The sequence below is a fragment of the Globicephala melas genome, chromosome 1, assembly GCF_963455315.2.
Source record: "Globicephala melas chromosome 1, mGloMel1.2, whole genome shotgun sequence".
NCBI lineage: Eukaryota > Metazoa > Chordata > Mammalia > Artiodactyla > Delphinidae > Globicephala > Globicephala melas.
In genome coordinates, this window is record NC_083314.1 from 32,562,558 (window position 1) to 32,704,291 (window position 141,734).

At 46.3% G+C, this 141,734-nt stretch overlaps 2 protein-coding genes across 5 annotated transcripts; both read left to right on the forward strand.

Moving 5' to 3' along the window:
* The first annotated feature begins 3,822 nt into the window (after positions 1–3,822).
* ATP2B4 (ATPase plasma membrane Ca2+ transporting 4) lies at positions 3,823–97,066 on the forward strand. 4 transcript variants are annotated; one of them, XM_060288598.1, is made up of 22 exons: positions 3,823–4,232; positions 36,946–37,019; positions 46,989–47,650; positions 59,680–59,877; positions 60,500–60,757; positions 61,243–61,368; positions 61,803–61,928; positions 63,032–63,067; positions 64,666–64,827; positions 67,594–67,808; positions 68,125–68,367; positions 69,107–69,348; positions 70,338–70,569; positions 71,512–71,691; positions 72,641–72,728; positions 73,387–73,493; positions 78,022–78,213; positions 78,669–78,882; positions 80,458–80,669; positions 81,669–81,776; positions 83,759–83,935; positions 92,535–97,066. In XM_060288598.1, exons 3-22 carry the CDS (start codon positions 47,458–47,460, stop codon positions 92,847–92,849), a joined length of 3,624 nt encoding a protein of 1,207 aa, XP_060144581.1. In that variant the 5' UTR covers positions 3,823–4,232; positions 36,946–37,019; positions 46,989–47,457; the 3' UTR covers positions 92,850–97,066. The 4 variants fall into 4 exon arrangements, with proteins under 4 accessions (XP_060144581.1, XP_030728567.1, XP_060144617.1 ...); XM_030872707.2 differs by lacking the exon at positions 36,946–37,019 and adding an exon at positions 87,613–87,720; XM_060288634.1 differs by lacking the exon at positions 36,946–37,019 and adding an exon at positions 87,613–87,793 and having other exon boundaries at positions 92,535–92,702.
* A 14,399-nt stretch (positions 97,067–111,465) lies between these two features.
* Positions 111,466–114,869, forward strand: LAX1 (lymphocyte transmembrane adaptor 1). Its single transcript, XM_030872709.2, has 3 exons — positions 111,466–111,547; positions 112,222–112,307; positions 114,112–114,869. Exons 1-3 carry the CDS (start codon positions 111,466–111,468, stop codon positions 114,853–114,855), a joined length of 912 nt encoding a protein of 303 aa, XP_030728569.2. The 3' UTR covers positions 114,856–114,869.
* The last annotated feature ends 26,865 nt before the right edge of the window (positions 114,870–141,734 follow it).

Consider the following 141,734-nt stretch of genomic DNA (forward strand, 5'->3'; position numbering starts at 1 on the left):
TCCAGAGCTTCACTCCTCTGAGTGTCCACTGCTGGAGAGAATCAAGCCTCATTTTCTTTTTGGCCTAAAACTCAAAAATCTCAGGAAAGAATATAATTGGCTCAGTTTGGGTCAGGTAGAGATGGGGCCTCTAATACAATGACAGTTCCCATATTAACAATGAGGAGAAACACCACCTTAAAGAAGACCTGGGTCTGGGAGTGGGGAGGATATCTGCTGTTCTAGACAGATAAAACAGTAGATATTCACAGGAAGGAGAGGTATAGTCTGCATTCAAGAAATCTGGGGAGAAATGACACAGGTAATTTGGGGAACTCAAAGTAGGACTCTCAAGAGGCCAGAGGAACATACTCTGTTAACAGCTAAGGGAGAGACAAGGCTGACTGCATTTTCTTCAAGTAAGAGTCAGCTTGAGGACAGGGTCCACAGTGATGGAAGCCCACTAGACTGACCTGCTCTGGGGAGGCCATGACACCTGGATGAGGAGAGCGGGGCTAGAGCTCAAGAAGTAGAGAACATGCAAAGTCAAGGGCATGGCAGGGATAAGAAGGAAAAGGGTCTAGTCAGAGGCTAGTCAGCCAGCCATACACAACAGCCCAACTAGGAACTTTCGATGCTAGAGACAGTAACCGCCCTCTTGCCATGGTGGGGGAAGGGGCACAATTCTACTCTCCCACACTTGGCGGTTACTTTTTTTTTTTTTTTTTGCTGTACGTGGGCCTCTCACTGCTGTGGCCTCTCCCGCTGTGGAGCACAGGCTCTGGACGCGCAGGCTCAGCGGCCATGGCTCACGGGCCCAGCCGCTCCGCGGCATGTGGGATCTTCCCGGATCGGGGCACGAACCCGTGTCCCCTGCATCGGCAGGCGGACTCTCAACCACTGCGCCACCAGGGAAGCCTGGCAGTTACTTTTATGTGTAGATTTATCTTTATCTTTATCCATTCTAGATTTCAAGCCCGCTGCTAAAAGAAACAAGGCACCAAGGCTCTGGGTTTCCAGAAAACACTGGAAGGCTTCAGGGGCTGGCTCAGTTATAGAGATCAGGTAGGTGACAGCCACCCCACTCCCACATTCTCCCTCCTGTCTACAAGGGGGCTGGAGTTGGGATGGGGTCGGGGAGTTCTTCCCTCATCCCACAAACCCCCACCGGTGAAGGGGACACTGGGCAGATCTACCTGACACTGGCCCAGGGACCCCAGCCAGCCAGAGGCAGGACAGACTTCAGAGCCCCTTTGGGCAGCACCTGCCCTGCACAGCCTGCCTCCCTGGAACCCAAGGAGTTTGAGGAGAGGATCTAGCCTTTCAAATACTAACCAGGCATCATTTCCCGGCCCCCACATGCCAGGCAGCCAAAGCAGACTCTTCCTTTAATGGGCCCACACATCTGGCCTAAATTGTTACTCCTCCAAGACAAGTTTACGGAACAGTTAGGCAAGGCCTCCGCGCACAGCCACTGCAGACAAGCTTAAAATACACTTTAATACATTTAAAGCACCATTTCAGACACTGCCTTTCTCATGATAAAGATGCAACTGACACTCACTGGGGACTAAAATGTCAAGCGGTTGCAGTCCGGCAGGAAGCCTGACAAGCCATTAAATCTGAAGCTCTGTTCTGCTGATTCCTTTCCTTCCATTGCCCTGTCTTCCCCAACAATTGATCTGGGCTCCTGAAACTGACATTTTGGTAGGACCTTCCAAACTCTAACAAGGTACCATCTCTATCCCTGCCATCAGTTCTTCCACTGAAATGCCCTGGGGAGTGGAGTGGGATGGACCAGAGGAGTTGGAAGAGAGGCGGGGAGTGAATGAGAGCACACCTCACCTTTGGTGTCCTCTAAATGCCAAAGAGGAGGAGACTTTCAATCTCTAGGAAAAAAGGACTGCTTGAAAAACAATCCATGATGACTTCCAAAGAGGGTGACCCTAAACTCCCCTCCACACCCCTGGAACCTTCCATCTGCTGGGCTGGGCTGGAAAGGAGAGGCACAAGGATAGGCAGGGGCTTATTCTGGATTCAGCTCCCAAAATAGATGGCAGTAGGCAACCTCTAGCACCACATTAGGAAACTCTGAGTTCCGAGCCCAGCCCAACCACTCTAAAAAGTTTCTTTACTTTTGTCTCTTTAACTTTCCCTGGCTCAGAAATAGGACATAGGTGAGTTATTGAGAAATATTAGGATAGAAAAATAAAGAGAGGAAAGAAAGGACCCCAATGTTAGGACCCTGGGAAGGGTGTTAATAGGCAGAGGGAAACCAGTTGTGTCTAATCCACAACTCTGTTTCTCCACGTGCACATGGTTCTTCATCCCAGGGTAGGGAGGTCGGATGGCAAAGGAGGACAGGTGTGGTGTGAGGTGTTGAGTTAGGATGGGAGGATCAAAGAGGTCTCTTCCCAAACCCTGAAGCTGTGGCCAGTCACCCGTCTCTCAGCATAGTTTACAACTCTAACCTCTGAGGTCTGTGTTAACCTGCCTGTCATTAGCTTATGAATGTGTGTGTGTGTGTGTGTGTGTGTGTGTATGCGCCTGCTGAGGTAGGTGTGGGAATATATCAGTCAATGAAGACATGCAGCGAGAACCAGTTGATGGTGCACGTTTGCACCTGAAAGCCAGAATTTTTCAGGCAAAATCTAGGAGTGGCACTGTTGCACAATGCTGGTGGGTGTGTGGCTGCTGGGTGTGATTAACAGTTTATAGTCTATGTATAAGTGTGCATGGATGTCTGAGTGTGTGCAAACTAAAATGGAAATGTGTGCCGGAACATGATACAAGTGCAGGAGAGTACACAGGCTTTGGAGTCAGTCTGACTTGGCCTTGCATCCTTGCTCTGTTACTTACCAGGTGTGTAATCTTGGGCGAGTCACTGATCCTCAGTCTCAACTCTGAAATGAAAATAATAAGACCCTTCAAGATTGCCATGAGCATTATAAACCGTATATACAAAGCTTGTGGTGCCATAGCCCACACAGAGTTGAGCTAAAAAGTAGGCAGCTGTTGGGACTTCCCTGGTGGTCCAGTGGTTAAGAATCCGCCTTCCAATGCAGGGTATGTGGGTTTGATCCCTGGTCGGGGGAACTGTGGGGAACTAAGATTCCACATGGCGCGGAGCAACTAAGCCCGTGCACCACAACTCCTGAGCCCACGCGCTCTGGGCCCCAGCGAAGATCCCACGCGCCGCAACTAAGACTTGAAGCAGCCAAATAAATAAATATTAAATAATTTTTAAAATGTAGGCAGCTATTTTCATGCACTGTGGATGTGGGTACAGAGGCAAGAGGGAGCAAAATGTGACCTGGGAGTGTGTGTATGAAATTTGGGTGAGGAGTGCGTACTAATGTGTGTGTATAAGCAAACGGTGTACAGGTGTGTGCATCTAAAGCAATGCCTTCGCCTTGTCCAGTGTGCCCCCTACTCAGACAGGGGCAGGAGGGTGGCAGGGGGCGGTCCAAGTTTTCGCAGACACCTTGGGTTTCTGGGTCCTGGGTCTAAGTGAGTAAGAGGTTGAGAGGAGCTGCAGGAAGCCAACCGCCGGCAGAAGCTTCCTTTTTTCCCTCCACCCAGCAACAGTTGAATACCGCCACCCACATCCACTCCCGCTCCACCCACACCCTACTTTGCTTTCAACAAGGGAGAGAAAGGGCGGGGAGGAAACTCCACAGGAAAGAGGATTCCTCCCCTTCTTTCCCCATTCCGCCTTAAAACAAACCAGGAAGCAGCCACAGCTCGCAATCGAGCCACCTTAACAGTGGAGTAATGGTCTGGCTTCTCGCCAAGTCCCACCCCCGTTCCGTTTCTCGCTCCTCCTCTTTCTCCTCCCGCTCCGGCCGGGCTGGTGAGCCAGAGTCTGCCCGAGTTGGCTGGAGCTGTTGCCATGACAAGCATTTTCTCAAGAAAGCTCTGCTGTTGAAACCGTCTAAAGCTGGGGGTTGAAAGGGGGCACGAACTTCCTGGGGAACTATCCCTCCGAGGAGAGTAAGACCAGAGACACCCGCCCAGCTCCCCTGCACCCTTTCCTTCCAGAAACCTGAGAGGTCCTTCCCTTTGGGAGGGCCGGGCGAGGAGACCCAGCCCACTCCCTGGTCGTGGCTGGAAAGGCAGAAGAGACCAGCCAGCATCTCCGGCGTGGTTGCCACATTGGACCGCTGGGTGGTCACCCCCACCCTACCCCTGTGCATGGACAGCCAGAGGGAGAGTCCCGCGTGGAGAAGCCTGGATCTTTGCTAGAAAGAGAGGTAGGCTTGCAGAAAATGAATTGAATCTTGATTTGTAAACTTAGTTTCTTTCTTTCCTCTCAATGGCTTCTAAAACTCCCTGAATTTCCTCTGACTAGCCTATTTCTTGCGACTGGGTTTAGGGTGTGTGTACGTGTGTGTGTGTGTGTGCACAGATTTGTCAAATACTGTATTTCCTTCCTAGATTCAGCTCTTAGAAACCATATAATCAAACAAGTGATTTCTCCTTTCTTCCCCCCTAGTTTTTGTCATTCCTGGCCTGTGGGTGTAGGGAAGTGGAGGGACTGTATTCTTCATACCCAAATTGAGCTTTTGGAAAAAGCATTTGTTTTCCCCCATTCGTTCCTGCCCTCCCCCTCCCCCTTGGCTTGGGAATGAGACGCAGAATGGAAAACTGTTGCAAAAATATTTTCCGGGTCCGTTCCCTTTCTTGAAAGCACCAAAGAAAAACGGAAAAAAAAATGAGTATGAAATCTTCAACAGGAAGGAGGGACACCAGTGGGGACTGAGGGAGGGGCTCACTGGGGGGATGGCTGGAGGTAGGAGCTAGGAGAAGCTGGGGGTAGGGAAGGGGAATGTACAAATTAAATTTCCTTGGCTTTGTAGAGAAACCTCAGCAATTTCTCTCTACCGCTTGCAAAACATCCTCAGACTTTCACGTCTATAATTAGTCGTGGAAAAAGCCGGGAGTTCCCTCGTACCGTTGTTGTTTGGTTGTTGTTTGAGTGTGTGCAGAGAGTCAAGAACCAACTGTATGAGTGTCTCTGAGGGCACTGCCCCATATATAGCTGTTCCCAAAGGGGAGAAGAGGTGAAGTTGGAAAGTTTGCAATTTCAAGGCTGGTGACTGTGGGGCTGGTGAGTGTTTGGTGGTTGGGGGTTGGCCACAGGCATCCTTGGGAGGGTCCCTGAGCATCCTGGGCCACTGCGCTGTCTTGCTGAAGAGCTATAAATTAAGGCCGGGATTGTCCCTCCTGCTTTCATCCACAAACATACTCACTCAAACACTTGGCTTGCTCTTGGTGTGGAAGAGGCAGGCTGGCATCCTTTCCAGATGAGTCCAGCCTCACACACTCTTCCATCTCACTGAAGGATCCACCACTCTTCTCTTGCTGGGTGTGGGGGATGCGAGAGTGGCTAACCACATCCTGGGAGAGAGTGGGCACTCTGCTGGCCAGAGACAGTACCCTCGTGGGCATTCCTGCCGGACTTACAGTAACTTGCAGTCGGTACCAGCCAGCCTGGTAGGGGGGAATCTCAGCTGAAGGAATAGGCGGGCACTCAACTGGCATCACTTGCGGAGGGGAAGTAAAATCCCACTCTACCAGGCTACCTCCTCCTCTGGGTGGGGTGTCTGGCAGGCAGTCTTAAGATTCTCTTCTCCCTCCTTGAGACTCCCCCCAGAGCTGCTCCTTCTGGTCCTTCCTATTTGGAGCCCCCCCCCCCTTTCTGCTCCCTCAGGTCCAGGCCCTCTTTACGAGGAAGGAAGGGAAGGGAAGAGACCTGGGTCACCCTAGGCTGCGACAGGCCACAGAGAGGGACCTAAGGGGTTAGGAGGAGCTGGGTGAGGGAAGGTTTAAGAGAAGGAGGAGGCCAGGAAGAGTTGTGGAGCTGGGTTCCCTCGCTGGTTGGCTAGGGGTGGTGGCCTGGGAAGCTGACTCTGGGAGGGGGTAAAAGGGTGCTCTATGAGGTGGGTCCTGTACCGAAGCTGGGGAGGGGGGTGGTGTGCGTGGGAAAGAAGCACCTGCCCCCTGTCCCAGCTAGTTTGGCTGGAAGAGTGGTAAAGGCAAGAGGTTAGAAACTGGAAAGAAGGAAGCAAAAGAATTGGAGGATAGCAGAAATGGGGGCCGGGAAGCAACAGGAACCAGTTTTCATCCTGAGGTTTTGGATGACTGATCCGCCTGCACCCAAGGACAGACAGCTCGTCTCTCCCTAGATTCTGCTGGAGATGGGAATGAGGCCTTACCCAGTGGGCAGGGGACCCATGACAGGATCCATGCCTTGGTTCTGTAGAAAGCCAGGGAGGAGAACCTATTTCTTTGCTTCTGCCCGGGAGCCCCATCCTCCCTGCCACCATCTTGCAGAGGTACAAACCCCGAAATCACACCGCCCGCCACCCCACTGCCTGCGCCCTCCCATTCTGGGAGCCCACAATCCCACCGTTCCTGCAGCCGACCTTCCCGTTTTCAGTGCTCTGACTAGGGGTAGATTCTGGTAGGCTCGGAAGAACTTCTTGAGAAGCAGAGCGCGCGCCGAGGCGCCTGTCCCGTGGCCTTGAGTCGTGGGTGGGTGGGGCGGCGGGGGGGAACTCCCCGCAGCCCCCTCCCTTCCCGCCGGGGCCGCGGGGCGGGGTCGGTGCCGCCTCACACCCTCGGCCCCCTCCCCTCGGCCCGCTCTGCGGCCACGCCCGGTCGCAGCCACTCCTGCAGCGCCGCTCCACCCTCGGGCTCTGCGGGAATCTGAGTACTCCTTGCACCGGGCGCTCAGAGCTGGAGCGGAGGTTACCTGCCTCTGGGGCCGTGCTGAGCCTCGGTTCCTTCCACTCCCAGTTACCATCTCCGTGTCCCTGGCTGGATTCAAGGTCAACTCGAAGGAACACAGCTCGTTTTTACCTCTAGGATTCCTAGCACCTAGGCGCTTGGTCAATGTTGGAAGAAGGAGGTGGCATTTTGGGGGAGTCTGGGAATCAGCAGATCTGGGGATCCACCTCATTCGGGCTGACTCCTAGCTTGCCCTGTGGTCTTCGGTTTCCCCCCTGCAAGGTGGAAAGCTTGCTCCCGCAGTAATGGTGGGAGGGAGTGCTGAGTCAGATTTGTGGGATTTCTACGGCTTTTGGTGTCAGAAGAAAGTCAAAATGGGAGGGCGCAGTTAGGGGCAGAACTGGCGCAGTTTGCCTGAGGTGTGAGCGCCAGAAGTCGTCAGGTGGTGTGGGGGAGGGGCAGAGGTCCCTGAGCAATGGGAAGGGGGAGCCTTACTCTTTCCCACTCTGACCGCAGCCTCTTGAAAAGAAGAGGGGTCCTGGGCCACTCAGCCCAACACCGACCCAGCAATTCAAATATTACACAGGAAACTGCCTCTTATTCAAGAATTTAATTTCTCTCAGCAACCCCCATGAGCCCTTTTCTCTTTTTTTCTATTATCCTGGCCTTGGACCCAGCACCCAGAGAGAGGGATAAGGCCTGCCCATTCCAGATCCACCAAAGCCTTGGAGGGAGGAAAGGAGGTTGTTCATTCTTGGTCCCAGGACCTTAAGAATCACGTTTGGCTTAGGTTGACACAGGTATTTGGTTTGACTTTGAAGAGGAATGCCCTACCCTAGGCCTCGCTGCCTTCCCAGAGTAATTCTTCCTGCCCTCTGACCTCTTCCCCCCAGCCTACCCTGAGATAGGGCTCTCTTCCCAGCCAGTTCCTTGCTCCTCAGACATGCATGCATTGACTTCTGTCATCTCTGATTGCTATTTGGTGGATAGAGGTGAGAAGGAGGGAGGGATGAGAAAGGCCAGGTCTCTGGGTCACAAGGAAGGAGAACATCTGGGCAGAGTCAACTGGGATGACATCCTTTCCCCACTCATTTCCCCCTTCTGTAGAATGGGTCAGAGGAATAAAGCTGCCCCCCCCCCCGGGGCTGGAGTCCAAAAGGGTTGCGTGGAATGTTTTGTACTCTGCTTCCTCTCCCAGCATCTCTCTTTGTCTCCTCTTTCCTCTTTCCCTTGTATGAGCCATTCTTGTTCCACTGACTTATTTCCTCTGCACGTGTTAAAACAGAAATGACAGGGACTTCTGCCTCCACCTTAAGCCAGTCCTCTGTGTTCAGCCCACATAAACGCGGGCTGAGGAGGGAAACCAGGCAGGACCTAGTTAGAACCAAAGCCAAGGACTCCCAGTCAGGGGAGGAGCTTTTGGAGGCAATTTGCGTTGGGAGAGGGGGTAGCAGAGACGCCAAAGGAGAGAAAAGGGAGGTGAGAACGTAAGTGTCAAGGGCCTGAGAACGTAAGTGTCAAGGGCCGAGGGTCCCTCCCTCTATTTGGACTCTCCTCACTCTAGTTCTTCTCTGGCTACAGCCTTCTGCCTCATCATTTCTCTCTGCTCTGTTTTCCCAAGTTAAGTAGAAAAATCTTTGGGATAACTCAGGGAGATGGACAGCAATGAAATCAGTGAGATTCCTTTGCTTTTGCCTTCTTGCCGGATCGCTAGGGCAGAGGGAGCTTGGGGTATTGTGTTTTTGGTGGGGAGCTTAAGGACTCTCAGGTAAGCTCAGGGTAACTCTCAGCTCAGAACACTTCCTAGCATCTTGCTATGATCTTCCACCTAGGTTGCAAAATCAATGTCAGGGGTACAAATTAGTACGGCCCCTATGGAGAGCAAGTTAGCAACATCTAACAAAACAACATATGCATTTACCCAGCAATCCTATTTCTAGAAATTCATCCAGAAAATGCACATTCACAAATACAAAAAGATGTGTGCACAAGGTGATTCTTTAAGACATATTTGTAATAGCCTTACAATATTTTTCTTTAAATACCCTTCTAACAAATTTATTCACTTTTTAACCATTCCTGTGTGGTAAAAGTCACACTTTTTGGTGTCCAGTTCTATGAGTTTGGACAAAAGTGATCATCATATAATCAGCACCGCCATGAGATACTGAACCACGGTGTTTGCCTTTCCCGAATGTCCTATCGATGGAATTGCACAGGATGTGGTCCTTTGTGTCTGACTTGCACTCAGCATGACACAGTTCAGAGGTTCCCATGTTCTTGTGTGTCTCAGGAGTGTGTTCCTTTTTATTACTGAGTAGTGGTCCATTGTTTCAGGTTGTTTATCCATTCCCTAGTTGAAGGACATTTGGGTTGTGTCCAGATTTTTGGAGATTGTGAATAAATTCGCTATAAACATTGGATTCAGGTTTTTGTGAGAACATCGTTCACTTCTTTAGGGTTATAATTTATAAGAACCTGCCAGACTGTTTTCCAAAGTGGCTGCACCATTTTGAACCAACACTGCATGAGAATTCCATTTGCTCTACATCCTTACAAGCACTTAGTATGGTCAGTTTTTTTTGGGGGGGGGTAGTGTTTTAGCTAATCTCATAGGTGTTCAGAGGTACAAAATTAGTTGGTAATTAGACTTATTTGATGTCATCAGCCTGAAACGCCATCACCTAGTAAGAAATAAAGCAGGCATCTCTGGATGTTATCAACCAAAAAACAAAAAAAAAGCAAAAAAAGCGTCTGCTGGGGTAGAATGAGAGCCATCCTACATGATAACTGAGACTTCAAAAAAGTGAATTCATTAAAAAATAACATTAAAATTATGTGTTTGGGGAAAAGGGTGGGGAGGTGGAAACCAGTCTAGACTTAAAGAAACTAAAGAGATATTATAGCCAAATGCAATGCAGAAACCTTAATTGGATCTTGGGTCAAAAAAAAAAAAAAAGACCATAAAAGACATTCTGGGACAATTGGGAAATTTTTAATATAGATATTAGATGACATGTAATTTTTGTTAATCTTTAAAGGTGTGCTAGTGGTCATGACAATGGTTTTATAGGAGAATATCTTTATGAAAAAGTATTCAAGGGCACAGTGTCTGCAAGTGGTTTTCAAATGGTTCAGCAAAAAATGTATATATATACCTCAAGAGAGGGCATACAAGATGCTAACAATTGGTGAATCTAAGTGAAGGGTATGGAGTTGTTTATTGTACTATTTTTTTCAACGTTTCAAATTTGAAATGTTTCCTAATACCAAGGTATGGAGAGAAGTACATGCTAGGAAGGACTCCAGATTCCTAGACTGCCCTCACTCATTGCCCTGACTCCGGACCGACTGACCAAACGGGGCATATTTTCTGAGCTCTCTAGCACCCCCCCCACCCCAGCTCGCTCGCCACCCTCCCTGGGGAGTCTTTGTTTTCACTCTCACTGCTGTCAACATCAGGCTTTTCTTTCTGGGTGGGAGTGGCTGGGGCACAATGGGCTGGGCAGCTGGGCGGGCCAGGAGCAATGGGTGGAAGCAGGCACTTCCCCACAATGCCATGGGCCAGCTGAGGAAGCCTGCGGTTTGAGGGCTTCCAGAATCACCCACCTGCCTTCTGAGGAGGGTCCCCAATTGTAAGAGGAGGAATCCACCAACAGTCCAAAAGTTGTTTCTGACCAACCTTTCACATCCCTTCTGAATTCTATAATGAGGTGCTTCTGAGAGAAGCCAGCTGTGCCTGCCCTGAGCCTTCATGTGTGGGCTAAGCAAGGGCTCCTAGGTCCTCCCTTGCTGGAGCCTGCATAGCAGCTGCACTGTCACTGACCCAAATTACTGTGCTGTCCACCACTGCCTTTTCAGCCTGGTGCTAGCTCTGGAGAGATATCAGGTTTCCAGGAGGTGTATCTCTCTCTCCCCCTCTCTTTTCTCCCTGAAAAGCTTGGGACTAAGGCTCTGTGTGACTCAGTGTTTTTTTCATGTAGCAGAGGGCTCTTGATCCTTTAGTCAATTCACCTTCTGTCTTGCTGAGGGAGGCTGAAAGAGCAGAAGCCAGGAAGTTGAAAGGGGGCAGACAGGGAGGAGTTTGTTCTCACGCGCTGCCAGGCCTGCCAGAAGAACATGGGACTGGGAGTCAGAAAACTGGTGATCATGGGACTTCCCTGGTGGCGCAGTGGTTGAGAGTCCACCTGCCGATGCAGGGGACACGGGTTCATGCCCCGGTCCGGGAAGATCCCACATGCCGCGGAGTGGCTGGGCCCGTGAGCCATGGCCGCTGAGCCTGCGTGTCCGGAGCCTGTGCTCCGCAACGGGAGAGGCCACAACAGTGAGAGACCCATGTACCGCAAAAAAAAAAAAAAAAAAAAAAAAAGAATCCGCCTGCCAATGCAGGGAGCACCGGTTCGAGCCCTGGTCCGGGAAGATCCCACATGCCATGGAGCAACTAAGCCCTTGAGCCAGCCACAACTACTGAGCCTGTGCTCTAGAGCCTGTGAGCTACAACTACTGAGCCCGTGTGCCATAACTACTGAAGCCCACGCGCCTAGAGCCTGTGCTCCACAGTAAGAGAAGCCACCGCAATGAGAAGCCCGCATGCCACAACGAAGTGTGGCCCCCACTACTAGAGAAAGCCCACGCACAACAATGAAGACCCAATGCAGCCAATAAATAAATAAAATGAATAAAATAAATTTATTTTAAAAAAAAGAAAACTGGTGATCTGGGCTTTTGACTACTGTGTGACCTTGACAGAGTCAGGTGATGTCTCTGGGCCTTCGTCTCCCCCACTATAAATTGAAACCAAGCTTGGACAAATAGGCATTTCTTTTTTTTTTTTTTAAATTTATTTATTTATTATTTTTTATGTTTTTGGCTGCGTTAGGTCTTTGTTGCTGCGTGCGTGCTTTATCTCGTTGTGGTGAGCAGGGGCTACTCTTCGTTGTGGTTCGTGGGCTTCTCATCACCGTGGCTTCTCTTGTTGCGGAGCACGGGCTCTAGGCACGTGGGCTTCAGTAGTTGTGGCTCGAGGGCTCTAGAGCGCAGGCTCAGTAGTTGTGGCACACAGGTTTAGTTGCTCCGAGGCATGTGGGATCTTCCCGGACCAGGGCTCAAACCCGTGTCTCCTGCATTGGCAGGCGGATTCTTAACCACCGCACCACCAGGGAAGTCCCAAAAAGGCATTTCTGATTCAAGATTCTCTTTTTCTACAAAGAGGCAAAACTCTCAACACCCAAACCAAGCTCTTTATCGTAGTCTAGCACAATGTAACAGCCTGTAGCTAAGTTCCATCCTTCTTCCCAGGATGACCAGACATAAGGAGACCTAAAAAGATCTGCCTTGTGGACAGCCACACCCTCAAGTTTTGGGACTAGAACAGGTTCTCAGAGTCCCCATCTCCACCTGTCTGTAAGTTCAATTGAGTACCTACTCAACAGCTTCTAAGGCCACGATTCTGCTATGTCCTAAGCTAGAGAAAGAAAGATTAGCTAGAGATACAGAAATCCAAGCCTTCAGGTAGTATACTATCTCCTAAGGAAAATGATCCCCCCCACAAAGAGTTATTAGGTCCAACCATATGAAATTGCCAGTTTGCAACCGCTTTTAACCTATAAAAGGCAATTTAATATGATTCAACATAATATTAATATTATTAGATATTGGAAATCAGGAACTATAGTCAGTGCCATGGGATGGAGAGATGAGATTTTCATCTGAACAATGGATTGGGTTTGGAGAAATTTGGGTAAAGCCACCAGTTGCTAGGCCGGTCTGTCCTACCTCTCTCTCAATCCAGACTTTTGGTCCTGGAGGTAGACACATTGGCCGAGCCCTTGTCCAGACTTTGGTTGAGATTTCAGCATTAGCATTTCTGGTAACTGGCCAGGGCAGCTGCCCATGGGTAGAGAGGAGAGTGCTGCCCATCTATAGTCCACTATTCCTGTGCCCTGAATGCCCTGCTTCATATCTTGGGAATTGAGAATGGAGGAAACTAAGAAAGGAAGAAATAGGAAATATCCATCTAATTTCTCCCCCCTCTAGTGGCAGACAACAGCGGGGACACACACTTGAAGCCTCATCTGGCACAGTGATACGGGAGCTGAAGGGGTATTAGAGGGAATGTGGGGACCAGAATTTGGCAGGGCTCACCTGAAAATTATTCTTGGGGGAGGTGATTGCCAAACAGGATTTGAATGAGGAGAGAAAATAGCTTTGATGAAGGAGAAGATGGGGGTGGGGGTAGATGGGAGGAAGGGTTGTGCTGCTGTATCTGGCTGAGGACACTCAGCCGTCGTGGAGAGCCGGATGCTCTGGCAGGTGAGGGAGGCTGTCTGCTCCCTCCTGCTGAAATGCCTCCAGCCCTCTGTCTGAGCCAGCACCTGGGTCTCAAGCAGGATGGCATCTGGCCTCAGCAGCAGCCTGCTGCCTGCCTACTCTCCTGGTGCTCATGGACCATTAGGGTGAATTTTGATGTTTTCTCCCCTGCCTGTACTACAACCTTCTTTGTGGGGAGCACTCATAGGACATCTGTTAGGATGCTAGGATAGGCAGAGCCGGCATCCAAACTTCCAGGGGCTTTCTGACCTTGGTACAGGGGAGGTCAGTCACCAGGCTTTGGGCTGGGGGGTAGCTCATTTTATTGAGCCAGGCATTTGAGATGGATAGAGTTGGAGAAATGGTCCAATTTCCCTTTATCGCAAGTGAGAAAACTGAAAACTAGAGACTTGCCCAAGGACACCAGACTAGTTGGAGGCCAAGCCCAGTTCTCCCCACTCCAAGTCGGTGACTGGGCCCCTGAGCCCCTCAGTGCATCACTGCATGAGCCAGATCAACACCAAACCACGTTGGTACCCGATTTCTCTACCCACGTAACTGGGAGAATTATTCCAGCCCCTCTTAGGATGACGTGTGACACGATGAGGTCATGTGCTAGAAGCTTTTTGGAAGAAAGATGCTAGAAACCATAAAAGTGCTGTGCTGTGATTGCTATTATTAACAATTAAGGTCATTAGGACTAGAGAATATGCAAAGGAGAAGCACTTTTGGCACCACCCTTATCACTGTGTATCTCCTGATGGACCTGGTTTTCTTCCACAGCCCCTCCCAGGCAGCTGGGCCTTGAGCTGGGAGAGGCAGGATAATGGAGAGGGGAAGCAGAAGTCCTGGAAAAGGACCTCCTTCTGCCTGGGTGTCCCCAGCCCAGCCCTTTTCTCAGGATGTGGCCTCTCGGAAGGAGTGTGGAGGGGAAGCACTCTGACCTTCACTTCTTCCCTGGCAGCTGACTAACCCAGGTGGGCTGGGAGCTCTGATTTTGGGGCTAAGAATCAGCAAGGTTGAGCCACTGTAATGGGACAGCACAGATCGATTTTATTGCCAGAGCCAATCTGTCACTCATTTGCTCGTTTATTTATTTATTTGTTCATTCAACAAACATAAAGTAAGCACAAATTGTGTGCCAGGCGCTGTGTTAGTATTTGGAGAGAAGTGGCGTCCGGAAGGCAGGGAAGGACTAAAAATCACCTACTTTCAGCTCAAGGACAAGTGTCCTGAGCCTGGGCGCCCACAGCAAACTCTGATTGTAGCAGTGTTCCAGAGAACTTGCATTTGTGTTCTTGGAGAATACCTTTAACTCCCAAACTCAGGAAGATAAGGCCTAGATTCCGTGAAGGATTGAGCTGGGAGAGGCACCTCTGTGTTACCAGTGAGCCTGTGGCCTGATGATGAAGGACTTGCCCTTGTCCTTTGCGTTCTGGGCCAGGGCCTGGTGCTGGAGCTGGGTGTTTCTGCAGCCTGGTATACCCAGTCCTTGGGCTGGCATCCCAGTGTCATCTGACTTTGTAACCCCCTGCTTATGTTCTCAGAATCTGATGGGGCAGAGACGTTCTGTTGCCGGGATGTGCAGAGTTCCATCTGAATGGAACCTCGGAATGAAAATAAACTTCAAGAGAAACCCTCCAGTTTCTCCTCCAATCCTTACGTCTCATTTCAGCCCTTCCACCCTACTTGTGATATTGAAGGATAAAAGAGTGGATTTAGATTCAGTTGATACATGTTATACACATCTTTATTGAACCTCAGTTTTCCCATCTATAACGTGTATATAATATCACCTTTCCTTATCTACCCTATAGAGTGTTGTGATGGACAAATGAGATACAGTGGATGACAGCATTGGGTAAACGCTGAAGTGCTGGATGTATGTAAGGCTTATTATTTCCAGTGGCCCCCTTCTCATTTTCCGGTTCGCATTTCAGTCCCCTCTACTGCCCAGTCGTTTGACGCCACTTGCCAGCACATCCTTCTCTGATCTCTCACTGTCCACTCCAGATTCTACTCTTACTGTGTCTTCTCTCCTTGCCTAGATCAAGATCTAAAACAACACTTGTTGCATCTTAAATAATACCAACAGTAGAAGTAATAGTCTGAGCTAACATCCATTATGTGCTAGGTATTAAATTTGGATTATCTCATTTAATATTCTTTTTTAAAAATTTATTTATTTATTTTGGCTGCGTTGGGTCTTCGTTGCTGTGCACGGGCTTTTTCTAGTTGCTGTGCGCAGGCTTCTCATTGTGGTGGCTACTCTTTGTTGCGGAGCACGGGCTCTAAGCACGTGGGCTTCAGTAGTTGTGGCTCACGGGCTCTAGAGCGCAGGCTCTGTAGTTGTGGCTCAGGCACTTAGTTGCTCCACGGCATGTGGGAGCTTCCTGAACCAGGGCTCGAACCTGTGTCCCCTGCATTGGCAGGCGGATTCTTAACCACTGCGCCACCAGGGAAGTCCCATCATTTAATATCCTTAGCAGACAATAAAGTAATACTAGTATTATCTTCATTTTACAGATTAGTAAAGATGTTCATAAAACAGGCTGAGGTCCAACCCAACTGTAGGCCATTTCTGAATTTCCTCTTTCCATTGCTGAATGACTGAGTGGTTGACAAGAACAGGGAGAGATTCGACAGCATTTATTGAATGTCGACTAAATACGCTGATTTCAAATTATGTCACAATAACCACCTTCTGAGACAGGTACTGGATTTGTCTTAGACATCATCTGTTTGCAGAACAGAACCAACCCAAAGAAGCACAAGTAAAAGGGGGCTTTAGGAGGTTACAGAGAAATATCACAGGATTAGCAGCAGGCAGTGCAGCACCCGGTGGACCGCGTCTTTTCTCTGGAGCTGCTAGCACTCTCTTCTCTGCCTCCTGGTCCACATGCGCAGCACCCATTGTGGTTCACCAAGCAACAGGTTCGATCTCCAAATTGATATGACCTTCCTGCTTAGCTCTCCAAAGTAAATTAACTCAGTTTCTCCATCCAAATGTCAAGAGATGCTGATTTCCAGCTCACGTCCAATGTCCACCCCTGCTAATTATCCGTGGCCTGCTTGAGGAGAGGGTGGAGTAATCAAATCATGACCACCCAGGTCTATCCCTTCAACAGGGCCTATGGGTGGGAGCAGATGTTTCTAGAGGGGAAATCCTGGACCTCAGGTAGATGCAAACCCAAGTATGCTCTACCACACCGGACTGTCACTAAGGACATCATGGAGATGATGCCCTGCAATGCAGCCCCTGAAGAAAAGAGCATGTGAGTTGTCCCAGAGTCTGCATGTTCAGGTGGGCCTGGAGAAATAAGAATACCATTTTTGAACTCTGCTATATGCCAGGCATTTTATGTGCGTTATCTTTTATCCTTACAACATCCCTACAATGTGTCATTGTTTCATTTTATAGATAAGAAAGCTAACACTCAGTAAGCTAAGTTAGGGCTAGGCTGATATTTGACCCAGGCCTGTCTGACACTAAGACCCTTTCTAGTAACCAAGACTCACCAAAAAAAAAGATATTTTACATTGATCCTGCTGTAATGTATGCTCCATGAGGGCAAAGATCTTAGTCTTTTTGTTCACTTATGTATCCCACCTAAAATAGTATGTGGCATATAGTAAGTGCTCAATTAAAAAAATCATTGAGTGGATTTTGTTTTAGTATCTTCTGCACTCCTGGGCTTCCCATGGTCAGAGGGAAAAGGGTAATATTCTAACTGTTGGAGGATGGGCCACTGAAATAACTGGGGTAACCCTCTGGGTGTGCCTCTGATCCCTACTCAACTCTACTTTGATGAGAGACATTAGGAACAGTCCCTCAACATGAAGGAGTCTAAAGGCAAGTATGGCCCTATATCCATCTGTGTCTCCTGTCCTGTACATCTGACCTAAGACACTTAGCCCTGTGAAGGGAGCAGGTGAAAGGAGATTTCCCAAACACTGGAAAATACACTTAATGGAACAGGAAATAGGATGCCAAGCTCCTCTGTCCCTAGAGAAAATAATGCTAATTTCCATTGGGTTTCCAGCCCCAGGATCCAGAGTTTACCAAATCCTGAATCTCTTCGCATGCCCTTCTCTATAGCAATGCCCTCTGTCTTCAATCACCCAGACAGCCTTCCCAATCCCAGATTTGGGAGAGTCAAACGGAACTGGGTTCAAGTCTGCCTTGCCATCCTTGTGACCATGGACAAGTTTTTCCGTGACTGGACTCAACTTTCTCTGAAAAAAGAGGATAACATATTAACAAAGAGTGCTACGTGTTCTGAGGACCTGGCCCATAGTAGGTCCTCGTTGAATTTCAGTTTTTCCTCTTCCATCCCTCCAGTTCTCCCTTCCTTCTCCGTGGATCCCACAGCCTGCCCACCTGCTCCCTGCTAACTTTTGGGCTGAGTACCTTTATAAAAGGGTCATAGTCCATTGTCTCCAGGTAACTGAAAGGCCCAGAAGGCCCCAGCTTCCTGCAACTTTCCACCAAAGGGCTTTAGGGACTGACTGCGGACTCCATCGCTTCCGCATGGCAGGTTACCCTCTCAGTGCCAGTTCCAAGATTGTGCTCGATCCTTGCACAGCAAGAGTCCTGGCAAAATAAGGCAGAGTGGCAGGTGGAAAGCTACAGTCACCTCACCTTATTTGCTCCTGGCTTGCATTCCTCCCCCGGGAGGTATACTGTAAAAGCCATGCCGGGAAATCTCTTGTTGATGCAGGGAGCCAGACTGGGTGACGGTGCTCTACTTGGTTGTAGAAGCTGTGGCCCAAGGATGCCATTGCTATCATGCAGATCATCTGCCAGCTGCCACTGGACTCAAGCAGGCTACTTAATAAACAGGCCGGGGGACTTCCCTGGTGGCGCAGTGGTTAAGAATCCACCGGCCAAGGCAGGGGACACGGGTTCGAGCCCTGGTCCAGGAAGATCCCACATGCCACAGAGCAACTAAGCCCGTGCGCCACAACTACTGAGCCTGTGCTCTAGAGCCCGCGAGCCACAACTACTGAAGCCCATGAGCCTACATCCCGTGCTCCACAAGAGAAGCCACCGCCATGAGAAGCCCACGCACCACAACAAAGAGTAGCCCCCGCTCACTGCAACTAGAAAAAGCCTGCGCACAGCAACAAAGACCCAACGCAGCAAAAAATAAATGAATAAATATATAAATATTAAAAAATAAACAGGCCGGAGAGTCCCAGTCTGGGGTCTCCTCCTCTCTGCCCACTACACACCCACACAAACTTTAGCTGGTATGAAGTGGCAGCTTGGCCAAGGTAATGCATGAACCAGAACTTGCCCTTCCTGCGCTGGAAGGGGCTTGGCAGTGAGAGGGTGGGTTCTTGCTCCTGCTTCCTATGGATTACTTAAGTGCTCCGGGCTCTCTTGGAGCGGAGGAGATTCTCCAGCCCCCTCCCAGTCTCTCAGGGAAGGCATCCAGTGACAGGAGATGCTTTCAGAAGAAGTGAGCATGTGAGTATTAACCAAGTTCGTGTAAGCAGGCCTATGGCAGTGTGGTTGCCGGGACGTGTCAACTTTTGTGGCTCTGGCTACAGCATCAGCCGGGCCCACACACAGCCTATGAGCTGCTTGAAGGGAGGAGTGGTGCCTTCGTTAGCTCTGTTTAGCCAGTGTTTAGCACAGCTCTTGGTTCAAGGAATGATCATCAGTAAACGTTGGATGGATGAATGACTGAATAAACAAATAGAAATGTTTCTGTAAACTAGAGTCAAGATCACAGCAGAGTTTACGTTTCTTCTTCCCAGGGTCACCATCCCTGTTCAACACTTCATCATCTCATGCTGAATAATTGCGAAGGACTCCTAGTGACGAGCAGGGTGGTCTAGAGGAATGAGTTCTAGATTAGAAGTTGTGAGATGTGGAATTTGAACCCTTAAAGTTGCTCTGTCACTTTGGGGATAGATCGGGGCTGCTGTTTGTTCAGGTGCAAAATGAATAGTCTGGCCTAAGTATACTGCAGGGATGTTCTAACTCCCAATTCTCCTCATACCCAAACAACCCTGCAGATTACTTAGAGTTGGTTAGCAAATTTTAAAAATAAGATTTTCCATAGAAATCCAGATTTCTTGCCTCTTCTCCAAAAGTGGAAGTCTGACAAAAATCCTGCCTTTTTTCCATGGCAACAGTTAGCAGGAACTAAGTAACTGCCACCCCATTCAGACATGCATATGCTTGCTAGTTTGCCACAGACTCCTCCTCTCCCTGCTGCCTACTGCCTAATGCTCAGCCTGCTTCACTCATTTCTGTGCCTGCCTGGTCTGTGTAGGCATTTGAATTTGCAGACCTAGAATGGGGAAAGCAAAACTTCTAAGGGTGGAGGCAAGGGCACCTAGGAGGGGGTAACAGCTCAGCTGGGCTTGGTGGCAGAGACCGGGGGATCTTCCTGGGAGGTTGGTGACTGGGTTGTGAAAAGAAACAGTAGCCAGTGCCCCAGGAGACTTTGCTTAGGGACTTGGCCTCCAGGATTTGTTAAGCCTGTCTGAGGAAGCTGTCCCCACTTCACCTGTTTCCTTTTCCTCAGACCCCTGCTGGGAGATTTTGAGGCTCCCTGGGGCTGCCTCTGTATAACTTTACCTGGCCACTACAAGGCGGGGAGGAGGGCTGGGGCTCCATCTTAGAACCCTGGCAATGGCGGTAATTCCCTTTTCACTTCTCTCACTAGTGTTTTGGGCACAAACAGGTCAGACCATTGGAATAAATACAACATGAGGCAACCCAGGATCCCAGCTGTATTCAGATTGGTGAAGTGCACGTTCTCCTGTTAACTTACTCAGCTTATCTCATGCACCTGTTGCTGTAAACAGCTGTACTTCAGAGCTCCGCAAGGCTGGCCAATCCCAAAGTCCCTTGTCTAACTGGAAGCTAACTCGTGCCCCAGTGTAAGTCAGGGCTGTTTCTTACTCAGCTCCTTAGTTATCCTGTCTAAGTCCTAGGCAACTCTGCCTCTCTCTTACCCTAAGCAGGCAGAACATCCCCTGCATACCCACTCACAGAATCTGTTTTTCGTACTTTCTGGTTTGCATGCTTTTCTTAAGGGATAAGTAAGACTTGCATAAGTCCAGAGATAATTGTTAACATTTTGGTGTATTCTCTTTTATTCTTTTATATATGTAGGTGAGGTGACTAAACATTTTTAAAACAAAATTGGGACTACATTGAATATCAAGTTTCTGATTCAAATTTTTTCTTACCCAATACTAAGTCATGAGCATTTTCCTACATCCTAAGAAACTGGCCACAAGTCAGTTAAAAATATGGTCCATGGGCTTCCCTGGTGGCGCAGTGGTTGAGAGTCCGCCTGCCGACGCGGGGGACACGGGTTCGTGCCCCGGTCCGGGAGGATCCCACATGCCGTGGAGCGGCTGGGCCCATGAGCCATGGCCATTGGGCCTGCGCATCCAGAGCCTGTGCTCTGCAGCGGGAGAGGCCACAACAGTGAGAGGTCCACATACCGGAAAAAAAAAAAAAATGGTCCATGGAATCAAATAATATATCAGGCAACTTGAGGCGAAAGGTTGATGTGATTTTGGAAGGGAAATAAAGATACTGTTGCCTGCACCCTTTGCCTTGAAAGTTGACAGTCTGGAGCCAACCTGGGTGGGGCACAGGGGTCTGAACCTGGGATGAAGAGATCAGAGAGGGGAGAAAGCTTGGAATTCTTGAATTGCCTTTGAAAATTCTTTCCCTCTGTGTGTCTGGATCCCACATGAGGGTCCAGGCCAACTTGTGTTTGAAGTGAGAGTTAAAAATGTAAAGTGGCTTTTACACAGGCTCCGTTAAGGGCCGGGCTCTCTGGAAGATGTGGAACGCCCTAAATCAAGCCCCTGTAATGTAAAGTGGCTTTTACACCTGTGAGTGGAATTACTCATTAATGGCAGAGAGGCTGGCTCCTCCTGCTCTCACACCAGCCCCTGGTTGGAAAGAACCACATGGCTTTCCTGCCTTCTTTCTCTTAAATGGGTATGTGTGAAAGAGGCCTAGTATATTTTATCTTGGGCTGCATATATTTTTTAATTATTATTTTTTCAATTATTTTTTAAAATTTTATTTATTTTTGGCTGTGTTGGGTCTTCATTGCTGTGCACGGGCTTTCTCTAGTTGTGGTGCACGGGCTTCTCATTGTGGTAGCTTCTCTTGTTGCAGAGCATGGGCTCTAGGCACGCAGGCTCAGTAGTTGCGGCACGTGGGCTCTAGGGTGTGCAGGCTTCAGTAGTTATGGCACAAGGGCTCAGTAGTTGTGGCTCATGGGCTCTAGAGCACAGACCCAGTAGTTGTGGCACAAGGCTTAGTTGCTCCACGGCATGTGGGAGCTTCCTGGACCAGGGATCCAACCTGTGTCCCCTGCATTGGCAGGCAGATTCTTAACCACTGTGCCACCAGGGAGGTCCCATCTTGGGCTATATTTTTAAAGAAAAGAAATGTTTTTGTTTTTGTCTTTTAAATAATCATCGAGGACTAGATCAAGGAGGGGCAGAGAGAAAGGAGTTAGGAAGAGCAAGAGGCTGCCACCACCACCAAAATTAGCAAACGTAGGGCTGGGGACAAAGACGAGGTCAAGTGCATATGATGGAGACAGAAAGTCCCTGTGCTTTTGGTAGGCAGCTCAACACCCCTCAACAGTTAGGATGCTTTGGAATGAAAGCCTAAGGTGTCAGCCTCTTAGAGGTTGCACTAACCAGCAATTATACATTTGAGAGTGACAAAGAGTCTTGGTGACCAACATGATGGATATAGGCTTATCTGAAGAATGTTGGCACTTGTTCAGTGTAGGCTCAAGGAGTGGGACATGAAGTCTTGGGTTCATCCACGAGCTGGTGCCACCTCCCTATGTGACTCTGGGGAAGCCTTCCACCACTTTGTGCCCTGGCCCACAGGGAGGTTTCACCTTCGCACTTTCCTCCTTCCTAGGGAGGTTTCATCCCTGTACCTTCCTCCTTCCTAGGCCATCTTAGAGAGATAGATGAGGAAGATGGAGGGAGATGCTTTGGTTTCCATTATGAAATAGAGGAATCTTTGTTATTATACTAGTTACTCCAGAAACTCCTGCCATAACACAGGAAGATAACAGACTGGGTGTTATCATTGCAGGTGTCACCCAATTGCTAAACTTCAGCCTTTTCATTCTCCTTAAAATATCAGATAATATAATTCTGAATACCTTACAGGATCATTACAAGAATCATATGAGACAGTGGGTGTAAAAGTACTTTGTACAACGAAGATTCTTGAGTGGGGAAGCCCCTCCTCACTCATGTGACTCCTCTGAGGTTTGGAAGGCCTTTTCTCCAGCTCATCTAAAATTTGAGCCCTCTTTCTTAGGTAGGGTGGGTTCTCTCCATGCTGTAGATGGAGGGTGAGACCCAGCAAGTGTGAATGGTTTGCTCAAAGTAGGTAAAAAAGCTGGAACTCTAGAGGCACTAAAAAGAGCCCCTTAATGGAGTTCCACTCTTGACCATGCCACTAGCTAACAGCGCGACCTTGAGCAAACCCCTTAACCTCTGAACTGAGGTTTCCTCATTTGTCATTTGTTTCTAACCATGAGAACTGTTAATAGATAATCTAGGGGGAGAGTGTAGAATCTAAATAGAAGTATTCTGCGAAGTTAAAAGCACTATACATGTGTGAAAGTACACTGTTAGAGCTCAGAGGTGTTCCTGAGGATGTCAAGATGAACCAGTGTTTAAGGCTACAAATCCTAGAATCCTATTATATCAGAATTGGAAGGGGCTATCACTCAACTTCCTCAGTTTTACAGATGAGAAAAATTGAGTGCAGGGAATCCACACAGTCCCCACTTGTACCCTGACCAGGTCACACTCTACTCTAGGGCTCAGGTTCCCCACATGTGTGGGGTGCCCTCCAGTTTTACCTCTCCCTCATCCCAGTGTGGAGGAGTGAGGACTGAAGAGATCATGTACTCTGCATACACACCATAGTGTCCTGTGTCAAAGGCTCTCAGATTTGCCACAGCCTTCCCTTCCACTGGGATGCTAACATCTAGAAGCACCCCAGTATTTGTCCCTGTCCTCTGACATCATGCAGCCGCCGATAATCAACATTCGTGAAGCGGGCGTGCTGGGCAGAGTGGGGAACTCGGCCCTGCGCCCAGCGGTCACAGCAGCGGCGGGACAGGGCTCTCTGGAGGATCAACTGTGCTGAGCAGCCGGCTGAGTCATTGAAAGCGCAGGGTTGAGCTCTTGAGTGTTTAGGGAGGCTAGGTGAAGGGCGGGGTGAGACCTGGAAGGGTTCCTGAGGCTGAAAGGTGGAGATTCCTCCCCGGGGTGTGGCACGGGGAGGACAAGAGTCCTGGGGGAGGATCGGGGGCTGCAGGGCCTGACGGCGCGGTGAGTCACTGCCTCCTCTGAGCAATCGCGGGGCGGAGGGGTGGAGGCGCCCGAGTTCTCCCGGGCTTTGGTGCAGAGCCAGACTTGGAAAGGGCCGAGGCATTTGCTGCCCCAGCTGCTGCCGTGGCCAGGCCCGGGCGCGTTGGGAGCCGAGCTGCGACACGTCGGAACCCGGCCGCCCCGGGCCAGGGCGAGGGCGAGGACTAGACCGGCCCAGCGAGCGGAAAGGGAGGCCCGGGGAGCTACGGCGGCACAGCTGCTACCCTGGGTCTCCGCCCGCCTACCGTACAGAGGCCGGCGAGGCAGCGTGTGGAGGCTGGGCCGGGGATTTCGTGCTGGCGGGAGGCTCGGGAGCTCATCGCTGGCCTCCCGCGCCTAGAGCCTGCATAGAGCTCCTTGTCTGGGTGGGGTTGGTGGCAGCAAGAGGACCCAGGAAGTCTCGGCGGGAAGGGGTGGGGGTTCTCCCCGAGCTATTTCACTTTGGATCCAAGAGGAGACTGGCGCTTAGGCCTCTGCCCCCAGTTGCTGTCTCCCTCCATTGTGAAATGAAATGCCTCTCTTTCACCTCTCCCCACCCAAAGCGGGGGACCAGGTCACTGCCGACTTCTCCCTCCCACCTTCCTTCTGTGCCCCTCCCGCCTTCTGGCTCTCTGGTCTCTAGAGGAATAATGCAAACCAGCCCTCTGCCCTGCTTCCCTTTACCCCCACGTCTACCCAACACCGCGCCCAGCCCACCCCCTCACCACGCCCAAAATCAGAATTTCTAAATTGGTTGATATGTTACTAGCTAACATGGTCAAATGCAGTACATTGACTGTTGTTAAATGGCAACTTTAGACCGTGAAGTCGACAACAGGAAAGTCTTATCTAAAAGAGTCTTGCTAACTTAACTTTTGGTTAAGATCCATGACTTTGATCATGCGGATTAAAAAATGTTGCTGGCGGAAATACTGGAAACATTTTTCTTTCTTCTCTCTCTGATCTCTAGCTCTATCTTTTTCTTCCTTTTATTTCTCTGGTGCACAAAAATGGATGTTTCATGATACATATTCTTCACTGGTTTATGTATGTCTCTCTTTTGCTACTTATTTATATAGGTTATTAATGTATTTTAATAACCTGTTAAAGACACCTAAACTCACCACCCAATCCAAAAATGAGATCACTACCATATTTTGCATCCACCTGTAATCCCTTTCTATGCTATCCCCCTACCTCATCACCCATCCCAACCACTATCCAGAATTTTGTGTTTACCATTCTTTGGATAAACATATGTACGCCTAAACAAATATATTATTTAATCTTACTTCATATTCTTTATTAAAAATATATACTGTGTACAGTCTTCTGGGGCTTGCTTATTTTCATTCAATATTATAATACTAAGATTCATCCCTGTTGAGTGTAGCTGCAGTTCATTCATTTTCACTGTTATGTAATATTCCATTAGCGAAGCTATCTCCCTTTTTCACCATAATGAACAGTACTACCACAAACTTTCCTGTTCATGCTTTCCTCTGCAAGTCACTCCTAGGTATCAGTCTCAGAAGGGAATTGCTAGGTCTTAGTATGTGAACATTCAGCTTTATAAGATAATGACAGATTGTTCCCAATATGTTTGTAGTGCTTCTGCCTCTACCAGTAAAGTGTAAGAGATGCTGTTGGTCCATGTCCTCTCAAGGGCCTGGTATCATCAGACTTTCAAATTTTTGCCAACTGAATGGTGTAAATAGTGTCTCTTAGTGGTCTTAATGGGCATTTCTCTGATTACCAATGAAGTTGAACAGCAGAAATAACACTTCACAGATCAGACCCACAAAAATTGCAGACATTGGAGTTATTGGATATAGAAAAAATTTTAATATATTTAATATGTTAAAAGAAATAGGAGGGTATTGAAAGAATGATGTAGGGACAGGAAACTCAATTGACCAGGCAGATATCCAGAGAGAACTTCTAAAAATGAAAAAAATACAATAAAAGAAATTAAAATTTCAATGAATAGCTTAAAGTAGTATTTTGCAGCTAAAGATAAAATTAACGAGTTGTAAGATATTTCTGAGTAATTATAGACAATGGAAGATGGAAGAGATGAAGATGGAAAATGTGGAAGAGGTATAGGGGCATAGAAAATAGATCAGAGATTGGCCACATAGTAAATATTTTAGGCTTTGTGGCCCATATGGTCTCTGTCATAACTACTCAACTCTGCTGTTGAAACATGAAATCAGTCACAGACAATATATAAATGAATGGATGTGGCTGTATGCCAATAAAGCTTTATTTACAAAAACAGGCAGCAAGCTAGATTTGGCCCAGGTTATATAGTTTCCCCACCCCAGGAATAGAGTAAAAAGATCCCGATATACACTTAATTAATGCTCCATACTGAGATAATAGAGAAAATAGGAGTATGACAATGTTTAAAGCAGCAGTGGTCAAGAATTGATGAAGTAAAAAAAAAAAAAAAAGAATTGATGAAGTATAATCATTATATTTGTGAGGCCTAATGAATCCCAAGAGGGACAAATAAAATTCACCTTTAGACACACAATAATGAAACTACGAAACACCAGAGATAATTTTAAAGTAACCCAAAAGATAAATTATCTTCAAGGGAATGACAATTAGACGGACAACAGATTTTTCAACCTCAACAGTAAAAGCGAGAAGATAGTGGAATAATATCTTCAAAGTTCTGAAGCAAAAAACTGCTAACACAATATTCTGTCATCAGTGAAAATCTTCCAAGAATGAGGGCAAAATAAGGCCCTTTGTAGACAAACAAAACCAGGTTTCTACCAATAGGCCTTCCACAAAAGCAACTTCTAAGGGAAATAGTTCAGTTCAAGAAGAAGAAAAATTACCCACAAGGAAGGTACAAGAAAGAATGATAAGCAAAGAAAATTGTAAACGTGGTGCTAAATCTAAATATTACTCACAAAGAAAATAAAGATAACAGTGTCTAATTTATAGCAATAAAGTGAAGCTGTAATTAAATTTGCCAGTGACAATAGCATATAAATTGGAAGATAAGTAGAGTTTAAGTGTTCTAAGGTCCGAGTATTGTTTGGGAAGAGGTTAAAGATATTGATTTTCAGAAGTTTTTAAGTTAAATATACATTCTAGGATTCTTAAGATTTCTAGGCTAACACTAAAAAACTAGGAATAATATAACTTCCAGACTAGTGGAGGGGAAGAAAATGGAAAGAAAGAAAAGAATGAAGACAACAGGAAATGTGACAGTTTAAAAAGGTTAAGGCTGTGATATAGAAGAAAATAATAACTGTTACCATTTATTGAGTAGATGTCATGTTAGTCATTTTGAATCATTAATCTTCATAATTTCATGTAATATACAAAAGAGTACCAGGCACAAAGTAGGCATTAAAATGTACAGTTTCTATTATTACTATATGTCTGTGCTTAAAACAAGATCTGGACCTTAGTAAGCACTCATTTATTGAAGAATGACTTAAATGGGAGTGAATATTGATTCCTATCTAAAGATGAACAAACTGAGGCTCTGAGAAACATGATAAAAAGAAAAGCATCAGGCAGCATGAGAATGAAACTCCACGACTCTTCTACATAGGAGCTTTGTGGTTTTGAGCATAAATGCCCCTCAATTTTCTTATTTGTGAAAATAAGTCGAACAGTGATTGACACGTGACAATGCTCATTAAATGCTTAGTGCTCACTAAATGATAGATGCTATTGGTAGGGAACTTGTGCAGAGTCACAGAGCTTGGATTCCAATCCAGGTATTTGGAATTCAACCATACCTACTTCCCGCTCTACCATGTAGTAGACTTTCCCTCTTTCTCTGATGCAGAAGTATCCATACAATAGCTGAGAACAGGAGATTTGGATTCAGGCTGACCTGGGTTCATGGCCAGGCTTGACCACTATAGGACTTTAGTTAACTATAGGACTTTGGGCCTCAACTTCTTCAACTGTTGAAAGGGGATAAAAAAAAAAAGAAGCTATTTAAAAAGGTGGTTGTAAGATTGTGAGACTGCATGCCAATCACTTTGATGGTGGAGATCACAAATTAGATCCCAGTTTAATATAAGAGAGAGTACGAGCTTTAGGGAGCAGTAAGAAGAGAATGGTTTCTAACACTGGAAAAGAGATTAGTCTGGATGACCTTAAGGTGTTCATTTCTTCCTTAAGCAGAAGCAAGGGAAATACTGCAGTGCTTCTCCACTCACCTTCTGATGGTGAGCAGGTCTCTAGTGACTCCAGACCCAACAGTTGAAATGCGCTGATTGATGGTGTTAAATAATAACCACAGTAATTATATTTGAGTGCTTACTGTGTGGCAGCAGTGTGTGCTTTTACATGGATTATTCAATTATCTCAAAATCTTGTGAAATATTTTAAGTGGGGTTACTATTATCATCCCCATTTTATCAATGCCAAAATGGAAGAGCAGAGACATTAACTAACTTTCCCAAGGTCAAGCAGGTAGTGATGGTGGATCTTGGGTTTGGGCCCACCTGCCCACAGAGCCTGCGCTTTTGATCACTGCACTATACCTTATAAGGTGACTGGTCCCTGAGAAAAAGAACCCTCGTGTCTGGAAAGCACCTTCAAGGCAATAATGTGGGGAAAGTGTGGCCTTTGCCAAACTCGGGTTTGGATTCTGGCTCTGCTTTAGTGTGTGGCCCTAGACAAGGTATTTAAGCAGTTTTCTTCTCTGTAAAATAAGGGTGGTAGTATCCACTTAGTTTGTTGGATCAACTGAGATCGTATATGAGGTCCTTAGGAAGACTGGAGACCCTGTATTTCCATCATGGGTCAGGAAGGCCTTAGCTGTACCTGTTCTAAGCAGATGCCTATGTGCTCTGAGCTGATGATGGGGTGACTTTGGGAGAGTGAGTAGATGAAAGCTGACTTTTTTCTCTGCTTCTTTAAAAGGTGATTTATACATTGCCCTCAACCCTTCTACATCCCTGCCCCTACCCCCTCACCACCACCACACACACACACCACATACACACAGAGCATGGTATTCAGAAAGCCCCAGTCTGGACTTCCCTGGTGGCACAGTGGTTAAGAATCCGCCTGCCAATGCAGGGGACACAGGTTTGAGCCCAGGTCTGGGAAGATCCCCCATGCTGCGGAGAAACTAAGCCCATGCGCCACAACTACTGAGCCTGCGCTCCAGAGCCCACGAACTACAACTCCTGAAGCCCACGTGCCACAACTACTGAAGCCTACACGCCTAAAGCCCATGCTCCAGAACAAGAGAAGCCACCGCAATGAGAAGCCCCGCACCGCAATAAAGAGTAGCTCCCGCTCGCCGCGACTAGAGAAAGCCCGGGCACAGCAACGAAGATCCAACGCAGCCATAAATAAATAAATTTATATTAAAAAAAACAGGAAAGAGGGGCTTCCCTGGTGGCGCAGTGGTTGAGAGTCCGCCTGCCGATGCAGGGGACACGGGTTCGTGCCCCAGTCCGGGAAGATCCCACATGCCGCGGGGCAGCTGGGCCCGTGAGCCATGGCCGCTGAGCCTGCATATCCAGAGCCTGTGCTCCGTAACGGGAGAGGCCACAACAGTGAGAGGCCCGCGTACTGCAAAAAAAAAAAAAAAAAGGAAAGAAAGAAAGCCCCAGTCTGCTTCCCCTCCCCCTGGCCTTGCCACTCAGCCTTGCCAGGTCCCCTGTTGAGTTGTTTGATGTTGTGCTAGGCCCTCCATGGGCTCTCAGCTCTGGGCAAGTCTGTGATAACTGACCTCTGCGCCACTGGGCCTCCACCACCACTGCCAAGACGGTGCTGAGCTCCTGGTGACAGCAGCAGCTGGATTCCACAGTCCTGGACTAGACTGTTCTTCCCTTCTCACCTGTTTGTACCAGCACTATTCCATTTGCTTTCCTGTCTTCTTTTTTTTTTTCTGCGGTACGCGGGCCTCTCACTGCCCGTTGCGGAGCACAGGCTCCAGACGCGCGGGCTCAGCGGCCATGGATCATGGGCCCAGCCACTCCACGGCATGTGGGATCTTCCCGGGCCCGGGCACAAACCCGTGTCCCCTGCATCGGCAGGCGGACTCAACCACTGCGCCACCAGGGAAGCCCCTGTCTTCTTTTTTTTTTTTTTTTTTTTATTTTATTGTGGTAAAATACACAGAACGTAAAATATATCCTTTTTAACCATTTTTAAGTATACAATTCAGTGTCATTAATTACATTCACATTGTTGTGCTACTATCACTGCTATCCATTTCAAGAACTTGTTCATCACCCTAAATAAAAACTGTACCCATTAAACAATAACCCCCGTACACTTTTCCCCTCAAGCCTGGGCAACCTCTATGCTACTTCCTGTCTCTATGAATTTGTGTCCAGAGTAGGTACTTCACGTAAGTGGAACTGTACGATACTTGTCCTTTTGTTTCTGACTTCTTTCACTTAGCATAATTTTTTTCAAGCTTCATCCATGTTGTAGTATGTATCAGAATTTCATTCCTTTTAAAGGCTGAATAATATTTCATTGTATGGATATACAACAGTTTGTTTATCCATTCATCTGTTGATGAATGCTCTCTTTTTTAAAAAATTAACTTATTTATTTTTGGCTGCATTGGGTCTTCGTTGCTGCACGGGAGCTTTCTCTAGTTGCGGTGAGCAGGGGCTACTCTTCGTTTCAGTGCGTGGGCTTCTCATTGCAGTGGCTTCTTCTGTTGCTGAGTACTGGCTCTAGGTATGCGGGCTTCAGTAGTTGTGGCACGCGGGCTTAGTTGCTCTGCGCCATGTGGGATCTTCCCGGAGCAGGGCTCGAGCCCGTGTCCCCTGCACTGGCAGGCGGATTCTTAACCACTGCGCCACCAGGGAAGTCCCTGCTCTCTTTTCTTTAATCGAACTTCTTTGGGCGTATCATAATTCGCAATAATATGGAGAGAACAGCTTCTTGCAGCAGAACACGGAGGGGTGTCACTGTCCCAGGTGGTGGGAGAGGGTGCAGCCAAGTGTGCTGTTTGTAAACTCTGCTCTGAAGCCTCTTCTGGGGTTTCACCCTTCCAGAGGTCTCTTCCCAACAGGTACATAACGTGCTGACGTCACCTGAACCCAGAAGTGCTAGTGGCAAAGGAGAGAAGGGATTATCTGGGGCTACAAGCTTGCCTTTGCCTGCCTTCCTGGGGACAGAGCCTACTGCTGCCCCAGGGATGCTGTGTTTTCAGTGCTGTAGGCAAAGGGTCTAGAGACTCTAGAGCAACTTTGGTTTTCCTGTTTATATTGTTAAGTTTTTGTTTTGTATATTTCTTCTCATCAATCTCTGTCATTTCTGGTCTCCTGCTTGACACGTCAGTATTTCTGTGTGTACTATACTATAATCGTAGGGTTTATTAATAGAGACGTGTCCTGTCTTCTTTATTTAGACTTCTGTATCTGGGAGTTCCCTTAAGGGAAGGGCTCTCTTCCTTTCTCTGAATCTTCCTCCACCCTTTTTTGTTCTCCCTTCTCTGCTTCTCTCCCTTTCACACCCCCTCAATGCACCAGAGCCGCATAGCCTTTATGTGGACCACAATCTGTACCCTCAAGGTGTCCGTGGCTAAGATGATGACACACACCGTCATCACACATACCCTCAGCGTGTCTCACAGTTACTTCTCAGGGGAAGTGGGAGAACCTATACTAATCCTCTGAGCTCATCAGGACAGGAATCTCCCAGCTTCAACATCCTGGGTTGGGCCTGACATCATCTGACTGTTTTATATAGGCTGCTCTCTTACCTCTTATTCCTGTTTCTTTCCACTTTCTTTATAGGAACTTGTAGCATGTAGTATGTCTTAGCTTCTAGGCTCTTCCTGTGGTTGCGTGGCCTTAACTGAGTCATGTCACCTTTAAGACCATGTGTTATAAAATCTGTAGAATGAATAATATCATCAGTCCTGTTTATCTTAAAAGGCTGCTTTCAGATCACACATCAAAGTGCTTTGAAACTACGAGGCAGTACCCGGATGTGAGTTCTTACCTCAATCTTCTTTGACTCTCATGAAGTTTTCTGCCTTTCTCCTCAGTCTTCCTGACACCACTTAACAGAAAACCTCAGGCAGACAGATTCCCAAGATAAAGCTGCCAAAGTTGGAGATTATGGAGAGATCCGTGAATGGGGAGTATCAATGTCTTTCTGGCACACAGCGCCAGGATCCAGACCCAGTACTGGGAGGTATAGGAACAAGGTGGCCAGAGGCACTGTGAGCCTCTGACAGAGGGGCAGCCTTGGTTGCCTCCATTCTGCAAAAGCTTCTTAATGCAACTGATCTTCATCCAAAGGCAATGGCCCTTTGGATACAAAAGAAGTAATAACCCTCTCAACTTCATATGAGGCCAGTTACTCTCATTATCTCCTTTTTTCAGATGAGGAAATTAAGGCCTAGGCAGAATGGATTTGGAGGAGAGTGTGCTGAGGGGAAGGCAAGCCTAGTGCTACTTGGGAAGAACTGTTAAGGGAAAGCCTGTGAGCTGTGAGGGGCAGGAGCCTGGCCAACAGTGGGCAGATCTGGCCCCCAGGCAGAGCTCCATCAGGGCCTGGGCCCACGGGGCTGGCTGCTTCTGGTGTATCCTCTGGTCACACTGGATTCACTTCTGGTTTTCTTCCTTAGATATTTCTTAGGGTCCGCTGACCCAAGTCAATGTGCCAGGTTGACGGTTAAGTGCAACTGCCAGCCCATAAGACACCTTTATAAAGATGTTAGCAAGGTGTTCCCTTCAGATGAACGCAGCGCATGGGTGCGTAGCCTACCTGGCAAAACCTAGCATGTCTCATCTCCCAACCCGCTCCTTACCATGGCTCATCACATTCAGGGCACACTCTGCACACCTGTATGTAGCAGCTCTGGAAAGCTGTAAGAAACCTCTGCTTTGCTCAGGGTGTGGGCTGAGCCCAGAGTTGGGGGGTGGGGGTGCTGTGAGTGAGCTCTCCCTGGCAGTCACGTGACGGCTGCAAGCTGGCCTGCAGAGCAGACCCTGGAGGTGTTGGATACACACAGGTGAATGGGTAAGTGAGGTATTTCCGCCCTTCATTTGACACCTAAGACAGATTTCTTCGCATCATCTGCCCCCCCTGCTTTCCCATCTTCATTACTGCGCGCGGGCTTTCTCTAGTTGCGGCGAGTGGGGGCTACTCTTCGTTGCAGCACGCAGGCTTCTCATTGCAGTGGCTTCTCTTGCGGAACACAGGCTCTAGGAGCGTGGGCTCAGTAGTTGTGGCTCGCAGGCTCTAGAGCACAGGCTCAGTAGTTGTTGTGCGCGGGCTTTGTGGCTCCGAGGCATGTGGGATCTTCCTCGACCAGGGCTCAAACCTGTGTCCCCGGCATTAGCAGGCGGATTCTTAACCACTGCCCCACTAGGGAAGCCCCTAGAATTTTTTTTTTGTTTAATATTTATTTATTTGGCTGCGGCAGGGTCTTAGTTGCGGCACGTGGGATCTTCGTTGCAGCATGTGGGATCTTTTAGTTGTGGCATGTGGGCTCTTAGTTGCAGCATGCAGGATCTAGTTCCCTGAACCCAGGCCCCCTGCATTGGGAGCACAGAGTCTTAACCACTGGACCACTAGGGAAGTCCCCCATCTAGATTGTATAGTCTTTTTGTCCTAGTGCCCAGCACAGTGTTTGACTCATAGAGGCTTCAGTGTAAAATGAGGGGATTTGTATTAGGCTTTCCCCAAATTTCCCTACCGGGCTGTGATTCTGGGATTTTGTGAGGTGTTTGCTGTAGTTGGTAGGAAGAGCAGAGGATCTGCTCCCTGGAAAGCCGAGGAACTTACTCTTGAGTGCAGTTACTAATAATGAAATTGTGATTAGGTCTGGCCTGCCTCCTAGCTTGTGGCCAGTCAACCCCTGGCCCCACTCTGCTTTGAGAAGGTAGCGGGGCATACATGGTACTTAACCTACAAAGGTGCTGCAGTCACTGCTTCTGGGTGTAGCGGAGTCCTGAGCAGGTCTGTCTCCTTTCCATCTCTCCAGTATGAGTCAAGCTGGCAGCAGCTCTAGAGGAGGCATCCAGGGGGTTCTTGTACAATGCAGAGAGCTGCCCATGAGCATGAAAGGGAATTCCTAGGCCAGGTGGCCCCATTCACCTGCCAGCTCCTGCTGGAAAGACATGGTAGCATTTTGGCACTTGACACTATTTTGCCCCATCTGGCTCCCTTTGGAACGAGAATAAAGAGTCCTGACCAGGGGGCCTGGGGAGGCAGTACGCTGATGCTGGTATAGGGAGCGGCCAGTGGGGTGGGCCTCAGTTCTGGGGAACAGCACCTCTACGTGTCACTTTTGGGGATAGTTGCCTCACCTGTCTCTTGCAGGCAAATCTCAGAGGCTTTGGAGGTCCTTGCCTTTCCCAAAGCAACTCAGTTTCAGCCTCTGTTCTCCTTGCCTCCTAGGTTAGGTTGGCTGGGCATTTGAAGAGAAGTTGCTCATCTTCCTAGGTAATTCCTAGGTTTATTTCACCCCCTACATAGTGCCTTATCATCCTAAAAATGGGGCCTTCACCCTAGCCTCCCCAGGAAGAATGGGGACTATCAAGTCCATTTTCTGTCCCCTGTAACCTTCTGTAAACTTCTCTTCATTTTACGATATGCCCCTCCTGTCTTAGCTCTTGAAACTACTCCCATTGGAAAAAAAAGGCAGTTCACCCTCCTACCCCTCTTTAGGGCCATATTCTGTTTGTTCTCTTGGAAACCATGGCAACTTGGCCTAAGAGGCCACTTCTACCACCTTGGAAGTTAATGCTCCAAAGCCTTGTACTCACAGCTGCGAGGTCTCTAACACGTTTTTCCAAAGTGGGACAGGAGCCTCTGAATTTTCAGTTCTGCTAAAAGAAGAAAGTTTCAAACAAACCAACCCCGATATAATCCTTTTACAAGTTGGTTAGGAGTGGGAGCCACATTCCCTGTAAGATCCAGAGTATGAATACAGGCAGCATTAGCTGGGAATCCTGAAGCGTATTCTGGAGTGTCTGGTCCACACTTATGTTTCTTATGCTCTTTTCTCCTTTCCCTTCTCACAATTACTCGGTTGCTTAGAAAATTCTGTTGGAGGTGCTTATCTTTTAGCTCACACCAACTTTTTTTTCTTTTTCTTCTTGACATGTTTGTACTTCTTGCTCTGGTGCTACCTTTTAAAGCCCCAAGTAGGGAATCCAGGGAGCTGTGATGATAGACTGCAGGAACCCGGTAGAAGAATTCCACAGCCTTAGACGGCAAAGTTTCCATAGCCTCACTGCCGAGGGACTTCCCCCACAAGGAGTCCTCTTGCTTGAATTGGCCGCTGGAGGTGGGAGGGGAGAGAGTGGGCTGGCCTGTCCTTGGCTTCTCTTTGGACTTGGAGGCTTGCAATGGGAGGGTTTAGTGGCTGAAGACTTGAAGGGAGGGCACTGACCCCTCCCCCCACACTGAAAAGGATTTTCTCTGGAGATAGAGGTCTTAACTGATTTGGAACAGCTGGCCAGGGCATGTGAGACTGGAGCTCCCACAAACCTTTGCAGAAGCAAATGTTGGGTAAATAGTGTGAGATGCCTACAGAGTTCTGGCTCTGCTGGATTAGGATGCCTTCTGCTGCTCCCCCTCTGGTCCCCTCTGCAAATCCTTGAATCCTTGCAGGTGGTGTGGAGAGCTAGGAGAAGGTGGCCATGTCACCAGGGAGCTGAACGTTTGCCTCCATCTGTCTACACCCAGCCCCAGTTTTATAGGCTCAGAGTGGAATTCAGGTGGAATAGTGGAGCCACCTTGCAGCTTGTGGTTGGGTAGGACTAGTTTATCATGTTCAGTTCTGAATTTTCACCTTCTGTGGGAGTACTGAAAGGATCCAGAGTCCAGTTGTAGCACAAGGTGTATTTTACATCTGTCTGATCTCCCAGCCTCTTCCTCCATCAGGCCACTTCCTATTTATACTGGATTGGGAACGGCTGAGCATACTAAATCCTGACTTTACTTTTTAATCCATAGGAATAGTCTCATATCCTTCCTCTCCCCCCACCTCTGTTAGGGCTTCTCACTTCTGAGTCCTCAGTGTTTGCCTCTGCTTCAAGCATGGTTAGATACTACATATTCGACTTATCCAGGCAAGCTCCAGGTAGATTTGGGAGAATGCAGATTGGTTCATAGAGTTCATCCTGTGTGCCTTTGGGCCCATCATCCATGACCCATGACACGGATCAGCCCTGTGTTGGCGCTAGCTGTGGCAGCCCCATGAGTTCCCGGCTTGCCTCTCAGCACTTCCATACTCTTTCGCTATTTGAGCCAATGTGGACTTGACAGGGCTGATTGGTTTCAGAAATTACCCAGGTAAGGGGAATGGAATTCTGTCCAATTAGGTTGTCCTTGGAGATGTGGAAAAGAGAGAATGAGAGAGATTTTGAGATTGAGATAGATAGATAGATAGATAGATAGATAGATAGATAGATAGATAGATAGAGGCTATCTATTTCACATCTCTGTATATCCCTTTCCCTTCTTTAAAGATAGAAGATAGATAGAGGAGGTGAGAGGAAGAGAGAGAGAGAAGGAAGGAGGCAAGAAGAGAGGGAGAGATGGGGAAAAGGATATACAGAGATGTGAAAAAACAAAGTGAGAGGCTTGGAAATGAGGTATAGAGAGAAAAATGAGGAGGTGGAAAGAGATTGGTGCTGGGTATTTTTCCCATGATTTTTGGTAGCTCAGTGCTTCAAAAATAATCCAGAAAACACCCTTTTTTGCCACTTCCTACAGACCTCCCCCCAACCACCATCATCATAGTTCTCCCAGGTTTTTCCTTGGAGGTATGGCAGTGATGTTCAAAATGCTGTGTGTGGGAGTTTAGAATCAAATGGGTGTTAGGAGAACTTGAATTCTTTATAGTTTACCTTTGCTTCTGCCTAGAGAGTGGATGATTCCTACAGTGATGGCTGGTTTCCCTTCTGTCTGCACCAGAAAGGCCCTGTGACTGTGTCTTGCAGAACAAGGGTGACGTGCCTCCAATACACCAACACTATATATCCCCAGAGGGAAGAGGGACTTACAGACAACTGATTCTCTGTGCAGATTGGGTCCCCTTCTGGGCCTTCCATCTTTCTGCTTCCCTTAGAAACAAAAGCATACTGGAGCAGAGAAGGGTGGTTCATTCATGAACTCCACATGTTAGGTTGGGCGCTGGGACAGACACTGGGAGAGAGAGGTGATACAACCTTTCTGCTCACTCAGAAGAATAAACGGTACCTTCCTCTTTCTCTCCTGTGAGATTTCCATAAACAGCCACCAGCTGGGGCTGAGTCACCTCTCTGCCTGCCCGTTGTTTCTTTCAACAATGGGCCCTGTGTCCATCACTGTGGATCTGAGCCCTTTTGAATAGATGCTCTTTCTAACCATGATTTTTGGAAGCTTACTCTACCTTGGGGGTTCTGAGACATGTCTGTTTCTTTGTCTTTTATGTATTCCCAAGTAACGGCCACTCAGCCTGAGTAAATACCCTGAGACTTAGGAACAGAAACACTGGTGTCTATGATGCTATCAGCCTCCAGTGCCCCATATTGGGCCCTCTCCTCACCTCCTCCCTTCTCCCTTCCTCTCCTACAGGAACAACGGGATGCTGATGACAGTTGGTTTGACAAGCCTAGAAACCACGTGTGCTCTGCTCTTTTGACCTCAAGGTGATGCCAAGACTGATTTGTGTCCCAGGTTCTGATTTTCCCAGCAAGATTTTATCAGCTCACCCGGCTGTCAGTTAGGACTTTGACCTCTCCTGGGGCAGCAGAGGGTGCTTCCCTTGTGGAATCAGCAGCAGCTTCCCGCTTCCTCCTCCCTCTTCCCCTTGGGGGCTGTTCTCATTGATAGCCTTTCTGAGCCATAGTGGTATCTGCAAGACATTCACTTATAATCTGAGATGGACAGAATTGAACAGTCTGTGAGATTTGCTCTTCTTAACACTGCCCTAATTTTATTTTTTAATCTGATTAATATGCCCATCGGCAGTGGGTTTTTTCTCCTACTAAGTGTATAACAATCCAAAAGGAACTGGAATGAGATGGAGAAAGAAGAATGGTAAAAATCCTGCAGCACCTTTTGTATTTCCAAGCAGCTGTTTCTGGAAGGTGTCTCTCTATTCCTTAGATACCATTTAGTGACTGGCATATTTATCAGTCAGCACACACTTTCAGCTCAGTTGTGTGTGTGTGTGGGTGTATATGTGTGTGTGTGAGATTACCACATGGTAATCTTCCACTCTCTTGCCCCACTTGATCTGCCTGTGCCTGATGGCCCATTTCTTTGTTCTCATTTGTTACTCTAAGTTTGACTGGGCGAGTGGAGAAGGTAGGAGGCTATAGTGCCCCATCCAGTAGCAAGAGGTAGGAGGTACTCGCTATTTCTACCAAAATCTTTTCCCAAGTGCCTAGTGCCCTGGAGACATATGTGTCCAAGGATAAATCAACCTCGCTTTTGGTCATCCTTCAGCATCTGACTCCTTGGTGCTGGTGAGAGGTCCTCACCACCCTGACTAGAACCTTGAATCTTGTTGTGCAGGAGTATCCCTTCACCCCAGAGCTCCCTGAGGAGTAAGAATTGGATGAAAGTTCTCTGTACAAGTGGCGGAAACATGTGTCTCTTCAGAGGTACCTCAGAGATCATTTCCGGCAGCCCTCCAGCCAGGAGTGACCAGGCTCTATGCTGGGTGACACTGCACCCAGGTTGTAGGGGGTGGGGCTTGCTTTGAGGCTCTTTTCCCACGACCCCTGGTGGAAGTCTCCGTATCTTCATCCTGATGTTACAGGCAGCCAGTGGGGGCTGGTAGGGAGTAAGGGGATGCGAGGAATGCTGCTGGCTGGAGCCAGCCTTTGACAGGAAGGAAGAGGACAAAGCGCCTTTGTCTCTTCTCAGTGTGAGTGGTGCAGAGGTGAGAAAACCCTGAGTTTGGGCCTTTCTCCTTGACGAGCTGAGGCAGAGGCATGTAGGGGCAAGAAGCCGTACATTCCCTTCTTTAAAGGAACTTACTCTACTCCTCACTTCAGTGTTCCCCCTGCTGGCTCAAACCGCATGCTCTATAGTCTGGCCATACTCTTTTTGTTCCTGAGAAAGTTGTGCTGACATTTTTTTTTTTAAGCTGTTTTAGGGGGTTGGGAAAGGAAAACTTTAAAAGTAAAATAATAAAAAACAGACCACTCTGCCATTACAGGCACATAAATAGCTCCACCGTAGCCAGGCTGCAGACTCACTTTGCCATAGCAACCTCGACGAGTGTTTATAGCAGCCTGTCGCCCCAACTGGAGAACGGCAGCTGGCGATGCTCATCAGCTGCGCCCGTGCCGCTGCCTTGGCCTCAGCACAGCAGGCACGCACCCCCCCACCCCACCCCGAGAGGTGGCGCAGGGGCCACAGACCAGCCCTTCTGCGGGGGCCGTGGGAAATGACAGAGCAAAAGCAGCATGGGATTCAGATGTGCTGGGGGGCAGTAATATTTGGGGAGCCTGAAGTGAGTGGTGGGTGTCTTTTGCATCCGTGTTTCCCCCGCCCCTGGGTACCACACCGCCTCTCATCTCCTGCCGAGTAGGAAACAGGAGTGCAGAGGGTGCTTAGCTGCACCAGAACCCGAAAGGGGTCTGGGTTTTCCTCTGAACCTCACCAGGTATCTTGTTTTAACCTTCTGAATAAATCTTGGCTTCAGCTGCAGCCTGTTCAGGGAGGTCCTCTCAAGTCTATTTTCTCAAGGACTCACGGGAGAGGAGCTTTCCTTGGGAGGATCATGGGTCTCTCTGGGAAAGAGGGCTGCCCCAAGATGAATGGAAGCAGAGATCAACATTCTAGAAGGACTAAAGGAGGGTGAGACGTGACAAGAGCCTCCTGTGCCTCCCCTGTCAGGCTGGATCTGAGGACAATGTCGGGACTGGGCCCCTAGTCGAGGCTGTCAAAGTGCTTTAGCCTGGTGTTGCTGGAGAGTCTCACGACGTTGTAAACTCGGCGTCGTTCTCAAGTGTGGTACCCAGACCAGCATCAGCATCCTCTTGTTAGGGAGCTTGTTATAAATGCACATTCCCAGGCCCCACCCCAGACTTCCTGAACCAGCAACTCTGGGAGCCCTCCTGGGAGTCCTGATGCTCAGTCAAGTTTCAGGATCACTGCTCCAAGGCACAACAGAAGTGCAAGAGAGTATGGTCTGCCCACTTTCTAAAGACCAGAACTGGCTTAGCGCCTCCTGTGTGAAGAAGGAAGAGTGAAACTGGGGGGTGAGGCGACAGCTATTCGGGAATGCTCCCAGCTCTCTTTCCTGGTGAACTCCATCTTCTCAGCATGGAGCCCTTGTCCATTCACCTGGGAATTCCGGGAAGTAGCTGGGCTGAGAGAGCCTGGAAGAGGCAGCGGCGGGGGCTGGCTCTCTGTAGGCTGTACCGGCAAGACGGCCGAGGACTGGGGGAGGCGATGGGACGCCGGCAGGCACGGTGTCCAGGGTGTGGCACTCTGGCTAGTGTCTGGGTCCCACAGGAATGTTATTTTGCTTCCTCTCCTGCTGAGCCCCTGCTGCCCCGGCAGTCTCTTTTAGGTAGATGCCATGTGGCCTCCTCAGTCTGAGGCCAGGCAACTTCCCTCTCACCCGGAGGCCTGCCCAGAGCCTGAGGCCCGGGAGCAGGGAGATCCTGACTGACTCCAGTAGTCAAGGGAGATTGGCCCTCCTCCCCCCTCCACGAGCATGGCAGTGATTCTGCTGAAATTTGTTTCTAAAAATAACACAGGATCCAACCCAGCTGCTAAAAAGCCCCTTGATTCCCTTGGGACCAAAATGTGGAAACACCGCAGCAGCCTCAAGAAAGGCAATCTGTGTTGCCCAGGAGAGTGTGTGTACTAGATATTTGAATGCTGCTGTCCAAGGGTCTGCCTCTAACCGTCCCAGTTTCGAGCAGCTGCACCTTAGTGTTAGAGGCAGGTACCCTTCTAACCCACATCCTGAGCATTTCCCACAATCTGGCCAGCACTCCTTTCATTAGACAACAGACCTGGCTGGCACTGTTGCTCCCACCTGAAGTCACCTCTTGTCCTCTAATCAGCTGAAGGAGGGGGAGGTTGCTGTTCCATCTTCTACATTTTTTTTTAGCTCTAGCTTGCTGTGAACGTTTCCTCAACACCCCTTGAGTCACAGGAGTCCGCGGAGGTGACCCGGACCCGTATGACTCATAGTATTTGGAAAAGAGGGTATATTCCCTATGGCTCTAGGCTCAAGGGACTGCCCGTTTTCATCTTGATCTGTTGATGCTATTATTAGGATGAATGCAGGGGAGTGACAATGCCCCACTAGACACATGCCAGCTTCAGTTTCCCAACCCATGCTGTGAAGCTTCCTGTCTTCATCTCGTTGGTTCCTGGAGTCTCTGAGAGGGGCCGGATCGACAGGCCAGATGATCAGGAAGAGACTGTCATCGGCCTTGGGTCAATTCTTGGTATCACTGTTGAGAGAAGGCTGTGCTATCTATGGGCCTGACCTTCTCCCTGCCCTCTGAAGGCATCTGGCCAGAACTGATAGGTTTTGTCCTCATTGTCATAGCATATCTTAGACAGTACAGCCCCTCCAGGCTCCAGCATCATAGTATGTTTTATTTTTTTCAGACCTCAGGTACAGACGATTGAGTCAATCATACTAGGGATTCATGGCCCGGTATTATCGTTGGTCCATGCGAGGCCCTTCCTGTGCTCACTGTTTCTCCATAGCCCATGTCTTTTCCCTTCCTTGCCTAGGAGCAGCATTCTCATGTGTTAATATGTATCTTTTTGTTTAAATACATCCCTTAAAATGTATAGTTTTGCTTTAGATGCATGTGTTTTTAACTTTTGTTAAAGCACCTTTTTTACCCCCACTAAGCACTATTTTTAAGATAGCAATATTGTTGTGTGTATATCTGATCTGTCTTTCTAACTGTTGCATAATATCCCCTCTTATCTAGCCCACATATTTTACCTGTCCATCACTGGGAGAGGGGATCCCAGATTGCCTTCAACTCTCTGTCACCACAGATAACGCCCCAGTGAACATCCTTACACACGCCCTTTTCTGAACCTGCGTGAGAGTGTCTTTGGGAGAGGTACCCACTTGACGACTGGATCCAGGGTATGCATAGACTTAGTTCGGTCAAGTACGAGGTGGCTCCAAGGATGAGGGGAAACTCTGGACCCCTGAGACCCAGGGGTTGAGAGCAAGACATTTTCTCCAGATGGATGCTTTGATTCTAGCACTGCATTTCTGCTGCTAGGTTGAAGAAGACACTCTCAGGGTAGCAGACTTGGGGAGGGGGAGGGTAAGGGAGGGACCCTCATGTATACCACCTCCTAACCAGCAAGTGATGTTTTCTCTTTAGGAAGGGAGTACCCACCAGAACCCAAATCCTAGGGGCTGGCTGAGAATTAGCATCAAGTTCCAAGACCAGGACCAGAAGCACAGGCTACCGTATGCCATGCTGAGGCGTGGTTTGGGGCCTCAGCCCTCACTTGGCTTCCTGGCACCAGCATGGCTATTACTGATGAAGACAGGTGGTGCCGCCCACTACCTGAACTTTAGCCAACATCCTCTGCCTCTGACCTTCTTCCCATATGCCTCCAAAGGGCCTCAGTAGACTGAAGGAGGGTATGTGCGCAGGTCTGCTCTGCAAGTCAGCAGCCATTAGGGGAGCAATTAGGGCAGGGCGGGCATGGGGAGGGAAAGAGTACCTGGAACCACGATGAGGATGGCTGCTACACCCAAGTGGTGGGAACTAGCGCAGGTGGGCTAGACTCTGGGTTATGGGAATAAGGGGCCTGTAATGAGGAGGGAGCAGAGCAGCCTTCGTGTAGAATTTAGACTTTCAGAGAGAAGGGCCAACCAGGGATGTTTTCGCGCTGGGCAGCCTGCCATGTTCAGGTGCTTGCCAGCTTTCTTGAAAGCCCCTCTAAGAGGTATGACAGTGCCGAGAAAAGGAGTGAAGCTTAAGACACTGTAGGTAATGGCCGAGGAACTGCCCCCACTGGAGAAAGGAGGGAGAGAATCTAGAGCCAGGGCTCTCTGTGCCTCTCCCCAGTCCCTACAGGCTGCAAGGCCCTGGGTGTGAGAAGAGGAGTGGAGGGAGCCCTCAGCCCCACTCCTTCAGTCTCTAGGTGGGAACTGGATATACTTGGAATCATGCCAATCCAGAGCTAAGGGCATTCTGGCTGGGGGGGTACGTATGTGTGGGGGTGGGGATGGAGTGGGGAGTGTCTGCCCCTCACAAGCTGTAGCTCTACCCCTACGCCTGCCCTGATGTGTTGTAGAGGCTTCAGGGGTTGTGGGCCAGGGACAGATAGATAGGTTTATATGGGCCTTCTGATCAAGCTGTAGGAAGTAAACCTGTAGCTTTTTTTTCATTTTTCTTACAGGATTGTCCTTGTACTTGAGGCAGGGTGGCTTTGGATTCAGACTAAGACACAAATCCTGGTTCTCTGAATCTCTATTTCCCTGCTATAAAATGGGGTGCCCTCCTTATAGAGCTGTTAGTGAAGATTCAGTGAAACAATATGTGGAATAATGATAAATAACTACTATGTATGGACCAACCACTACATATCAGCTGCTATGCTAGGCTGCTGCCTATACACTACACCGTGTGTGCGCATGTGTGTGAGTTTACATATATGATTTCTCTTGGGGAAGTGTGGGCTCGAAGCAGGTTTCATACTTCAGTTTGGTGCATTCTAAGGTGGGCCCAGCCTACTCCTGTGCCACCCGCCTCCCCACCCGCACAAGGTCTTCCCTCCCTGGACTGACGCTCCAAACACAGCATCTCTGAGTGCTACCAACTCACTTCTGAGCAGAGGCTCCCAGCCCAGCGAAGAGGGCAGGGCATGAGAGTCCACTCCACCGGACAGCCCCTGCCTGCAGCCCGGAAGCCAGAGTTGAGCATAGCTACTTATTATTCCAGGCAAGTCTGGCTGCAGTGCTGCACCAGCCTGAAGCCCTAGGCCCCTGGCCCCTCCTGTTTCCTTTCTCCTCTTTCCATTCATACTTCACTTCCCATGCATCACGCCAGATTCAATAGGAGCCTTTGGCAGGGGAGATTCAGGGGGTGGGTTCCTTTCAGATTCTCAGAATACCCTACTCCCTACATAGGGAGTTACCCTTTTTCCTCATAGCCTGGGGATGCACCCCAGGAAAGTTAAGAGTAAGGGATTTCTTGACAAAATTGGAGGAAACAGTGTCTGACTATTGTTTGTGGTTTGGTGACTTGAGGCATGAGGTTTTTGTCTCTGGCAGCTCCTCAGTTTAGAACTTGCTAGGGAGCTTAGCTGCATATTGAGTCATCAGGAAATATAGGATGGTCTGCTTCTCAGGCATGTGTAGGAACAGGAGGGGGTCTCTTTCACCCTCATTGCCTGGGATGTGATGTAGCTGATTCTGAAAGAGAAAGAGCAAGGGTAAGAGTCAGCATTTCCTCTAAGCGGTTATGTGTATTCTCTGTATCCCAAAGCTGCCTACTTTTTAAAGGACTTATATTTGTCAGAAAATGGGGAGGTCCAGACTTGAGGGAAGGAGCAAGTATAACAAAAAGAGGACCAGGCAGTCAAGGCCACTGACTTGCCAAAGAACAAATCACTTTTTATGTCTGACCTCAGTGTCTTCATCTGTAAGGTGGGAGTCACAGCTGTCCTGCCTAAAATGGATATGACAGTCCTTTTACATGTCACTGCAAGGTGTAGAACAGATGTTACAGAACTTTAGGAGGAAAAAAATTAAAATGATTTCATGATCATATAAGTAGTATGACTTCTTGCCCCCGCAGGAAGGGATGAGAGTTTGCTCTTCCATCCCATCATCATTAAGCTGGCAAAACGCTAGAAACGGGGAGTGAGAACATACCTCACCCAGGAGGCCCTGAGCCGAATGACTAATCCTGACCTGACAAGAGGTGGTACCTCCCTGGCATCTGAGCACTGCATCTGAGGCTGAGCCTGTGTGAGCATTTACGTACTATTCTTTGCCAGTTGCCTAATAAGGTTAGGGGCTAGGCAAGCCCAGCCGTTGCGGAGAGCTCTTATTCTAGGAGCTCAGAGAGGAGTATCGGCACCAGCTATGCCTCTGGATTCCGGAAGAACTTTCGCGGAGAGCCCAACTTGAGAAAGGGTCCCGAATGGGCACCGTCCCTGTGACTTTGTGCCAGCAGCTCAGTGCTTGACCTACATGTGTGTCTCTAGAGCAACCCGAAGCAGACAAACCTCATTCTTTTCTACTTGTCCCATGTGTTCTAATCTTAAGTGACCTTTTCTCATTGGTTGTCTGTGTGAGTGGAAGAATCTCTCCTCTTTGATCTCTTCAGACTGCCCCTACTTCTCTGGAGATCCAAGGCCGCATTGCCTAGTGGTTATAGCAAATGGTTATAACCTAGCTAATGGTTACTGCTAATGAAGCTGCCTTGGAATTTTCCATTCTTTTGGGGGTGTGGGAGTTCCCCCTGGCAAGGAAAGATGGAGGGGCACATGGAAATTATTGCTCTTCTGCTTAAAGGGCTAGATAAAAAAAGTTCACTAAGATCAAATTAAGCTTTTTTCATCACTTGAGTGTCCTATACTGGACACTGGTCATCTTTCATCTAAGATTTCAAAGCACTATTTCTATTTATAATCCCTTCCCTTTATCACTTTCTTAGGATGGTGTGAAAAGGTAGGGCTGATTCTTCCCCCAGATAAAGATGGGAGGAGCTGAGCCCTAAGAAAACTGAGCACTAAGAAGGCCAAGTGACTTGCCAAGGGGTACCTGGGAAGATGGTGAATCTGGTTCTGAATGTACTACTGGTTATTCAACCAAAAGAATTAGCTGAATGCCCGCTCTGTGCAGGTGCTCATCTAGGCACTGGAGAGAAAGCAGTGAAGAAGACACGTGAAAAATCTCTGCCTTCATAGAACAAACACGGCAGTGGGTAGAGAGTAAAAAAAAGTAAAATCTTCTGATTTCCAGTTAAGCTCTCAATCAGCACTGTCCTCAACATCCTCTTGAAAGGTTAAGGGGTTCAACTTAAGGGTCAGCTGGGCTTCTTGCTGCTATAGCCCTTCCCACTGCTTCCAGACTTGGAGAAGAAGGTGAACTGGAGAGAAAAGTCTGTGGTACTGCCTATCCCTATGCCAGTATGATTGAAGAGAGTTTGACACTCTGCCTCAGGTTCTCTCCAGACCTCCTTGTTCCCCAGGATTCTCTGATGACATCTAAAAAGAAAGGGAATATGATGTTTAAAAAACAATAGCAACAACAACAAAACAAAACCCTGCTTGCGTAACCCTTTGTAAGTCAGAGTAGCTCTAAAAATTTATAGTAGAAGGAGGAGGCAGAGGGCAGACTGGGAGAGGGAGGGGTTTAACCACCTCCATCCCCGTGGAACCTGCCAAGGACAGGATTGATCACAATTAGCGGGAACTTTGGCCACGTGTGATTTTTGGAAAATTAATTGATAAGAGTCAAGTCCTTATCTGATGGTCCTTGTGCTCCCTCGTTCACCTTCTAGAAGCAAGGATGTCATCCATTTATTAGAGAGGGGCTGGGCCCCCGGTGTTCGGGTGCTGTGTTCAAGAAGAGCCCCTTCACATTTAAATAGCCAATGTGTGGCAGTCCTCCTGCAAGCCACACAGCAGCCCCTTTCTGACGCTGAGAACGGGGCTCAGGATAAGACTTTTCACCTTCATCCTCCCTGTTCTCACCTGTACATACTCCTGACCCTCTCTCCCTAGTGAGCACGTGTAAGAGGTAACACATGCCTTCCTGAGGGGAGAAATGCTGGTTAGAGACCCTCTGGTGTCACTCATACGCAGACTAACTTTGCTCCCCTACTCACCTTGTGGCCCTAGGCTCTATCTGAATCAGTAGCTGTCGTATTCCTGCCACCCCAGAGGAACTTTAACACTCATAGGCTTCAAACTCACTATCTTCCCTCCTCAGAGGTCCTTCTGTCCCCTTTATGTAAAAAGGTTCCACCCTGTATCGCCTACTGACAGAGCATTTTACTCATCCTTTCCCCCCAAAAGCTTTTTGGAGCAGTGGGGGGCTCAGCTCCTGATCTATTGACACCTGCGGCATCCTGAGGAATTTCTATACAGCATCAGGCTGAGTATTCTGAGGGGCTGCAGAGGATTGGGCATCTTCTACCAGGCTGTCCTCCTGGTTTGTAAATGTGTGTGTTAGGAGTAGGGGAGGGTGCAAGGTATGGGGGAGGGTGGCAGACTGGCAGGCCACCCTCCAGATCACTCTGGTCTGGACTCCTTTTCTGACCTCTTCTCACCTCTTAGAAGTAAGGTCAGACTAAAAGATTCTATAGCAGGTCCCTCAAATAGACAGGGAGTGCATTAGAACAATTAGAGGTCATAACCTTTTATTTCCAAGTTTCTGAAGTTGCAGGATTTGTGTTACGTGGTTTGGAAGAGGTGAGGTATGAAGACTGGGGTATATCTGAAATTATTGGAGTCTACAGGCTGCTGGGGCCTCCCAGGGAGGAAGGGGCCTCAGCTCAGGCCTCAGCTATAAGTTCAGCTCAGACATCAACTGTCACCTAAACCCTGTGCTAGAATGAGTACCTCTTGCCCTTGCAGATGCTGGATCTCCATGCTGCTCTAATTGTTTCTTTTTGTCTATCTTTGAATCTTTATTCCAGAGATCCTGTTGTCATCGGTATCCAGGGAACCCTCCTCTTCCTCCTCCTCCTGCCACCTCTCTACCACTGCAGTCGCTGGTTGTTGCTAAGATTGCCTCCATGGTAACATGCACATCCTGTTTACACCTCCATCTGTGCAAGTTGGTCTAAGCTAGGAACCTACCTACCCTGGACAACCGCTTCCATCACCACCTGGGGACACCAATCATCGTGACACGTGGTCCAGTTCCACTCAGTTCCCCCATCCTCTTCCTCCTCCTACTGCCAAGCTTCATACCCAGAAAAGGATCTGGACTACGGGTTGCTACTCTGAAGCTTATTGCACAAGATATAGTCGATCTATTTCCCGTCTGGGCTCCCAGTGAAGCAAAAAGTAAGAAGAAGTGAGGCAGAGAGGCAAGAGACCCTGATCAGTGGAAGGGAAATTTCACATTTTCTCTGGTTGAGGGGCTTGGTAACAGCAGGCAAAATGACAAACCCAACAGAACACGCCTTGCCAGCCAACTCGATAATTGAGAGCCATGAAGGGGAATTTGGCTGCACGGTAATGGACCTGAGGAAGCTCATGGAGCTGCGTTCAGCTGATGCAATAAACCAGATCAATGTCCACTATGGAGGAGTAATGAATCTCTGCAGTAGACTGAAAACCAACCCGGTGGAAGGTAAAGGCCGTACCAGGGGTGGGGAATCGGAGGAAGGTGGCTAGTGTTAAAATATATTATTTTCCCAACTTCTAGAGAAGGAACATTTCTGGAGACCTTGCTGGTATATCTGTGTCTGGTGGGTAAAGTATAGTATCTGAAGCGCTGGAAGGAGGTGCGACTATGGAGAGAAATGTCATTTCTTTCCCAGAGATGATGTTGAGTGACTGTGGTATTCTCTGAAGATCATTCTTTCCTCCTTTTTCTGTATCAATGTACAGAAGGCAGAAGATCTCTATTTTATAAGTGTTTATGTTAGAGATGCTTTTATCAGTAATCAAGTCCCTTATTCTGTATCAGTCTTTGATTGCAAAGGTTGAAGATAAAATTCTTCCCTACACTGATCTTACAGTGTAATATGAAGAAAAGTGGGTGAGTCTATCTACCTAATGTAGCACTTCTCTATGGTACACAGTTACAAACGGGATGGTAAGTCATAACGTAGAGAGTTGTACCCACCATATCTTTGGATTACTCACTCTGTTTTCTTTCAGGGAATTATTGATGACTTTTTCAACCCTGTCCTATGCACTTTTAGTATAATTGTTCATAATCTATTCTTAAAAGAAAATGAGGGCTTCCCTGGTGGCGCAGTGGTTGAAAGTCCGCCTGCCGATGCGTGGGACACGGATTCATGCCCTGGTCCAGGAGGGTCCCACATGCTGTGGAGCGGCTGGGCCCGTGAGCCATGGCCGCTGAGCCTGCGCGTCCGGAGCCTGTGCTCCGCAACGGGAGAGGCCACAGCAGTGAGAGGCCCGTGTACCGCAAAAAAAAAAAAGAAAGAAAAAAAAAGGAAAAGGAAAAATCCAGCTTCATGCTTACCTGGCTCAGTCCAGTTGCCCAGTGAGCCACGATAATTTTGCCTCATTGAAATGGAGAGAGTACCAGAGGAATCTTATTTTCTCCTTTGCCTGGTTTCAGCATCTGTTACAGGTCCTTGCTTGGTCCTATCAGTCAGGCAGGCCATGGTTGAGTAGCTTGAGATAGAGCAAAGATCTTGTCCTTTAGATGCCTTCAGCCTCTTGAGGTATACCATTTCTGACCCTTCCTTGGAGGCCACATCATACTTCTTGCCAATTCTAAGAAGTTTTGACCCCTAGCCAATGTTATAAGTTACTGACTTGGAGTCCAGACTCTCTAGGATTAAAAAAAGGAAGAGATTTTTATCTAGATATCTGTACATTGCCCATGTCTTATTTTATTTTATTTTATATTTTGCAATCAAAGAGAGCTGCCCTACACGTTCTCTGTACTTCTAGAATTCAGTTTCTTATCTCATAGGCTCTAAGTTCAAATATTACCTCTGGGCTTCCCTGGTGGCGCAGTGGTTGAGAGTCCGCCTGCCGATGCAGGGGACACGGGTTCGTGCCCCGGTCCGGGAAGATCCCACATGCCGCGGAGCGGCTGGGTCCGTGAGCCATGGCCGCTGAGCCTGCGCGTCCGGAGCCTGGGCTCCGCAACAGGAGAGGCCACAACAGTGAGAGGCCCGCGTACCACAAAAAAAAAAAAATTACTTCTACCATTTACTAGCTGAATAGCATTGAACAGTTTGCTCAGCCTCCCTAAATAAACATCATTTTCTTCTTTGAAAATGATGTTAGTACCTAGGCTGCAGAGTTATTGGAATTAAATAATGTAATGTTGTATACAATGCCTACACTTATAATGGGTGTTCAAGAAATTAGTCGTCTCACATTAAAATGGAGTCCACGTGTCTGAAGATATTTGCCAGAATATGAGTGCCTATGGAGTGCAATGTGTTTTTACATCTGGAGAGGCTGCTGCAGTCTACTTGCAACCACTGTCCATTTTCTCCATTCACCTGTTGATGTCAAAAAGCCTGGTTAAGATGGCAGTGTTTAGTTGCTTTCATGTGGCTTAGCAAAGGCCTTCTGTTTAGTATCTAATGACTGCCCTTTGGATAATGCCTACTTCTTGTCAGCTAGATTTCTTTATTCTGCCACTTTCACAGTAGCATTGACCTTAAAGAGAGGGTATTCTTATTATGTTTAACTGAGATACTGCAATACTTTTGAAACATTCATCAGAATTTAAGCAGGATCTTTCTTTTTCCCTTCCTCTTCTGTTCTTATCCCTTGGGTCAGTTGTTTCTCTCACAAAGTGAAACTCAGAAGTCCAAATAAGCTGGAACCTAAGAAACTCCTAAGAGCCGGGTCCAGACTTTCCTCCCGATTTTCCAAACCCTTTCTCATAGCTGTTATTGTTAACTTCCTGATTCCCAGAGAGCTTCCATTCCCAAAGGCCAGCATATATATTGTACTTTAATCTCAACATCAGATATCAAATGCTTAGATTCTTTCCCAGTCCTGGTTTCAGACCTGTAGTTGAAAGTCACCCTTCTGATGTCAGGTGCCTCTGTCGCTACAAACCCTGGCCATGCCTATATCCCAGTACCCCTACCTTTGTCACAGTTGTCCACTGCCATTCTCCTCCTTCCTTAGATCACAAATATGTATCCTGATTTATTTCATTACGACTTACCCATAGGGCCGGTCCTGGAGCTGGGGAGGCAGGGTGTCAGAAAATAACTTTTCCGTGAGTAATTTCTAGCCCCCAGTGCCAACAGTGACCCCCTCATATGTGAGAAGAGTAAAGGGATGGGAAAAGGAGACACAGAAGAGCTATGACACAGGAGTCTCTCCCCAGACGGGGGTGGTGCTGAGCGGTTTGGTTGGACAGGCTGAGAAAAGAGCATCAATATCCAGGTGCCATAAAAAAACAGCCTGTTCACAGAAGACTGCTCTGAGGTGCCTGACAGCCTAGCATAGCTGTGCGAGGCCCCTGCAGGCTAATAATAAGAATAAAGAAATTTTCCCGGTGTTAGAATTCTGCTGATTGGAAACCAAGGTGAAGTAAGATAGGGGAGATTGGTTCCTAGAATATGACTCTTCCCCTTTATTTTCTGTTGGATTGATAGTATCTTTAGTATAGATTGGTAGATTGTTTTATTTTTTTTAACTTTTTTTTTTTTTTTGCGGTATGTGGGCCTCTCACTGCTGTGGCCTCTCCCGTTGTGGAGCACAGGCTCCGGACGCGCAGCCTCCACGGCATGTGGGATCTTCCTGGACTGGGGCACAAGCCCGTGTCCCCTGCATCGGCAGGTGGACTCTCAACCACTGCGCCACCAGGGAAGCCCGGTAGATTATTTTAAACCATAGCTACTAAAGGGTCTTATGGAACTTGGAGTTTATAACATTTCAAACACTAACATGTTTTTTTTATTCTGTCTCACTCGCTCGCTCGCTCTTGCTCATAACAGACCAAAAGGTTTAAATGACTTGCCTAAAGTCTTACCACAGGGGAGAACTCGATGGAATAATTCATGTTTTCTGAATCACAGTCCATTAATGTTCTGCTGCCCCTTTGGCTAGAGCAGCAGCATGGAGAATCTCAGAATCACAGATAATTTTACAGTTTGTTTTGTATTCCAATGCCTGATAAAATGTCTAACCATGACCCAATGCTAATGTGAGTTTAATGTTGGCTTGTGTTCCTTGAGTACAATGGCTAGTTGGAACAAGAGGAGATGCCCCAGTGGCCAAGAGTTGGTTACATTCGAGATGACGTGGAGGTGCTCAGCCTCCATGGCATTCAGCAACGACCAGACACAAGGCTGAGTGTGAGCAAAAAAGGGAAGGAAAGTTGGGGAAACAAAAAGCGGTGGGGGAGACGTGAAAGACGACACATGCTTTCATCTAGGCCACTACAGAGTTCAGCCTTCATGGCCATGTTAAAGAAAGGCAAAGAGGCAGAGGTGAGGCTCTAGTTCCTGGATAAGCGGTGGCTGTGTTGCCTGAGGTTTACCAGTAGGGAAAACCTGAGCATTTTGCGCCAATGGAATCTGTTTAGTTTGCTTGCTTCTTTCCTCATTCCAATTTCTTTATCCCCCCTCTTTCTATTGCCTCTTCTTTCCCCATTACATCCCAACCCCAGCCAATCTCTCCAATCCCCAGAGAGCTGAGCATTTTGGGTGCTACCCCCTAGAAGATAGCCTTTTATCTTCTGATCAGTTTTCCATGCCATCTCCTGGCTTCCAAGAGCAAGAGAAACCTTTGTGAATCTGGAATGAGAATTACCTGTGGCTTAAGGGGAAGAAAGAAGAGGTATTTTTCCTTAGTCTCAGTCTCCCTTTGTGTGCAGGAAGCAGAGAGGATCCTAGTTGAGAGATTCTTTGGTCTAGATAGAAAGTTGTATGAATTCTTCTTCTCCATAGAACTTTTCCACATTGGTCCTCAGCTGTGTTACCCTTTTTAGGAGGAAGAATGATGTTTTCTGAGGAGGAGCTAGGCCAACGGTTAGGGGGGAGGTCTGGGCCCAGATGAGAAAGGGCAGAGAAGGGGAGCCTTGACTAAACAATGAGTCATTACCTGTGGACTTCTTTCATAAAGCTAAAGACTATTTATGTTGAATTTGGATCTAGAAGAATGTTGGTGGGAATTTCTGTCTCATGTTCTCTCTGTACCCTGCTATTCCTTTCCACCTCTACAGAGTTGAGGGTGTGACAGTGGGATACAGAGGGTTTCTAATTTCTTTTCAACCACATTAAACAAATATTTAATGTCCGGCAGGTGCTGGGGACACAATGGTGAACACGACAGGCACAGTTCTTGCTTCCATAAAGCTTACAGGCAATAAGAGGATACACAAAAATTAAGGCAATTTCAGAAATATTGTCATAGTGCTATGATGGTATTATGGGAGCACACAGTACAGGGACCTAAGCTGAGGGGATTGTAGGGAAGGAAAAGGGGGCCTAGGAGTCAGAGGTAGGACTCCTCCATCGTGTGATTGCCTAGGGAAGCTCTGGCCTGGCCATGCTCTGTGGTAATTGCTACCACTTAGTAAATGTTCCTGGCATAAGATGCAAGCATCTTTGCCTTGCCTAATAACTGAGCACCTACTAGGTTTTGGGAGCTGAGATTCTTTGGGGAGTAAACAGCAGGAGGGGGAAAGAATCTGTTTTAAGACAGCGCAAACTTTGATTTTGGTTCATTAACTGCAGGATTTAGGTTAATATCTCCTGCCACCTTAAGTTCTCTGGGGTTTAGCTGTGTTCCTGTTGCCATGCCTTTTGAGGTCAGTGGCATGTTCTACCAAGAACTATCCATTTTCCCATAAGCTGGGACATACTGGGATTGGGCTCTTCCTCAGTGTAGGAGATTGAAATTTCCAGTAGCATTGTCAATCTGAAAGAAAATTGCACACGTAGCCCCAATAAATGTTCACCTACAGTACTTCTAACACTAATATTATTTACATAGTAGGATCTACAAGAAATAGAAATGGATGAAGTAATACAAAAAGTTCCAGTACCTTTCCCACGCTCTAACGGATGAATGCATGCCCCCCATTTAGAGACCACTGCTTTAGAGAATGTTGATGTTGCAGGGGATGTAAAGAAATGGGCAAGTGGATATGGAATGGAACGGATATGAGAAGAAGATGGGCAACTGGCTTCTCTGAGATTTTCCTCCCTATCTGTAGGGCTTATAGTCTGATTTAGAAAATAGACTTTTAGGAGTCCATCAATTTCAACTTAGAAGCATGGCCAAGCTACCTCTCTTTCCTCATGCCCTCTGCCCCATAGCCATCACCTGGAAGATGCCAAATAAATTATTCTAAAAACAATTCATGTGGGCATGACTGCTGAGAATAACAATCTGTGGTCCTCTCTGCCTATCACACTTTGGGCAGACATATTAAGTTTAAGGTATGACAGAGACTCATGCCAAAAGAATATCTTAGAGGGAGGAGAAGGGTTAGAGATGGGCAAACCAGCTCAAACAGCCAGAGAGCAGCTACACTGTGATGTGAGTAGCTGTGAAATATTTAGTACTTGGCAGAGGGGTGGGAAAGGTTTTCACAAAACCTGGGGGAAGCAGCATCAACAGTGGGATGGTAGATGATTTGAGAAAGACAGGAGAGAAAAAGTGCCCTCCCTTAGTCCCTCCTCCCCCTGCAGGGAATTCCACGTTGCATCCTGGGAGTTCCCTGTCTGGTTTGAGTTATATGCCTAGGGCTGAATTAGGCCAACCATGCGTGACAGCTATGGGCCTGCTCTTTCCCAGGCCAACCCCAGGCTCTGTGAATTCTTTTCTATCCAGCTCCTCCTTGCCCGAAGCAAAAAGTGTTGTTTTGCTTTAAACCTTCTTGTCAGTGCCTTGCACTGGACCATCAGCTAGGGGAAGGAAGAAAGATAGCATCCCCTCCTTGGCTGGGGCAGATGTTGCATCCACCCTTGGAAGTGGAGCTTTCGCTCTCTGTATTTAGCTCTGAGGTGTGAGTACTGGGGGGTGTGACACCGCAGGGGAGTGTGTGCGTGCAGCGTGGGAGAGGGCGGCCGAGCAGAGGGTGAGGAGGGCGCTCTGGGGAGCTGTCTCTTCTCTATGCCAGAGTTGGAGTGTTCACAAAAGGCATACAGCAGAGGGCCAGATAGGGGGAGACATTCCCTGAGGAAGCTGTCCACCTAGGGCAGGGCTTTAGGATTGCGAGTGAGAAAGGGGCATTCTTCTCTAAGTCCATCATCCTCTTGTTGTGACCTTAGGGAGACTGCCTTCTCTCTGGGGGCTGGAAGGCCAGCAGGTACGGAGCACATCTCCAAGCTGTGGGTGTGTTAAGCTAGAGATGCAGAAGCAGGGAAACTGCTCTGAATCCTCGGAGGAGTGGCAATGGGTTAGCAGCAGTAGCTGGCTGAAGCCTGTCAGTCCTTATGTTGATTTTAGGCTACTCTTCCCTCTTGCCCCCTAATCCAGGGTTTTTAAGGTAGGACTTGAAAGGTATTCTGATGTCTGTTCTTATATAAAATAGGATTGCCTTCAAATCAACCCAGAGAAACCTCTCCCTTATACTATCTTTGTAGGAGAAGATTCTGCTGTCCCATTGGCAAGGTATCATAACTCAGACAGCTGGGAAGTCCCTCATGATGTCTAACGTAGCCCCACCCTTTCTGGGCCTGGGCTGGCTCTGATAAGGGGTGCCTCTGCCAACAGTCCTCGGCCTCCTAGGGAAGCTGGCCCTGGCCCTTCCCTGCTGGAGCCAGGCCACTGAGGGCTGGGCCTCTGCTTCTCCGCCCAAGCCCTGGGTCCCCGCACAGGCTCATAGCAGACACAGATTTTCCACTGCTGTTTATTCCGTCTCCCGCCAGCCTGGGCAGGGCTGTGTAATTCCCCAGCGTGGGGTGGGGGCAATGACTTCACAGACTGACATTCTTGTCACCTCTCCTAGCTCATGTGTTAAGTCTGGTTCTTCGGGCCAGATGTATTCCCAATTTGGGTAGGATTTTCTCTCTTATGTTCTTGGGGACAAGGTTTCTTCTCATTTTCTTGATGTATTTTTAGGGGAAACCCTTTTCCAGTGTTTCCAGCATTTTCTCCCTGCCAAGTCTTCCTTCCCCTCTTCGGGAAGCGGTATATTTTAGAAGCAACTGTGGAGATAAGGGACTAAAACCCCCTCCTGGGCTGGACAAGTATTTATGTGAAATCACAGCTGCTGAGATCAAGGCCTGAGAGCCTCTTGGGGGCAGGAAGAATGGGAATGGAAAGCCCAAAATTGGGGATTGGCCGAGCTCCCAGTCCCACATGGCTTTCCTGTGCCATGCCACATGTCAGAGAGGATTCCCAAGGCTACTACGCTGACAGCCCCAAACTGCCCCTCCCTGCCACAGGGCATGCTGGGAACTTGGGCAGCCACTTGACTTCTTAAGGTAGCTATTGTAAGAGCGTAGGGTGACTTAAGGTGGAGCAGAGAGATGAGAGAAAATGGCAAAAGGGAAGTAAGTGTGTGACTTTGAGGGCATCTAAGTGAGAGCAAGGCCTGACCATTTTTGTTTTCCATAACCTGTCTTGTTTCATTTGCTTGGGTCCAAAAAAGGCCAGTAATGAACCTCTTATTGAATACAAAATTCATAGATTAGACTCTGACAGACCTGGTGTCACCATCCCTGAGGACGGGAAAAGATGGGACTAATTCACCCCGGTTGTAAAATAAAGAGTGGGAACGGGACTGATTTGCCTAGAGGTGTAGAGAAAAGCAGCATGTGGGCCTGCCCTGAGGTAAATAAAGGAGGGTGGGGGACCAACCATCCCTGTTTGCCTGGGGCTGAGGGGCCGTCCCAGGAGGCAGGAGCTCCAGTGCTAAAACCTGGAAAGCCCTAGACAAACCAGGACAAGTTAGTCACGCCAGAATGAAGCTTCAGCTGAGTGCGACTGCCTCCACACCCCAGCCCCACTGTGTGTAGGTTGGCATCCAGCTGCTTCCTGTAGAGCGGCATAGACTGCGGCGCACTTACTTGAGTAGTTAGAAAACCTCTCCAGGCCATAGTTTGCTTATATGTGAGGTGGGGTTAATAGCAGCTACTGCATAGGGCTTTGCAGTGTTTCGGTGAGAAGACACAAATGTGCCTGGTGAAGCATCTGGCACAATTGTAATCGCTTCAGTGTTCACAGTCTTATTTATTACTCATTCATGCAGTTCATTCAATAAATCTGTGTGCATACTGTGTGTCCAGCACTGTTCTAGACCTAAGGAACAAAGACAAAAATCCTGCCCTTGTGGAGGGGCATAGACAAACGTAGGATAAGTATATAATCTGTTCTGAGAGAAGACCTGTAGAGGGAAACGGTTAAGCAGGATAAGGGGATCAAATGTGCTAGGGGCAGAAAAGTCTGTGTTAAATACGGGGGTCAGGGTGGGCCTCACGAGGAAGGTGGCGTTTGTGCAAAGACCTGAAGGAGGTGAAAGGATGAGCCCTACCTAGTGAAGAGGAATCTGAGAAAGGAAACGTGTGCAGGGGCCCTGAAAAAGAAACGTGTCTAGTGCATGCAGAGAATGGCAGGAAGGCTAGCTTGATGGCATCTCAGTGAACAAGGGGAAAATGGTAGGAGTTAAGGGGTGGGGGGCTGGGGGCTCATAAAGGGGGCTTGGCTTATAGGCCATTGTAATGTCTTCTGTATCCAGTTTCATTCCAAGTAAAAGGCACCAGAGGATTCTGGGTAGATGAGTGTCATGGGTTGGGCTGTAAGAGATCATTCTGGAAAGAGAAGAGACTGAGAACAGAAAGGCAAGGGTGGAAGCAGCAGGCCAGTTAGACAGTCGCAGTGGTCCAGGCGAGAGATGACCGTGACTCAGACCAGGATGGCAGCTGTGGAACATGAGAAGTGAGGGAACCTTGGATATATTTTGAAGATAGAGCTGACAGATTCCCTGACTAAACGGATATAGTGGATAAGAGGGAGAGAGAGAGAGAGGAGTCAAGGGTGATTATGAGGCATTAATATGAGAGCAGGGAGAGGCAGGGCTACCTCAGATGGGGTGCTTTTAGCGAGACTGTTCTTGTGGTGTTGACGCCATTTTGGCCTTCATTAGACTTATTGGGATGTCCCTTGATGATAACCTCTAATATCTGATGTCTTGATTTGCCCTCACCCTTGTTAAGGAGGGAATAACATATCCTCCCTTTACATTGTGAATCCTGCTTTCTTGAGAAACATCCTAGGTAGATTAACAAATTAGCAGAACTCCTATTTCCCTCCAGCAAGCCTGGCCGTCCAGCACAGCAGTTCCAAGTTGGCACAGACTTGCTACCTCAGGTCCCTGAGAGGAAGAACCAGCAAGGCCCTGTCCCCTGGCAACTCTGCCTCTGCCTGCCTGGGGGTCAAGATGCCCTGCCCAGAAACACTCCTTTCCCAGGCCCTGGATTTTCCTTCCTGCTGAGAACTGACTTCTCAGAGTGGTAGAGGCAGGGATTCTCTGGCAGGCAGCCCAGCTTGCTTCTAGCGCTTTGGTCAAACCCGCTCCCCTGCAGAGCTCTGCTGTGCCTCTCAGCTTTCCAGCCAGGGTGGTGCTTTTGGGCCCAAGGAGGCAGGAGGCCCTGGATAAGAGCATCAGGCGCCACTTGCCCTGTTTCCCTCTCCTGAGCACTGGCAAGAGGAAGTGGTCTGCAGTCCTCACTCCACAATCGTGGGTGCCAGTTCACACCCTCACTTTACCTCCAGGCGGGGTCCCCAGGTAGATTTCAAGTACCTCTCCTGATGGTTTTTGTTTTTAGGGTGGAGAAATGGACCCTGCAAACAATACTCCCTTGAGTACCTATTTTTCCATTTTCAAAATCTTGCTCTGTCTTCCTTAGTTCTAACCCAAATCTCTCTCCTTGCCATTTAAAGTGACACTCTTGCATCCTATTCAGTGGAGATGGAGAATAGATGTCTGCCCTCCTGCTAAGCCCCCATTCCCCACCAGTGGAGTAGCCCTTCACGTTGACTAAAGTGTGAAGAAGTCCTCTGGCATCAGTATCCCCATTTCCTCCTTGCAGCTTCCGGTCATCTGCTTTTCTTGCACCTCTGTGTGAAGCTGGGTTAAGTGTCCCCATCCTTTGATTCTAACCCTCCTCAGCTGCTGATCTTTTTTCAAGACAAAGGTTGCCTCACCCTGACTGTGGGGATCCCACAGTATAGCCAACAATGTCCAGTGCCAAAACCAGGGCTAATTTGCTAATCAAGTTGTGTAAACAACTTGATAAATGTCACCTGGCATTAATTAAAGTTAGAAGCTGTCTCCTCTTCCCTTAAACTATAACACCCCTAGGGCCCAGGAGAAGGGCCTAAATATGAGGAAGACACTGGGAATAATTCTGCCTCACTCTTCTTCTCTCTGGCAACATGCCTGGACTGTGTGTGCACACTCACACAGGTACGTAAGCACATGTGTGTTAGTGGGGGGCATGCTGATAATCAAGGACTGAGTACTACCTCAGTGGCTTCACCTTCATTGTTCTCTTTTTATTCAACCTGAATAATAGTGCGTCTCCTAGTACTTTGTCTAAGTAGTACTTCTCTTAGCACCTAGTACATCTCTAAGTACATAGTACTTAGCAGAACAATAGTGCTTCTTAGTGATGTGTGTGTGTCTATGCATGTATGCCTCTGTGTGTGACAGAAAAGGATGACTGTGTGCAAAAAGGGGATGCCCAAAGTTGGAGTCTCGAAGCCTCTACTCTGTTGATCTCCTGAAACCACTGAAACTTGGACAGGACAACTGGTTGGGCTCTGTCTCCTAGCCTCCTAGCATGACCTTGGGCAGATAGCTTATTCTTTCTTGCTTTTGTGTATGAGCCACTGGGTGGAAGCCAACTCTGTTTTTATTTTTTTTTTTATTTTATTTTAATTTTTGACTGTGTTGGGTCTTCATTGCTGCACACGGGCTTTCTCTAGTTGCGACAAGCAGGGGCTACTCTTCGTTGAAGTGCATGGGCTTCTCATTGCGGTGGCTTCTCTTGTTGCAGAGCATGGGCAGTAGGCGCGCGGGCTTCAGTAGTTGTGGTGCGTGGGCTCAGTAGTTGCAGTGTGCAGGCTGTAGGGTGCACGAGCTTCTGTAGTTGTGGCACGTGGGCTCAGTATTTGTGGCTCACGGGCTCTAGAGCACAGGGTCAGTAGTTGTGGCGCACAGGCTTAATTGCTCCACGGCATGTGGGATCTTCCCGGACCAGGGATCGAATGCATGTCCCCGGCATTGGCAGGCAGATTCTTAACCACTGTGCCACCAGGGAAGTCCCAGCTCTGTTTTTAAGTCATGAACAGCATTTACATGTTAATGTGAGAGGAAAGTTCTGTGTGAGTCTCAGGAAACATTTTAATGTGTGTGCTCTTAGAGCTGGAGCCTGGAGCAAACCCCATGAGGAAGAGATGAAGTTTTAGGTCTAGGTTAGCTTACCCTGGAGACCAAGAGGAGTGAGTGGCCCCTGTGACCAACTTGTCTTGGTTTGCCCCCATTTTTAGACTGAAAGTTTCACACCCCCTGAGTCTGAGCAAAAAGTCTGTCAGCCACAGAGACCAGTCACCCTAACTGGGTCTCATACTTGGGCAGACCGGGAAGCAAGGTATCTTTTTTAAAGGGATCTTTTAACTGCCTTCTTCTGTCATTCATCTCTACCCCTTTTTTCTCGCTCATTTGCTCCACTCTTATGTCTTTTTCAGGCCTATCTGGAAACCCTGCAGATCTGGAGAAACGTAAACAACTATTTGGACAAAACTTGATTCCCCCCAAAAAGCCCAAGACCTTTTTAGAATTAGTGTGGGAAGCCCTTCAGGATGTCACACTCATCATCCTGGAGATCGCGGCCATCATCTCCCTGGTCCTGTCTTTCTATCGCCCCCCTGGGGAAGAAAATGAACGTGAGTATCTTGAACAGACCAGCATGACTCTGATCTGGGTTCTTTCCAGCGCCACCAAAAAGCACTTAGTATTCATGTTGACAGATTATAGCTTTAAAATGCCCCCCCCCCCGCATTATCCAGAGCGGGTTCTCCAAAGGAAACTAACAAGTAGCTAGTAAGCTATTCTTCCAACCTATCCTGATTCCAGGGTCTTTTCCCCCTTTTCCCATCAAATCCTTATTCAGAATGTCTTAAATTCTCTATGCTCACTCAACCAACAAAGCCCTGCATCTCAGAGTTCCCCCAGTTGTGTGAGCATCATAGGAAGTCGTAGTGGGAACTACCATGTTGGCGCTCATAAGTTCTTTATATGTGACTTGCCTGTAATTTGTATTGATATGTTTCATGCTAGTCATTTGCTTCTTTTAGGTAAACATAAATAGTTATATTGGTGGTGAGATGACGCCCAATCCTGCTGTCCTCCAGTATCCTCAGAGGAGAGCTATTCTACCCAAGAGAATAGCTGTTATTCTCTTTCCCTGTCTTTCTATTCTGGGGGGTTGCAGAAGCACCACCCCCATTTTTAATGTCAACAAAAGCCCCTAGGTGACCCTTCTTTTCTCTACTTTCCCTGGGCTAGAGTGCGGTCTAGCCGTAACTAGCCCAGAAGATGAAGGGGAGGCAGAAGCCGGCTGGATTGAGGGGGCAGCCATCTTATTCTCAGTGATCATCGTGGTACTAGTGACTGCCTTCAATGATTGGAGCAAAGAGAAGCAATTCCGGGGGCTGCAGAACCGCATTGAAAAGGAACAGAAATTCTCCGTTATCCGAAATGGTCACATCATTCAGCTCCCTGTGGCTGAGATCGTGGTGGGGGACATTGCCCAAATCAAATACGGTAAGAGCTCTGTGTTTCTTGTACCTGTGCCACCCTCCCTATTTCAAGGCTAGGTCCTTTGGCATAAGGGGGCTGCTTGGAATTGCTGAGGACCCAAAAAGATAAGACCCCAAATTGTGTTAGCTTCTAGGTTAGAGTTTAAGGAGGTTATGGAAGAGAAATTCACAGAAAGCAGTAACTGAAACTCCCAAAGACTGTTAGACTGTACCCTGTGTGGCTTAGATTAAAAGTATATAATATTCAGGCCATGGGAATGTGTTACTGATAGTTACTGATCCATGGGGATCAGTAACTATTTGAATTTATAATACCCGGAATGGAGTCTTATCCCAGGTTGTCAGAGCTGAAGTTGTCTTTCAAATGCTCTCCAGATTCTCCCTGGGCCTTTGCCGTATAGGCAGGGCCCATGGGAGCAGCCCTGAGATGGGGTTGGATGGTCCTTACCTACCCTCTTTCCCTGTTGCCCCTTCACCTCTGTGTACTAGGTGACCTGCTGCCTGCAGATGGAATCCTGATCCAGGGCAATGATCTCAAGATTGACGAGAGCTCTCTGACTGGGGAATCGGACCATGTCAAAAAGTCCCTGGAAAGAGACCCCATGTTGCTCTCAGGTATGGCCTCTGGCTACACCAGCTCCCATTCTACCTCCCCCCAGACAGTCAGCCACAGAGACCATATCCAGACCTTGCTCTCCTTTCTGGCCCTGCCCCAAGGTTCAGCTGAGGCAGTAGCATATTAGTGGGTTGAATACAAGGATATCAAGCAACCTATAAGACGTTGCCTATGAAGCAGGTGCTATAAGGGCTCTGCTGGCTGGGGGTAGGTGGTGGGAAAGGAGCCTTACCCTAAAGCAGTTAGGCACATTGTTTTCCTTACCCCCCAGTTTGCTTGCTCTTGATCTTTTCCTACTATCTGCTGAGTATATCACTATCCACGGGAGAGGAAGAAAGAGGGATTGCTTTTTTCCAGGTCTACGTTTCACACCAAAGAATGGCCAGGTATAAAAAAAACAAAAAACACTTCTCTTGTCTTCTTTCTCATTTAGGGACCCATGTCATGGAAGGTTCTGGCCGAATGGTAGTGACTGCTGTGGGTATCAACTCTCAGACTGGAATCATCTTTACCCTCTTGGGGGCCAGTGAGGGGGAAGAGGAAGAGAAGAAGAAGAAAGGTAAAGGGCTTTCGGGACGAGAGTCTTTTCCTCCCACCCCCGTGGACAAACTAGGAAAGGGAGCAGGTCTGGATGCAGTACCTGGTTGGAAGAATCTGCAGGATGATGAGTGCAGATATCCAAACTCCTTGTTGAGCTAAGGGTATCATCCCTGGCTCCCCACAGTGCTCTGATGGAAACCAGATCCTGGCTCTAGGCTCCCCGGTCAGGTTGCATTGATTCCTGTGTCTATTGGTGGATTGTAAAGGGATGAGGTAGAAAGCCTGCCCCAAATGAGCTGGCGAGGTGCTCAACTCCCCTCTGTGTAGTCCTCCGACCCTTGCCCCTTTTTTCCTCAGATATGGGGGACTATATGAATCATCAAGGCTAAGGGAAAACTGTCCAGGAGAAGAAACTGGATTCCTGCTGAAACTATAGGCTGTCAGTGGAAGAGAGACACGGCCAGGAGAGTTAGCCCTGTCTTTGCCATTCACTTGTTCCTGAAAGAAGGAAAAACAGAAGGCAAAAAAAGATAGCAAACCTTTCCCTTAAGAATTCCTTCTTCCCTTGGAGGAGAGAAGGATTTCTACCAGTTGGCTGGAGGACCTTCTTGGGCTGTTTAGGGAAGGGGAGTTAATGAGAAGGAGACAAAACACATTCACTCAGGAGCTAGACTATCCGTTTCTGCAGCTGCCTGCAAGTGAATAAGGAGGACACTTGCTTGGCGCTGGTAAACTGACATGGAGGCACCTTGCAGGGCCTTTGCCACCAGGCAGAAACAGTTCAAACCTTTCGCTTCCTAACCCCCACCCCATTTCTCCAAGTGGTGTGACTCAGGCTGGGAGCACCCTCCCAACAGCAGCTGTGCTCCAGGAGAAAGCAGCTCAGAAGTGGGTGTGCACTCACCTGCATGAGTGGCCTGGTCCATACCCCAAGGATTCATGAGAGCCCTTAATGAAGATGGAGGTAAACAGATGTGAGCTTCCTTTACATTCCCTTTCCTGCAACTCAGCCCCTTTGCTGTTGCCCTTTTGGGCTCTGAGCAGGACCGAAGCATTGGATATCTGATCTCTTAATAGTCACTTTGGGTCTCCACCCCATTTTTTTCTTTCTTGTTCAAACAGGTAAAAAACAAGGAGTCCCTGAAAATCGCAACAAAGGTAACCTTTCCACCCACTCATTTACCATCTCTACCTGCCCACACTCAAACCAGGCCTTCCCAGGCCATCTGCCTCCTCCCTTTTCCTCTCCATAAATTTGTTATCTGCTGCTGTGGCCCAGATGCCTTATCCTGAGGAAGGTGCAGAGATTTGGGGGTGGTCTCAAGCTCTCAAACCCAATCTAAGATGGGACGACAGCATCCTCTGCTGTTGGCTCAAGGAACTTTATGTCAATCTTGGAGAGCCTGTGAGATTGATCTGCTCTTCCCAGGGTGCTGAACTCTTTGCTTCACTGCCCTAGGCCAGATTTAAACAACAACGGTCATCGGTTTCTGGGTTGGAAGACTTCAGGGTCCTTATGGTGGAAGGAGTTGGGGTGGGCAGTCCCTGCACCCTCCTCTGTTGGCTTCCTCGTCGGTGTCCTCTTCTGATCTGGATTCCTTCTCAGCTAGTCTTCTCAGGGGTGGAGAGAGCCCTTTCTCCGTGACCTCACTCCCCACCTCTTTCTTTGTTCTCTCCACAGTCTGTTTTCTTCCTCCTAATCTGATGTGTGTTGCTTTTTTGGTGGCTGTGTTTACATCCTGTCTCTGTCTTGTTTGTGAGTCTGACAGCAGAGACAGTATCTCAGGAAGGGCATCTAACCAAAGGAGTCGAGCTCTGCAGGGGTGAAATTGGAGGGGTGCCAGAAACCAGCAAGAACTGCTCTCTTGAGACAGCTTCTAGAGATTTTTTCCTTTTGTAACCCACATCATAGTAGTTTTTAGAAATAAAGGCATCATGTCGGAGAACCAGGGCTCCACAAAAATAATTCTTTAATTTTAGATTTCTTTAACTCTTCTTTTTAAAGCAAAGTGGATTTATATGTCTGTCTTTACCCTGGCTTTCTCTCATTCCAGGGAGTCCCTCACACCAGCTTCTTCCCTTTTCCCCTAGGTCCCACTCTGTACCTCCCTACCTTCATCAGACAGGGGAGAAAAGAGATTTCCTTCCCCTATCGTTCAACTAATACGAGAGGGAACTGGAAAATACCCTGTGTCTGGGGTCCGTGTTTCTTCCTTGACAGTCGATATAGATATAGATATAGATATAGATATAGATATAGATATAGATATAGATATAGATATAGTGAGAGAGAGATGAAGCTTTCAAAGAGCTGACTAGGACCCTTATGCTCTAGGAATATCTACCAGCCTTCCCCTTCAGCCCCTTTCTGCAGTAAAGATTCACTATATTAAGCACTGAATTCCGGGAAGGATGGTTGTTGGTAATAGCACTTAGTGGCATGACTAATCCTCTTGCTGGAATAAACCTGGCTTGGGACTCTGAGGTAGTGCCAGGAAGCTGCCACTGAAGTGGAAATCCATACCCTAAAAGCACCATATTTCACCTCCAGTTGTTAAGATATCGTTCCAAAAGCCCTAATAGAGGGTCAGAGTCAAGTTCCCTGTCTGGCATGGGGTGAGGGTGGTCAGATCTGATGTCAGGGGTCCAAGGTATATTCCAGGAATAAGACAGAAGGATTTGTTAGTTTCCACTTGCCTGCTACTCAGTGCTACTACCTTGCCTGCTTACCTGTCCTATTTGTGTGTACACCCTAGCAAAGACTCAGGATGGAGTGGCCTTGGAAATCCAGCCACTCAACAGCCAGGAGGGGATCGACAATGAGGAAAAGGAGAAAAAGGCAGCCAAGCTGCCCAAAAAGGAGAAGTCGGTGCTGCAGGGCAAGCTGACGCGCTTGGCTGTACAGATTGGGAAAGCTGGTGAGTAGGGTGGAGCCTTCTTGGTTTGTTTATCAGTGCTATTCTGGATCCTCGCTACTTTGCTTGCCTTCTTTCTACACCAGCCAGGTCTGGCAGAAAGAAGCTGAAAATTCCAAGTGGCTAGTGCAGTCCAGGTAGCTGTGTCTCTCTCTGCGACTGTTTAGCTTTTGCAGAGAGAGATGTTTTCCTGTGTGTTAGGGTTAAAGGCGCAAACAAATGGGAGATTTACATTAGCAAGAAGGAAGACTTCAATAGCTACTCACCTGCTTGTGTGTTGGCTTGTAAATTCCTTAACGGTAGAGAAGGCTGTTGTTTGCTGAGGGCAATTCCCTAGCATAGGAATGGCCAGGCATAGAGCAATCAGTTCAGAATAAGGACTGGAGGGAAAAGGAAGACAGTGATTAAAGAGGCGCTTTGCAGAGCAGATGTCAGTAAAGGCAGTGCTGTGCATCGTGAGAGGAAGCAGCTTCTCCATCGCTCGCCTCTGCACTCTCCTCTCTCCTGCCTTCTTTCAGTGGTGGGGTGGGGCGGGGGATTTAGAGGAAGCAACAAAGGAAGATCGCTCCTTCAGCGCACATATCCCTTAAACTAGTCTTTTTCCACTGTTTATTTGCTGACCTCACCTCTCTGTTTACTACAGTACGTTTCTGTGTGGGGCCTGAGATTCTGCGTTTCTAACCATCCCCCAGGCGATGGCAGTGCTTGCTGCTCTGCTAAGCACACATTGAATAGCGAGAATCTATGCTGTCCACTACTGCAGCCACTAGCCATGTGTGGCTGTTTCCGTTTAAATTAATGAAAATTAATGAAATTAATTAGAATTAGATATAGTTAAACATTCAGCTCCTCAGTCACATTAACCTATTTCAGTTGGTCAATAACCACATGTGGCTACTGGCTGCCATATTGGACAGTGCAAATAGAGAACGTTTTAAGCACCACAGAGAGTTTTATAGAGTGTCAGTCTGGCCTATTCATCCAGTTCTAGTACCTAGCTAATTTTGACCACCATGAAGTCTCTTGCATATAAACAATACACAGATGAGGGACTTCCCTGGTGGCGCACTGGTTAAGAATCCGCCTGCCAATGCAGGGGACACGGGTTCAAGCCCTGGTCCGGGAAGATCCCACATGCCGCAGAGCAACTAAGCCCGTGCGCCACAACTACTGAGCCTGCGCTCTAGAGCCCTTGTGCCACAACTACTGAAGTCCGTGCACCTAGAGCCCTGTGCTCCGCAGCAAGGGAAGCCACTGCAATGAGAAGCCCCCACACCGCAACAAAGAGTAGCCCCTGCTTGCCGCAACTAGAGAAAGCCTGCGCGCAGCAACTAAGACCCAACGCAGCCAAAAATTAATTAATTAATTAATTTTTAAAAAGAAAAACACAGTACACAGATGAGATAAATTGCAAGTGTGGAATCAAATTGCTGAGCCTGGCACACGGGTTTGAAGCATTAAACAGATCCTACTGTTGTGCTCCTAATCCCTAGCTTATTCTTTAGGGAGGACAAGCCACCTGAGGGCTAGCCACTGGTCTCCTCTGTTTATTCATTTCACACATCATCTAGACCAAGGACCAGGGGGAAGCAAGTGAGGTGCCTGGCACCACCCTGAGAGTGAACGCCTTCTTAAATTTTGCAGCCTAGGTGCCTTGCTTGCCTCACCTCTTAGGGCTGACCCTGATGAAGCAAAGTACAAAAGAATATGCTTTCAATGATACAATCACCTGTAGCCTTGTTCTGATCCCTCTGAATCACTGGACCCTCAGGCAAAGCAAAGACACAAATCAAACTATGATTTGAAGTAGAACTTTTCCCAGATATTGTGCCACAGGTAGATACAGATGCCCTCAGAGCAGCCAGGCAGCACCCAAGGCAGTTGGAACCCCTAGACCAGTTGTTTTCTGATCTTGAGCAGATTCTTCCATTGTAGGATATGTAGGATGACCAACTATCCCAGTTTGCTTGACACTTTCTCAGTTTTAGCACAGAAAGTCCCACAGCCCAGGAAACTGCTCAGTCGCAGGCAAACCAGGATGGTCGGTCCGCCTCCAGTGTGCTATACCAAGACCTCTCTGTGCCTTAGAGAGACACAGAAAAGGGGATGATAATAGTAACATCTCACAGGATCGTTGTGAGGATTAAATGAGTTAATACCTGTGACGTGCTTGCCTGACTCATAGTAAGCACTACATTAATAGTTGTTATTATTGTCATCTTCTGTCTGTGCCATGTCAGGAGAAAGGTTGGGAAGCACCGCTCTAAGGGTTAGTTATGTAGGTGATGTGCTAACACCATAGGGGCAACACTGTGAACAAGTTGTGAATTGCCTGACATTCTCAGGCTACTAGGGAAGAAGTTAAAATTGATAAACTACTAGGAAATAGGCACCTGTAGTCACTACATTATGATTTGTAGGAAGAGAGTAGGTCTGAGATAGAAGCATAGAATGCTATTTTAGAAAACTAGACCAATCCTCTTATTTATGAATGAGGAAATAGGCCCAGAGAGGGTCAAGACCAGTCAGAAGCCACAAGTCAAGTTAGTGCAGTGCTGAGAATAGCACCCCTGTCTTTAGGATGCAAAGCCACCTCTTTCCCCTACACTGTAATGTACAAGCGCCAGAGAATGGATAGGGGCTTTGGGTATGACTTAGAGAGTCATTTTAAAAATGGATAGCAAAGGCTACAATTTATGCCACCCATCTCTGGCTAGGGCCCGAGGAATACCCTGAAGCCTGGGTTCATTTGACTTGTTTCCTGGACAGGTCTGATCATGTCTGCAATCACAGTTCTCATCCTGATTCTGTACTTTGTGATCGACAACTTTGTGATCCAGCGCAAACCATGGCTGGCTGAGTGTACTCCCATCTACGTCCAGTACTTTGTCAAGTTCTTCATCATTGGCATCACTGTGCTGGTGGTGGCTGTGCCAGAGGGGCTGCCACTGGCAGTCACCATTTCACTGGCTTACTCTGTGAAGGTGAGACTGGAATGAAACTGTGTCTTCTTTCAGAGCAGAGACCAGAGGGGAGGGTACCGTGTAGCCTCTGGGATGGGCCACTCTGTCTTCATAAACTCTGGGTGATGCCTTCAGGAGCAGAAGCCACTGGCACTTTGGAAGGACCATCTGGATCAGTTGCATCAACATTTAAGCAATCCAGTAGAATCTTAAGAGTATTTACAAAAATGGTATCCTGCATTTTTGTGTGGGACCAGAGAATGAAATGTGGAGAGATGCTGGCTAGGCAATGGCCTTTGACCTGTATTTGGGAAGTCTTTTCTCTTCTCCTTTGTAGAAAATGATGAAAGACAATAACCTGGTACGGCACTTGGATGCTTGTGAAACAATGGGCAATGCCACGGCCATCTGCTCCGATAAGACAGGCACATTGACCATGAACCGCATGACTGTGGTGCAGGCTTATATCGGAGAAACCCGTTACCATCAAATCCCAAGCCCTGATGTCCTTGTGCCCAAGGTCCTGGACCTTCTTGTCAATGGTATTTCTATCAACAGTGCCTACACCTCCAAGGTTCTGGTAAGCGTTTCCTTTGCCAGGACACTTAAAATGGGTAGGTGGAGGGAACCATTCATTTTCTCTTGTTTATTCTGCCTGAATTGCCATCCCACATCCCATTTCCCACTCCCCAGTGAACATGTTTGGGGTGAAACTAGGAAATAATCCATGGGAGTAGATTGGGGGATGGGAGGGCAAGGGGGAGGCAGGTAGGAATCTATGGCTATGAAATGACCTCCAATCACCAGGTAAAGGTAGTATGTCTAAAAAGATCTTGGGACTTCTCTGGCAGTCCACTGGTCAAGACTTCGCCTTCCAATGAAGGGGGTGTGTGTTCGATCCCTGGTCGGGGAGCTAAGATCCCTCCCACATGCCTCGGGGCCCAAAAACCGAAACAAAAAACAGAAGCAATATTGTAACAAATTCAATAAAGACTTTAAAAATGGTCCACGTCAAAAAATCTTAAAAAAATAAAAATAAATAAATAAAAAGAGACCTCATGCTGGTCAGGAGTAAATTACTCAGTTTCTAGAAACTAAGAGAGAGTGTTAGAATAAGACCCACACAGGGTGAGACACCAGCACCACTCCCAGGGCAACTAAAAAATCCCCAAGCCCTGGGTGGCTCAGGGACCACAGTCGGCACCCCCACGGGCCCTGGGTACATGTGTGAAAGCCTCGAGCGGAGTCCTTCCCTTCCTAGGTTCTCTCCCCAGCTTCGGCACCTCATCCAACACTCCCACGTGTGTTTTTCCTCTCAGCCTCCGGAGAAGGAGGGCGGCCTGCCGCGGCAGGTGGGCAACAAGACCGAGTGCGCCCTGCTGGGCTTCGTCACGGACCTGAAGCAGGATTACCACGCCGTGCGCAGTGAGGTGCCCGAGGAGAAGCTCTACAAGGTGTACACCTTCAACTCGGTGCGCAAGTCCATGAGCACCGTCATCGAGAAGCCCCGCAGTGGCTACCGCATGTACAGCAAGGGTGCTTCTGAGATCATCTTGCGCAAGTGAGCGCCCCTCCCCCGCTTCTTCCTCCCTGCAGGATCCTCCCCTCAGGGAGGTCAGAGTGCCAGGCCTCACACTGAATCCACCTGGATGATGAGTGAACCCTCCTTCCAGGCGGTGACATCATGACTAACATCTGAGCTTGGTTCAGGCCAAGCCTTGCTGTTAAGTACTTTGGATACTGTACTTACTCTTCACAGCTCAGCGAGGTAGATGCTGTCATTATCCCTGTTTTACGGATGAGAATTCAGAGGTGCTGGGAAGTTCAGTAACTTGCTGGAAGTGATACAGCTCTTAGTGGCACAGCCACGGTTCAGACCTAGGCAATCCAAACTTCCATTTCCTATTCTGAAAAGAGATAATAATACCCACCCATCTCACAGGGTTACTCTGATTAAGTGATTCAATGTATGTAAAATGCCTTGCACACAGCAAGTATTGATACTAGAAATGTTAGTTCTGCGTTCCCTTTTCCTTTTTATTCTCAATTCTGATCACATGAAGTTGCATAATCAAAGTGGCTAGATGATCCATAGGTCATTAAAAGGTGACCTACGTGGATCACCTACGTGGATATAGGGCCAGTAGCTAAAAACCAGTGCCCCAGCTTGGCTTGAGCCACCCCCTTTCGAGTGACACGTTCTTGTTGAGAACACCCTCTGCACTGAGCACTCTAGATACTGAGGATTGAGAAAGTGTCTCTACCTTTGTGAAGCTCAAAGGAGCAGGCAATCCACAAATGACCCTTGATATCGTATCCACATAAGAGTAGGAGCAGACAACATGGGAGAATCAAATGCTCTGCCCACCTAGACGTTACCCACCTACTGGCCACCCCACCTTGGAAAAAGGGGCTCAGCTTTGGGTTATGAGTGGAGATTTATGGCCACACGACAGTGTCTTTAGGAGTAATGCCGAGTGGCCAGAATGTCTGTAAATGACCATGCAAGCACATGGGGGGATGCTGCTTTCTGACTGTGTGCCCCACCAGGTGTAATCGAATCCTGGACAAGAAAGGAGAAGCAGTGCCGTTCAAGAATAAGGACCGAGATGAGATGGTCCGCACCGTCATCGAGCCCATGGCCAGTGAGGGACTCCGGACTATCTGCATAGCTTACCGGGATTTCAATGACGGAGAGCCCCCATGGGACAATGAGAGCGAAATCCTCACTGAACTGACCTGTATTGCAGTGGTGGGCATTGAGGATCCTGTGCGCCCAGAGGTGAGGCTTTGACTTGAAAAAAGGGCTAGGAAACATGAATGGAAGTCTTACAGTGGCCCCGGCCCATGCGCCGGCCCAGTGTGACCTAATGCGAGGCCACCCAGGAGTTGCAGGAACTGGGGTACTAGCTCCATTTCTAGTTGTAACTTAGGAAACTTAGGCAAGTTTCCTAACTGTTTCTCATTTGCTGGGATAGATGTGTCTGTGCTTCCTGCTTCACAGAACTGCTGTAGAGTACTGAACTCATAGAAAGTGGCATTCCTACAGTTCATGCTGTCTGAGGGGTAAGAAGCATAGGTTTTACTGGGATTATTGTTTGGTACTCAAGAATCGTCAGGAGATGGAATTAACTGGAACAGCAGCTTTGTGTCTAGCCACCTTCTTTCAAGCAACACATTCTTGTCGAGCACCCCTAGAATAGCTAAGCACCACTCTCAATTGTAGGGCATTGAAAAAGTCTCTGCTTCTAAGAAGTTCAGACCAATGGACTATCAACCATCAAGACCCAGAGGCATGACAGTGTGTCGTGCATTTGGGAAACTTAAAAGAATTGGTATTGTTGGAGTATGTGCCAGGGGGGTGGAAGGTGGTTAAAACTTCTGCTAGAAAGGAAGGCAGTGGCAAAATCTCAAAAGGCCAGGCGTGCCCTGCTAAGAAATCTAGATTGTGAGTGGGAGAGTAAGCTTTCACACCCGGCTCCTGAAGCAAATTTCCCCTTCAACTCATGACACAATAAGGCAAATTCAAATGTGAGTATCATGGATAGGACAGAAGCAAGGTGGCACCAAGCGATATAAAAATGACCAGACTTAGCCCACGCCCCATGGTTCTGCTTCCAGGGTGCCTCTCCGCTGTCCACCATGAGGGGACAACTGAACAGGAACAGCCTACCAGGCCTCGCCACCCCCACCTCCTCCATTCCTCTTGCCTCACTCTCCACAGGTGCCGGAAGCTATTGCCAAATGCAAACGAGCTGGTATTACTGTCAGAATGGTGACAGGTGACAACATCAACACAGCCCGGGCCATCGCCACCAAATGTGGCATTGTGACACCTGAGGATGACTTTCTGTGCTTGGAGGGCAAAGAATTCAACCGACTCATCCGAAACGAGAAGGGAGAGGTGGGTCTTGGGTGGGAGGAATCAGGGCCTCCTTTATTAGGCGAGGGCTGGTTCACGTGTAAGGCATCTGGGACAGGTGGGAGGAAGTGGGTGGTTTTTAAACTAAAATCTATTCATAGTGAGATGTCCCTTTTACCAAAGCTGTTCAGACAGTAAAACTGGATTTTTTTCTTCTCACTATCTTCATTCACAAGCCATCTTTTGAGACAGTGTCACTAACCTTTCATGTCTTTCCATTTTTTTCAATTGTGGGATGATTCTGTACTGATTTCCTTCTACCTCACCCCTCCTATGTCACTGCCTTGTGACTGACAGTGGCACAGGTTGGTAGGAGGACATGGTCCGGGTGTGGAGCAGGCCAGAGCTACATTAGGTCAATGTAGATATTGAACCTAAGACCTCAGAAGCACTACTTTAGCCACCTGAGCCAACAGCTAACCCTGGCCCACCTCTGTCAAGGGTCTAAGAAATGCGGAATTGGGGCTTCCCTGGTGGCGCACTGGTTGACAGTCTGCCTGCCGACGCAGGGGACACAGGTTCGTGCCCCGGTCCGGGAAGATCCCACATGCCGCGGAGTGGCTGGGCCCGTGAGCCATGGCCGCTGAGCCTGCGCGTCCGGTGCCTGTGCTCCACAACGGGAGAGGCCACAGCGGTGAGAGGCCCGCGTACCGCAAAAAAAAAAAAAAAAAAAAAAAAGAAATACGGAATTGGCTCCCAGGTAGGGAATTGGCAGGAAAAAGAAGACAAGCGGGGCCTGAATGGTCACCATCCGTGAATCTGCCCTGGAGCCTGAGTTGGCTACTTCACCTCCACTGGAGGCCAGGATAACACTCCCCCGGGGGCCGTGGAATACCAGTTCTCCCAGAAGCTCAGCGTGGGTAAAGAAGTAAGATTTTCCCAGATGGCTGTTCTGAGCTTGACTGACCCAGGTGTGGTCTGGTGTTGGCAGGTAGAGCAAGAAAAGCTGGACAAGATCTGGCCTAAGCTCCGGGTGCTGGCGCGATCCTCCCCCACTGACAAGCACACACTGGTGAAAGGTGAGGCTGGTTCCTGAGGAGGTACCTAGGATAGAGGAAGGCAGGCGGGGATGAGCACAGATCAGAGCCATCAACCAAAGCAACTCTCCTGTCCTGAGTAGGGAGGTCCTAGGAGAGCTTCCCCGCTCATGGGAAGAACATACAGTTTAGCAAACATCTGAGGCCCTGGTGAGTATAAGATATCTAATATAATAAAGTTGTTTTTAAACACTATCCTATCTTGTTTGTTGATAGTACTGTGAATTAGACAGTACAGGTTAAGCTAGTCCCATTTTGCAAATAAGGAAGTTTGAGGCTGAGACAACAAGTAACCTATCCAAATTGCCCAACTGGTAAGTGGAAGTGTTACCATTCAATCCCTGGGTCTCTGCCTTCAAATCATCCAGTGCTTTTTCTACCACATAATAGCTGCCTTGGGGCACCGGACAGGATATTCGACAAGGTCAGACTTTCTTAGCTTAGAGTGCTACCCGTGAAACAATTTACTGCCATCAGGTGACGCTACAGAACCTCTAGCATTGGGAAAAAAAGAAGGAAAGAGCGTAGAAAGGGAGGTGGTGGCAGGGACCGGAGAGGAAGACCATAAAACTGCCTTTCATGGGAAAATGGCCTCAGATGGCACATGTGGAACTCACTGTAGTGTGTCTGTTTTTCCCAGGCATCATCGACAGCACTGTTGGGGAACAGCGGCAGGTGGTGGCTGTCACTGGGGATGGCACAAATGATGGGCCGGCTCTGAAGAAAGCAGATGTTGGTTTTGCCATGGTAAGCAGCTCAGTGTAGTGTGTCTCTCTGCTGCAAGCTGCCTCCTCCAGTGGGAAGCCAGGACAGGCTTCTGGTAACCTGCTGCTTCCCGTACCTTCACATCCCCCTTTGTACTCTTTCTCTAACTCCATCTCGCCTCCCTACCTGGCCAATAATAATATGTATAATGAGGGACCCATCAAGTATGAAGGCAGGGAAATCATGAGGTATCATTACCCAGCAAAGCAAGACCAACTGAAACTTGCCCATGGACATGATGGTATTGTCTGCCTAGGCACACTATGGAAAATTCACATTCTATATGGAAAATGTGCACTCTATAGTTAGCACTGTTCGTCACTCTGCTTTTCACTTGTGAGGCCCGGAGCATCAGAGTCACTTGGAAAGTTCATTTAAAATCATATATTCCAAGGTTCCACAGTCGGCTATCTTGATTCAGTAGCATCTGAGCTGGGTCCCAGAAGTGTTTGGATTTTCTGAACAGGTACACTTATTGATTCTAATGCTCAGGGACATTTAGAAGTCCCCGGATTGCAAAGTACATTCTCACACTCAAGTAACTTATGATTGTAAGCTTCCCATACACATTGAACTGTTGGTGATTTTTAAGAAGTGGAAGAAGATTCAAGAAGAAATCTGTCTTTAGGGTGCTCTCTTTAGCCAAAAGATAAATTTAAAAAGTTTTTACTCTAGGAAATTTCAAGAATATACAAAAATAGAATAGTTTATTGAATCCTCATGTATCTGTCACCCAGCATCAAATATCGACACTTGGCCAATCTTGGCCCACACATACACATTTCCCCATCTACACCTGAATTACTCTGAAGCATATCCAAGATATTATGTCATTTCATCCAGTATGTGTCTCTGGAAAATATATATGTATCAATAAAATATCTAAAAGAATCATAGTACCATTGTCTCACAACAAAATTGATTCTTTACTATCATTAGATATCTAGTCAGTGTTCACATTTCCCCAAATGCTTCATAAATGTTGTTTTAATACATTATTTTTCTAAATCAGAATGCAAACAAGATCCATACGTTGCAATTGGTTGATACGTCTCTTGAATCTATTAATCTATAACAGTATGTCCTGAAGTGTGCTCTTCCTTCCAGCTCTACCTGGAAACCTATAGAAATGCAGATTCTCAAGCCTCACTCCAGATCTACTGAATCAGAAAGCTTGGAGTTGGGGCCCAGCAGTCCATGTTTTAACAGTCCCTCTGGGTGACTCTGACACATCATAAAGTTCAGCAGCCACTGACCCTGTAGGATCTATGTGTCAGGGGTCCCCAAAACCACCCTTCTGTGCATTCACTGGAAGGACTCAGGGGACTCAGCATACAGTTGTACTCATGGTTCAGATTTAGTCCATTGGTATAGTAAGAATCTAGTAAGGCAGAAAGTCACAGGTAGAGTCTGGAATCCACACGCAGAGTCCTGTATGATCTTTTCCTCCCATGAGGGGTCCCAAAGAGCACCTTCTTCCCCCAGCAATGAAAATGCAGCAGTACATGTGATGTTTCTGCCCAGGGAAACCCACCAGAGACTTGGTGTCGTAGGTTTTTATTGGGGTTGGTCGTATAGGCACCTTCTGCCTAGCATGTGCTAAGATTCCAGACTTCCAGAAGGAAGTAGGTTTTCAGTGGAAACCATATGTTTGGGCACAGTCTAGGCACAGTGAATCACTAATTAATTTTCAGTTAATTATTGACTGAGAGCCAAGTTTCCAGGTGCTAGCCGAGGGCCAACCTTGCAAACAGAACATTCTCAAGAAAGCAGTCTCAGGCCTGCTATGTAACTCTTTTCTGCACAATCCCTTTCCATCTTTTTTTCTAGCTACTTAGTTTTGAAGGAATAAGGTTGTTTTTCTACATAGAATATCCCATGGCAGGGATTTTGTTGATTGTATCCCTATAGTGTCCTTTAACCTGTTCTTTCAGCCCTTGTATTTCCTATAAACTAGTACTTAGTTCTATGAGCAATCAGATTCTACATCCCATCTTTCATTAGGGGTTGCAAAATGACAATGTTCTGATTTTCTTTTATTTATTAACTTGAATACTTCTGTAAAAAGAAATTTGCCCTCGTCGATTATTTGGTTACTGTGAGGTTCACTTCCTACATGAAAGACAGGTTAAATGCTTGATTTTTTCTCCCTTTATTAACCAGTTTTCAAAATAATGAGTTGACTTTTTAGGATCCTCCAAAGGTGACCAATGAGTTGTTCACTTTTTAAACTTACTAAACTACTAAAAGTTAATTGTCTGTTTTTTTTAAATATCATTATGAGCTCATGGTTTTAAGTATATGTGATATGTTTTGATCCATTGCCCTTATTATTATTCTGACGTTTATACTGACCCATCATTAACCTCTTCAACACTGCTAAGTCCTTTGGGTACAACCTCAGTTGTCTTTAATAGCTTTCTTGGTCTCTTGCATGATAAGATGTTCCAGATTCATCATGCATATTTCTTGTCCTAGATCTAGAATCATCCACTTCTCAAAGGAGTTCTGCTTCATTTCAGTGAGAAATGATATTTAGAGAACACAATCTGAATGTCAGGATGTTCCTTACTTCTTAGTAAATTATTGTTTCTAGAACTTTTCAGTGGACAAAGCTAGGAAATATGTCTTTTATGTCTCTTTTTGTTTTTGTGTTTCTTTGTTTTAAAGATAAATACTTCATGAATCCATATTGGCATTTCCAATTCAAATTTAGATTTCTAGAACTCTAACTTCCTATTTTACTCCCCTGATTTTATATTTATCGCTTAAGCTGAAAAGTTTGATTCCTAATGGCTTAACATAATTATTATTTGCTTTATCCTAAAATATATGTAATAGTCTCAAAATAGCAATAATAATACAATTACTCTACTAAAAACAGTTAAAGATTTTTCTTGTAGTTCTTTTTATCCTGTAGGTATATCCTAACATCAAGTTACTGTGTTTTTCAAAAAGTCATTTGGAACTTTTCCCTTGGTATGGTTGTGCTACCAACTGGTTATACCAGTTCATTTATATCATGGGGTTTTTTTTCTTCCATTTTTGAGATTGCTTATTTTAAACTTAATTTGTTTTATACTTGTATAAAGTAGTTACATAATTCTAAAGTAAAATATACCAACAAGGTCTATTCATAGAAGTCTAGCTTCTATCCCTATCACCTCCACGCTGTTGCCTCCATCTTAATCCCACAGATAACTTACTTCTTTGATTTTTGGTTTATCTTTCTGTTTGCTCCTTTAAAATACAATCAAATGTGTAGTATATTTATATCCCACTCTCTTAGATAAGTGATACTTATCTATATCTATCTATATACACACTATATACTCTTTTTTCCACCTTGCTTCTTTTAATTTAACAACCTAGCTTAGAGATTATTCTGCAATAGTACATATATAAAGATACTCTTTCTTTCTTTCTTTCCGTCCTTTCTCTTTACAGTGCATGGTACAGCATTGTGTGCATGTGTTAGAGAACTTTTTGATGGGGAAATTTAATTGTATAGTCAATCTAACAGATATTCATTTGTTGCAATCTGGATAGGAAAATAATACTGCCAGGTAAATGGTACAAATAATCTACTAATGCAGGTCAGATTCACAAACAAGCCCCTCTGTAGGTTACAGGGGTTGTAAGACATGGAATAGAAGAATAGGCTGGGGATGTAAGGGACAGCTTTGCCAAGCAAGCAGGGCTTAATTAATTGAATAGAACCTTAAGGACAGATAGGATTTAAATAGATGGGGAAAGAGGATGTTCCAGGCTTGGAGAAAAGGGTGTAAGTAGAAGACTGGACTCTAGAAGTAAATGAGAGATTCAGGGAATTGTGAATAAAGCAGTAGGTTTTGAGCAGAAAGATATAGCAGGTTGGAAAATGAACCAGAGTTCACTTGTTGAGGGCTTTGACTACCAGACTAGAAAGTTTACTGTTTCTAAAACACTGCTTTCAACCACTGATCTTTCTATTTAGAAACCTTTGGTGGTTCCCCAGTGACAGGATTTTGAATAAGGACAGGACATCTGAACTGTACTGCCAGACTACTCCTCCTGGGAAAAAATGTAGAGTAACTTCAAGGTGTGGGAGAGATAAGGATTTAAATTAAATATTGGCAGTGGCAAAAGAAATTTTAAAATTTAGAGGTAGAACAGATAGGACTTTTTCTCTATCTTCTAATTATTTTCTAAGGTGGGAAAGTAGGAGGGACGGGAGAAAGGAATATCAGAGATAACTGTAATTTCCAGTCTGAGTTCAGGAGTAAGGTGGAGGCATCATGGCCCAGTCCCCTTTCCCACAGAGTGACAGTGACACATTTTCCCTTCATTTTCTTTTTGGGAGAGAAGACCGCTCAAAATATGGTGGTTTAGTCTGTAGGATTTGTGTGGCTAGTGTGCCCTCTAGTGTTTATGCTGAGTTCTGAAGCTTCTTGGAGGTCAAGATATGAGTTCAGAATGTGCATGAATTTTGTCCAGTTCCTCACTGTTTTCCTTCCCCTTCTTACCTCAGGGTATTGCAGGCACGGATGTGGCAAAGGAGGCCTCTGACATCATCCTAACAGATGACAACTTCACCAGCATCGTGAAGGCAGTGATGTGGGGACGAAACGTCTACGATAGCATCTCCAAGTTCCTACAGTTCCAGCTCACTGTCAACGTGGTGGCTGTGATCGTGGCCTTCACTGGAGCCTGTATCACCCAGGTGAAGGGAATGTGGGGTGAGCTGAGATGGGAGGGATGAGGCTGGGGCTAAGGAACAGGGGGTGCGGGGTACAGTATGTCGACTGAGGAGTAAGAACCAGAGTTTCCGAAGGGGTGTTGGGGCAGGAATAGCTCTACTAGGTCTCCATCTGCTCATGTGGGATGATGATAATTTATCTACCATTAATGTAGTACTTACACATTAGCCAGTGTGATGAGCACTTATATGTAGTTTCTCTGTTCTTCAAAAACAACCTTGCAAAGTAGGTATTATCCCCATTTTACAGGTGAAGAACCCAAGGCTCAAAGAGGTTAAATAAGTTTCTCAATGTCACTCAGCTAATAAATGGTGGATAGCAGGAGGCAGGCCATTTCAAGGGCAAAGATGAGGCTGATGAGTGAGGTGGGGGGTGGTCTCCAAGGAAAGCTAAAAGGAGTGGTTCTTCTTCCCACCAGGATTCCCCACTGAAAGCCGTGCAGATGTTGTGGGTTAATCTCATCATGGACACTTTTGCCTCATTGGCCCTGGCCACAGAGCCTCCTACAGACTCTCTGTTGAAGCGTCGCCCCTATGGCCGAAATAAGCCTCTGATCTCACGCACTATGATGAAGAACATCTTGGGTCACGCCGTCTATCAACTCACTGTCATCTTTTTCCTTGTCTTTGCCGGTGAGCCAAGGCGGGGGTGGGTGGCGGCATTTGGAGTGCTAGAGGGAGATGGGGGCAGAGAGCAGCCCAGGGAAAGAAAGTAGCAGGGAGCAAGCTGAGCACAAGACGGGAATGATAGCAGCTTCGCTTACTGAGTGCATCCTCTGTTCCCGCTACGTGGTGCATTGTGCCATTTTATTACTCCTCTTAAGAATCTCCGTAAAAAGAAATGAAAGTGAGTTATTTGTAGTGAGGAGGATGGGCCTAGAGTCTGTCATACAGAGTGAAATAAGTCAGAAAGAGAAAGACAAATACCCTATGCTAACACATATGTATGGAATCTAAGAGAAAAAAAATGTCATGAAGAACCTAGGGGTAAGACAGGAATAAAGACACAGACCTACTAGAGAAGGGACTTGAGGATATGGGGAGGGGGAAGGGTAAGCTGTGACAAAGTGAGAGAGTGGCATGGACATATATACACTACCAAACATAAGGTAGATAGCTAGTGGGAAGCAGCCGGATAGCACAGGGAGATCAGCTCGGTGCTTTGTGACCACCTAGAGGGGTGGGATAGGAAGGGTGGGAGGGAGGGAGACGCAAGAGGGAAGAGATATGGGAACATATGTATATGTATAACTGATTCACTTTGTTATAAAGCAGAAACTAACACACCATTGTAAAGCAATTATACTCCAATAAAGATGATAAAAAAAAAAAAGAATCTCCAAAGGGTGGCTTTATGTTACCTTTTTCTTAGATCATAAAACTGAAGCTTAAGTCACATATTGAGTAAATAGTGGCACGAAGATTCAGACCTATGTCTGCCAGACTCTCGTGCACATAGTTCTACCACAATGCAGCACTACGAGAAGGCAAATAGTGATGGAGCAAGCTGAGAGAGAGGGTCAGAAATGTTGAGGGAGTTCCCTGGTGGTCCAGTGGGTAAAAATCCGCCTTCTAATACAGGGGGCACGGGTTCGATCCCTGGTCGGGGAACTAGGATCCCACATGTTACATGGCACAGCCAAAAATATTTAAAAAGGGGGCTTCCCTGGTGGGACAGTGGTGAAGAATCTGCCTGCCAATGCAGGGGACACGGGTTCGAGCCCTGGTCCAAGAAGATCCCACATGCCGCAGAGCACCTAAGCCCATGTGCCACAACTACTGAGCCTGTGCTCTTAGCCCGCGAGCCACAACTACTGAGCCCATGCGCCACAACTACTGAAGCCCGCATGCCTAGAACGTGTGCTCCGCAACAAGAGAAGCCACCACAATGAGAAGCCCATAGACCACAATGAAACGTAGCCCCTGCTCAATGCAACTAGAGAAGGCCCAGGCACAACAACAGAGACCCAACACAGCCAAAAATAAATAAATAAATAAATAAAATTTATTTAAAAAAAAAAAAAAAAGTGATGTTGAGACCAGAACTAACACTGAAAATATTTGATGACTGTTGTGGTTCGGATACTGACCAGTTAGAATGGACACCAGTCATAAGCAACCAGTGAGGCCATACTCAAGTGTTCTGACTCAACCTGAACCCTCCTTGAGAGCATACTTATCCTCCAATGCATCCCTTCTCCCAACTAGGTGAGAAGTTCTTTGACATTGATAGTGGGAGGAGAGCACCTCTGCATTCACCACCCAGCCAACACTACACCATTATTTTCAACACCTTCGTGCTGATGCAACTCTTCAATGAAATCAACTCCCGCAAGATCCATGGAGAGAGGAATGTCTTTTCGGGCATCTTCCGCAACCTCATCTTCTGCTCTGTGGTCTTGGGCACATTCGTCAGCCAGGTGGGATTCTAGCTGGAGCTGGGATAGGAGGTCTGGGACGATAAAGGCCAGAAGCTGGGGGCCAGGATTCCCTGAGCACCCGGGGAAAGGAGTGAGGGAGTGATGGGGACTCAGGCTGTGGGTTGAACACTTTGGGGTTCCCAAATGCTTCCGTTTGCTCATTGCTCTAGAATTGGATCCTGCTGTGTCAAGTGCTCCAGTGCAAGGCAGCATGTTGGTAGCGAATAAAATAAAATTAGTGGAATCCTTTCCTTATCTTTCTAAAACACAGCAATTTCACATAGTGACCAGGAGGAAGATCACTGTCTTCTAACCCCTTTCCATGCCTCCTGCCAGCATACTTGAAATGTGCATGCAAGTGCTATATGGGATCTCTCCCTGTCCCTCCTTGCCCCTTTGTTCAGAAAGGGCTTATGGTAGAAAATGGTATGCAATTCAGAGAAAAAGAGAAGACATGGAATGCTGCCATATGTAGTTGACAGATAAGCCTGACGTGGGCTCCTTCTGTGGGAAGTGGGGTCAAGGGCATGGCTGCCCTGGTGATGAAAGGATTGAGCCCCTTCCTTCTTGCCCCAGTCAGAGGTACACTAAGACATCTGCCAATACAAGAGATTTGGAGCCTGCCCTGTAACAAAAGAGCTCCTGCCTCACTCTTATTTGTCCCGCTCCTAAATTCCTCTTCTCCATCACTGTGCCTTCTCTTTGTCACCTACTGGCTTTAGTCACAAGAAGCCTCCAGCTACCCTTGCTCCCCCAGCCTTTGCATTAATAGTGTTCATAGTAGCTGTATCTGTCTCCCCATCAGAGTGCTCTGTAAAGACTGTGTCTGTCTTCCCTTCTCCCCACCTGGATCTCTCCTTTCTCCTTCCCCAACAAGCAGATCAGGGTTCACACCACAGGGACCCTGGGGTAGGGGGCTGACGTGGCTTTGATGGCCTTGACTGGAGGGCTGGCTACCTGTTACCTCCCAATGATGGGCTGCCTCTTTCTCTGTTCTAGATTATCATTGTGGAATTTGGGGGGAAACCCTTCAGCTGTACGAACCTCACCCTGTCCCAGTGGTTCTGGTGTCTCTTCATCGGTTTTGGAGAATTGCTGTGGGGCCAGGTGAGTACGGGCTCACCCTCCCCGTGCAGTCACATGGCCGGCAGACACCCCCCCCCCCCGATGAGATGGAACGAGCAACTGTGGAGACGCCCAGCTCCTCGCCTTCATATCCTTCCCTCTTCTCTCTACCACCAGGTTTTCAAGTTCTTTCCATCTTGTAGGAACCCAAAGCAGAATGATCTGTGCCCACCACTTCAGAGGCTTCTGATCTCTTCTCTAATCATGCCTGGAGACAGACAAATCCCTTAGCTTCTCTGAGACGGAAGTGGAAATTTTCAATGGAATTTTGCTAAAAAAAAAAAATTAAGGGTCTTAGAAGTAGAAGAGTTTGCAAAGCATATGTCTTCAATGAAGCCGCAGTCTGGCCGTGAGCTGCTGTGCTGTCATAATGTAGGGCTCCCTTGCCTCTTCTGTTTCTCACCATTGCCTTATCCAGGATGGGTGCCTGACTGTCATCTAAGATAAATCCAGACTCACAAGGTCTCTAGAGAAGCAGTATAGCGTATGGTTCAAAGCACAGACTTTGGAACCGACCATCTAGGTTTGAATCCCCGTTCTTCTTTTTACAAGCTGCATCATAGTGAGCAAGTTTATTAGCAACTCTGCCTCAGTTTCCTCAACTCCGGATAACAGGATCATTGTGAATCATTGTTAATCAGCAAATCAGTTTCAATACAGAAATGACTTAGAACAATGTCTAGTACCCTGTAAGTACTCAATAAATGTTAGCTATTAATATTATAATAATATAATCAGGTTTGATAAGAGTTTCATTCCTTCCCTAATACCACTTTGCGAGTCCCTCTCATCCTCAGCTCTGGCCTGGCCTTTACCTCTGCTTGCAGACCCCAGGTCTCTACTGATTTGTGCCCAGCCACCTGGGTAATGGAGGCTTTGCTCTAACTGGCCCCAAAGATCCCTCCCTAGGGCTGCAGGCTTTCCCCCATAGACCTGCTAGTTGTTTCTTTCATAGCTCCTAGATGCCTCCCTGATTAATCCCTATCCCCGTTCCTAACACAAGTCCTTCCACCCTGCTCTGTTTGCTGAAGTTATTTACCAGTGGGTCCCTAAAGCGCTTCTACACTGGGGCTGAGCTTGATGATTTCACGTACTGTTTGAAACTCTCACCTGGGTCTAGTCTCACATGTGGCCATGTGGCCTTGAGGCCAGGTAACAACAGCCTTCCTTCTGTATCACAACAGCTCCTTCTAACATCTAAAAGCAGAACATGGACATTCTTTCCACTTCAAACACTTGACTCCATGTTGGACTGCTCACACAGTCCCCCTTTCCCAGCTGAGCCCTTGTCTTATTTGTAAAGGAGAACTGACTGACAGCTTATAGAGTGATTTATTTTGAATTGCAAGCCCCAGCCTACTGCTCCGTGTCTTCTGATAATACTCATATGTCCCTTCTATGGGCTATCCCGCCCAGTTCCTCACCCCAAGCCCAAGAAAACTTTTAGTATCCTCTCACTATAGTTTTATAAAAGAGGAATTACTTAGCATATGGTAACTAAGAAGAGGGTCATTCCCCTCCAACACCCTTCTTTTCCCCTTGCCCATACACATACATTTTGACCATCCTGTCTCCAGACTTGTTTTCTCCCAGGTCCTTGTCTCTGTCTCTTCCTACTGTGTATCATGCATTATGGTTCTACTTCCTTTAAGAGACAGATGGCAAAATGCAAAGAAAGAACTGAGACAGGAGGAAGAGAATGAAGTATATAACAAGGCAGATGGCTGGTCAAATACTAGAATATAAGTTCTCCTTTGTACGTCCACAAGTACAGAAAATCTTCCTGAGGGCCTGACAGCTGGTAGGCACTTGGCAAACGCTTGCCTGAATGGGTTGGCACTTTTCCCAGCGGGAAGGTTTATAGGGCAAAGAGTGACCTACCCAAGGGCCTGACCCATAAAGTTGAGAGACAGCTCTTCTCGCCCTGATTCTGGTGTCTACCCTTTTGCTGCATCTGTTCTCAGGTCATCTCCACAATACCTACCCAATCCCTGAAGTTCCTAAAGGAGGCTGGGCATGGCACCACCAAAGAGGAGATCACCAAGGATGCTGAGGGGCTGGACGAGATTGACCATGCAGAGATGGAGCTGCGCCGAGGCCAGATCCTCTGGTTCCGGGGCCTGAACCGTATCCAGACTCAGGTACTGTGATAGTGGCCTGTCCTCGCCCTGGGAGAAGGAATCTCCCCCATCTTTCTTGGGAGGTGTTGGGAGGGCAGCAGTTCTTGCTGGCCAACGTCTCTCCCCTTCCTAAGGCCCTCTCACTGGAGGGCAGCCCGAGCTCCCTTGCTTCAGGACAGACAGGCAGAGGCAGTGGTATGGGCTCCTCTGAGAGGAGAGTGATCATGGGGGGCCGAGAACACGGGACACTAACTGCTAGCATCATCCTCTAGCTTTAGGTTCATCTGAAGCCCACTTCCCACCCTCTGTCGGGTGGGCCATCTTCCCACATAAGGTCTCTTGTAAGCGCTAGGCCTAACCTCAGGGTGGGAAATGTTCAGAGTCTTTCCTGACCCTGCAGAAGGTAGGATTTAGACAATATCTCTATGCCAGCATCCCCAGCAGACATTTACTGTATATCCTCAAGCTGCTATTAGGGGAATGTAGATGTTATCTGGATTGATCTTTGTAAAAGAAACTCGCTCTCTTATGTCTTCCCCACTCAAAATTTAAGGCCATGATGGGGAATCTGATGGCTAAGTGTATATAAATGAAAATAGTCTCTCAGTGCCTGAGTATCTTTTACAGGATTCAGACTTGCTTCCCAGAAAGCAAGAAGCTATAATTTCTTCAAACCTTTTCCCTTCCTGCAATTTCTAAAATGGGATAGAAGCTGCTCCTGCTGCTATTAAGTCCCCTCCTATAGCCCTACAGTAACTTTTTTCCCCCACTTCCCGTGCAGCAACTGTAACTACCTTCTCCTGGGTAAATGGGCTGGTCTAGACATTGATAATCCTATCACTTTCCCTGTTCTTACCCCACATACCTCTATTGTGTTAGTCCTGAGATTTCCCATCTCAAGAAATTGTAAATCCCCAAGTTCTCAAAGGTGTTCACCAGAGAACAGGCCTGTCCCTCTTTGCTAATTGGCTAGAGATCCCAGAAGTAAATTTCACTCTCTGAAATTAGCCTTGCAGATGGTTTCAAAAGCTCCCTAGTGGAGCCCACCACTTCCTAGGGAAGAGGTGAAATGAAAAGTCTAAGCTAAATACAATAGTCCCTCGCTTATCCATGGCTTTGCTTTCCTTGGTTTTAGTTACCCGTGGTCAACCACAGTCTGAAAGTATTAAATGAAAAATTCCAGAAATAAATAACTCATAAGTTTTAAATTGCATGCCGTTCTGAGTAGCTGATGAAATCTCACGCCCCCCACTCTGTCCTGCCCTGGACATAAGTCATCCCACTGCCTATCACATCCTCGCTGTATAAGCTACCCACCCATTACTCTAGGAGAAAACATAGTATATACAGGGCTCAGCACTATCTGCAGCTTCAAGCATCCACTGCAGGTCTTGGAACGTATCTCCCACGGATAAGGGAGGACTACTGTAGCAGCTGGGCATTGGTCTCCTATAGACAAAACAACAGATGCAAATGGGAAAGCAGGGCTAGGGAGGGAAGCACACTGGGGCTCCTCTTGAGTTCCCCTTCCCGGAGAGGGAAATCCGCATGGGACCCGCAAACACTACCTCAGCATGTCCAGAGTTTCCACACGCACCCCACCCTCCAGGCTGCCAAGTCCATCACGAGCAAGGGCCTCACGTGCCCAGAGAACTTGGCATCTTTGGCTCATGTCTCTAAGGCCTCGGTGCTTCCCTGTAGGTCTGCTCTTTTCAGAATAACCTGTCTGCTTTTCTTCCCTTCAGGATCGTCTGCCTCCTCTTCTACTATGTAATTTTTTTCCTAGCCAGAATGCCCTCGTTCCAGTGTCTCCTGGCTCCTTCCCAGTCTTCTCTCCCGGGGCTGAGATTCATGGATCTTCCTTCCCCTCCACTACCAATTTCCATTCCCTCGACTATATACCTCTCTGGTTTCGCTGTCTACATAGCTTTAGGTATACTACCTTTCTCTGTTGGAGCAAAAGGCGGTTGGACCATAATGACGTTAAAGCCTAAACTTAGGCAGCAAAGGCAACCTGTTAAAGATGCCACGATGAGCATATCTATGCCATCCCACCTGACTCCATAAGCAGATGACTGTGCTAACCTGCATCCTGGATCCTAAAGCTCTCTCCTGGCATCAGCTCTTCACCTCAGCTGGGTTCTAATGAAATTCCCTGCCATCCGATTGTTGTTCCTTGTTGTCATTCTTGCAACACTTATGGGTGGGAAGTGTTGCCAGGCTATTGTCCCATCCTGGTCCCTTTAGCTTTGGGAGAGCTAAAAGCACTAGAAAGCAGAAGATTGGGAAACTTGAGGTCTAGAATCTTGGGAAGGTAAATCTGGGGGCCAGTTTCATTGTGGAGGTTGGGACCTTGTGACCCTAATAAGCACTGAGGAAGGTGACTCTCCAGCCCCTTCTTCCGTGTGGCTGAACCCTCCCCACATGCAGACCTTTTCCTCTTACAGCATCAGGCTCCTCGGTCCCCTGGAACTGAAAACCGTATCATGTGATGAAGAGTGGTATTTTAGCTCAAACTTGGTCTGAGTCCGGAAACTAGCCCTAAACATTTCATGGCTTCTCAGGAAGCTTTATAAGTAAGAACAACTGTCTGACTCACAAGGTACCTGCTTTCCCACCTTCTCACCTGGGGAAGTAAAGTTAGATGAGTGAAATCAGCACCTTTCCTACATCCCTGGTCAACTGGTCCTTGGTCAGGCAGAGGTCAGGGATGAGGATGGTAGGTTTGACTGAGGCCCTAGATCAAGACCGCTGTTGGAAAACAAATGGCATTCATTGCCTCAGTCTCTGAGGAGTAGGACACTGAAAACCAGAGACAACTTGTATGGGGCTAGACTTGCAGCTGCTGCCACCACCGCCAGCCAGCTCTTCCTCCCCCCACCCCGTCTAACTGCTGAGTTCTCATCTGCACTTGTGCCAGCCTCTCAGGATCTCCAGTGCGCGAATGCTGCCAGTGGCATTCTCTCCACAGAGCCTGGCCACTGGGTTCCTGAGCTCCACTTTCAGGGGCCTTATCCACTTCTGCCCAAGGACAGGGAGTCTCAGAGAAGAACCCAGAAGAGGGTGAGCCCAGCAACTCATGGTCCAGGAGCCTTTCCACCATGGCACCTGTGTATGGATTACTACACGCCTCTGTTTAAACACATGAGTTGTTTTCCTGGAAAATCTGCAAAAATAGGTAGTCAATTTAATTGGTTTAGAGGTTCCTGAGCCTCAAAATTCAGTAATATATACACTTTGCCTACTATCTTAAATTGCATGCCTTATTTTTTTAAGAGTGCAGGTCAAAAAAAAAAAAGAAAGTACAGGTCAGAGCATAAGACAATGAATAAGCTGTCACTCTTTGTCAGGAATCATGAGTGGGAAAGTCCATTTAAATTTTTAGATACTTTTGGATACCAGCACACCTGAAATATCCATCGTAGGCTAAAAGGGAAGAGAAGACTGGATTCTGGCTGGGTATTTAGACTCCATGGCAAACTGTTCCTTAAATGAAGTGTGATGTGCAATTAATGTTTTTCCCCCTTCTCTTCACCATTGTCTTGTGTGTAAGGGACTCTCTCTCTTGCTTTCCATCTCCTGTCCCTTTTTCCCAGCTCTTTCCAACCCCTCCATAACCCTCTTGGACCCTCCCTTCCTCTTTCTTCACTTCTTTCTGACTGTGGAGCAAAGCTGTCTCACTTTCTGATTCTTTGCAGATCGACGTAATTAACACATTCCAGACGGGAGCCTCTTTTAAGGGAGTCCTAAAGCGCCAGACCATGGGTCAACACCTTGATGTAAAACATGTTCCTAGCTCATCCTATGTAACAGTTGCACCAGTCAAATCTCCCCCCACCACTTCTGTTGCTGCTGCTGTTTCATCTCCTACTCTGGGCAGTGAGTGATAGTCTATTATGATGCATGATTTGCTAAAATGACCACAAGAGAGCACGTAGCATTCACTTTAACCAGCTGTGGTTATCTTTTCCTTTTGGTTTTTCCCTTTGATCTTTGACTTAAGGGAAGAAAAGCGGGGCAAAAATTCCACTCCAAAACCGGGCTGTGTGCCATTTTATTTAATTTTATTTTATTTTTTTATGTTGAAAAGCTCTTAAAACCATAACCATTTTAAAGACAGTAATCCTGTGTTCTGATTGTTCCTCTGCATTGCCTGGTCCTTCCTTGAGTTTTGTTTGTTTGTTTGTTTTACTTTACTTTGTTTGTTGCTGTGTTTGAATATGTTGTTCCTCTTCTCTCCTTCTGCTCCTTTGAGTCTCAACTCTGTCTCCTAAGGTTAGGGGTAAGGGTAAGCCGAATGAAGACTCAGGAAGTCTTTTGTTTTCTTTTAGGAATTTCCGAAGAGCAAACTTTTTTTTTTCCCTTCTCCTTTCCTCTAGTTTGTTTTACTTATAGCCAGCACTTCATATCTTATTTTGCATGTAAAGTTTGAGGAACCCCTTTCTCAGCCAGCCTATTAGCCGGAAAGCTGTGAAGGCTCAACCTAAGATCTGGTGGATTATTGGTAGATTATTGGATTCTTGCTAATGCTTATGCCTTCCTATTCCTGATCTTTTTACCTTCCCCAAGTGGGACACAGAGAGGAAATGGAAGGCTCTTTGCTGATAATGCTATTAAGGTATTTGGTGGGGAAGGAGTCTCTCTGTGTTAAGTATACTCCGGGCTTCAAATATCTGAGTGTTTGAGTCTGTTTCTTCCTCCCCCACTCCCGTAACCTTGGGATGGGGGATAAAGAAAAAACAATTGCACTATCTGTGGTTCACTTGACTGTGAGTGTGTAGGTTGATCAGACTTAGCTTATCTGTTGTCTTTCTAGCCAACTCTAAGTGTTCTCGTGTGAGAGGTGAGGGGCAGGGGGAGAGGAGGTTTATATAGAGGCATATTCTTTTTTTTTTTTTTTTTTTTTGCGGTACGCGGGCCTCTCACTGTTGTGGCCTCTCCCATTGCGGAGCACAGGCTCCGGACGCGCAGGCTCGGCGGCCATGGCTCACGGGCCCAGCCGCTCCGCAGCATGTGGGATCTTCCCGGACTGGGGCACGAACCCGTGTCCCCTGCATCGGCAGGCGGACTCTCAACCACTGCGCCACCAGGGAAGCCCTAGAGGCATATTCTTTAGGCTCAAAGGCAGTCAAAGAACTATGTAAGTCTTACCCTACAGATATGCAAGAGCCTCTCATTCTAGTCCTTCCATATTCCTCTCATTTCCTTTTTTCTTCTAGTTTTGTCGTGTCCTTCTAACTAGTTACTGTTCTTTCTTAAATCATGCCTCTCTGTTAGAAGGAGTAGTGTCAGCTGCCCTGGTAATTTGAAGGTAGAAGGAGACTAAGGAAAAGACAGAGCCCACTGGGCTCATGTAGTAGAGTTGCTGGTGGAGGATATGGTGCAAACCCTCAAAGGCTAGAAACTCAGGAGAGTCAGGCCGCACCTGCTCTTTCTCCAGCTGTGCCTTCCTATTGGAGGGCCTAGAAGTTATAGTCATGCATTTTAAAACCCATTTCCCATTCCAGAGGTCCAAATGAATTCATTTATTTTTCTAACCTTCAAGTAGATAAACGTCTAAGATTTCTCTCTGTAAGAAGGTCCTAATCCCTTCTCTGCCCCTGGTTTCTGACAAAGGAGCAGAAACCTACAGAATACCAGCTGAGGAAATGGAGTCTTCATCTGCCCATTCATTGGGCTCCAGAGAGTGGCCCTTAGTGCTCATACCTAACCTAAGGTCCAGCCTGGTTTGGGCTTCTGAGCCATGAGAAAGTGTTGTCCTTCAGTCATCTGCTTTCACCTGTAGGATAGGGGCCACAGAAGAGACATTTCCCAGAGACTTTGAGAGATGATGACTGGGGAAGGAAGGGTTGATTGACTGAGTGGAGAGGACCTGAAGCTTTCACAGCACCCACCTCACTATCTGTGTCTTATTCCCCATACACTGCTCATGCACCAGGCACCATGCATCCAGAAAGGAAGATGCCACCACTCGGGGTGGATTGGTGATGATGTAGCTGTGTGATTGTTCATCGGCACGCACTATATAGTCTCTGAGGCCAGTGCTGGAGTTGAGGAGCATTCTGGCACAGCCCCACCCTTCTCTCCACCTGCCAGGCCACAAGATGGTGCTCCCTAGCTCTCCGACTCCTCTTGTCTTGAGCTTCCCTTACAGGTGGCTGCTTTCCCTTTAGATTCCAGAAGTCCTGTTATCTAGCTGGATGACTGTTCCTTGCTCCCCCAAAAAAGAAATTGTCCCTATCTTTTCCATCTACCCATCCCCAATTCACTCTGATCTCCCTTATTGTTTACCTGTAACAGTGATTGATCACCCCAACAGGTGAGAGGAAAAGCCAGCAAACAGGGATCCAGACCCCCATTCCAACTCCTATTTTTAAAAATCTGTTTTCTAGATAGGACTTCACATATCATTATTTCAACAAAGTATTCAATTGCTTCAAAAAAAATAGAAGCAGGAAGTTTGGAAATCAGTGATATTGAAGATGATCAACTCATGGTATAAAGGTACCTGTTCTCCTGTAGCACTTGTTAGAAATGCTGAGATCTGAAGAGTGAGTGAAAAGTGTGGGCTATATTATCACTCCTACAGGGGGTGGTATGGCTTTGAGCCCATTTCTTGACTAGGGCCAGGGGAGAAGGCATTGGGTTTGGGCTCACTTAATCCAAGTTGCCTTGCTCTAAGATGTTTGGCATAGATCCATTAAAACTTGGGATTTCCTGAAAGCCAGATGGAACCTTTATTCCATCTGATCTCACCTGAAGATAGAAAAGTAGGTCCTAACTTTCTGTGCAGCATGGTGAATGTGTGCCCAGGTTCCTTGATTCTTCTTGGCTGAAGCGTTGAGCGGATTCCATTGAGTGACAGAGTCCTTTGCCTTCTGAGCTCTGAGCACCCTCCATCCTGGGTGAGTCTGCCAGTCTGTTGTGGAGTGAGGCAAGGTAAGGAAAGCCTTAGCCAGCGGAGACACAACTTTAATGAACCTTCTTTGTGCATTACTTTTGTAGGTTCTCTACAGTGATAGGAAACACTGAGACAAGCAATCCAACCAGTTTATTTGCCTGCCTCTTTGGGTGCTCTGATGTCTCCACATTCTTGCCTCTTTTCCAGGAACATATTCTTTGCTTAAAGAGCAGAGTAACGAAAGATGTGCCCTACCCCAACCCTCATCATTTCTCCTTATCCCCCTCCCCACCTCAACAGTTTCTCCTGCATTACTTCCATTTCTTTTCTGAGGAAAGAACTTTGGGACAAGACTAGGATCAACCACCTCCCAACAACTAAAACTGTCCTAGGACCACTTTCTTTTCCCCTGGCCTCTCTCTCCAAACTCTCAGGATCCAACCTTCTCCCCTCCTCCAATTCTACCAACCCAAGTTGCAAAGCATACCTCAGCGAGGCCCCCAGTTCAGAAAAGGAGCTGCTCCCTGTGGATAAGGTGAAGGCTGGGCCCAGGGATCAATTATTGTCAATTTTTCCTCTTCTCTAAACTGAATCCCTTCCTTTGTTGTGCAGTAGAACAAAGACTTTGACACTTATAGGGCAGTGCATTTCCCTTTGCCCAGTCAAACTGCAAATTGTTTCCTTTCCCCCATCCTCTTGGTCCCCCCCATCAGAAAAGCCTCTTGTTTGTAGCACTGCCTCCTGCATGGGGTGTTTTCTGTCCTGGTCCCATCCTTTCCCTTCTCTACATAAGATCACATTCCTCTTCATAATTTACAAACAGCTGGAGAAAGCTGCACGACTGGGCACAGCTGCTGTGTGTCAGAGACATGGCCATGCGTGTCCGGCCTCATCTGAGCTGAGAGAGCGGGCCTTCTGTCAGCGTCAGGGGGAGGCATCTTTTGATGCCTGTATTCATTCACCTCTTCCAGGGGAGGGACTGAAGGAATGGAGTTCTACTTTCTTTGGGGGAAGAGGACATGGTGGAGGCTGTGGACTATATATATATGCATGTTTCCTGACTGAAAGAGCAATTACTAATTGGAGAGTATAAGAGTTTTCATTTCTTGCATGCTGCTGACACAAATGAAGATTGGTTTGTCTGCCTTGCTGAATGGTATTCATGGTCACTTATCACCCAAAGTGTATTGCGTGCGAATTGATATGTGTTTGGCTCTTTGAGGGTTTTAAACAGATAACTAAACTTCAGTGTGTAATTTTCCATTCCACATTCACAAAATGTTTGGCTTCAACACAAAAATCCACATGTCTGAATTATCTTTTAAGTTCAGCTATTAATTTGCACCTAGTTCCAACGTCCTTGCCCTCCATCCAAAAGAACTAATGAATCGTTTTGTTTCCTGTTTCATTTTAAGAGTGGATTGTTTGGGAATGCTAACTTTGCTTTGGGTTTTCTGCTTTGTTTTTATGCAGCTTTTGAAATATTCCAGTTGTTTGCCATTACTCACTCTCCCCACCCCACCTCAATGCTTGAAATTTGAGCCACCTGATGTTTCTAGTGTTTCATGATCTCCTCTCATATGTTTGGTTTTGGTTGTTGAGCAGTAGTGTCTTGTAGTTTGGGTCTTGTTTCTGTCCTCAAACCCCCCAGTTCCTTGTTCTACTAACCAATTCTTGCCTCCGTATTTTCTCATCCTCCTTTTCCTTCCCCTGGTGTAGATCAAAGTGGTCAAAGCATTCCATAGTTCCCTCCATGAAAGCATTCAGAAACCCAAGAACCAAAACTCCATCCACAACTTCATGACCCACCCTGAATTCGCCATAGATGAGGAGGGGCCACGAACACCACTCCTGGATGAGCAAGAAGAGGAAACTTTTGAAAAGGTCTCTAAGCCTGGGACTAGGATGCTCCCGTCGGATGGTGAAGTCACTCCACAAGCCAACAAAAACAACAATGCGGTGGATTGCTGCCAAGTGCAAATTGTTGCCTGCCACTCAGACAGCCCTCTACACAGCCTGGAGACATCAGTTTGAACTTCATTCTCTGACTCCCATTCCTGCTTTCCCTATTTCCCTTTTCATCTGCCCCATCACTAAGGGGATGATGGGACTTTTCACTGTCATGTCAGCTGCTCCCAAGTATGTGTGAACCCCCACCTGGCAATGAAGAGGCAAGAGCACAGACCTACGAGGACTTCAGCTGAAACCTGAGTTGGGGTTTGTAGCAGGACCCAGTTAGACCCCAGGCAAGTAATGAATGATAGATCTATACTCCTTGCCTGTATCAGTTGTCATTTTTAAAGAAATGACAAGAATCCTTTTGGCATTGACCCCAACCTAAATTCTCACCAGTATTCATACCTGTGTCAGCCATCCCCTCACTTCTGGATTTTTACCCTATGAGTCTGTGCTGTTTACAGCCTCAGTTAAAAGTTCAGAGTGACAGATATCCTCAAATGAAATGTGTTGAGGTAAGAATGGAAGGTACAGAATCAGCCTATAGAGTGATTGTTTTAAAACAATTTTTCCATTTTGAAAACTTATACCTAAAGCCCTTTACCTCTTTCTGCCCTTCCAGTCAAGCCTCCCCATGGTCTCTTGGTCTTTTGTGACCATTGTCTTCCTTAGCTTCACTAATTTTTTTTTTTTTTAAGTTGTGATGATTAGAAAATGGAAAGGACATGGATGAGTTAAGTCGACTTTGACCATTCTCCCTTCTGGCCCCAGTGGAGCCCTTGATTTAGTTCTAGAGGCAGATAGTTTTCTTTGCTAACAGGGTCCTTTGGAAGCAATTGAGAGCTGGTAAAAATATATTCCTGTTGCCAGGTTATCTGCTTCTAAACTGCCATGTTGTCAGGTGTGTGTGCTTTCTAAGCGCCAGGGAGATCAGCATTGACGTGAAGCTTGCATATATGCGGTTTGTAGTTTTTACCTGAAGCCTGAGCTTTCTCCTCTTCCTAAAGTGGGGGCAAAGGAATGAATTAAGAATGACCTTGCCTCCTAACTGGACTTGGAAAACAGACCATCAAAGTCAACTCGGTGGAGTCCTCCTCGGGGTGACCACTACTGCTTTCAAAGCCATCCACCAAGGCTCTTCCAGGGCAGGACCTGATTGTTGGGACAGTGAGTATTGAGAAGCCTTGGGAGAGGCCAAAGTTCCATTCCAGCAGCATCTGAGCAAACCTTCCTCTCAGAAACCAGAAACCTTGAGCTTAGGTGGCTGGGGAGCAGCTTTGACGTGCCCTTTAGTTTTTAATTCTACTCTTTGCCATGTCCGCCAACATCAGTCTCTGAAAAGACCCCAGCCTTTCTCAAATATTCTGATTTTGAAAACATGTATCCAAAGTGGGAGGCTTCATTGACGCTTTCCCGACTTAAAGGAGCAAAAGACCCACCCTGTAAAGCTCCCCTGCTTCCACCCTCCCTCTTGCACACCCCACTCAAGCCCCCTCCAGAATGTGCTCAGCACTGCACAGTTAAGCCCTGTGCCTTCTCTCCCTGAACACTGCCCAAAGCGTCCCCTTCCCACCTGTCTCTCAGGAGCTGGGGACTTGGCTAGGAGATTTGTTAAGTGTTCCTTAATGCAACAGGGTGGAGCCACCTTTGCAGGATCTCCATTTCTATCCCTACCATGCTGCTGTAAGCTCTTCCGTGTAGGGGTCAGCTCATGTCTGCCAATTCCCATCTCCCACTGGGTAAATGAAGCCTACCCCCTCTTTCTAGAGTGATGGGAGTAGGGAGAAGGGGCTTGAGGCTGTTAGGAGCTGCCGAATTTCCATTTGGGAGTCAGGTGACCCGAACCTCTCCTCTCCGGCCTTTTCTTCTGGATCCCTCCTCCCTCACCCTTTCACCTGAGCTGCCCTAGGAAAGAAGAATAAAGAAACAGTATCCCCTGCACATCCCTATTACTACATCAGCGACCAGATCTGATTTTGGTTTTGTAAAGGTTACACGTTTCAGTGATCTTTTCTCTGTCTTCAATACTAATGGGGGAAAAAATAGCTCACCCGAGGCGTTAGGTGTTCACATATATATTTATTAAGTACAGTGGAAGATTTAGTTCTGTCGAGTCTTTTTTATTACCTCAGATCAGTTTTTAAAACAAACTTTGGAGGCTATTTTATCATTCCTGCTCCCAAAAGACTCTCATGGTGCCAGACAGGTTACTTGTGAGGGCTTGTGTCTACTTGTTTAAAGTCAAAGGGGATTTTGTGTGTATTCTAGTTTCCATAGTAGGAGAGAAAATATAGAAATATTATGCAAAGAAATATAGTTTTCTTTAGATGAGAAACTGATATTTTTTGAGTCAGCCATATGTATTTTGTTTAAAGGATTTAAAATAAAGTGCTGTCATGTAACCCTGTGGAAGGGAGCACATAACTAGCTATTAGACATGGCAGGTGACTTATAGTATATTTGCAATTGGTTTTAAAACCAATGCACCAAACTTCCTTTCTCCAAACAGCCATCTTTATACTTAGGGGAAAAAAAATTTGTTGGGTTCTAGAATGTTTTTAATATAAATTTGTTGATATGGAATTAAGTTTAAGTATTTATGTGCATATATTTTTTATATAAATTTTTTTTCCTGTTCAGTTGCAGTGATCCAACTGGCAGTGAATAAATATGGCATAAGTTAATAAAGCTTTCCCCAAAAATGGTGCTTTGGATTTGAAAAGGGTCTGATGGGGAAAAGGGGGAAATATTATCCTAGATTCCTCTCTTGATAAACCTAGGAGAATGGGCAGTGGATTACGGATGGGAAGGAAGGCATCCAGGAAGAAGGGACAGCCAGCAGGAAATGAGTGTGCACCCCCATGGAAATGGGTACCAGGAACTAGTGGTCAGGATCAGGGACCTCAGATAGATTTATATTTCTTGAAGAACAGCTGGCAGAGTGGTACCCAAGACACTGGGCTGCAAGGATACTCTCTCTGATTTGGGGTTTGCCTTTTTTATGGTTCTTTTCACCTCCTGTTTCCCCTGGAGTTTTCCATTAGCGACTTTTTATGCAAGGATTTGATTTGAGACTTCCTTCCCTCCCCTAGAAAAGTTTCACGTGATGTATTAGTTGGGAGGTAGAGCTCTAAGTGGAAAAATAAAGGCTGGTTCTAGCCTGGGTGACAGTCTTGACTAGATCCTTCCCACAGGTGCCCTCTGCCCTCTGAAATGACTCTCCATCTCTAAAGGTTGTAGAGAGACCACCGAGAAATCCCACCAGCACATGTGAGTTCTTTAGAGTTTGTGTTCCTTCTTCCCGTTGAGCTCCAGAGGGGGGAGTCTGCACACTTAAATCTGAGTGATGACCTTACTGCCAAAAACCAGAGGGGTGTGGCAAGCTCACATGTGCCCTGAAACCTCTGAACACGTCACTTCCTTTCTTTCCTCCTTTCCCTGCCTAGTGATTGAAGCAGCCCATGATGTCATCACGAAGTGTGTACTTCCTCACTCTTCCTCACTCTCCGTATCTGAGGACCACCCCACTACTGTGGTGGGGGTGGGGCACTTATAAATGTCTGCTCTTCTTAAGCCATTCCAGGCTCTTCCTCAGAAAAGACCAGACACCCTTCCATTTAGCTCAGTGCTGTCCTTTGCCTTTCCAGCCCTGCTGTTGGGCCTGCTGTCCCCTTTCCTCCTGATTAGGAGAGATGGAGGGAAGTGAGCTCCCCATGACTGAATTGGCCTTTCGTGCATACTTCTCCCCATATGTATATATGCCATATGTGAATATGCCATATATATGTGCCAACAAATCTATCTGTGTTGTTCTTTTCAAATCAGCAGATAGGAATTTTGAGTTTCTTCTTTTTTTTTTTTTTTTTTTCAGTAACTAGTATATCAGGCACTGGTATTTTTATATAAAAAGAAAAAAAAACAAAACAAAAGATTGACTATTGTGATCTGCATGACATAAACAAACAAATGGTGATATCAAAGCAATGTGTACCCCAGCGTGTGTTGCCGTAATCTGCAGTTCAGCTAAACCGTGCACCCAATCTGTATTTGCATTTTGATATTATTTAAGCTCTCTGTACAATGTTTTGCATGTATTTATAGGGTTCTTAGAAAAAAAATGCTATAAACTGGCAAATCTGAAATTCAAATATGTTGTTCCATTGAGAAAGGAAGACTAGAAGGGGAGTTTTAAAAGAAGGAAAAAGAAGGGTAATTTTTTTGGAACCAATAAAGCTGTTGCTGATGAGCAGAAACCAAACTGTTGCGCACTGAGAATAAAACCCATGCCCACTGGAGACTGTGCTGTGCTCAATGTGTATCCCCTTTTGGGTAATGTCAATGGATGTCAAAGGTGAGAAGGGGTCTGCCACGGCTACATGGAGAGCTTACCTGTGCAAGCCCAGAGCTTAGCCTGTCATTGGACCCTGACATGCTTCTCTGCCAACGCTTGCCTCTGGTGACTCGCAGCCCTGGTTTCCAGTTTCATTCCCTTGGAGTACGAGCTTTGCTCTGCCCACCTTGGTTAGAATCTGCAGTCAGAGAACTGTGAAGCTGAAGCTTTTGAAGAAAGGATGAATTTGGAAGGATGAAAAAGAGTCAGGCTTGGCAGTCCTTTCTTTCTTTTCTTTGTTTTATTTTTTTGTTTTTAACAAAACGCCTATCGGGAAAATTAGTTTCCCGTATAGCAGCTATTCCCTATCTTTCTTCTGGGGTTCTCCAGTTCCCACCTTCCCAAAGGTTTTTGGGGAGGTTGGGAGTTTGTTTTTTGTTTGTTTTAGCTGTTCCATTCACTGGGTCTCTAGCATGACTAATAGCAGGCCTTAGTTTCAGGTCAAAACAGCTTCCTGGCAGGTCATTTAAGTTCTGAGCTCTCATATCTGAGAACACAGAACTCCTTCCAGCAACTCTCATCCAGGCACACAATCAAGTTCCCTTCTCTCTTTTAAAACAGCAAGGAGGATTTCCCTGGTGGTGCAGTGGTTAAGAATCCGCCTGCCAGTGCAAGGGACACAGGTTCAATCCCTGGTCCGGGAAGATCCCACATGCCGCAGAACAACTAAGCCCGTGCACCACAACTACTGAGCCTACGCTCTAGAGCCTGCAAGCCACAACTGCTGAGACCACGTGCCACAGCTACTGAGCCCACATGCCACAACTACTGAGCCTGCACTCTAGAGCCCGTACCCCGTAACAAAGAGAAGCTACCACAATAAGCCCACACGCCGCAACGAAGACCCAACACAGCCGAAAATAAATTTTAAAATAAATAAATTTAAAAAAAATAAAAATAAATAGGGCTTCCCTGGGGGCGCAGTTGTTGAGAGTCTGCCTGCCAATGCAGGGGACACGGGTTCGTGCCCCGGTCCGGGAAGATCCCACATGCCGCAGAGCGGCTAAGCCCGTGAGCCATGGCTGCTGAGCCTGCGCGTCCAGAGCCTGTGCTCCGCAACGGGAGAGGCCACAACAGTGAGAGGCCCGCGTACCGCAATAAATAAATAAATAAATAGAACAGCAAGGAAGGAAAGGACTTTGTCGGCTCCCCAAGGTATTTTAGGAAAAGTATGATGTTGAAGAATAGCCCAACTCTCCTGGCTGTTTGAACAGGCTGGTTCCGAAGGAGGAACGAGCCCTTGAAAGAGTCTTCTGTAGTGAGAAGTCTCGTCCCCACTTTTCCTTCCTGTCCCAGCTTGCTCGCCACAGGCACAGCCACACTGCCCTAGTTTCTTTGAAACATGTTGGGGAGAAAATAATTAATAACCAACCAAATAAACGGGCTGGGACTTATTTGATAACAAATCTTTCACAAAACAGAAATAAAGCCTCTTTCTTTCCACTGTAGCTTCCATTCCAAATACCCTTGCTTAAAAGGAGTGCAAAATACACAAAATATACACACACACACACACACACACACACACACAACTAGAGTCCTTTCTAAAGCTTGGCCCTATATTTCCCCTCTTACCTTGTCTTCGTTGGGCCCTAGAACTGTGCCTCTCTGCTATGCCAAACAGGATCTTTTTTTTTTTTTTAATTTATTAATTTATTTATTTTTTGGCTGCATTGGGTCTTCATTGCTGCGCACAGGCTTTCTCTAGTTGTGGCGAGCGGGGGCTACTCTTCATTGCGGCGCACGGGCTTCTCATCGCAGTGGCTTCTCTTGTTGTGCAGCATGGACTCTAGGCGCATGGGCTTCAGTAGTTGTGGCACGCAGGCTCAGTAGTTGTGGCTCACAGGCTCTAGAGCACAGGCTCAGTAGTTGTGGCTCATGGGCTTAGCTGCTCCACGGCATGTGGGATCTTCCCAGGCCAGGGCTCGAACCCGTGTCCCCTGCATTGGCAGGCGGATTCTTAACCACTGCGCCACCAGAGAAGTCCACCAAACAGGATCTTAAGGACCATACCTCCTAACCCCAGTGTGTGGTGAGGCATGAAGAAGAGCTACAAAGTAGCTTTCTGGCAGAGACCAGTGTTTCCTAAGACATTGGCTTCACGGAGTGTAAAGCCAGCTCAGCTCCTTAGGCCTAAATTACCATGTGGAAAAAAAGCATGCTCTTTCCTTCCATCTTTTCCCTACCCCCGCTTCTAAAAAAAGTAGTTTCTTTGCCCTCCATCTTTAATAACGGCTTGTGAATCTCTTTCTCAGCTACCACATCCTCTCCCTGTGGTCATCGGGTTTGTTTGAAACTCTCCATCAAGACTGACTGATTCCCCCACCCCCAAGTATATACACACAACTAGGAACACCCTGGCTTAAACTCTGGGCAAATCCAAGGATTACTCACTGGATTTGAGTGAGTAAGCTGGTTACCAACCAGTATGCTGGTTACCAACCCCTGACCTGGGTCTATTAGGGCACGGCCTCCATGTCACTGCAAGCAGGATAAAAATGCTATGTCCTTTACCAGCAAACTTTGAAACCCTGTTGTAAAGAAAACACACCTATTACTATCTCTGTGTTATGTTGTTAACATCCAGTTGTCCCCAACATGAACCTAAGCCCCGAGAAGCAATAACTAGCTAGATTCATAGACCAGAATACTTTTAGCCTTGACTCTTAGCCTTTTAGGCAGTGAGTTCTGGTTTCTGGACTTGCCCATATCTTGTTGGAACTAATCTCTGAAATTTATTTCAAAGAACACCTCCCAATCCTCAGAAAATACACACATAGAAGGGAGCGGTCTCTTTGGAATGTCCTCCCAGTGTCACCTCCTGGGAGGCTGGTGTCAGAACCAAAATGCCACTTCACACTTACTTAAAATGAGAATTTAAATGACCCACGTATTTGGAAACCCGAATTATAATCAGAAGTTTAACTGATGCTCATGAAGTACTTGAGCTGTCTGAGTGGCTGGCGCCATCGCACTCAGAGCCAGTTGCATCGTTCCCTAGTCGGATAGACCTGGTCCCTGAGTTCAGGCTCAGGCCCCACTTGGTTTCTCTGATGTCCCCTGTACTAACGACCATGCAGACCATCCTCCAAACAGCACAGTTGATTAGGTTAATTTTCTTGTTTTAATTCCAGATCTTCATATCCCGGCCTTATTTAAAGCAAATATAGGGAATTCCCTGGCAGTCCAGTGGTTAGGACTCCATGCTTTCACTGCCGAGGGCGTGGGTTCAGTCCCTCATCGGGCAACTAAGATCTCGCAAGCCGCTTGGCATAGTCAAAACAATTAAATTAAAAAAATAAAGTAAATATATATGAAAACTTTTGAAAGAGAACGTGAAGGTGAGGAGGGAAGGTCTGGAAACGTGATTGCCTTCAGCCACGGTTATCCAAACCCTTCATTTGAGTCAAGCATTCCTGCACCTTTTGCATTAAACCTTTGAATTGAAACTGCTGCTAATCAGGTAGGAGAGCAAAGGGGTTTGAATGTTTTTCTGCTCACCCTTTGGTGGAGGAGCTTAAACAGAAAAATTAGATAGAGTGAAATCCTGATGTGAAGTCTGCTTCTAGACTGGCTTGATTTTCCATCTCTACAATGAGAAAGTGGAACTACATCGATCATTTTCCAGTTACACTTTGAAGACCTGAGAGGGATTCCTCAGCGATGATTCAGAGCCCACCGTGTTCATTTTTTCTTTTTTTTAAGTGTTTGTCTTCCAGGTCAGCTGTAGCTTTAAAAAATGACTTAAAAGCACTATGAACTAGCCATCTAAGGTCCCCCAGCTCTGGAATGCTAAGGTTCTAATTAACAAATCAAATAATCAGTGCTGAAATGATCCAAACTTAGGTGACAATGTCACAACAACTTGTGTGATTAAACACACAAGCAAGCGGAATTGGGTTCCTGTCTTCATTGTCTCCCATTATAATTATCAACGTAAGCATAAATAATATAGAGTAATGGATTATAGTCCATTCTGCTGAGATTGTTATCTGGCTGTTCTGCTTTGGAATTTGCTGTGAAGAAGAACAGTAGTTCGGAAATCCAGAGATCTAACCCAATGGAATGGCATAAAATTAGAGAAGCAAAGTGGCTCATTTGAGCTTTGGTGGAAAGAGCTGGCCTGGGAATTAGAAGGCCTGTGTTATAATCCCAACCCTGCTGCTAATTTGCTGTGTGACCTAAGGGTCTCTCCAACTCTGACACTCTTTCTTTCTCTGGTATCTAAAATTGCTATTAATAACCATAACAGAATGTCTAGATGGTGTTTCTCCATTGCTTTATCTTCCCTGAAATGCGGCATTGTGTGTGCATTGAGCACTACTGCATACTGGGACAGTACCTGCAGGCTTCACTTGGGGCTCAGCCACTCACACCTGCAACAAAGACAAGTTGTTCCATAGCCCTTAAAGTACAAGAAGTCTGTTTCTCTTCTTTTCTAAATCAAGTCAAATCTAGCACCAAACTAGCTAGCACTGGCCAAGATCTGTGAGAGGCCTCTGCTAGTCATTTTTTATGGTCTCATCTCCTCCACTTGAATATTGGTCCACTCATTCGTTCATCAAGTATTTATTATGCCAGGCACCAATGTATGCACGGGGGATACAAGGAACAAAACAAAGACCCTGACCTTTTTGAATTTAGTCTTGTGGAGAGAAACAAAACAAACAAGTAAATACAGAGCATATGGAATGGTAACAAGGACCAAGGAGAAAAGTAAAGTGGCATAAGGAAAACAGGGAGCACAGGGCATGAGGGTTGCTCTTTTGTAGAGTGGTCGGGGAAGCCCTCTCTGACAAAGAAGACTGTGAAGAGAAGTGAAGGAAGTAAAAGGGTGAGCTAGGTAAATATGGAGAGGAAAGAGATTCAAAACAAAGGGCATAGCAAGTGCAAAGGCCCTGAGGCAGGTGCTCCTGCTTTGTTTGAGGACAGGCAGGGAAGCTAGGGATTGGCACTGAGTGACCAAGTGGGAAAGTGAAGAGATAAGTTCGGAGATGGAGGGCTGGTAGTGGACGCAAGAACCTATAAGCCAGTATCAGGTTGGCTTTCATGAAACAGGAATTCATTGGAGGGTTTTAACTGAGGATTCCAATGATCTATCTTACAGTTTAAGGAGATCACTTTGGCTATTGTGTGGCTGCAATCAAGGGAAGATGGAAGGACAGTAATGCAGCTTTAGCTAGCACACATGCCATACATGGGCCTAGGCTAATACTAAGGGATGCAGGTAAATTCAAGCCCCACTGTCATGCTGTTGTCCTTTGACACACAAAATAGTGAAAAGAAAATTCTTGTTCAGAAAAATTAAGATATATTGCTTGCCACCCCAGCTTGTTCAGGGTGCCCTAGTTAATGAAATGATTGAAATAATATTTTATTCACTCACACAAGAAGGAAACAAAGAAAACCATCTTGACCTGTGCCTTCCCCATTCCAACTTCCCAATCCTGTTGTCATGCTGCTGCCTGGTCCCCAGGCAGGCCCTCTGCTCTCAGCGCCTCCTCTGACCTGCGCTGTGCTCTAATCTGATTCTTGGTGTGACTACCCACCCTGCTCCCTCTGCTGAGGAGTCATCACCCTCCTGCCAGAGCCTCTCTGCCTGTATGGGCTCAGGGGATGGAAGCCAGCTCTCGCACAGCTCTGGGGCTGAGGGAAGACCGGGCTGTCAGCCTCACAGCTATCTATGCTCCGTGGCTCTCCAGCTGCCAGGACTCAGGGGGAGGCTGCCAAACAAAGAACTCCAGAAGGACCAAGCTGGCCGAGGTCGGCCTTCTCTCAGGACACCAGGCTTAAGGAAAGGGCTCGCTTACCTGTCGGCAGTGCCAACCCGCCTCCTCCACTGGAGCTTAGCGGAGGGGACAGAAGCTATCCCCTAGTCTGGTCACACTCCTTGCTTCCAAATTCTCCTCACTCTTCCCAAGGACCTTTGGTTGAGTGGGGACAGGGAGCAGAGAGGTGGAAGAAATATTTCTGTACTTTCTAAATCGTTTTGTCCTAATCCTGCTTTCTCACAACGTTAACTTAAAAGGAAGGTGTTCGCTGCCTTTGTTCTGTTTCAGACATGCCTGGACTGGAGAAGCCCTCCAGGACACGAGCAAATGAGCGTAGAGGCGTGGGCTGCCATTAAGGCTCCAGCTGTCATCCTGCTGCACTGTCCCAGCCCCCAGACCTTCGAAAACAAAGCCTGGCTGCAGTTGTCTTTCACACAGGGCAATTTTGGCATTTTGGGGGGCCCAGAAATACAAAAGCCACTGTTAACCCCTTCCTAGGACAAAGGAGACCCAACACAGGACGTCAGGTTGCCCTTCCTGTGAGGTGCAGGGAGAGCAGTGCAGAGATGGCTTTGTCCTTTGGCCCATTAGTGCACAGCAGGAAAAAGACAAGGACACTAATTTCTTTCTCAATATCTCACCCTGTTACACACTTAAGTCATAAATTCACAGCATCAATAAGCACCTGAGAGAACTTCTCCAGTCAGGCACCGTGCCAAATGCCAGAGATGTAATAACTTAAAACACAGTCTCTGCCCTGAGAGGGTTCAAAGTCTACTTGGGGAGACATACATTTAAACAGCTAATCCCAACAACTGAGAGGTGCTATTACACACGGTGCCACAGAAGAGCAAGAATCCAGTTCCAGGTGCAAAGGGCTTCACAGAAGTGGTGATGCTTAGGGCACATTTTTTAAAATAACAATTTTATTTTTTATAAAAATGACACTTGGGCTTCCCTGGTGGCGCAGTGGTTGGGGGTCCGCCTGTCGATGCAGGGCACATGGGTTTGTGCCCCGGTCCGGGAAGATCCCACATGCCGCGGAGCGGCTGGGCCCGTGAGCCATGGCCGCTGGGCCTGTGCATCTGGAGCCTGTGCTCCGCGGCGGGAGGGGCCGCAGCAGTGAGAGGCCCGCATACCGCAAAAAAAAAAAAAAAAAAAAAAGACACTTGATCTTTGCAATAATTCAAACAATGGGTCCAAAAAAGAAAACAACAAAACACCTCAAGCCCCACAACCCAGAAATAACCTGTATAAACTCTTAAAATGTGATTTTATTGGAATTCTACAAGAGAAAAAGAATCCGCTGGTAAAATGAAGGAACTAGTGCAAAGGCCTAGAGTCCGAAAGTAACAATGAGCCGGGTCTGCTTGGAGTGCAGAGTGCCTGCAAGGGGGTGGCCATCCAAGACTGACCACGGCAGGAGAGCTGGGACCGCTTCTGTTTTATGTGCAAAGCCAGTGCCTGGTACCGTGCAGTGGGAGTTGTCCCAGAGATATGTGCTTAAAGAATAAAGGACCACGCAGAAGGTAGGCAGACTAAGCATCGAGAAAGGAAGAAAGGCTTGAGAGAGCAGTCCATTAAGTGTAAAGAAATGAGTCTCATGCATCAGGAGATGACATGATAGTAGCAGCCCCATTTAATGAGCTGTTGCATAGCCAAGAATTTTTCATTGTTCGTCCAATTAATTCTCACAACAGCATTACCTAAACACTATTATTATCGTCATTTTGCATCCAAGGAAACAGCCAAAAAGATTAGAAGACCTGCCCGACATCACCCAGGTAGTCATTTAAGATCTGATACTCTTAACCCAGCGCTCTGTCTTTCCTGAGAGGATTCTGAACGATTTTTGGTATTAGCAACAACGTTTAGCGTGTAGCCCCGCCCCCTCAAAGGGCTTTGCTTGCTTGGATGGTTAAGTTCTGTCTATTTAAAACCAATCTTAATACTTTAGAATCATATGTCACATTCAACCCCTCAAGTCACTGAGTGGTTAAAAGCCAACACTAGAGCAATCAGGTTTAAAACACATACGCTGTCACCCAGGAGTGAGTAGTTTTCTTCCGCTATCACGATGAATAACTTAGGGTATCTATTTTGTGTTTTGAGTGGTGGGTTTGATTGGTTTACGTACCATGGGGAGGGAAAGAACAGGGGAAAGTGATGCAGCCAGGGCCTGGCAACCAGAGCTCACTCTGAAGCCTGGGAACTTTCTATGAGGAGGCTGTTTCACTCAAGCGTGGGGCCAGGAGAAAAGCAGAAGACCGGAGAGATTAGTCTAACTAAAGCAGACTGGGTAGATAAGATAACATGATAAGACCTTGAGATGATCACAGGCAGGGGGAAGTTCTTGAAAAAAAAAATTTTTTTTAAGTAGCTGTCAGTGTGCTGAGGTTTGGTTCTATCTGCACTTCCCATGTACCATCTTCCAAGTTCCCAGTTCACACACCATCCCCTATTGGCACCAATGGCTCCGGACAGGCCTGTAGAGCCCTCTCTCTTCCTTCGGTCCCAGACACAAGTGTGATGCAGCAATGGATCTTCTTCCCCTGTGAGGAGTCCTAGTTCTTACTCAGACCCATCCAAAGGAGAGGCGGACAGAGACCCAGGTTCCAGCTCTAGAACCAGCTGCCTCTGAGTCATCTCTACTTCCTGCCAGGTAAGGCTACTTGGAGGGAAGGCAGCGAGGGCCTGCACTGGCAGAGCCCAGAGGAGAGCTGGCCAGGGCCAACCTGCAGACCTTTCCCCTGGGGGCCTTCTGGGAGCCTGGACACAGGGCAGGCACCGACACCTCAGGGAAGCTGACTGAGGCCTCAGTGTCCGCTGGGATGACATAAGGGAGAAGCATGTTAGACTTCCCTGGTGGCACAGTGGTTAAGAATCCACCTGCCGTTGCAGGGGACACGCGTTCAAGCCCTGGTCCGGGAAGATCCCACATGCCGCAGAGCAACTAAGCCCATGCGTCACAACTACTGAGCCCGCGTGTCACAACTACTGAAGCCCACATGCCTAGAGCCCGTGCTCCGCAACAAGAGAAGCCACCGCAATGAGAAGCCCACACACTGCAACGAAGAGTGGTCCCCGCTCACCGCAACTAGAGAAAGCCTGCGCGCAGCAATGAAGACCCAACGCAGCCAAAAATAAATAAATAAAACAAATAAATTTATTTTAAAAAAAAAAGAGAGAGAGAGAAGCATGTGATGAGGCACTGGCTGGCTTCCCTGCCATCCAGCTGGGAATTCATTTCCTTGTGGAAAGTGACATCAGAAGCTCTTCTTCACTAATAGTCTTAGTGGCCCCTTCTCCTTGGACTCTCCCAAGATGAAAGAGTGTCAGGAAATGCGTAAAAGGAAGAGGGGGAGAAAGCTAGAAAAAAAACTTTGAACAATCTTTGAAGGGACTTCCCGTGTGGCACAGTGATTAAGAATCCACCTGCCAATCTTAACAAGAAAAGAAATGGTTCTGAAGAACCTAGGGGCAGGATAGGAATAAAGATGCAGATGTAGACAATGGACTTGAGGACACAGGGAGTGGGAAGGGTAAGCTGGGACGAAGTGAGAGAGTGGTGGACATATATACACTACCAAATGTAAAATAGCTAGCGGGAAGCAGTCACATAGCACAGGGAGATCAGCTCAGTGACCACCTAGAGGGGTGGGATAGGGAGGGTGGGAGGGAGATGCAAGAGGGAGGAGATATGGGGATATATGTATATGTATAGCTGATTCACTTTGTTATAAAGCAGAAACTAACACACCGTTGTAAAGCAATTATACTCCAATAAAGATGTCAAAAAAAAGAATCCGCCTGCCAATGCAGGGGACACAGGTTCGATCCCTGGTGGAGGAAGATCCCACGTGCCGCGGAGCAACTAAGCCCGTGAGCCACAGCTACTGAAGCCCACGCGCCTAAGCCCGTGCTCAGCAACAAGAGAAGCCACCGCAATAAGCCCGTGCACCACAACGAAAAGCAGCCCCCTCTCGCCACAACTAGAGAAAGCCCGCGTGCAGCAACGAAGACCCAACGCAGCCAAAAGTAAATAAATAATAAATTTATTAAAAAAAAAACTTTGACGTTTGGGACACTTTGGGTAGACACGGGGAGTGAATCTTCCAGCTTCTGAGACAGGTGCACAACAGGCCAGACTGGGATGGATCTTCTCTTGAAGAGCCCTGTAAGCAAGCCAGCCAGCGGCCGGGGGCCCTGAGGGCAGGCCCCCGGGGCCATGTCAATCCTGCTTCAGCTTCATTCTGGGGCTCATACCCAGAGCAGAGGTCCTCAAAATGTGAAACACAGACCAGTTCTGTGAAAATCACCTGGGAAGTGTTTATGAAAACCACCAGTCCTCCTCTGCCCCCTCCACCCACGTATCAGCAGCTGGTGCCAGAGATCTGCATTTGTTTCTAAAAAGCACCTCCCAGTGCTGAAACAAACATTGTAAATCTGGAGGCTTATAAAACTCTCCGTGTCTCAGAAACCCAGGGCGAACAATCACAAATCCCCCACCACCTTGCCCCATCTTGAATCACGCTCCCCCCAGAACACAGCGCGCCGGGCAGCCCAGGGAACGGGGTGCAGACATGATTGCTTCTACCTTATTAAGAGCTGAGCAGCCTTTCCTGGGCCCCATGCTTCATTAGCACGTTGGTGGTGTTGCTTCCTGTAGCTGACTCTCTGTTTCCATTCTGGCAAAGTGTTTGCTCTCTTATCTCTGCTTTGGGGGTTGGGGGAAGATGAGCTTCTCACGGAGCCTGTCTCTGCCTTCTTTGCAGTTTCCCCATCAGTGCCCCTCACATCCCCCTCACAAGGCAGAGACCCTGGCTTCCCCCTGAGCCTTGCTGCGGAGCACCACACCCAGAGGAGCTCGCCCCTCCTGCAGTCGGCATCGCAGCTACATCCAGGTAGAACCAAACCTGTTGTTTCATATTTTGGGTCAAGTCAGCCTGACATTTAAGGGATAGAGGCAAGGTAGGGAGTTGATTGGGGGGTAGAAAGTTCTAGAAAGATAGATGGGAAGCTTTAGAAAGAAAGAAAGAAAAACCAATAGACTTTATTTGTGAGGGACTTTGGTAAATAAAGATTTACGAAGATGAATTTTGAGAGTAAAATGTTGTATGTTAGGGAATGTTCGGAAGACATGGAGACCAGGAGGCGTTCTGTCATTTTTATCTACTAAAAAAAGTGGTTATACCACACAGGATTATATGTAAAACACAAACCAATTCTGCCTTTTCTCCTAGGAGTCAGCAATTTAGGAAGAGCCAGGGAAAGTGGCAGACAGGCTGGCAAGCAGATGACGATTAAGAGAAGGCTTAGAAGGAGGAGCTGAAGCCAGAGACGGTCCTGGGATAATGGATGTCACCATACCGACCCGCTCAGAAATCAGAGCGAGGACCTCACAGCCCAGCACTCTGCAGGGAACCCTCGGCAGCCCAGACACGTAAGTGGCCCAGGTGGTGAGCTCTCCCCTCCCCTGATTTAGACAGAGGGCCCTGGTCTACCCTGGGATGCTTCTACCCCAGCAGCATTGCCACCCCTCACCAGGGTGGTCCCCTGAGACCAATAAACTCTAGACTCAGAGAAGTTTACTCAGAACTGCTTGGAGGAAAGAAATGGGTATTGAGGAGAAAAAGGAGTTGATAGGGGGAGACAAAATATGATAACACAACATTTCCTTAGAGCTGGCTGCCAGCCTGGTTGGATTTCTCACGCTCAGAGGTCCTGATTGCTGTCCTCGATCATTACTGTCTCAGGTCCCACCAATCACTCCTCAAAGAAATAAAAACAAAAACTAGTTCCCACTCTGATGGAAACAGAAAGCCCACTTTTTTCATGTGTTTTTAGGCCCTAAAAACTTGCCATGAATAAAAATGGAATCATAGATATCATAAAGATATATCCTTAGAACATAAAACCCCACAGAACTAATCGTAGATGTAAATTTTACAGCTAAAACTTCAATATTATATTAAATAAAAAATCCATCAGCCATTGAAACTTTGACAGTGGGAGGTATAAGTTTCAGTGCTATCATAACAGCACAGCTCAAAATAATAAATTTTAAATCACTGTAGTTTGGGGCGGTAAGTATCATTACCATGACAAACAAATACATGTCACTTGCAGGTGGACAGAGGCATTGATGGGGAATGAATTCATAAAATGTCAGAACCCTGCAACTCCCCCGGCAAAAAAATCCTATCTCTATATTCATTCATTTGTTTGATAATTTACTCATTCATTCATTTAACAAATATTCATAAGGCCCCTACTGAGTACCAGGCACTGTTCCAGGCACCAGGTGAACCAGACAGACAAGTTCATGACCTCCTGGAGCTTACAGTCAAGTGGGAGAGTCAGATAGAAACAGATGAACAAATGCATGGATAACATAATGTCAGTCAGTCGTAAGTGCTCTGAGGAAAAACCAGGGCAGAGTAAGAGGACTGAGAGTACGAGGGAGGGTGTGGCCAGGAAGGACCTGTCTGAGGAGGTGACATTTCAGAAGAGACCTGAGTGAAATGAGGGACTGAGCTGTGGGAGAGGAAGCAGCAGGTCTGAGAGACCAGACTGCTTTGCCAGGAACAGCACAGAGTCCTGGAGGTCAAGGTCAGAGGGAAAGTGGTAGGAAATGAGGTCAGAGGCAGGCAGAAGCCAGAACAGAAGAGGCCATGAAGTTCTCACTGGGTAGGGACTATGGATGTTATCCCAAGTGTGATAGGAAGTCATGGGGGGTTGCAAGCAGAGGAGGGACGTGATCTGATTTACCGTTTAGAGGATCACTCTGGCCCGAGCATGAAGATAGTGTGTTGGGGCCAAGAGTGAAAGCAAGGAGACCCATTAGAGAGGTTCTTGCAAAGGTCCACATGGAATGCACGGTGGTTCAGACCAGGGTGCTGGTAATGGAGGAGCAAGAGGTGACTGGTTTGGATAGATGCCCAGGGATGAGCAGACAGAGTCTGCTGGTTAACTAGAAGTGGGGTGTGAAAGAAAGAAAACATTCAAGGATGGCTCCAAGGTTTTTGGCCGAGTCATTAGATGATGGGAAACACCAGAGGGGCAGGTTTGTGGGGAGAGAGCAGGAGTTCTGTTCCAGACATTTTTGGTTTGAAATGTCTATTAGGCAACCTTGTGGAAATGTCCAATACAGAGTTGGGTAAACAAGCCTAGAACTCAGGAGGACAAAAATCTTCCCTGATAGATGACCTGGTTTCTAGTATCTGGGGGAGCAGGTCTGCTAGTGAGTCCTTCTGTAACATCAGTTGGCTGCTTCTTATAGGCAAAGCAGAGCAGTAACTCCGTGCCTGCCTGGGAACTGCAAGTAACCCAGAACTTGCTCCGTGCATTTGCTAAATTCCGCAGAACAACAGAGTGTTGCTTGGAGACCAGCTCCACAAGTTGGTGCTACAGGGGTTATTCAAGTGCAGGCAACATGAACTCTTGTCCCAGAGCTGCTCCCTAATTGTAAGTTGGGTAATCTTCTCCTTCAGGCAAGACAGAAAGCCCAGGAGCAGCGAATGGGGGAAGCGGGAGCAGGTGGACTTGACATTACAAGTTTGGAAGACAGTGTGAAGCCATAGAAAGAAGAGTCTTTGGGCCCAAACAGACCTAGACTCACGTTCCATCATGCTCTTTCCTACCTGTGTGATCTTTGACATGTTACTCTACCTTTCTGAGTCTAATTCTCGGATTCCTTGGTCACAAAGAGAAATGGGATTGTTGTACAGATTAAATAAGGTTCACATGCAAAACACTGGCATCCAGTAGGCATTCAAAAAGGATAGGTCCCTTCTCCCATGTCCTATTTCCCTCTCTCCAAGGGAAGATGACCCTCTCTTCCACCATCCAGCCCAGCCCACCTCAGTTTCCTTCACCGGGCTCTCATTCCAAATCCTCAAGCCCTACCTCCTAAAGGAAGCATCTTCTCCAACTTCCCACCCTCCTATGGCTGGGTCATGGCGTCTGGTTTTCCTCGCAGAGCTAAAGACCACAACAGCAGCATCTTTTCTGGGTTTGCGGGACTCCTTGCCATCCTCCTGGTTGTCGCAGTTTTCTGCATCCTGTGGAACTGGAGCAAATGGAAGAAGTGTGAGTCCCTTGTTTGTCCGAAGTTGAGACACACTAGGATCAATCAACTAGCCTGGTATTTAAAGCCCAGTTTACCCTCCAGAGATAAACTGTTGAGCTGGGCAGTCCTCTGTTCTTACCTGACACACGGGTCATCGTCTCCCTTGGGATCCTAAGCTGTGACTCCATAAGGCTCAGTGCTGAGTGGAGTTCCATTTCGAAAGTCATTGCCCTGGTATCCCTGTGCCCTGCTTCTGTCCACTGAGTCCCCTATGCTTCTAGCTCAAAGGGAATTGGTCAAGTCTGAAAACGTATTTTTCATGATACATGGTGAGGGTGGGCAATATTTTCAGGGACCATCTCATCCCCAAGGGGCCCCGCATTCTGTGCAGCTGGGCCCAGCCATGACCTCCGTGTCTCTCATTGCCTTGCAGGGCGAGTTCCTTACTTCCAAGTTACCGTCATGCCCTTGTTGACTCTGCCTCGACCCAGACAAGGAGCCAAAAATATTTATGACCTCTTGCCCCGAAGACAAGAAGAGCTGGGTAGGTTTTTCTTTCTAATCCATGGAGTCCAGACCTACAGAACTTCTACCCCCGGAATGTACCTCTCACCTGGACGCAACTTTCTCTAAAGTTGCAGACCTTTCTGCCCTTCAGGGAGCATGAGAGAGAATGGGATAGATAGACTGCAAGATGCAACTCCAGTGGGGGCTTGGAGAGCTCGAAGAAGGGAGCGGGAGGTCATCTGGGTTGGGGGTTTTGTTTGTTTCTTTTTCCAATTTCATTGATAAAAAATTGACATACATCACCGTATAAGTTTATGGAGTACAGCATTATGGTTTGATTACATAGACAGCAGCTTTGGTTTTTCTTGACGTAAGTTAGCAGGCGACAGCTGGGTACGTCTAGCATTGGGAAAGACATACAGAAGGAGAAAATGGCCTCCAGCCTCAAGGCAAGGAGGGTTCGCCCCAGGAGCCTCTTTCCCAGTCTCCTCAATTCCTGTGCTAGTGTCCTTTTGTCCTCAGCTAGCCGAGGAGGGTTCCAGGTCTCCTAGCACATCATCCTTGTAGCTCTGACCCTCTCCCCACAGAACGCCAGGCCCCAAATCCCAGACATCACACAAACCCACTTCACCCAAGATGCAGGAATTGTACAGGCTGAAGCACTCGGAGGACTGGCTGACTACGTTCAGGGTTTGTTCTCTGTCCTTTCAGGAAGACATCCGTCAAGAAGTATTCGTATTTTCAGTACCGAGAGCCTCCTCTCCAGAAATTCTGACAGCCCTCCCTCCGAGCATGTGGTAAGAGCCAAGTGAAATGACAACCCGTTTGGGAGAAATGATATGTCTCTGGCAGAAGAGCTGAAGTGCAAGAGTGCTAGGTCTTGGCTCTAAGCCTCTGCAAACAGCATGTCCTTTGGCACACACACACCACCCGCCTGCCCCCCACCCCCGAGGCCCTATTAATAAATTGGGAAGACTAGCCTCAGGACTTCCCTACCACCCAAGGCAAAAAATTTAGAAAGAGAGGAGCAAGCACTTGGGATTTTAGGAAAGGCACCAGGGCACGTGTATTCAAGGACACGATGTTAGAACTGAAATGTGTTTTCCAAATGAGTGTTGTCCCCTTCAAAGTAATCACCTTGGGAGGGTACCGAAATATTCCAACAGTGCTGTTGGTACTCAAAATACTCTTAAAGGCCTACTTTGACAATTACTTCTGAGCCTATGTCTAATTGTTTCAATCCTCCTCCATAGCAGAAATACTCGTAAGTTCACTCAGCACTGTAACTGGTGTAGAAAACACTGAGCACGTCGGGGATACCTTTGAGGTTACAAGGGGACCATTACAATTAATAACAATAATCCCTTGTGTCTTGTAGTCTGGCTCTGAAGGCAGCTCCCCAGGAGGAGTCACACCAGAGACAGTAGAGGGACTATTTTGAAGATCAGGGTGCTTATTTCCATAGATAAGTTCTCATTAGCTTGTTAAAAGAATCAGTTCCTTTGGTTTTGTGACCATCCTTGGGTAAGTACAGCCATGCTGCAGCGGCTGCTAATTCGGTTGTTACCTAGCCTTTCTTCACCCAGGGGCTTAGGTTGATTACCATGCGGCCGCTCCATGTTGCCACCTTTGCTTCCCCTTCCTCTTGCATGTCCCATCCTTGGGCTCTGCTCCTGCTTCTAAAACTTCCTGGGGCAGCAAGTCTAAGGGGCTGATAAAAGGAAGAGCGGAGGAAACTCCACTGCTAAAGCGACTTCTAGGACTCAGGGGGGCCCTGAGGGAATTTTGCATCTAGAGTTTAGATTTCAAACTGGCTTAAGCCCACAAACATGTTTGGATTGTACTCTGTAGTGTTTGAAGGACATTTTGAACCAGTTGGCAACATTCAAAAACCTAAAAGATTTCATATTAAAGTCCAGATGTCCAGCTTTTCTTGAAAATCAGAAGTTCTGGAAACAACAGACTAGCATCTCTAATTGGCCATAAGCAGCTGACCTGCGTGTCAGCTGCCCCTATACTAATATAACAACAAGCATTTTTTAGTGTTTTCTTTGTGCCAGGAGCTATTCTAAACACTTTACGGTCCGTAATCCATTTACTCCTCACAAAACCCTCATGGTGTAGATATTATTATGATTATACCCATTTTATAAGTTAGGAAACTAAGGCACAGTGAGATTAGGTAACTTGCCCAAACTGAGCACAGAGTGGTAAGGCCTGGGACTTGCACCCTCAGTCTGAGCCTAAGCCTCTACCTTTAACCACTATGCCGCGCCTCAGTGTGCTCTGGGGTGTGGCAGGCTCTCTCCAATTCCTAATACTTCCCCCACTCCCCATTGAAACCCCACAGTGTGGCCAAAAATCTGTTGCAATTTATTGTCAAATTTACACTGCTGCTTTCCTTAAACTCAGCCTACTTCACTTATTCCTACCTAGCATCTGAAGCCTTGAGGTTTGAGATCCCTGATTCAGACCTTTTCTCCAAAGTGAAGAACTGAGAGGAAGAACCATTAGATGTAGTAGTACTGGGCAGGGAAGAAGAAAGGTTTTGTCCATGTTTCTACTTCTATCCTGTCACTGGCTTTTTCTTCTTACTCATAGCCCTCCCAAGCAGGTGATGCCCTCCATGTGCACAGAGCCCATACTCATGCCATGGGGTATGCAGTGGGCATCTATGACAATACCATGGGGCTCCAGATGTATGGAAACCTCACTCCCTCAGCGCACTATGTCAATGTCAGAGCTTCAAGAGATTGCCCAAGCACTTCTTCAGAGGATTCAAGAGATTATGTCAATATCCCCACAGCAAAGGAGATTGCTGAGACTTTAGCTTCTACCAACAGCCCTCCTGGGAACCTCTTCATCCTCCCAAGTTCCAAGGTGCTGGAGTTGACTGAAGAAATAGATGAGGGCTGTGGGAACGCCAGTGACTACACCAGTTTGGGGTCTCCAGGAACTGAGAGCAGTTATCCACTCAACGATGGCGAAGGGTCTTCTCAGACCTCAAATGATTATGTCAACATGGCAGTGTTGGATCTCGAGACCATCCAAGGGAAGCAGCCCTGGGGAACTTTTCAGTGCTGCAGAGATTATGAAAATGTACCACCAGATCCCAGTGGAAACCAGCAGCGGGAGGAGAAGGAAGCCACATCCTCAAACACAGACCATGTAGAGGGCAGGACAGATGGTCCAGAGACCCACATCCAACCTGTCATGCAGTCAGGGAGTTTCCTGGCCTTAAAGGATTATGTGGCCTATCAGTCATCTGCACAGAGTGAGAACAGTCAGATGAAACATGGAGAAGAGATGTCAAATGAAGACTCTCATGACTACAAGAATGTGTGAGCTGCCAAGGTAGGAGCTAGGGACTTTGAGCAGGGGCCTGACACATGGCTCCTTCCTGATGAATTAACACCCAGCCACCCAGCTGGAAAGTCACGTGGAGTGGTCTATCCTGCCGGATCCATAGCCATTACAGGGTCTAGTGAAGACCCTTGACCACCCTTGTATTTCAGTGGATTCGTTTGGTTACGCTAAAAAGAAGCTGAAATGAGTACGGAGCTAAGAGGCTCACAAAAGCAGAGGTTTGAGAAAGTCAGAAAGAAATTCTTCTCAGGCAGGGTGCTGTTACCTCTCATACCAACTTAAGAATGCTGAAACTGCCTTATAGGTCTGTGCGGAGGTTAAAAATGGAAGAGTGCTTTAGTACACAGTGGAAACATGAAGTAGTCTAAAATCATTACCTTCACTAATACCAGCAGGCTGCAAAGCAGGAATACAGATTATTTGGTAATCCAGGCAGAGGCCAAAAGGAACAAGGAAGTTGGGCTGGGGTGGGGGGACAGTTTCCACTCTAAAATGAGTGTGGACAACCAAACGCTGGAGAAAATGCAGAACAATAGGAACTCTCGCTCATTGCTGAAGGGATTGCAAGGCATAACATTCACTCTGGAAAACTGTTTGGCAGATTTTTTTGTTTGTCTTTTTTTTTGTGGTACGCAGGCCTCTCACTGTTGTGGCCTCTCCCATCGCGGAGCACAGGCTCCGGACGCGCAGGCTCAGCGGCCATGGCTCACGGGCCCAGCCGCTCCGCGGCATGTGTGATCCTCCCGGACCGGGGCACGAACCCGCGTCCCCTGCATCAGCAGGCAGACTCTCAACCACTGTGCCACCAGGGAAGCCCATTTGACAGTTTCTTATAAACATAAACCTATTATACAGCCCAGTCATTCCACTATTAGGTATTTATCCAAGTGTGAAATTTGTATTCACAAAAAAACCCATACAATGACTGTTTATAGCAGCTTTATTCGTAATTGCCAAAATCTAGAAATAACCCAAATGTCTTTCAACAGGTGAATGGATAAACAAGTGTCCTATACCCACACGATGAGTTTATCCACACTCAGCAGTAAAAAGGAGTGAAGTAGGTTCATGCAACAACATGGACAAATATTAAACGTATTTTGCTGAGTGATAGAAGCTAGACCTAAAAATCTACATATTGTATGGTTTCATTTATATGACATTCTGAAAAAGGCAAAACTATAGGGGTGGAAAACAGATCAGTGGTTGGCAGGTTTGGGGAGAGGGAAGGGGTTTACAACAAAGAGCTGTACAAGGGAATTTTTAGGATAATTGTTCTGTATTGTACTATGATGATGGATACATGACTGTATTCATTTGTCAAAACACACACACACAAAAAGCTGTATAGCACAAAGGGTGACTTTTATCATATGCAAAATTTTTTAAAATTCACCACGCTGTCAGGGGAACCCACAATAAAATGCAGATTGTAAAAAATGAATCTAACTGTTTCACAAATGTATGATATAATCTCACTGAAGGGAGTGGGGGAAAAAATGAGCTGGCCTAAGTAACTTTGGAAAACAATGTTTTGCTTGAAACTGTAAGCTAAAGACACAAAGAACTGAAAACAAACACTGCAGTCTAGTTGGTAAATTTGTAGGGCATACTTGAATTGAACAAATAAGTAAATATATTACAGGTAGGGAGAGGCAGGTTTCTTGCTGTCAGAGAAAGAAGTGACAAATAAGCAAGTAGAAAAGGAAATATAGACGTGTATATACATAGGCTAGTATACATATATACTTCCTAACTCTGTCCACTGGAGAGTCTAGCAGCAATCATGGTCCAGTAGTAGTGAATGCACTTAGCTCTCAGACCTTGGTTTCTAAACTTGGTAGACACCACGTTAACCATGTGATCAAGGTCAACTCACCAGTAATAAGTTATACTGCTATATGATCAAGGAGAAGGGTACTTCACCGCCGTGGTATTCTTCCCCCAAATCCACAACCCCAGTCTTATCATGAGAAACATCAGAAAACTCAAATTGAATGACATTCTACAAATACCTGACTGGAACTCTTAAAAGTGTTAAAGTCATGAAAGACAAGGGAAGACTGGAGAAACTGTCAGACTGGTGGAGACTAAGAAGACATGATGACTAAAATATAACATGATGCCTTGGATGGGATCATAGTACAGGAAAAGGGCATTAGTGGAAAAAATGGTGAAATGAAAAACAAGAAAGTCCATATTTTAGTTAATAGTATTGTATCAATGTTAATTTCTTAGTTTTGATCAATGTGCCATGGTTATATAATTAACATTAGGGGAAGCTGGGTGAAGGGTATACAGGAACTCTCTGTACTATCTTTGCAACTCTTCTGTAAGTTATGTCAAAACAAAAAATAATTTTAAAACATGGACAAAGCTGGAAGTGAAGACATCTGGGCTCATTCCACTTAAATAAATGTGCCTTTGTTCCTTTTTCTGCAAAATGGACATAATATAAAGCATATGCTACTGTAATTGTTCTGAATATTTGTCTGTTTTCTGCATTGCTCTGTTAATGTATGTACTCAGTCTCTCCTATCAAACTGAAATCACTTTGCCTTTAGGAAAATATAATTAAATCCTTTGTATTCACCCTAGTTCTTGGCACGAGGCCCAAGATGAACTCAGGTTATCGATGTGACACTTGATGATGTGGTTTCAGTGCATGTCTTTATAAAATGTTGAGTGAGGTTTTTTCTGTGGTTCAGGAATGGAGACTAAGGCTTAAAGCTAAGTATCAAAGGTGTTAAAACATCCCACATTCTGAGTTCAGAGCACCACCAGCTGTTAGGGGTCTGCCAACACCACTCAAGGCTTACTGAGAGTAGGAAAATTAGTCCTACGATGTACTGCTCTCCACCACATCGCATCCCTTCTCCACAGGAGAGGACTGAGATGTGATTGCAGTTAGCCTTTGAGGACATGCTGGTCAGGAAGAGAGTTTCTTTCCTCCTTCACTGCCCCCGTCCCCAGGGATGCTAACCATCTCTTCTGCAGAGCACCTGATGCCCCAGTAAAAGGAGAAAGAGCAGTGTGTTGCCAGAATGGAGAGAAAGGGCTGTGGAGCAGATGGCCACCCACTGTTGGCCATGGCAACAATAAAAGTGTCACCAGAGGAAGGCAACTGGACCTGGGTCATTTTGTTGGCACCACCTCAACAGGGTGCCAAGGCAAGAGGCCTCTACGCCTGTGAGGTATAGACCATCTGAGGTGGCTTCACAAACACTTGGGTGGGTGCTATAGACTGAACATTTGTGCGCCCCCAAAATTCATATGTTGAAACCTAATCCCCATTGTGAGAGTAGTAGAAGGTGGGGCCTTTGGAAGTGATTAGGTCATGACGGTTGAGCTCTCGTGAATGGGATTAGTGCCCTTGTAAAAGAGGCCCAAGGGAGCTCCCTCATCCCTTCCGCCCTGTGAGGACACAGCAAGAAGATGGCTGCCTAGGAAGCAGGTGTCAGGCTCTCACCAGACACCAAATCTGTGAGTACTTTGATCTTGGACTTCCCAGCCTCCAGAACTGTGAGAAATAAATGTTTGCTGTTTAAGTCACCCAGTCTATGGTATTGTTGTCATAGCAGCCCAAGCAGACCAGGACAGTGGGATAAAGACAGATTTTTACAGGAGCTAGCTCTCTCATACCTGGTGGCTATATTTTGGGTAGATTTCTTCATTGCTCTCAGATTCACTCTACATGTGACCAGCATTTAAATTCCTGCCACACAGAGGGTACCACATCAGTCTGATATTGATGGCCAGTAAAGGTTGGCCTGAGAAGCAACAATAAGCACAGTCAAGTAAGGAGAGATTTGTATCAGATGTGAGATGAAGATTCAGACAGAACTGAAAAACACTGGCATGTAAGGATTCTCATAACCAAGAAACAGTTACGTAGTCGAACCCAAGTCCATGTGCCCGACATACAGTGAGGCCAAACAAACTGAAACGTCGGTGTTTGGAGCACAAAAAGGTTTATCGCAAGGGCCATGCACGGAGAATGGGTGGTTCATACTCGGAAGACCTGAACTCCCCAGTGGTTTTCAGGGAAGAGTGTTCTGTTTTGTTTTGTTTTGTTTTAGCTGCACCGCTTGGCTTATGGGATCTTAGTTCCCCAACCAGGGACCGAACCTAGGCCACAGCAGTGAAGGCGCTGAGTCCTAACTACTGGACCACCAGGGAATTCCCAAGGAAGAGTTTTTAAAGGCAATATTTAGGGTGAGGGCTGCAGGGTGTACAACTTTCTTTGGACTAGTTGGTGGTGAGGTAAACAGGGATCTCAGTCATCAACCTTCTGGTTCTCACCAGTCTGGCGTCTCAGCATGTATTTACCATCCTCCAACTGGATGGGGGTCTTAGTTCCTGCAGAACAACTCTAAAATATGTATCAGATTGTTACGTGTATTCCCTGAGGCAGAACTAGGACTCTGTTCTATCACTGAATTATTGTTTCTCGACTGCTTTTCCTGTGTTTCTGCATTCTTTAATTAGTAACTGCTTGAATTTGAATCTGTTCTTTGGAACTCAGGGAAGGCCTAGGAAACTAAAGCCTTCTTCTATAAACAAGAAGTGTGGGGGTGTATCTTTTGTACCTGGGAGGGGCCCACAGGATCCTGCTCAGTGTCAATCCCCCCTTTTCTTTGATACTCCTCAATCTTGAGGGGAACAGGGGCAGGACAAGAAAAGGAATAAAGTTTTGGATAGAAAGGTTAATGATAAAGTCAGCAGAGGAACTCAGTTTTAGGGGGACTCAAACCCAGCCAAAACCTAGATGGGACTTGAACCCATGGTCTCTTTTTTTTTTTTTTTTTTTTTTGGTCTGTTTTTAAATAAATGAATTTATTTGTTTGTTTCTTTGTTTATTTTTGGCTGCGTTGGGTCCTCGTACTGCTCACAGGCTCTCTCTAGTTGCAGTGAGCAGGGGCTACTCTTTGTTGCAGTGCGTGGACTTCTCTTTGCAGTGGCTTCTCTTGTTGCAGAGCATGGGCTCTAGGCGTGCAGGCTTCAGTAGTTGTGGCGCACAGGCTTAGTTGCTCCACGGCATGTGGGAACTTCCCGGACCAGGGCTCGAACCCATGTCCCCTGCACTGGCAGGTGGATTCTTAACCACTGTGCCACCAGGGAACTTTGAACCCACAATCTTTTAATTGAGATCACACACTTGGTCTCAGGACTTAACGAAGCTCAGGTTCTTAATGTCTCATCACAGAAAGAATTTAGTGAGAGACAAAGTGATAGGTAAGAAGTGGATTTATTTAGAGAGGAACACACTCAACAGAATGTGGACCATCTCAGAAGGCGAGAGCAGCACCAGGTTATGAGGTTGCCAGTTTTTATAGGGACGGGTAATTTCATAGGCTAATGAGTGGGAGGAGTATTCTAGTTATTTTGGGGAAGGGGCAGGGATTTCCAGGAACTTGGCCACCGCCTACTTGTTGACCTTTTATGGTCAGCCTTGGAACTGTCATGGCGCCTGTGTGTGTGTCATTTAACTTGCTGATGTGTTACAATGAGTGTATACTGAGGCTCAAGGTCTAGTTGAAGTCTTGTCTACCATCTTGCACCTAGTTGGTTCTAACCAGTTTATGTCATGTCCTATGGCTTTGTCATTCTTTTAAAGGTTGTGCCCTGCCCCCCTTCCTTTCTGTTTCAGTTTCAGTTATGAGATGAAAAACTATGGGATCAAAATGAGTTGTTAAGAGAGCTACCACCCAGTAAGAAAGGGAGGTTCAACCTACAACTTGGGTGGCAGGTCCCAGAAAAAAGAAAGCCAGCTCATGCTTATACCCCAATGAGCTGGACACCTCAATAAAAAAGAAATAACAAGCCCCAAATGGAGTCATTTGCCCTCCACTACATCAAACCACGGCTTAATTGCAGTGTCAGTTCTGCCCAGAAATGTGACCTGTAAAACAATATGAAATTTCCTGATCAGTACAAGTGAGGTAATCTGCATGATAAAGATCCTTGCTATTCCCTTCCCCTCAAAAAGACGAGGATCTGGCCCAAAGTAACCTTTTTCTTTTGCTAATAACTTTCTTGTCCCACCCTCCTTTCTATAAAAGCTTTCCATTTTGTACCACTCCTGGAATGCTAGATGGGATGCTGCCTGATTCTTGAATCGCCTAATAAAGCTAATTAGATCTCAAATTTACTTGGCTGAATTTTGTTTTTTTAAACATCAATTACCCTTATATACATTCTCCCAAATTGAGAATAATTAATAAATTATTTTCTCAGATAGGTAACCTTTCTGTTTATTTCTTGTTCCGAGAATTTTTACAAATGAATGGATGAAAGACTTTATTATAATTCTTTCCCCTTACAGTTTTGTTGCAGGAAGGGGGACCCCTTCCATGGCCCAAGAGTGAGCTCTTTTCTAACACTCGGAAATGAATTATCCGAGGAGACACACATGCTGACAGAGCAAGAGACTTTATTGGGAAGGGACACCCGGGCGGAGAGCAGGAGGGTAAGGACTGCTTTGCCACCTGACTCACAGTCTCAGGTTTTATGGTGATGGGATTAGTTTCCGGGTTGTCTCTGGCTAATCATTCTGACTCAGGGTCCTTCCTGGTGGTGCACACATTGCTCAGCCAAGACGGATTCCAGCGAGAAGCATTCTGGAAGGTTGGTAGGATGGACTGGCATCTCCTTTTGACCTTTCCCAAATTCTTCCGGTTGGTGGTGGCTTGTTAGTTCTGTGTTCCTTACCAGGATCTCCTATCGTAAAATAACTCATGCAAATGGTTACTGTGGTGCTGGCCAGGGTGGGCGGTTTCAGTCAGTGTTTCCCCAACAGTTTTATTTTCTCACATTAGTTGCCAGGAAATTTGAGTTAAATTGAATGCCCAGTTGTGAAACAGGAGGGAAGGGGGGATGTCATCTTTAAAAGAATGACACAGCCATAGGACATGACAAAAACTGGTTAGAACCAACTAGGTCCAAGATGGTGGAAGATTCGACTTCCAGTAGGCCATGAGCCTCATTATACATTTATTGTAATACATTAGCATGCTAAATGACACACCCATCAGCACCATGACAGTTCTGAAGGTAATCATAAAAGGCAAAAAAATGGGTGGTTGCCCAATTCCTGGAAATCCCCACCCCTTCCCCCCAAATATTTGGAATAATCCTCCCACTCATTAGCCTATGAAATTACCCAGCCCATAAAAACTAACCACCCCATATTTCAAGGCCTCTTGCCTTCTGATGGCCCACACTCTGTCTGTGGTGTGTACTTCTCCCAAGGTCACTCTCGCCTTTTGAGATGGACCACATTCTGTCTATGGAATGTGTATCTCTCTAATTAAATCCATTCTTACCTATCACTGTGTCTCTCACTGAATTCTTTCTGCAATGAAACTTAAAGAAACTGAGCTTCATTAAGTCCTGAGACCAGGTGTGTGATTTCAATTAAAAGACCATGGTTTCAAGCCCCAATCTGAATTCTGGCTGGGCTCGAGTCCTGGCACGTGGGTTCACATCCCATCTGAGTTGTGCAGTTTCAGCTGCAGTAATTGTCCCATCTCATATGCCTGATAATGCTAAATATGAAGACATTTTTTCAAGATCAGGATGAGAAAGTAAATATAAAACTAACTTATTCAGTATGAGTCCTTAATTAGTTAAATATAGTAAGTTAATTATTCAAGCTTGTAGCATATAGATTGTGACTTCCTTCAGAGTACTGTTTAGTATCAAATACAGAAGCTGGCTAAGTCTCCTCCTTCTCTCTCTATCATTCACCCTCTAATGGTGAGCAGAGGACATTCCCTCTGTCATGTCTCCTTCCTGAACACTCCATTAGTGTCACGGTGCTTTATCGTCATTTCTGATTTTCCTTTGGGCTGAGAGCCTGTATGAACTTGCAAATACTTCCAGAAACTCTCAGTCTTAAATGAGTCAGTAAGCTGTTGTCACAGAAAGAAGGCAGTGGTGGTCTAGGAAACACAAACAACCAAGGAAATCTATCATAGCTATTCTTACTTTGTTACTGTTACCCAAATAATGGCTTCACCTCTTTGTGGGTGTCAAGCCAAAAGACTCAACCAAGGCAAGGAGCAGCAGAAGGAAGCATTTATTACTTACAGCAAGTAAGGAGAACACTGGGGATCTTTCCCAAAGCAGTGTCTCCTCAAACAGCAAAAGCGGGGAAGTTTTGAATTGGGGAAAAGGTTAGAGTCCAAGACTTAGTTGATTGAAGTCACGAGGGCCAGAAAAGGTCAATATCATCATTCTTTAGGTTCCAACCATTTTGGGGTCTTAGCAAGTATTTACTATCCTCCACCTGGCTGGGAGCCTTAGTTCTTGTAGAACAACTCAAAGATGTGTGTCAGGTTGTTATATAAAAACAGTTCCATGAGGAGGAACTGTGTTTATATAACTCTGTTTTATCACTGAACCGTTGTTTCTAGGCTGCTTTTCCTGTGTTCCGTTAAGATCATTAATTACTGAGATTTGTTCAAGGACAAGAATTATGGCCAGGCTTATATCACAAAATGGCTTTGGCCAAAATGGCTTTTCTTATGTCAAAAAGCTATATCTGGGCTTCCCTGGTGGCGCAGTGGTTGAGAGTCCGCCTGCCGATGCAGGGGACACGGGTTCGTGCCCCGGGAAGATCCCACATGTCGCGGAGCAGCTGGGCCCATAAGCCATGGCCGCTGAGCCTGCGCGTCCCGAGCCTGTGCTCCGCAACGGGAGAGGCCACGACAGTGAGAGGCCCGCATACCGCAAAAAAAAAAAAAAAAAGCTCTATCTGGTTCTTTTCCTCCTGGGACCCCCTCCCCTATCTATGTACATTATTTCCTTGTATTGGTTAACCACTTATGTTTGTAGGGGAGCAGAATTTTGCCACTGCAAAATATGCCCTCTTGACATAAGGATTATTTTAAACTGGTTATTTTAAAGAAACTGCAGACACAGGAGAAGCTCTGAAAACGGAGTAAAATTTACCCCTTTGTAAGAGACATTTACATTTATAAGGGAAATCTCCATTTGGAAGGGTGTCTCCCTCACTGTACCAGGAAGAGGGGGATGACTAAATCTTTAGAAACTCTTATCATTGGAGAAGGCAGCAACTTAAATCTGCATAACAACCTTACCCTTGTTTACTGTGCTTTTCCTGGTGATCGCCCATAACTGACTCACCATCACCACATCCTTTGTCTTTAGCTGAAGATGGTATATAAGGTGCCCTTTTCCACCACTTTGAAGAGTTACTCACTTTTCCTAGGTCTGTCCCAAGGATACATGTTATTAAGCTTTTGTGATTTTTTTCTTCTGTTCATGTGTCTTATGTCAGTTAGGCCAGCCAAGAAAGTTAGAAGGGGAGAAGGAAAATCTCCCTCCCTGCCCCCGCTGAAAAAATTCCATTATCAAGAAAGGGAAAAATAGGCGAATCCATGGTTTGTTCTTCTGTCTGCCCTTACTCATCAAGTCAAAATTGGAGAGTGTTGATAGAATGCACGTCTATTGAGCAGTGGAGTTAATTTTTTTAATATTATGTATTTATTTATTTATTTATTTTTGGCTGCATTGGGTCTTTTTTTTTTATTATTTTTTGCTGTACGCGGGCCTCTCACTGTTGTGGCCTCTCCCGTTGCGGAGCACAGGTTCCGGACACGCAGGCTCAGCGGCCATGGCTCACGGGCCCAGCCGCTCCGCGACATGTGGGATCTTCCCGGACCGGGTCACGAACCCGTGTCCCCTGAATCAGCAGGCAGACTCTCAACCACTGCGCCACCAAGGAATCCCCCAGGGTCTTTTTTTTTTTTAACATCTTTATTGGAGTATAATTGCTTTACACTGTTATGTTAGTTTCTGCTGTATAACAAATGAATCAGCTATATGCATATGTATATCCCCATATCCCCTCCCTACCACCCCTCTACGTGGTCGCAAAGCACCTAGCTGATTTCCCTGTGCTATGCAGCTGCTTCCCACTAGCTATCTATTTTACATTTGGTAGTATATATATGTCAAGGCTACTTTCTCACCTCATTCCAGCTTACCCGTCCCCCTCCCCATGTCCTCAAGCCCATTCTCTACATCTGCAACTTTCTTCCTGTCCTGCCCCTAGGTTCATCAGAACCATTTTATTTTTTAGAGTTCATATATATGTGTTAGCATGCAGTATTTGTTTTTCTCTTTCTGACTTACTTCACTCTGTATGACATACTTTAGGTCCATCCACCTCACTACAAATAACTCAATTTCGTTTCTTTTTATGGCTGAGTAATATTCCATTGTATATATGTGCCACATCTTCTTTAAACATTCATCTGTCAGTGGACACTTAGGTTGCATCCATGGCTATTGTAAATAGTGCTGCAATGAACTCTGTGGTACGTGACTCTTTCTTTTTTTTTTTTTTTGCGGTACGCGGGCCTCTCACTGTTGTGGCCTCTCCCGTTGCGGAGCACAGGCTCCGGACGCGCAGGCCCAGCGGCCATGGCTCACGGGCCTAGCTGCTCCATGGCATGTGGGATCTTCCCGGAATGGGGCACGAACACGTGTCCCCTGCATCGGCAGGGAGACTCTCAACCACTGCGCCACCAGGGAAGCCCCATGACTCTTTTTGAATTATGGTTTTCTCAGGGTATATGCCTAGTAGTGGGATTGCTGGGTCATATGGTAGTTCTATTTTCAGTTTTTTAAAGAACCTCCATACTGTTCTCCATAGTGGCTGTATCAATTTACATTCCCACCAACACTGCAAGAGGGTTCCCTTTTCCCACACCCTCTCCAGCATTTATTGTTTGTCAATTTTTTCATGATGGCCATTCGGACTCGTGTGAGGTGATACCTCATTGTAGTTCTGATTTGCATTTCTCTAATGATTAGTGATGTTGAGCATCTTTTCATGTGTTTATTGACAATCTGTATATCTTTGGGAAAATGTGTATTTAGGTCTTCTGCCCATTTTTGGATTGGATTGTTTGTTTTCTTGATATTGAGCTGCATGAGCTGCTTGTATATGTTGGAGATTAATCCTTTGTCAGTTGCTTCATTTGCAAATATTTTCTCCCATTCTGAGGGCTGTCTTTTCATCTTTTTTTATGGTTTCATTTGCTCTACAAAAGCTTTTAAGTTTCATTAGGTCCCATTTGTTTATTTTTGTTTTCATTTCCATTTCTCTAGGAGGTGGGTCAAAAAGGATCTTGCTGCGATTTATGTCATAGAGTGTTCTGCCTATGTTCTCCTCTAAGAGTTTCATAGTGTCTGGCCTTACATTTAGGTCTTTAATCCATTTTGAGTTCATTTTTGTGTATGGTGTTAGGAAGTGTTCTAATTTCATTTTTTTACATGTAGCTGTCCAGTTTTCCCAGCACCACTTATTGAAGAGGCTGTCTTTTCTCCATTGTATATTTTTGCCTCCTTTAGCAAAAATAAGGTGACCATATGTGCGTGGGTTTATCTCTGGGCTTTCTATCCTGTTCCATTGATCTATATTTCTGTTTTTGTGCCAGTACCATACTGTCTTGATTACTGTAGCTTTGTAGTATAGTCTGAAGTCAGGGAGCCTGATTCCTCCAGCTCCGTTTTTCTTTCTCAAGATTGCTTTGGCTATTCGGAGTCTTTTTTTTTTTTTTTTTTTTTTTTTTTTGCGGTACAAGGGCCTCTCACTGCTGTGGCCTCTCCCATTGTGGAGCACAGGCTCCGGACGCACAGGCTCAGCGGCCATGGCTCACAGGCCCAGCCGCTCTGTGGCACGTGGGATCCTCCCAGACTAGGGCATGAACCCACACCCCCTGCATCAGCAGGTGGACTCTCAACCACTGCACCACCAGGGAAGCCCTATTCAGAGTCTTTTGTGTTTCCATACAAATTGTGAAATTTTTTGTTCTAGTTCTGTGAGAAATGCCATTGGTAGTTTGATAGGGATTGCATTGAATCTGTAGATTGCTTTGGCTAGTATACTCATTTTCACAATGTTGATTCTTCCAATCTAAGAACATGGTATATCTCTCCATATGTTTGTATCATCTTTAATTTCTTTCATCAGTGTCTTATAGTTTTCTGCATACAGGTCTTTTGTCTCATTAGGTAGGTTTATTCCTAGGTATTTTATTCTTTTTGCTGCAGTGGTAAATGGGAGTGTTTCCTTAATTTCACTTTCAGATTTTTCATCATTAGTGTATAGGAATGCAAGAGATTTCTGTGCATTAATTTTGTATCCTGTTACTCTACCAAATTCACTGATTAGCTCTCATAGTTATCTGGTATAATCTTTAGGATTCTCTAGGTATACTATCATATCATCTGCAAATAGTGACAGTTTTATGTCTTCTTTTCCAATTTGGATTCCTTTTATTTCTTTTTCGTCTCTGATTCCTATGGCTAAAACTTCCAAAACTACATTGAATAATAGTGGTGAGGGTGGGCAACCATGTCTTATTCCTGATCTTACAGGAAATGGTTTCAGTTTTTCACCATTGAGAACAATGTTGGCTGTGGTTTTTCATATATGGCCTTTATTATGTTGAGGTAGGTTCCCTCCATGCCTACTTTCTGGAAAGTTTTTATCATAAATTAGTGTTGAATTATGTCGAAAGATTTTTCTGTATCTATTGAGATTATCATATGTTTTTTATCCTTCAATTTGTTAATATGGTGTATCACATTGATTGATTTGCATATATTGAAGAATCCTTGCATTCCTGGGATAAACCCCACTTGATCATGGTGTATGATCCTTTTAATGTGCTGTTGGATTCTGTCTGCTAGTAGTTTGTTGAAGATTTTTGCATCTATGTTCATCAGAGATATTGGCCTGTAGTTTTCTTTTTTTGTGACATCTTTGTTGGGTTTTGGTATCAGGGTGATGGTGGCCTCATAGAATGAGTTTGGGAGTGTTCCTCCCCCTGCTATATTTTGGAAGTGTTTGTGAAGGATAAGTGTTATCTCTTCTCTAAATGTTTGATAGAATTCACCATCCAAATTTATTTTTTGGATGAGTATGCTGTATTCCTGTCTCACTGGTTGTTTGGCCTGCGACATCCAGCACTTGAGTTTGCAGGCTGTTGGATAGAGCTGGGTCTTGGTGCTGAGATGAGGACCTCCGGGAGTCCTCACGTCGACTGATATTCCCTGGGGTCTGAGGTTCTCTGTTAGTCCACCAGTTTGGACACAGAGTTACCACCACAGGAGCTTGGCCTGACCTCTGGCTTGGGATAAAGATCCCACAAGTTTCATGGTGTGGTTAAAAAAAAAAAAAGAAAAAAAAAAAAGGAAGAAAGAAAGAAAAAAAGGAGCAGTACAATATCAAAGAATAAAAAACAAAATAAAATTTGAAAGATAAAAAATATATTAGGAAAAATAAAACTATAATTGAAACAGCTGCAACAGGTAAAATGAAACCACAATAGAAAAAGGAAAAGAAAAAGGGGTGTGTGTGTGTGGGGGGGAAGAAGCCAAAAGGAGAGAACAATAACAAAGTATAAAGAATAAGACAAAATTAGAAAAATAAAAGACTTGTTAGGAAGAATAAAAATATAAAGGAATCAATAACAGTGAATCAATAAGGTAAAATCCTATACACTAATCCTATACACAATCCTATACACTAATGATGAAAAATCTGAAAGTGAAATCAAGAAAACATTCCCATTTACCACTGCAACAAAAAGAATAAAATATCTAGGAATAAACCTACCTAAGGAGACAAAAGACCTGTATGCAGAAAATTATAAGACACTGATGAAAGAAATTAAAGATGATACAAATAGATGGAGAGATATACCATGTTCTTAGAAGAATCAACATTGTGAAAATGAGTATACTAGCCAAAGCAATCTACAGATTCAATGCAATCGCTATAAAACTACCACTGGCATTTTCCACAGAACTAGAACAAAAAATTTCACAATTTGTATGGAAACACAGAAGAACCCGAATAGCCAAAGCAATCTTGAGAACGAAAAACGGAGCTGGAGGAATCAGGCTCCCTGACTTCAGACTATACTACAAAGCTACAGTAATCAAGACAGTATGGTACTGGCACAAAAACAGAAATATAGATCAATGGAACAGGATAGAAAGCCCAGAGATAAACCCACGCACATATGGTCACCTTATCTTTGATAAAGGAAGCAGGAATGTACAGTGGAGAGAGGACAGCCTCTTCAATAAGTGGTGCTGGGAAAACTGGACAGGTACATGTAGAAGTATGAGATTAGATCACTTCCTAACACCATACACAAAAATAAGCTCAAAATGGATTAAAGACCTAAATGTAAGGCCAGAAACTATCAAACTCTTAGAGGAAAACATAGGCAGAACACTCTATGACATAAATCGCAGCAAGATCCTTTTTGACCCACCTCCCAGAGAAATGGAAATAAAAACAAAAATAAACAAATGGGACCTAATGAAACTTCAAAGCTTTTGCACAGCAAATGAAACCATAAACAAGACCATAAGACAACCCTTAGAATGGGAGAAAATATTTGCAAATGAAGCAACTGACAAAGGATTAATCTCCAAAATTTACAAGCAGCTCATGCGTCTCAATAACAAAAAAACAAACAACCCAATCCAAAAATGGGCAGAAGACCTAAATAGACATTTCTCCAAAGAAGATATACAGATTGTCAACAAACACATGAAAAGATGCTCAACATCACTAATCATTAGAGAAATGCAAATCAAAACTACAATGAGATATCATCTCACACGAGTCAGAATGGCCATTATCAAAAAATCTAGAAACAATAAATGCTGGAGAGGGTGTGGAGAAAAGGGAACACTCTTGCACTGCTGGTGGGAATGTGAATTGGTTCAGCCACTATGGAGAACAGTATGGAGGTATGAACTACAAATAGAACTACCATATGACCCAGCAATCCCACTACTGGGCATATACCGTGAGAAAACCATAATTCAAAAAGAATCATGTACCAAAATGTTCATTGCAACTCTATTTACAATAGCCAGGAGATGGAAACAACCTAAGTGTCCATCATCGGATGAATGGATAAAGAAGATGTGGCACATATATACAATGGAATATTACTCAGCCATAAAAAGAAACGAAACTGAGCTATTTGTAATGAGGTGGATGGACATAGAGTCTGTCATACAGAGTGAAGTAAGTCAGAAAGAGAAAGACAAATATCCTATGCTAACACATATATATGGAATTTAAGAAGAAAAAATGTCATGAAGAACCTAGGGGTAAGACAGGAATAAAGACACAGACCTACTAGAGAATGGACTTGAGGATATGGGGAGGGGGAAGGGTAAGCTGTGACAAAGCTAGAGAGTGGCACGGACATATATACACTACCAAACGCAAAATAGATAGCTAGTGGGAGACAGCCGCATGGCACAGGGAGATCAGCTCGGTGCTTTGTGACCACCTAGAGGGGTGGGATAGGGAGGGTGGGAGGGAGGGAGACGCAACAGGGAAGAGATATGGGAACATATGTATATGTATAACTGATTCACTTTGTTATAAAGCAGAAACTAACACATCATTGTAAAGCAATTACACTCCAATAAAGATGTTAAAAAAAAAAAGATACAAGTTACCTTAAAAAATAAATAAATAAATAAAAGAGGAAAAAAGAAGAAAAAAAAGCCTTGGGTATGGGGGCGGAGTTTAGGCTGGGGTGGAACTTAGGCAGCGGTGGGGTTTAGGGTGGGGCGGGACCTAGGCTGGTGGGGGAGGGTGACGTGACGTTTGAGCGTGGGGTGGGGCCTAGGCTCTGGACCCACGTAGCTAGAAAAGGCTCTGGCGGCGGGGCGTAGGCGGGGCAACATTCAAGTGTGGGGCAGGGTCTCTGCTTAGGACCTGAGCGGAAGGAGAGAGGCAGCACAACGAAAGGAGGGCGTCTGGAGTGTGGAGTCCTGGAGTTTGGAGGTAGGGCCCTGAGTGAGGGTGTGTGGGTGGGGTTTAGGCCCAGTGTGGTTAGAGGGGGTCTCAGAGGGGGTCTCCGAGTGTAGATTTAGGGCCCTGGGTGGGGGTGTAGGGGTGGGGCTTGGGTTCTGCACTGCTGGAGGGAGGCTCCGAGGACAGAGGATTAGGCCTCGGAGCCCAGCAGGGTCCCCAGTGCCTAAGTGGACAGGGAACACACTGGCCATGTTCCCTTCCGTTCCTTTGCCCCCCTCCCCCACTGTCTCCCTCAGGGTCTCCCCCGTCGCCGATGGACCCCTAACCATGGGTGAGTCCCGCTGGATGTAGGAACACCTCCCCTCCCCCAGCCACCCCTCAGGGGTGCCATTCCTGGGAGTCCGGCCTTTACTTTTGCTCCCCGCCCCCCACTCCCTCAGGACCAGCACGGCTGGAGGGGTCCCAGGTGGGCAGAGGATCAGGCCCGGGATCTCAGCAGGTTCCTGGGGGCCCAAGTGGGCAGGGGAGCCCTGGCCATGCTCCCTTTTGATCCTCTGCCCTCCCAGTGGTTCCCCAATTTACCCCTTTGGAGTGGGATCCCTTCCCCTCCCCCAGCTTCCCCTCAGGGGTGCCAGTCCCATCTCACCTCCACTTCTCCTCCCCCTTCACTCCCCCCACGCTGCACGTCCTATCCGGTTGCTGGGGGTTCCTCCTGTCCCCTTAGGTGTCCGTAGTCCCTCACCGGTGCCTGGTAGATACCCTAGTTGTGAAGAGATGCGAATTCCACATCTTCCTAGTACGCCATCTTGACTCTCCCCCACTGCATTGGGTCTTCGTTGCTGTGCGTGGCTTTTCTCTAGTTGCGGGAGCAGGGGCTCTCTTCGTTGTGGTGCGTGGGTTTCTCATTGCAGTAGCTTCTCTTGTTGTGGAGCACGGGTTCTAGGCGCGTGGGCTTCAGTAGTTATGGCATGCAGGCTCAGTAGTTGTGGCTTGTGGGCTTTAGAGCACAGGCTCAGTAGTTGTGGCATATGGGCTTAGTTTCTCTGCTAAGAATCGGGATCTTCCCGAACCAGGGATCAATCGCATGTCCCATGAATTGGCAGGTGGATTCTTAACCACTGCACCACCAGGGAAATCCAGAATTAACAATTCTAATCACCGATTACAGCATGTGGGGAGTTTCTGCACACCAGGCAGTTCTCCAACACAGCTTGGTATCCTACAGTTCAATTCAGTTCTGACACTATCTGCCCTGAGATAGCATCAGTTCCCACAGGTTAAGGGTTCAGTCCTATAAGACTGCCTTCCATTTCCAGTGCCAACTGCAAATCCTGGTTGTTACCCATGCTTCTGGTTATAAATCAGAGTTTCTCACAACCGCCTTCTTGGGTTCAATTAGTTTGCTAGAGCAGCTCACAGGACTCAAGAAACTAGTTAGCTCACTAGATTACCAGTTTCTTACAAAGGGTATTAAAGGGTATGACTCAATAACCAGATGAAGAGATATGCCAACTAAAGAAGGTTACTCACCATCTGGTTCTGAAACCGAGCAGAACCCTGTGGAGCTCCTGGGCACAGAAGCCTTTCTGTGTCCCCCATTTCTTGTTTGTAGGGAATACCCTTCAGCCTCCATAAACTTCCCTGAGTACCGAAAGGCGGGTTCAAACAGTTGCTAATCAGGGAAGGGAGGGGATGCAGAGACAAGGGAGGAGGAATCAAGAAAAAATAGTGCAGCCTTGGGGCAGAGTCCTGGTTCCTCCTCAAGGGATACACATAACAATATCTTTGAGCCCTTCTGCAGAACTGAAACCCCCAACAGCTGGAAGATGTTAACTACTTGACAGAAGCATTCTTCATTACAGAGAGAAGGGCACAGTTTGATAACCTTGAGAATCACAGAAGTTCCTCAGGAGACCACCTGAGGCCAGATTAAAGGAATGCAGGTCCTGCACACACCCTGATCCTTATCAGCAACCCCGCCCTTGAACCACTGCTATAAAACTCCTCACCAAATCCCCCCTGGCTTGGGACACATAGTTTTGAGGGCATGAGCCCTTTGCCTGACAAAACAATAAAGCTATTCTTTTCTACTTCACCCAAAACTCTGTCTCCAAGATTCAGTTTGGCACCGATGCACAGAGGCCCAGTTTTCAGCATCGGTTCTACAAGCATTAAGTCATTAGCCTCTCAGTCACTGACCTTCAACACACCCTGTAAGGAATTCAGGGTGGAGATCAGGAATTAGGCATTCTGTGCTCTGGAAAAACTGGCAGAACAGGCCTTCAGATAGTTAGCTATTTTCAGGAGAAATTTTTTGTGAATCTGCATTCTTGCATCTTCCCATTCTTAGAAAGTCACTAAAACTGTTAGGGGAAACACTGACCAAAACCGTTCACCCTGGCCAGACAAGATAGTAGCCGTTTGCACAAGTTATCTTACAACAGGAGGTCCTGGTAAGGAACACAGAGCTAAGAAGCTACCACCAACTGGAATAATTTAAGAAAGGTCAAAAGGAGGGAGGAGACGCAAATCAATATGTCCTACCAACCTCCCAGAATCCTTCTCGCTGGAATCCATCTTGGCTGAGCAATGCATGCACCACCAGGAAGGACCCTGAATCAGAATGATTAGACAGAGACAACCAGAAACTAACCCCATCACCATAAAACCCGAGACTGCGAGCGACATGGCAGAGCAGTCCTCCTGGGTTCCCTTACCCTCCTGCTCTCTGCCCGGGCGTCCCTTCCCAGTAAAGTCTCTTGCTTTGTCAGCACGTGTGTCTCCTTGGACAATTCGTTTCTGAGTGTTAGACAAGAGCCCACTCTGGGGCCCTGGAAGGGGTCCCCCTTCCTGCAACAAAACTGTTAATTAAGCTATCTAAGCTATCTAACTGAGTTCCTTATGACTAGCAGCAACTTTCTACTGAAATGTGTGCTTTTTTTTTTTTTTTTTTTTTTGTGGTACGTGGGCCGTTCGCTGTTGTGGCCTCTCCCGTTGCAGAGCACAGGCTCTGGACGCGCAGGCTCAGCGGCCATGGCTCACGGGCCCAGCCGCTCCACTGCATGTGGGATCTTCCCGGACCGGGGCACAAACCCATGTCCCCTGCATCGGCAGGCAGACTCTCAACCACTGCGCCACCAGGGAAGCCCGAGATGTGTGCTTGATTGCACCTATACCCTTCGCCAAAATCACATACATACTGACCTCCCCCCTTACCTTTTGAACAGTTTCTCAGAGCTATCTGAGAGGCTGTCTCCCAGGCTATAGTTGTCAGTAAGACACTGAATAAACTCAGCTCACAGCTTTTACGTTGTGAATTTTTTTTTCAGTTGACAGACATCAATACACAGGGTGCCATCCCAAACAAAGGAGCTTCTATCATCATGGTGGAAGCACTCTGGTTCACCAGCCTGGAAGCTCTCCAAACTCTGTCCTTCTGGGGCGTTATGGAGGTTTTGTTTCACAAGCAGATTGATCAAATCATTGATGACTGGCGATGGATTCAACCTCTAGCTCCTCTTTCCCTCCCTTCCCTTCCCTCCTTGTCCTTTCCTTCCCTCTAATCACATGGTTTGTTCTCCTGACAATCAGCCCCCTTCCTTAGGTGGGGCCAGTAGTCACCTCAATAACATAACAAAAGGTATCTTTGTCATCCTCATCACTTAGGAAATTCCAAGAGTTTTAAGATCTCTGTGCCAGAAATGGGGACAAAGACCAAATATATATTTCTTATTATAGGTCACTATATCACAGGAGTTAAAGCAGTTGTGTTAGTTTTGTACAGTGTTCCCACTGCTCTGGTAAGAACGAAATACAATTGATTCTTGTTATTCACGGTAGTTATGGTCTAGAAAGTTACCACAAACACGGAATTGGTGAATACTGAACCACAGTGCTCCCAAGGGAAATACAGAGTTAGGTTCCTGCAAGCTTCTGATCACATTTTCATCAACAGATCAATACATAACCTTATTTTATGTGTGTTTCTCTTTAAAGACACTTTATTTAACATACACTATTGATTCATTAACATTTGAACTCACAGTCAACTGCACTAACTCATGCCTAAAGGAGGCTTATCTAGCACACATATTTTCTCCATAAGGCACATCACAGCTTTCTTGCCCTTTGAACCTTCAGCACTACACTTGGGGGTCACTTGAAACAGTGAAATCATGAACAAAAACCACAAAAATGCAAAAAATGTGACACTAAATAGGCCACAAAAAAGACACTTGTTTACAGTTTGAGACCTAAAACAAGAAAGCAGAACTTCACCTCTTTCAACCTGTAAGAAAATTAATAAACAGAAACCTCAGTTGAATAGAGTGGGGGACTAGAAGGGGAAGCTGTCACCCCTGGGATGATGGCAGAGCCCAAAAGGAAAAAGGAAGACTCCTCTGCTTTCTCAGCAAGGAGCCAATGAAAAGCCATGGACTCTTTGTTTGCTACAGCCCTCCCAATTTCCTTTTCCTCCTTGTCAAGTACCCTTCCATTGCCATGTGGGGGCTTGCACATGGCACACCATGTTCACAGACCTCGAATTGCAATTCTCTGCTGTTTCCGAATAAACCCATCTTTGCTGGAGAAATATCTGGCAGTCTATTTGTTTTAGGTCAACAAACCTAAAAGGTTTGCTGGCATGTAGGATCTTCCCTAAACCTTCCTTAAAAGGTTTGCTGGGAGGGAATATGCATGTTGTCCAATTCCAGTTTTTCGCAAACTGTGCATGCACATGTCCATGAATGACCAAAAGTGCTGAGAGTATTGATTTTGAGGTTACAAATAAATTTTAGCTAGTAGGCAAATTCACAAACACAGAATCTAAAAATAGTGAGGATCAACTATGTGTATGCATGTACAAATTACAAAATAAAAATTGTGTAATTTTGGTGATTCCACTGATGTGTTAGTTAAATGCTGATATATTTACATTTAAAACTGGCATTTGCACAATATAAAGCTGAATGGTAAAATTATGTTAACAATTTAAAATTCAAGCTTTACTTAGAATGACATTAAGTAGTAAGTGAAAAAACACAAGTCAAGGGACTAGAAGAAAGGAAAACGTTTTCTATTTTAGCACCTTTGACAACACTTTTTTTCCTGATTTTTGAAGAATGGGTCCCACTTTTTCATTTTGCATTGGGCCTCACGAGTTATCTGTCTGGCCCTGTTCCCAGGGGCCTTCTTTCCCTGTCCTCCAGTTGATGTGCTTGTCCCAGTGTTGCGTATTGGTTTGATATGATTTCAAATCCAGGTGTTTATCACCTAGGTGAAGTTGTTTTAATCTACTTGTTTATGACTAAGACAAAAAATGTTGTTTTTAGAAGTAAAGTTGTTTTCATATGAGAATGAAGTAAGCTGTGTCAGGATGTCATCATCTCATCTGTTGTTAATAAGCAGTCAGTAGCTTAGTGGCTGAGGGATCCGGAAGGGGGCTTTTCCGTAGAAGATGTGGAGAAGCAACTATGGCCAGGGAACATTTAGACTATGAGTACCGAGATTTTTGTCTGGGCAGAGCTACTCTTTATTAACCTAGTTCTCCGAAGACCTTGGGGCATTGGCTGCTTTGGTAAAGGCAACTTCTTTATTGGCAGTGGTGACCAACTGCTGGGAGATCAGCCAGCCTGCCAACACAACCACCATCGTTCCCTAGCAACGTGCTTTAGCAACCAGGGACTTTTATTTTTGTGCTGGCGTCGGATGTTAACTCTAACAAGAAATCAAAGCTCATAGAAAAGGTATTCCCTCAACTAAATTTGGACTTTATTCTTTTCATCTCCCCTTGCCTGGAGCAATCTATCATTGGTTTGGTGTATGTTGTTTCTTTACTGGCTTATTAAGAGACACTATCCTGTATGCTATTGGCTTGTGAAATCATTGTAATTCCCGCAGTGAACCTGTGTTAAATAAAATATTTAACAAGAACAATCTCAGTCTCTGAGCATAATTTGCCACCCCCAAACAAAGTACTGAGTCTCTTTACGGGAATATGGGACATTCGTCTTTCCCACTCCAACCTCAAGAAACACACCCTTTCTCACAGGGAGAGCTCTGGCTCCCTCAGTCCTTCACTCTCCCCAGCACTCTATGCCCCAAGCCTAGGATTTGCAGGCTTCAGTGTCAGCTAGACAGACAATAAATGACCATCCCTACCTATGCTAGCAGATTCCTATAGAGAAAGACAGGCCCAGTCCAAAGATCAAACAGATAAAGACTCTTCCATCTATGTTTCCTTCTTCTATTATATCAATACAAGATACAGACCTCTGGCTGGTTCCTTTAATTAGTCAATCTATTAAAGTAATAAAATCTAAAACCATGGAAGTTTCAAATGAGACATGGGGAAAAGGTTTATAATCTCAGAGTGGCAAAGGTCTTTCTAAACATGAACCCAAACTTAGAAAGCTATAAAGAGAAAGATTGATAAATTTGACTACTGTATTAGTTTTATGAGGCCATAAACTTAGTGACTTAAAACAACATAAATTTATTATCTTACAGTTCTGGAAGTCAGACGTCTGAAATGAGTCTCACAGGACTAAAACCAGGGTATCGGCAGAACTATATTCCATCAGGAGGCTCCTTGCCTTTTTCAGCTTCTAGAGACTGACTGCATTCCATGGCTCATGGCCTTTATCCTTCATCTTCAGAGCACACACTCCAACCCTGTTTCTGTTGTTGTATCTCCTATTTTTTGACGGTGCCACGCAGCTTGCAGGATCTTAGTTCCCCGACCAGAGATTGAATCCAGGCCCAGGTGGTGAAAGTGCCTAACCACTGGACCACTGGGAAATTCCCTACACCTCCTTTTCTGACTCTCACCTCTCTTGTCTCTTGTCTCCCTCTTATAATGACCCTTGTGATTACATTGGGCCCACTCAGATAATCCAGGATAATTTCCCCATCTCAAAATTATTAATTTAGTCACATCACATAGTCCTTTTTACCACATGGGGTAACATATTCACAAATGCCAAGGACTGAGACATGACCATCTTTGGGAGGGACATTATTTTGTCTACCACAACTACATAACAGTTTAACATATCTGATGATAGATGAAGCTGATAGCATCTGAAGCTCTGTTATAAGATTCAGAAAAGTAAAATGATATGTGCACACATAGGCATACACACACATCTGGGTTTTAAAAGAAAAAATGAGAGTAGGAAGATGGCTGCTAGGCCTGGCACATTTGCTGGTTTCTTGATAAACTGATTTAGCTTATGTACCAGATAGTGTATTAATTTAGTGGAGGTGCTTCCTTTCATGGAAATCACAGCAAACGTCAAAGCAGAAAGCAACCATGTAGAGCCACCAATGCCCTGGGAGATACCAGGCAGGTATCAGGGGATACATCAGGGGAGGCTTCCAGTTGGCTAAATTTATTTAAAAATCCCTGAGTAGCTTACACTTAGATACTTAGAATCTCTGACAAAAGCTTGGGTTTGTCACAGGTGTCCTGGCTAACCCTGATTCCCTATAAGAGGTATGTGTTCTTGATAATCTCAGATAAAGGCATAAGTCTCTAAGTGTGTTCTAATTTTGCAGAATCTCTCACACAAAAAATATGTATTCATCTGCTGCTGAGTGGAATGCTCTGAAAATGCCAGTTATGTCAAATTGGTTGATAATGTTGTTTAGGTCATACATATCCTTATTGATTTTCCTTCTACTGGTTCTATCAACTACTCAGAGAGGAGTGTTGATATCTTCAAATGTAATTGTGAATTTCTCTATCTATCCTTTCAAGTTCTACCCATTTTTTCTTCATGTATTTTGAAGCTCTATTGTTAGTTGCATGCACGTTTAGGATTGTTACGTCTTTTTTAAAAATTTATTTTTATTTGTTTATTTTTGGCTGCTGTGGGTCTTCATTACTGCACACAGGCTTTCTCTAGTTGCGGCGAGTGGGGGCTACTCTTCGTTGTGGTGCGCAGGCTTCTCTTGTTGCAGAGCACAGGCTCTAGGTGTGAGGGCTTCAGTAGTTGTGGTGCATGTGCTTAGTAGTTGTGGCTTGAGGGTTCTAGAGTGCAGGCTCAGTAGCTGTGGCGCACAAGCGTAGTTGCTCCGCGGCATGTGGGATCTTCCTGGAGCAGGGCTCGAACCCGTGTCCCCTGCATTGGCAGGTGGATTCTTAACCACCGCACCATCAGGGAAGCCCCTGTTATGTCTTCTTATTGAATTGACTCTTGTCATTATTTAATGTCCCTCTTTATTGCTGGTAATATTCCTTGTTCTGAAGTCTACTTTATCTGACATTAATATAGCCACTACCTACCCCCCTTCCTTCCTTCCTTCTACCCTTCCTTCTTTCTTTCTTTCCTTTCTTTCACTTAAAAAATGTTTAACCCTTTTTATTTTGAAGTAATTTTAGACTTACAGAAAAATTCCAAAAATAATACAGAGATTTCCCACATATCCTTCATCCAACATTCCCTAATGTTAACATCTTGCGTAACTGTGATATGATGATAAAAACTGAGAAGTTAACCTTGGTACAAGATTACTGACTAAGCTGTACACTTTATTTGACTTTTATTAGCTTTTGGCCAATGTCCTTGTTCTGTTCCAGGATCCATTCCAGGATCCCACAGAACACTTAATTGTATATCTTCTTAGGCTTCTCCAGTCTGTGGAAGTTCATCATTCTTGCCTTGTCTTTCATGATTTTGACACTTTAAATGAACAGTACCTGTCAGTTATTTTGTAAAATATTCCTTGATTTGTGTTTGATGTCTTCTCATCATTAGATTGAGGTTTTACGTCTTTCAGCATGATGTGCCCTTCTCAGTACATTATATCTGCAGGTACATGATGTCAATATGTCTTATTACTGGTGATGTCTAACTTGATCATTTGATTTAGGTGGTGTCTGCAAGATTTCTCCACTGAGAATTGACTATTTTCTGCTTTGTAATAAATAAATATCTGGGGGAAGATACATTGAAACTATTCACATACGTAATTTCTCCTCAAATTTTCTCCCATTAATTTTAGCATCATTGGTGAATCTTGTCAGTGACAATTAATACAGTCATCTCATAATGATAATTTTCTATTTCCTTCATTCCCTCTACATTTATTAACTGGCATTTATCTGTAAAGGAGAGCCATTCCTTTTCTCCTGCCAGCTTTCTTTTTGATTAGTGTTTGCAGATTATATCCCTTTCTATACTTTTACTTTTAACCTATCTGTGTCTTTAAAGTGGGTTACAGTTGACCCTTGAGCAATGTGTGTTTGAACTGCATGAGTTCACTTATATGCAGATAATTTTCAATAGTAAATACATGGTCTGTGGTTGGTTGAATCCATGGATACGCAGGGCCACTCTAAGTTATATAAGGATCAGCCTCCTCATTGTTCAAAAGTCAACTGTATTTGTATGTGGCGTATGTTGTGGTAATTTTAAGAAATCACTTATTGAAATGAAATATAATAATATAAAATTAACACTTTTAAAGTGAACAATTCAGTGATATTTAGTACAATTTACAATGTTGTGCAACTGTGATATGGTCTTTTTAAAATACAGTCTGATAATCTCTGCCTTTTAATTGGTATATTTAGACAATTTACATGTAATATAATTATTAATATTATTGGATTTAGGGTTACCATTTTATTATTTGTTTTCTGCTTTTCCTTTCTATTTCTTTTGCTGTTTTTGTCCCCCACTGCTCTGCTTTCTTTTTGATTATTTGAATATTTTTTATTATTTTACTTTATCTATTGGCCTCTTGGCTATATTGTTTTGGATTTTTATTCTAGGGGTTGCTCTAGGAAATTCAGTATATATATATCTAACTTTTCACAGTTTACTCAGAGTAAATATTTTACTGTCTCAAATAATATGTAGAAGCTTTTAACCATATAGGCCTCTTTACCCTTTCTCCTTTATATTATAGCTGTCATATGTATTATAGGAACATTTGAAAACTCCAACAGACAATGATATTGTTTTTGCTTTCACTCAGTCATATATATTAAAGAAACATGAGAGATGAAAAATAGACTTTTATATTTACCTAGCTATTTACCACTCCTGTTGGTCTTCCTTTATTCTTAAATTTCCAAGTTTCCCTCTAGCATTGTTTCCCTTAAGCTTGAAGAACTTCCTTTCTTCCTGTTCTTTTAGAATATGTCCATTGATGACAAATTTTCTTAGTTTTCTTTCATTTGAAAATGTCTTTTTTTTTTTTTTTTTTTTTTTGGCTGTGCTGCACAGCTTGCAGGATCTTAGTTCCCTGATCAGGGATTGAACCTGAGCCACGGCAGTGAAACCACCAAGTCCTAACCACTGGACCATCAGGGAATTCCCAAAAATGTCTTTATTTAGCCTTCATTACTGAAGAATATTTTTGTTGAATGTAGGACTCTGGGTTGACAGATATTTTAGTACTTTAAAGATTTTGTTCCACTGTTTTCTAGCCTCCACAGTTTCTGTAACAGAGATGAACAAACCTGACTCCATATTGTATCTATTCAATATGCTCTAACCTTTGTGCTCTGTTGCCTGTGCTTAGTCATGCTGGCTTTGCACCTTTTGCAAAAGAATGTTGCCTATAGCCTGAAATATACAGGATAGTCCATTCTCAAGGCTCTGACCTTTAAAGGTATAACACTTTTCCTTTAAAAAGTTGCAGAACAGAGAATAACATTTGTCTTGTTGGAGGTTTATAGGAACATTTTGACCAGACCTAGGTGGACAGCTGCAAGAACAAGGGTTCCTGCACTAAGAAGTTTGCAGTAACCAACTTCACCCCCTCCCCTTTTAGTATAAAATAAGCCTGAATTCTAACTCAGGTAAGATGGTTCTTTGGGACACTAGTCCACCATATTCTTTGTCTGCTGGCTTACTGAATTAAATTGTTATTCTTTGCCCCAACACATCATCTCTTGATTTATTGGCCTGTTGTGCAACAAGCAGTACAAGGTTGGACTCAGTAACATTTCTGATGAGAAATCTGCTGTAATTCAAATAATTGTTCATCTCTGTGTCCACTATATTTCATT

Bases quoted from the DNA above. Each gene is read 5' to 3' on its own strand.
- ATP2B4 (XM_030872707.2), top strand. From the start codon at position 47,458: ATGACAAACCCAACAGAACACGCCTTGCCAGCCAACTCGATAATTGAG. The intron at 59,878-60,499 runs GTGAGTATCTTG...TCCCTGGGCTAG, and splicing joins CCCTGGGGAAGAAAATGAAC to AGTGCGGTCTAGCCGTAACT. The intron at 61,929-63,031 runs GTAAAGGGCTTT...TTGTTCAAACAG, and splicing joins GGAAGAGAAGAAGAAGAAAG to GTAAAAAACAAGGAGTCCCT.
- LAX1 (XM_030872709.2), top strand. From the start codon at position 111,466: ATGCCCTTGTTGACTCTGCCTCGACCCAGACAAGGAGCCAAAAATATT. The intron at 111,548-112,221 runs GTAGGTTTTTCT...CTGTCCTTTCAG, and splicing joins CCGAAGACAAGAAGAGCTGG to GAAGACATCCGTCAAGAAGT. The intron at 112,308-114,111 runs GTAAGAGCCAAG...TCTTACTCATAG, and splicing joins GCCCTCCCTCCGAGCATGTG to CCCTCCCAAGCAGGTGATGC.